This window comes from Spodoptera frugiperda, chromosome 14 (assembly GCF_023101765.2).
Source record: "Spodoptera frugiperda isolate SF20-4 chromosome 14, AGI-APGP_CSIRO_Sfru_2.0, whole genome shotgun sequence".
NCBI lineage: Eukaryota > Metazoa > Arthropoda > Insecta > Lepidoptera > Noctuidae > Spodoptera > Spodoptera frugiperda.
In genome coordinates this window covers 6,161,945-6,306,123 of record NC_064225.1, presented here as the reverse complement: position 1 = coordinate 6,306,123, position 144,179 = coordinate 6,161,945, and the positions used below count along the sequence as shown (strand labels likewise).

Sequence of the window (144,179 nt, the reverse complement as noted above, 5' to 3'; positions counted from 1 at the left end):
GTTAGAAGATACGTTTCCTAATCATTCATCGTTCGCGAACTACACAAGACTATTTGTCAATTAATAATTTTATTTGTTTGGTTTTCCTGGTTTTCTGGTTAAATTATTTAACGTAGGTTTAGTTTGATATCGATTATTAGTCGTTACTGTAGTTAGTTTTTTTAATAAAATTGTAAGTCTAATTTATTAATTAATTAGATTAGATAGATTAGATTTAAGTCGTTTCTTTTAAATTATTTAGTTTAAGCTTGGTTATTATAGCATAGAGGATAGGTTGTAATATAATTTCTTTTTTAATTGTTATAAATTCGTAATTCGTAGTTTTCTTTAGTTTTAAGTTTTCATCTTAAGTTCGGAAAGATTATAATATTTCTTTAGTTTAAGTCCGTTTTTGAACTATTTTTTCAATGCCCTAAGTGAGTATACATCTATTAAATTCAAACGCAGAGCTCATTATATTGATTTTTGAAGAGTTCCCTGGAATATCTTCTTCATCTCATTTTTGAAGAGATTCCGCGAGATCGGGAACTATGTGGATAAAACCAAAAATTTGGCGGAAGTCACTATTCCACGCGAACGAAGTCGCGGGCAAAAGCTAGTTGAAAATAAAAATAAAAAAAATAGCAGGGGTTATTGTTATGTCGATGTCGAACCCAAAAATGTAATTAACTTTTTTTTGTCTGTTTGTCTGTTTGTCTGTTTGTCTGTTTGTCTGTTTGTCTGTTTGTCTGTTTGTCTGTTTGTCTGTTTGTCTGTTTGTCTGTTTGTCTGTTTGTCTGTTTGTCTGTTTGTCTGTTTGTCTGTTTGTCTGTTTGTCTGTTTGTCTGTTTGTCTGTTTGTCTGTTTGTCTGTTTGTCTGTTTGTCTGTTTGTCTGTTTGTCTGTTTGTCTGTTTGTCTGTTTGTCTGTTTGTCTGTTTGTCTGTTTGTCTGTTTGTCTGTTTGTCTGTTTGTCTGTTTGTCTGTTTGTCTGTTTGTCTGTTTGTCTGTTTGTCTGTTTGTCTGTTTGTCTGTTTGTCTGTTTGTCTGTTTGTCTGTTTGTCTGTTTGTCTGTTTGTCTGTTTGTCTGTTTGTCTGTTTGTCTGTTTGTCTGTTTGTCTGTTTGTCTGTTTGTCTGTTTGTCTGTTTGTCTGTTTGTCTGTTTGTCTGTTTGTCTGTGTGTCTATGCGCGCTAATCTCAGAAACGGCTGATCCGAGTTGGATGCGGTTTTCACGAATATATTGTGGTATGCTTCAATTTACATTTAGTGTTTGTTTCATGTTAATCGGTTCATAAATAAAAAAGTTATGTCAAATTAAAAAAACACGTCGAACACTATTCTATGCTTATACCATTAATCTCCGCCACTATTTGACGGATTTGGTTGAAATTTGGTACAGATATAGTTTAGAACCTTAGAAAGGACATAGGATAGTTTTATTTCAAAAATCAAAAAATAAAAATAGAAATAGATCGCGCTATGGTTTTGTTACATTCATTTGGTTGGGTATCGACCGAGCGCTTCGGTACTATCATAGAAAAAGTGTATTATCAGTCGTATGATTATTTGTCTGTAGTGGTCCTGCTGTTTCGTATATTCTAAATAAATTGGTTTCGTTGTATTTGTCAATTAATAAGTTTATTTGTTGGGTTTTTCTGGTTTTCTGGTTAAATTATTTAACGTAAGTTTAGTTTGATATCGATTATTAGTAGTTACTGTAGTTAGTTTTTTAATAAAATTGTAAGTCTAATTTATTAATTAATTAGATAGATTAGATTTAAGTCGTTTCTTTTAAATTATTTAGTTTAAGCTTGGTTATTATAGCATAGAGGATAGGTTGTAATATAATTTCTTTTTTAAATGTTATAAATTCGTAATTCGTAGCTTTCTTTAGTTTTAAGTTAGTTTTCATCTTAAGTTCGGAAAGATTATAATATTTCTTTAGTTTAAGTCCGTTTTTAAACAATTTTTTCAATGCCCTAAGTGAGTATACATCTATTAAATTCAAACGCAGAGCTCATTATGTTGATTTTTAAAGAGTTCCCTGGAATATCTTCTACGTCTCATTTTTGAAGAGATTCCGCGAGATTGGGAACTATGTGGTTAAAACCAAAAATTTGCCGGAAGTCACTATTCCACGCGAACGAAGTCGCGGGCAAAAGCTAGTAATGACTATGTGCTTTATATATTGCAGATTAATTGATATATCTATACATTAAATAATGTTTTAAAGTCTGTTTGTTATGATAATTATGTAGTTTTATTAATGACTGCCTGAATGAGTGGTCGCATGGGGGATTGCCGGGCACAGGGTCGGACAAAGTACTGCTAGGCATTTTTCGGTTTTTCAAAGAATTCATCCCGTTCCCTTCTGCCATTTTGTCGTAACAAACATATACACAAAAACACAAACTTTCGTATTTATAATATTAGTAAGATGTAAAAGTTTGTTTGTTTGGATGTTTGTCTATCAATCACGTTAAAAACTACGGAACGGATTTTGATGGAATTTGGTATACACACAGGAAGCTGACTTGATAGGATACTTTTTATCCTACAAGAGCGCGGGCGAAACCGCTGGCAGAAACTAGTTAATAATAATTGACGAAGCCGTAAGAAAAAAGTAGTTTTACATTTTTTTTAAACAAAGTAATAATTACTAAGCATCTAAGCGTTCTATATTTTATTGTGCTGTATAAAAAAATCGTTTTAGTTTCGGAGTCTATTTAATGCAAAGAAATAATTTAGTCTTTTAAAGTAATTTATTAAGTATTTAATCCCATTATAAAATGAGGCAATATTAGACATAGACCGTTATTGACATTTGACCTAACCATCTCAAAGTAAACTACGTAACTTTACTTTACTAAGTAACATTTGGTATTTTGTCAAGTTCTATCTTTCAACCGATTTATACCTCGATGCGAGAAAACCCTCAATGACTTTAAAAGGTCAGTCTATTTTGGGTAAGTAAAATCCCACCCAAAACATAAATGTGAAAGGCTGCCAAGTTCGATAATATTGGAATGCTTCGCCTATAAAAGAAGTGAGATCTAAATAAGTACCAAGTTCCATACACAGACCTCAGTTAAAAATGATATAACAAGTTGGCAAGTTTTCACACACTTTGTTATAAACCTACTAAACGCAGTCAAGTATATAATTTTCTATTAAAACTTGCCAAGTTATATCATTTTTAACTGAGGTCTGTGTATGGAACTTGGTACTTATTTAGATCTCACTTCTTTTATAGGCGAAGCATTCCAATATTATCGAACTTGGCAGCCTTTCACATTTATGTTTTGGGTGGGATTTCATTTATTTTTGTAAGGTTTATTTTCTTTTCTTCTTATTTTACTTTACTTTGACTAAATACAAATTTTCGTAACGAATTTCAGGTCGGTACGACCATTGGAAGATATAGATATTTTTTTTGTTTTAGTTCCTTAGGGGTATGAATTTACACCTTCATTATTTTTAAAACCGACTCACACTTGGCCATTTTCAGATTTTTTCCTTTACTTTGACCTAAAGACCTACCTCCATGCCAAATTTCAAGTCAATACGACCATTGGAAGTGGTCTAGGTTTTTGATGAGTGAGTGAGTCAGTCAGTGAGTGTATAGTAAAAATAGCGATTTTCTGACGTCAATATCTCAAGACCTACAATAGGTACATTAATGAAATTTTGTATTTTAGATAAGTAAGTAGATCTCGATAGATACTAGTAATTTCATATGCGTAGATAAAATAGATTTTGAGTTATAGGTGGGTCGAACTTGGCCCGAAATGGTTCGTGTAATATAACCCACGGCCGGTGTGTCGGTTTTTTGCTCGAACTTGGCGGACACACTGCCGTGTGTCTAGATAGTCAGCTTTTAGCTTAGACTTTAGTTTCGGTAGGACTTAAGAGGATTTTCAAAGCAAACTAAGGCAATTTGTCCTTTATTTTTTGTAGAATAGGAGTTAAAATGTCTTGTTATTGTTGTGAAAAATTTGTCAACTCTTTGTTCATAAGCTGCTCATGGTCATCCACAACACTAGAAGAATTAGAAGTGTGTTATTTTAAAGAACAATGACTAAATTACCCTAAGAAAAGGAGGATCCTCCGACCAGAGTATGTTACCGTGGCTGGCCAACTGTTGTTCATAGCGATTTTCTATCCATGTTTATTCGCTTGTAAACTTCATACGTGGGATGTTGAATTTATGACGTCATCCATTGATTTGCTTGTCTATCGTAGGTGTGCGACGTCTGTCGTCTGTCACGTATCACGTGTCGCCATATTATTGACCTTTGATAGGTGAGATGAAGGTAATCTCAGTATTACGGTGAAAACAATATTCATTTCAAACTGTTCTTCATAATGTTTCCATACAATTTTTCACCGTTGCCGTTCATAATCTAGGTCGAAGCTGACAAAATTAAAAAATCCAAAATGTCCGCCTGAAATTCTGACCACAGCTTTTGAAACGGTCAGTTTTGTAGGACAAGCTATAGCCACAGGCAATAGGCAAAAGCGAGCTGCTCATAAATATTAACTAGTTCATTCTTTACAACCAAAAATCTTATTAAAACTAGAACCAGTCCTGCTCTGTTGATCTAGGTGTTGTGTTTTTTTTTAAGACGTGAGAGGGAGTGTCAGACTCTTACTGACTAAAAACCACCCTGTTCCTACTCCTGCTTTTCGAGCCGGAGCTCTGGTAAAGCTCCGGATGATCTAGGTATAGCTATCATATTTCACGGCTTTTTTATAGGAGAAAAACATCCAATGGTTTCTTCGGTTCTTGTGAACTGTACCTTTGTGCGTCTTTAACCTCCAGGCTACATCGACATAAGCATATAAAATGTTGAATAAGAAGAGACATGACATGACACTCCTCATTATGGTTATCCTATGTAAATTGACCCTCCTTCAAAGTCAAGTGATGCACTCAAGTCTTAAAGGACAGTCGAATTTGTATCGTATTACTAATGCTACTTAGCAATGAATTCCAGTCCACAACTGCTGAGTTAAATATATTTTGACGAATGTCCAAAACAATTATTAAACAAATATTGTCATTTTGTTTTATAAGCTCGTCTTTACATGGTTCAAGCATGTGTCGCTAACACGAAAAAGAATAATACTGGTCACCTCTACCTAAGTAAAAACAACGCTGACGTTTTGTTTAGTCTTAAGTATGAGGGTGGTTACTTTTTTTAAGATGAGAAAATCATCCAAAGTCTTGTTCTGTCTTGGGTGAGGTGAAAAAGAGTGTCAGACTCTTACTGACTAAAAACGACCCCGTTCTTACTCCTGCTTTTCAAGCTGAAGTCCCCTTGCCCCTTGCCCTAGACAGTTCGTAGCGAATGAGGTTATTGGAGGCTCACCCTTTCACTATTAGGCTCATTTGTTACTCATCTACTGATGTGAATATTTATTAGTAGTGCTGATCATTACCATCAAGTGACGAGTCTCTATTTTTCCCGTCTTTTACGAACACTCAATAACATCAAAAGAATATCTTCTCTCCCACCTACCCTTGACATTTTACGAGCAAAAATAGTGAGGAAAGGTTACCACGTGAACGTGGAACAATGCATAATCCATGGCCCCGTATCGGGCCAACGAAATCAAATATTTTCTTTGTATCTGCGATGTGTAAACAACCCTTTGATACGATTCTTACATCGCCTCCTGTTTCTACTATTTGTTTTGTGTTATAAACTATTTTTTTTTATGATATTTATTAGGTTGCTTGTGTTGGATAGTGTGAGGCTTGATCTCAAAATGCCTTTGAGTAGTTTTAGTTTTTTTATTTGTATTAATAAAAATGCGTTTAATCCTTTAACTGCCCAGTTAAATATCAATTACTGTGCCCCACCATGCGGCTATAAAACAAAATTTAAAAAAATATACTAAATAAGGTGAAGCAATTGTGTGAATAAAACCAAAAAATCGTGCATGTTCTCTGTCAGACAGGGACACGGAAGTATGTGTCGCATACATGCGACACAGGCGGTTAATGGGTTAATCATCACAAAGTCTAGCTTTTGTTTTTTAGTGAGCTGAACGCCCGGCGATAGTTTTTCAGTCACACATCACACACACAAACACCAACAGCTTATAAGTGGCCACTACTGATCACTGACCGTTTTCCACATGGAAAAGGTTTAGGCATTAATCACCACGATTGATCAATGCGGGTATACGATTTCAAATTTATAATTAGAAATTATAAGACCTGGTTTCCTCATGATGTTTTTCTTCACCAGTGTTGTCAGTGGTGCCTAGATAATCTTACAAAGTACATATAACTTGAAAAAAGTCACATGTTAATTCTTGTGCATGACAAGCGTGCGTCTTAAACCTCCGGGCCACCACGACATACAGTCGACATACAGTTCAGTCAAACGGAATGGCTAAAAACATTAAGAAATAATATTGTTAAACTGCAAATCTGCCTACCTTTTGGGAACCGAAACACAAAACGTTGGTCTTAACAGTCATAATCAATTACAAAACCAAGAAAACAGACACAAAACACTGAATAAGAGTTTGAGAACACATTTGTTTCAAACTGTTCATAAATAAAGATTGACAGGTATGGGTTTCCACATTCCAAAATTCCCAGTAAGCAATAACCTCCGCTATAACAAGTAACTAAATAACAGAATCCCAGCTCTTCTATAATTTAATTCCTACCCATCTCTTTGTGAAATAACAGGAATATTACATTGTATTGTAGCCTTAATGGAATAGTCGGATACAAAACTTCTGTGCCTCAAATTTTAGGTTCAAATTTTGGAACAAAGGAGTAATGGAATTTTATAAATTGGATGTCGAAAATTATTGACGGGATTCCTTGACCTATTTTCGTGATATAAAACGATTTATGATGTCATACTGAACACTGCAGGAAATAAAAGAAATGTACCGAAGTGTATTATTAGCTTGTAATAAAAATTTAATGGCTCATTCGTAACTCCGATATTATTGAGTCAAAGCAATCCAATTCATGCATTAATCATTGCATGTCTGTCAATCTCTGATGGGATGTATGTGCACTATAATCATGGGCTGTTATTATTAGTATGTCGTTGTGTGATAGGTATAACATGCAAATAAAAATTTTGAGTTTGAGTTTAATTAAATTTTATAACTTTGACTGAAAGATACTAACCAATAGGGGAGTATAATGGCGCCCAGAAGGGTCAGGGAAGATGCCGATCTGGAGCTGCGTACTACCTAACGGGTTACCGGAGCTCCAGCTCAAAGGACTCATGAGTAGGAACGGGGTAGTTTTGACGAGTCTGACACTCCCTCTCGCGTTGCCCTAGGTTGGAGAAGTGGATGATATGATTCCTCAAAAATGAAAAAAAGGTAGTACAATCTTCCAACAACGCAATCAACTAAAATGAGAAAGGATGAACATTTAATTGTATGTATACACATACGTATTAAATTGGCAATGACACTATAGAACCGTTTTGAAAAATTCAAGCTCTTTTAAACCTCATATTCCTCCAAGATCAGGACCCGCTCGAGAGAAATCAAAATTTTATATGAACGAAGCCGCAAGGAAAAGTTAGTGCTCTAATAAAATTCATTGGAGTCCTATGTAATCTATATATATAAAACTCTTCCGTTACTGAGTGACTGACTGACTGACTGACTGACTGACTGACTGACAGACAACGCACAGTCGAAACTACTGGTCGTAGACAGCTGAAATTTGGAATGTAGGTTCCTTGGGATATGTAGGGGAGCACTAAGAAAGGATTTTTGGAAATTCAACCCCCAAGGGGGGAAAAGGGGTAAAAACGTTTCTATGAAAAATCTTATTCCTTGGGTTTATAAACTTGAAACTTGGCATGAACACGTACATAGGCAAGTAAATATGTTTGACATTATAAGTTTTTTCAAACTACCCTCCAATCGTGATTTAGGGGTGCGATTGGGTGACTGATTTATTAACGCACAGCCGAAACCGCTCGGTATAGGAGTCTGAGATTTTGAACAGAGGTTCCTTTAGCAACATAAGTGAGCACTAAGAAGGGATTTTTGAAATGTCAACCCCCAAGGGGGGAAACGGGATAAACTGAGCCGGGGCTGCGGGAAAGTTCTAACGAGATACCGTGGCCCCGGAACGCAAAGGGCAACTGAAGGAACGAGGTGGGTTTTAGTCAGTAAAAGTCTGACACTCCCTTCCGTTCCACCCAGAGCGGGAGAGGTCATTTGATGATTTCCCATCCTTAAAAAAAGACTTTGTATGACAACTTTCAGTCGTCTCTTTAACATACATAATAACATACATAATTATGTACATACATGCATAACATTAATAACATCACGCCTTTAAATCCCTATTTTGTGTTATTTGTCCGCATCCATTTTCACCTAAATTCTTAACGTTAATGAGATTTACTTTTTATTATAAGGTCAACCTAATAGCCTCACATGTACGTATAACTTCGTATCACGAGTTGTCTCGATGCTCGATAGATGGCGTTGGCATCGAGATAGATCGCGCTATGGTTTCGTTACCGTCATTTAGCTAGGTAGCGTAAAATATTTTAATTTATCGTGTAATTTTAGCAGCGCCCCTAGCGGACATACGCGAAAGAAAGTGGAAGAAAAAGCCCTGTCGAGATCATTAAAAAACGCTATATATAACCGAACTAGCTACTTCCGCGCGGTTTCACCCGCTCTGCTCGGTTCCTATTGATCGTAGCGTGATGATTTATAGCCTATAACCTTCCTCGATAAATGCGCTATCCAACATAAAAAGAATTATTCAAATCGGACCAGTAGTTCCTGAGATTAGCGCGTTCAAACAAACAAACAAACAATCAAACAAACAAACTCTTCAGCTTTATAATATTAGTATAGATTACACGTGGGCGAAGCCGCGGGCGGAAAGCTAGTTCAATATAATACAAGTACGCACGCATTTGTAAGACTTTCAAATACTCTCGAATTTTCGTTATTTGATCCTATTTACTTGGTAGGTAGGTACTCGTTTTATTTTCTTTGCTATATGTTTACATAGTACAAGAACATTATATATGTACGTATTCACTCACCGCTACTCTCGAATAAAATTATTTTGTTACGAATGAAACAGAAAATCTGAAATCTTTACCCAAGTAAATAATTTTCGTGATACATTTGTCACGGTTGATATAAAAGAATATTATTTATCTATAGCGAGAAAAGTTTTCAATATTGCTCGCGTGTCAATATTGAAAAACAATATCAGTGCGAATCTTCTATTTATTTTTATGTTATAGGTATACTTTGTCAAAGTTGTCTTAATTTCTAAAATAAGCAAAGTTTTTGCTATATTTTATTTTTTGCTTATTATGATTGTAGAAGCTTGCAATTTTTAATGAGCTGATTTGGCAAGTACCAGACCCAATAATTGCATTTTGTCTAGTAAGAGTTGTCCAAACAGCTATCCGATTGTGCTATCATTTTTAAACTACCAATTATCCAAAGCAATAAATCTTTGGTTCTTATTTCTATCCTTTCAATAAAAAATAAGAATTAAGTTACTTAGAAACGTATGGTATTTGGAATTGTGCCTAGAATCGAACAAATAGCTTGTTTTACTTGCCCAATTCTATCGAGGAAAAAGAAGCCCTGAAATAATTCTACTTTGGCACCATATTTGCAGCAAAACAGATGGAATAAATAAGCATACACATATACATTTTTATATAACAGACACTCATAAGGTGTTTTTTTGCAACGTCACGCCTTTTATCCCCCAAGGGGCAAGTAGAGGTTCACATTATGGCACGTAATGCCGCTATACATTTCACCATTTGTGTAATAAGTCCCATGTAATAGGAGGTGAGCCTATTGCCATATACCTACCGGGCACAATTCCAGACTCCGTGCTACTACTGAGAAATTTTCGAAAACCCAGAAAAAAACCAGTAAATTTTTGCTGGATCCGGGAACCGTGACTCTTTGTCCCGAGACTCATCAGGAACACATAAACAAATCAGATAATTTAATCAAATCTGATGAGTGATCAATCAAAACCAGTCAAACTGGGTCAAAATGTATCATTAGAGGGTGCTTAAACATCAAGCGTGAAGGCGTGAACAGAGAAAGAGGACCATAATTCATCCTATGTAAAACTGGAGTCTGCAGACGGCCAACTGAGACAGAACTCGATATATCAAGTCATCGGACAATAGGCCCGGGCGATATTTCACATTGAACGCCATTGTTCGTTCATCCATTGTGCAAAATTAAGATGTTGGCGTGAATGATAGAATTTTCGATGTTATATTGGTTATGGATGGGAAATGTATATAAGATGATGATGATGTGAAGTTGGTGCAGTGGTCGCAAACAGTTGTAGTGTTAGTAAATTATTGGGTTACGAAGAAGATCCTAGGCAAAGTCTTGATATACAGTTGAAGACTTGATATACAGTTGTTGCATGATAAAATATCATGTGATAAAAAAGATGTAAGTATAATAATAAACTCTTACGATACGATAAAAATTAGAGGTTAACTTTAAGTCAAAACCTTATAAAAACAGTTACTGCAGAAACATAAAAATGCAAACTTACCAATCTTTGGGTTAGTTCAGATACGTGGACCATGAAGGATTGCAGTTGTAAACAAATTAAAATGTTGATAATAAGTCCAATTACTTAGTCTGTTACTTAATTTAAAGAATCATTCAAACGCGAATATCAATAATATTGATATACTAAATTGTATTTAATTTATGTCAATGAAATTGACATTCCTAATTTGATATTTGCGTTAGACAAGTAAATAAAAGTTTGAACTCAAATATTCGCAAAATGCTTCGATTATCGAAGGTCAAGTCTTGACATTGAAAAGTGAATACATTTATGAGTATTTTCTTATTATATTTGAGGTTCTTTCTCAAGATGTTTGTCTGACTAGGTCTAAAAAGCTCTCAGAGCTTAAAATGCCGTCAAACCATCACAGATTATGCCCAGTATGCCCGATACGGAGCCGCAGAAGACGTGGCGGGTTACCGGGGCTCCAGCTCGAAGAGTGGGGAGTAAGAACGCATTGTTTTTTTATCAGTAAGAATCTGACACTCCCTTTTGTTTTACCCAAGGTAGGTGAAGTCATTAGATTATTTGCCCACTCAATAATAGGGCCTCTGGTAATCTTACTCACATAACGCAAGCGTTGTTTCACGTCGGTTTTCTGTGAGGTCGTGCTATCACTCCGGTCGAGCCGCAATCATGGAAAAGAACTATGAAATCTTCATTTTGATGGTGCTACCTCCAAAGGGCAAATGATAAGTTTAACCAACGACTATTTATATCTACGCAGCTTTACTCAACCCTAACTAGTATTAAAACATGTCTCATCATAGTCAAGTTAGGCTTCCAAAATTTAATTGCAATTTCGTGATCAGAGTACAGGTGTTGTTGTAGTTTTTACAGGCATTAGTGATGGCATTTTAAGGTTGTGTCTGTGTCGACCTGTGTCAACCCGAGGATTACATTATGACAAGCTGTCGACCTACCTTCGTACCTTAATCCGCGTTCCGTTCGCGGCCATAGATTTTTAAGCCGATTCACGGTTTACGTAATCGTATTTTAATTTTATATGTTTATTATATCTTCAGCAGCTTTGCCATAAAAGGATATTTTTAGAATCGAATGCTGTGTATGAACTAAAATAAAATAACTTACTTTCGTACTCAGAGTCGTTTAATGGTTACTTAACCTAGTCCTTAACAATGTTTTCAATGCGAAATCGTTACTAAGGATTAGTTTAAGTAATGATAAAATTTCTTTCAGTACAGTCATTAATGATTAGAGATATCAACATCAGTCCAGTCGTCTCAAAGATTAGCCGGAACAAACGGACAGAGAAACAAAAATTGAAAAAAAATTTTTTGATATACGTATCGCATCTATATTTATATGCTTGTAATAAACAGCGGTTATATCAGTGCAATTTTATTTATTAGTCTAGATCTAGACTAGATCAATGAAAGCAGTCACTTGATCAACAAACTTGCACAAATTGCAATGCATTTCATTCAAATCACAGGACCTACGCCAAATCGACGGCTCTCTAAGTTATTGGTTATTTCCTACTCACCCTGTAGGAGCCATCTATCACCCAAGTCACGTCTGATTGGACAATGATCACCCGAATCTATTCCAGTTTCGGGACACCACTGGTTCTTCCGTAGAATAAATAAATAGATTTGGAAACAAAGCCAATTACGATACATTTGGGAACGTCTATTTTTGCTAGGAAATTTAATGTTTGGTTGTTTAGTTATAAATAGGTAAAGGACAATGAGTATTGATAACTATGTTATTGATTAAATTGTAAAGATTTTTGTACCGACTGCTGTGTAAAAAAAGAATAATTGTAATTTTGGAGTAAGAACTTGAGCAGTGAATAAGGCTACATACTTTTTTGGGACAAGCCCGCCACAACTTCCCAAAACCGCTGCAATGGCTGACTACCGTAGATATAACCATGTAAACACCGGAATACTGAAGTTCGGCGTGTCAAAGGCACATGAATGACTATCTTGAATCCCGCAACGAACTAAATCAGAAGATATTATCAGAGGAGAAGAAAAGAAAACGATAGTATTAGTTAGGAACATTGTTTAATTAGAATGGGGCGTGCTATGTATGGGTTCCTTGCTATTGATACAGCTCGACAGCTAGTTTGCGGCAGCAAATCACAAAAGCACATCTTGCTCGCACAATTACATAAATTAATATCGATAAAAACGGTCACATAGATACACAGCATCGCTACGAGTATTACAACTTCGTAGCATAGCTGCATAACACATTTCTGGTGGAAAAGCACCATAAGTCAGATTAAACATTATTCGATCAGCAAAAAGAAGCATTAACCGAAAATTACTTTCCAATTTAATAGGACCATATAAAGCCGCTAAGTGACTAGCATTACGTTATAAAAGCATATCATTTACACCCACACACAAAAACGTCAACTCCCATCAATAATGAAGTTAATTTGAATAATCCGATACATTCGCTGTGTGAAATATTTTTCATTTTGTTGACCGAAAATTGATCCGGCACTTAATCGTTCCGATTTACGGCACAACTGCGTTTTATATTTACGATTTCCGAATAATAAAGCGGGGCGAAGCCGTACAGATATTTAGGACAGTTCATGACAAAAAATGGAATGAGGTAATGGAAATTGTTTTTGATAATATGATGATATCGTGCCATTTGCTGAAGGAAAATAAATTCCTTGTGTTAGGGAGCAATTTAATCCATAGAAACGTAGATCTACGCGAGAGACAATGGTTTCTCTATTGCGTCTCATATACAGTCAAGATAGGTTGTCATGCGGAATGTATATTATTAGGAAATTATAATAACTAAATTTTAATAAAAAAATATTTAGCTAAACAAAATATCGTGTTCTGGCTATTTCTCAAACCTTCTCCGCGCGAGAAAAGGTCTTTGGTGGCAGTAAAGTGAATGTTTATATTTGTGTGTATGTGAATAACATTTTCAATTTGATATCTTACTACATTATACCAAAAATTCCATGAAGTCTTATTCCTAGTAGGTATCCAAAGTAACTTAAAATAATTAAATCTTCCCAGAATTGGCTATCCTACGCAAACCTGTACTAACATATTTCTGGAAACGTTGATACAGTCCTATGTTACTTTGCATTTCGGCAAAACCTTCTATTTTGGTACCATCGTAAATTACAAAATGCAGATACCTAGGGGCGTTCTTGGCATCTTGTACGGACGACAAGAAAAGGGGAGCAAAAGATTCGATGGCGTTGTTCCGGAATGCAATAAAGCCTTGGGATTTTTCCCCATTGCGTGTATAAATCGCTCCGATCGGAATTAGGTTTATTGAAATTTGTTACTTCAATATCCAAAATTGTACCTGCGGAAACGAAAAAATTAGGCTTATTTTGTTCGATTTCTTTTTTGTTGTGTAATATTTTATTCGATGGGAAGGCTTTTGCATGTCATTTAGTGACTTATTTTGACCTACGACGACTGTCTTTGAGGATCAGCAAAGGTATGTCCTTACAAGCCCTCATATGGTAATTACACCATACAAATAAGTAAAAGGACTATCACTATAAATATACACAGAGACTTATCTTTTTTGAATCGTCTAATATTCTACTTAATTAGAAGAAATAAGAAAGGTATTATATAATACTTTTTATAGATAGTACTTTATCAGAGACTACCTACGTCATTAAAGGAGACATAGATTTCTAAAATAAAATAACAAGCGTGATACATTAAAATCAAAGAATCAAAAAAGGTGTATCAAATTCAAGGATTCACTTATTCTGAACATTGCCCTCCGCCCCTTACAGAGAAAAAATTTAATGAAAATACCTTCAAAGAAGATTTTCCACTACAAATTTCCCGGACCCCTCAAAAACCATTCCTTGCAAAACTGCATCCATCCAATTTTACTCTCCAATACTTTTGTCATAGTCAATTTCTTAAACTGGGTCAGTCTACACATACTCTTGCAAAAATGTAAGAAGAGCTGACCCAATATCAGTAACCACGTTATTATTAACTCAGTTGTGATAAGTTGAACATTGAACATAGTCATAGGAATTTAAATAAATATACAGGGTGTAAACGGAACGCTCCCAAAAACCGCAAATAGGTGATGGTAAAAAACGAGTTTTATTTTCAAAAAATAAGGAATTCAATGTTTATTTTATGTAATAATAATTGTAATCAACTGCTTAAGGCTGATGTTGCATGAATAACACGAAAACTAAAACGATTAAGATTATAAAAACAAAAAAAGTGTAGCGTTTCTTTTACACCCTAAGCAAGGTTATACGGCTAATTACGAAGCGTTATACTTATTTAGTGTGAACTTTGTTGCTCAACCAGCTGATTTTTAGACGCAATTAATCACAGTTTTTTGTTTTAATATCTTTCTGTAGACAATAGAGCAGTGCTGACTGGTCATACGACTATCCCAATGAATTTAGACCTGTATGTGACTGTTACTGAGATTAAAAAAATCGAATCACCTTAATCATTCAATTTGTCCGATTCGCGAACAGAATTTAAACCATCTCTCTTGACAGTCACTCAGCCGAACTTTATCAAACGCCTTAGTAAAATCCATTTACACAGTTATTAGGCGAAGTAGATAGAATCGTTAAAGTAATAATGCCGCTTTATTGTTTTATTGTCTGTGCATAATAAAGGCGCCATTTTGTGGTCATAATGACAGATGAGGATAAGGTAACGGTCGTAATTCAAAATAATGTCACCATCGATCGTCCTTCAGAGAATTCATAGACCTCTGAAAAGTTTTTTTATCTATGCGTAGAATAGAATTTTGAAATCGTCAGTTTGTGTGTTTGTGTATCATAGAGATGGATGAAATGTATATGTCGCTGGTACGGGTCGCATCTAACTGGCCTATCTGGAAGTCATTGGGGGATGCTTAGTATACAATGAACGTCTTGTGGCCGATTTGATGATGATGATAATGATGATGTATGTATGTGTGTGTTAGTTCAGACATTATAACGATGAGCTACCTTATACAATTGATGGGTTTTAAGCTTCTTGACTCCAGACCAATCCGGAGCTGCTGACAACGTAATAGGTTACCGGGGCTCCGGTTCAAAGCAGGAGAAGGAATGAGGTGGTTTTTAGTCAGTAAGAGTCGAAGTCGCGGGAAAAGTTTGATATTTTTTCTATTTGGTCTAAAACATAGTTTTTCCATATGCGGATTATTAGGAACATATAAAACTCAATATTAACAGTTTAAATACTAAAATCTTAATCCAAAACAGACAAAAGCAGGAGCAAAAGTTAGTTGTTTCTAGAAGTATGTACTTAAGAGTGATAGATGTTGGGTTTCTGAATGTTCATTTCGAGTTCGGTATGAAAGGTTCCTTTGTGGATTCAATTGGCCATCTGTTTTAGTAATACCTCTGGATTCGATAGTTGCGTTGTTCAATAGTAGTTGGGGTAGCGCAGGCAAATATTTCTTATTTTACACAGTAATGGGTGTTGTTAAAGGATGTTTTGCTATGTGGTTGATTTGTTTGTAAGGTGTAGGTATGTTTGTATTTTGTAGAATATATATTTGTTTAATATTTTGAACATGCTGTCAGGCGTATTGGTCGAAGTGATAGGTAAATGTGCACATATGTATAAACAATCTTACATACACTTTTTACCAGTGCATCCTATACAATGCCATGGGTGCCAATTTATCTGGTGGTTGGTTCCGGACTCCGAAGCACTAAAGTATTTTTTGAAAAACTGGACTGGATGACTTAAACTTAAATGCGAAAAGTATTAATGGTTCAATACTTTTCGCATTGATATTATCATAATTACCACAAATGTTTAATTATCACCGAAAGCAATGAATGCATGACCGGCTGCTGTGCACCTTGCTTTTGCACCTGCTTCTCTTTGACTTTGACTATCTTACTTTTCTTTGATTTTCCTAGCACCTTGATTCTATGTATAAAAATTATATATCTTGAAACTTGTACATAGCTTCTACATCTTGGATCCTACAACTACCTTGCTCCAAATGGCTAGTTCTAACGACACGAACCACTATTTTTCTATGATAGGCACTTTTAGAAAGGCCTAGAAGTAATGATCTCTTTTAGTAGGTAATATGTTACAAGAACTTATTTTGTACGTAATACATTTTCTTAGAAAATCGAATCTTTAAATAACTTCATATGTAATCTTTCATCATACGACCTAATAACGAATGCTTATAAGTAGGTAGGTACTCATACTTGATACGTATTAATCGTTTTTTTTTTTATATCGTCACGCCTTTTATCCCCGAAGGGGTATGCTGAGGTGCACATTATGGCACGTAATGCCACTGTACAATGTACACCCACTTTTCACAATTTACGTTGTAAGTCCCATGTAATAGGTGGTGAGCCTATTGCCATATACCGGGCACATATCCAGATTCCGTGCCACTACTGAGAAATTATTAAATAACCCATTTTAAAACAGAAACTAATTGTACCATACTGGTAATTTTTATTATATTATTGAGGTTTATGTGATACCTTTAGCTCTCACTGAGAACTTTGAAATTGAGAAACTTGATGTGCTTTGTGTGAATCAAATTTTTGTGTGAAACTCGACCATCGTACCTTTCGATTACCATAAATTTTGCATTAGCAATGTAACAGAATTTCACCAGTTCTAAAAATACGAACTCAAACGTAACAAATACTGAATTTATAGGAAGGTTGTATGTACTCAAAATAACAGTAATATTTTTGGTAAAAGGGTTTTTGTTTGCACCCCCTAGGGAAGCGATATGGGCAGGAGTGTGAGAGAATATTGTCAAAACTTTCTACAGGGTAAGAGGTCGATTTTTTGCGACAACATTATATTTTGTGTGTGGTAACAAACATTATTATGTAATTTGTGTATTTGTTTTTGAATCGTGTTCCATGTTATCACGTTATTGATTTCCTTTTTGATAATATTTTTGTATTGTCTAGGGTTAGGCATGTGCAAACATCTAAATTAACAAACCTTCATATTTGTCATAATATTATAGTGTGACGTGGTGTGAAGTGTGATAGTACAGCACTTAGCCCTACTTCGAATCCCTATACCCTATCTTATGTTCCATATATTATTCAATACTAGTGACATTTTAGTTTCTATTTATACCAAAACCATTTTAGATTTATTTCACAAATATAGCGCTGTGACCTTATAACAGTTGTTACACTCTTTTTCTTTTGCAGATCCATCTGATACAATTTCGGTCCTTTCTCCATCTTTATTCGTTATGTCAGTTCATTCGATTTATTCATAGGTACTTACGTAATACGTTGTATTATGATTGATTGCTTTTCCCCATTCTTTTATATTTTCATTTGAATTATTACTTTCTGTCGGTATCGGAACATGTTTATTTATTCGTTCCAATACGTCTTCAGTTGAAATGGTTTTAATAATTAATGTTTTCTGTTATCCGTCTTCAAGTTTTATTACTTTCTTCGCTTCTTTAGGTCATTTCGGATTTGGATTTACTTTTTCATTTTGACGTATTTCTGAAGTGATAAGGTGGAAGTTCCTCAAAAGATTAATAGGAGCTGTTTGGTTTTAACAAAACACATTTTATTATGGAACAGCTTGTCCTTTATTGACCCTAATAAAATATAACTTTATACTGGCAATTTGAAAGTACAGTTTTAAAAAATCTAAACTTTATAATCTCATACTAAATTAATTAAATACAACGGTTTGTTAAATTAACTAAATACATGCTCATGGTGAAGAGTCTCTTTCTGTGACTCGAAACTAGTAGTGCTTTTCTCCTTATATTTACACGAGTAAACCGTTGTATTTAGTTAATTTTGTACGTCTTACGATAGTTTTAAGGCAACTTTTGTGCCAGTATTCTGCATTTATAGGACTTCTATGTGTGTGTAATGTAGTTAGAGACCGATAAAATACCAAATACTTAGCCGGACAATTTTCGTTTTTAGTAATATTGGTAGCCTCGTGGTAATGATAAATATGAGAGCACGAATGAAAAAACTGCTTGCTTGAGATTCACTGACATTTAATATTAATTGTAAGTAAAGGTGCGTAGGCACACGCACACATGTATACTCAACAATAATCTATACTTATAAAGTGATGATTCACAAGAAAATTGACACATTTCACATTGAAAGCTGTTCTTACTATTCAGCAGTCAGCTTCGATTTGAATTCATTGATCCACAATGATATTTAGTAGCATAACATCTTAAACTCATATTCTATGATCCAAATCATTCTTCATTAACATACATATAGAAATTTTCACTTCAATAATAATATTCAGTTTCAATAACACCTATAAATACATTATTCTGAAATTCATCCCACAGAAATTTCTCTTGGAACAATGCTATCAAATTTTCATATGACTCCTCTCTAGACAAACAGATCACTTACTTACATTAGCATGTAGACTTGGAATTACTAAGTCTGCTCCGATGAACTGTAGGTATAAATGTGTTATAAATTCTTCATATTTTACGTGAAACGTAAATTCAAAGGATGTTTTGAAATTAATTGTAATGTTTGAAGAATAAGGTACGGTAGTTAAATAGTTCTCATTCCTGTGCTGTCATTGATCTGTGATATTATTAAGTAAATAGTTAAAACTATTTATCTTTTAAGATCACTTTTCGATACTACTTAATAGACGTATTTAATTTAATACGTAGATAGCGGCCAAACGTCGACACATTAAATGTAAAAAAAAAAAAAAAATATTTAATTTAAGAGACTGTGTTGAATTATTTGTGGAAGTTCAGGAAAGGTGAGAAAACAATTATTAAGGCGGTATGAAGTTTGCTGGGTGTGCTAGCAGAAAATATCCCACCCAAAACATAAATGTGAAAGGATGCCAAGTTCGATAATATTGGAATGCTTCGCCTATAAAAGAAGTGAGATCTAAATAAGTACCAAGTTCCATACACAGACCTCAGTTAAAAATGATATAACAAGTTGGCAAGTTTTCACACACTGTTATAAACCTACTAAACGCAATGAGTCAAGTATATAATTTTCTATTAAAACTTGCCAAGTTATATCATTTTTAACTGAGGTCTGTGTATGGAACTTGGTACTTATTTAGATCTCACTTCTTTTATAGGCGAAGCATTCCAATATTATCGAACTTGGCATCCTTTCACATTTATGTTTTGGGTGGGATTTCATTTATTTTTGTAAGGTTTATTTTCTTTTTTTCTTATTTTACTTTACTTTGACTAAATACAAACCTTCGTAACGAATTTTAGGTCGGTACGACCATTGGAAGATATAGATTGTTAAGAAAAGAAATACTTGGGCTGTATAATAGGTACTGGTATATTTATACAACGGATTATAAAAATATATGAGAAAAATATGAGGAAAAGAAAACAAAAGAATAATTTTTATGCGCGCGACGCGCGCATGTGATGCTTGTACAGCTGCTCGGGCGAAAGTGGCGAGTCGCGATCCTCCCTTTGATGCCGTCACTTTTTCCGTCGCCAGCCAGCAAACAAAAAGTATTTATACGTAAGGTTTTATGTTCGTTCAGACGTTTCCGAACATAGATAATTTTTTTGTTTTAGTTCCTTAGGGGTATGAATGGCCATTTTCAGATTTTTTCCTTTACCTTGACCTAAAGACCTACCCCCATGCCAAATTTCAAGTCAATACGACTATTGGAAGTGGTCTAGGTTTTTGATGAGTGAGTGAGTCAGTCAGTGAGTGTATAGTAAAAATAGCGATTTTCTGACGTCAATATCTCAAGATCTACAATAGGTACATTAATGAAATTTTGTATTTTAGATAAGTAAGTAGATCTCAATAGATACTAGAAATTTCATATGCGTAGATAAAATAGATTTTGAGTTATAGGTGGGTCGAACTTGGCCCGAAATGGTTCGTGTAATATAACCCACGGCCGGTGTGTCGGTTTTTTTGCTCGAACTTGGCGGACACACTGCCGTGTGTCTAGATTTTTTCTAAAATAAAAGTGACTTGTGTTACTTTTTAGCATACTAACTACCTACCAGTAAAAGACAGACAAACAAAAACATATTTTGGTGTAAATATCGTATGTATGTTCATAATTATGCATGTAGTGAAAAGCGGATTTTTCAATGTAACAAAGAGACGCTCCAATTTTATTTATTAGTGTAGATAAATGTGACGTATGTACTTACGAAAACTCGTATAACTCAAGCATTGAAGTTTCTCTACAATCACTAGTTCAATAGTTAAACTTTGCTTTACAAAGTTCATTCCAAAATAATATTCACGCGTGCGTATTTTCAGTGGATGTTACTAATTTTTAAAGTCCATCTTGTGGTACTGTGAATTTGCGAATTAATTTTAAATATTCATGTCTAGTCTCGTTTGGGGTTTTGTGTTACAAATTAGTTTTTTAGTTTCTGGGAAAATATTTTTTCGCTTGTCATAAAAAATTATACCAGATTTTATTTTATTATTTTTATTTTCAAGGTTGCACGGGCAGTCTTTTGCTCGAAAATGTATGAAACATTAAGGGTGCTTTTCTACCAGAAATGTGCTATGTATGTAACTATGCTACGAAGATGTAATAGCTAAGCTGTGAAACTATGTGAAAATAATTTCTATATGATATCTTGCTTAGCACAAAAAGTATCGAATTAGCTGGATAATTTATTTTTCTTGCGTTCAAAAAATCTGCAAAACGAAAGAAAATCTGCCAGATTTAATAACAATTATTACAGAATCGTACCTCAGCTAGCTTCTTCAAGTAACATTATAATTAAGAGCAAATTCATGTCAAATCCCAAGGTTATAACCGTAGCAATGCATACAATTGTAATTTTAATGCACTGCGCGCATCTCCTTTGACAGCGAAGTACAGAAATGCATACCAAATTAGGCAGTATGCGCTGCTTTCACGGAGCACTACCTAATCATATTACTGAAAATCGATAACGCCTTCAAAATATTATCTTAGGTCTTGTTAGATGCAGAGGTGATATTATTAGCGTTACATTTTGTTCAGAGAAAATGAAACTAAATTGAATGATATTGAATATTAGGTATGTCATGATTTATCGTTTAAATTATAATTATTGAAATAATTTTAGTAATCTATAACATTTTCAATTACTGCCCTTTCCAATCAAGTGTGTGAGAGCCATGCTTTGGCACGAATAGGCCGACTCGACCGTAGTGATATCACGGCCTCACAGAAAACCGACGTGAAACAATGCTTGCGATGTGTTCACCTTCCCAATCCCTAATTCTCCAACAACACTTAAATTTCTAAAACCCAAAAGACCGACAACGCATTAGTAACGCCTCTGGTGTTTCGCTTGTGCATGGGCGATTGTTTACCATAAGGCTGCTCTGCTCCTTTCCCGGTTTATACCATGAAAAGAACTTGACATTTTTGCGAACGAAGTCACGACAGTATAGTTAGCACAGACACATTTTACCGCAACGCTGCAACAGTTTCCTAGTAGAGAATGAAGGTTCATTGCACCCAAAGCGTGAACAACAGTAGACTTCTTAATTCCAAGAAAGCTATTAGTTGGAAATCGAAGTGTACTGCGGTATACGTTACCTGAGTTGGCGGCCTGCCACCTATCAGGTGAGATTCAATATACCAACCAATTACAGGCAAAATTGCTCGTATCTTTTCAAATTAGTGCTTTGGACAAACGTCTTGTTTGCAGCTGTTGTTTATATGTGGTATATGGTTAAAAGAGACAATGACCTCTGAGTTTGTTTCGGCATTTCTTCTAAGAGTAGTCAGTTAGGTTATTCCGACCTCATCTAAATTTTTTTTATGATAAAAATTCGACGTTTAAAAGTACTGTTTTGTAGCCTATTTACAAAAAATAAATTCATTGTTTTATTGTTATTGTGGTCAGATTCGGTGTTGGGTTCTCTAATGATGAGATTGGTAATTAGTTATGAATATATTGATGCAGTTATTATATCCGATTTCTTGGTTCAAACTAGTGTTACACAATCTGTGAACTATTACCAAAAATTAACATGGAAATGAGACATAATTTTGTATGTAATATTACGTGTAAAAGTAAACCTATTTTACTACGGTACCAACGAGACGATACCCTCCCAATCATGAGGGAGAGAGAATGCAATAAATCAAATTACTGTCATTTAAAAGACCCTCCTATATCGAGTTTCACGCTTTGAAGGATGAAGTTACGGCGCCCATAGCTTACAGTTCGTTAGTTTATTGATCATGTTATGTCATATAATATTATGTCCTCTAATATCTACACAATAGTCGTAAATATAAAACTTTCGCTTCTGTTGTCCCTCGAAACTGTAGGAAGAAAATAAGTAGATTTTTGTCAACTGTCTTATTAGATAGGAGATAATAAAAATACTGGGAATATTTTGGTCTACACTATATACTAAGAATTTTGAAAATTGTTTACTCGATTAATATTATGGTTCTGCTATTGGCCTCTTAGTAAATGTCACGTGAAACCGTAGTAAGCATTGCGTTTAGTGACCACTTGCTCCTAAAAGTATTGTAAAACGAAGTCTCCTGACACCTCCATGATTAGTTTAGAGCTCATCCAGAAATTACGCTTGCAACCGGTTTAGCCTTTTTTTTATTACGTGGGGAACCCTTCAGAAATCTCTTAGCCTTCTGATGATAAAGGACTAGGAAGTGTGAGATTTATACCTCACTAAAACCGGTGGCCACTTTCTGCATCTATAAGAGGCACGGGGTCCTCTAATAGACCTGCGTAGCACCCACGGTGCGACGCCTGTTACGACACATTCTTGGGCGACATGCGTCTCCCTCGAGCTTCGTTGTGCAAGCTAAAGTTCCGCTTTAGCCTAATGATGTCTAGTCACTAGACCAACAAAAAACCGATTAAATGTCCTTCCTACGTAAAGAAAGATAAATTTCAATCCCAAAATCAAAAAGATTGAATTACTTCTTGCATCGGTGAATTTATTTTTAAACTACGAAACAGATCGCTACGTTTCGGATCCAGGGACGGCACATTATCGTGACTAATTGACGATGTGGTCGCGTTCAATGAGGCAGGGAGTGCAATGCAATTGGGGCATGACCTTGGGCAGTTTCCAGAACAAAATAATCGTTGTTATTTTGGAAATTGTCTTCGAAAAAGAGAAATGTTCGGGGTACCTATTTTGATTTTGTAGGGTAATTTTGATAAAAATTGGTGTATAACGTGGACTAATCGTATTCAATCAGTTTAAAGACAACGATGAAATATTAAGTTAGAGACACTTAATAATATTTCCAAGTCTGTGTGCTCCGTCTTCAGCCACATCTTCGCTTCACTATTCTGGCAGAAAGCGGGTTGGTGGCCAAACGTAGACCTATCAATGCTAAAAAAAGAAAATTACTCACTAACAACGTATTTACCATCAATCAAGCGAGATGCTGGTTCCTCAGCGGCCAGATTTCCATCAAAGAAAACCTTAATCTCAGTCTTTGTTATGATCATTACTCTATTCAAAACACAGATCTTGAAAGCAGATCACCGTACCAAATAACATTAAAAACCACTAAAAACATTCGGAATTTTTCATAAGTCCACGATGACTATAATAAAAATTCTTCCACCTTTTCAATATGGTACGAAGACGCTGTGATGACTTAAGCATTGGCATTATTGCTCTCAGAGTAAGTCAGGAGCTCAAAACTTAGTGTGAGTTGCATATTCAATAGGATCCACTGGCCAAGGACGATGTAAGAATACTAATGTGTCTTTTATAAAGTTTTATTGATCATCAAAAACTGTAGTAGTTAGGTTTGTGATGTTTTAACTTGCAATAGCGAAGTATGTCATTAATAGAGAAAGCCAAGTATGAAGTAAAAGTTTATGTGAAACTGTATCTCACTCTATTAATATAGTAATTGCAAATACTAATACTAAGAGCGATGTATTAGGTTTTATGCTCGTTAAGTATAGTATTAAGTATTGGAATGAGAATATGGAATAGATTATGTGTATAGTGATATAAAAGAACAAGATGAGACTGAGACTAAGGGTGCTTTTCCACCAGAAATGTGCTATGTAGCTATGCTACGAAAATGTAATAGCTAAGCTGTGAAACTATGTGACCGTTTCCACCGATACTAAACTATGTAGCTGTACGAGGAAGATACGCAGCTCAAGTATGCGATGTATCGATAGTAGAGAAACCATCCATGGCACGCATTTATTCATCTAAAACACATAGCTTTGCTAGTCTGTTTCTACCAGTACCAGCGCTAACGTATAACTAATGAATATGATTGGTGGCAGTCAACGCCCCATAGTAACGTAGCATAACACTTCGCTGGTGGAAAAGTACCCTAATGAAGGAAAATGCCTAACATTCTAAAAGGTTTAGGTAGTATTTATTAGACGTATTGATTAGACACACACTATTATAGTCTATACTGTCTAGATCTACATCTACACTAATAAATAAAATTGGAGTGTCTGTTTGTATCATTCTATTATCCGCTTTGCATGAACATATATGTAGACAATACCTACACAATTATGTTTGTCTGTTTGTGTTTAGCTTATCTCTGAATTGGCTGGACCGATGTTTACAGGACTTTTATTGGCAGGTAGCAGATGTACTAAGGTAATCTTTATACCTGTACTTCAAAACCCCAAATTCTATCGGAAGTCATTCTAACAACATCTAGTGCTAGACAAGATAAATGCAACCCCAACTTTACTTTGCTTAACCCAAAAGATATTACCTTCGACCAAAACTACAGCCACTCTTGACCAACAAGGCATCCACTAATCCACACTCCACACTCTATAGAAAACCGATCAGCCACGCAACACTAATCCCTCTAATCACCCAATTGTAACTGACCTACCAATACCATAGAAAAAGTATCAACCAATACTCAATAATACCAACACAACAGTCCCTAATACTGCCAACAAAATATCAATTCAGTTTGCCAAACATACCGATACCGTTACGACAAATTTCGACATCCATCAAATTAGTGGCATCTGCTATTCATGTTTCTATACTTATGTTTGGGTGTGGAATAGTGGGATATTCGATTATGTCTTGAGCCATATGTGAAGAGAATTTATTCCCTCCTTATATTTTCTCGGATACGAATACGTGTGTACGAATATTATTTGCGTTTCGCTACTAAATTGCGTGTTCGAATTTTGGTTTTGGTGATTTTTTGTGGGTAGCGGTTTGGCTTGAGAACTTTTGGTGGGTTCGTGTGGATCTAGATTGATGTAACGGTTGAATTAAAATAATGGTAGATGATCATAAAGAGGTTGTAAGTCTACTTTGGTTTGCTATGGGTTTTCATCATGTGAATTTACATTTTATGTATGCTAATGTTCATCATCTAGGCCCTAGATAATCCGAAGCTGCAGACTGCCTAGCGAGGTACCGGGGCTCCGGCTCAAAAATAAGGAGTAGGAACGGGGTGGTTTCTAGTCAGTCTGACACTCCCTCTCGCCTCAAAAAAAAAAGACCTTGGGGCGCTAACTACACAACGCTAATCTCTATAGTTTTATCTACTTTTTCTATTATCTTTTATCTTAATAAAATTACTATATATCGTTATATTACAATATTTATCAGTAATATTTATCTCTTCGCCTATATAAATAAAACTAATAACAATCTTAAAAGTTTATTGAAAGTTATGAGAATATAAAACATAATCCCTACTTAAAACTTCTTGAAAATAGTTTCTAACATTCAAATTCATAAAAAATCTGGCTCAAAAACAAAATTTTATGAGCATTTGTAAGATCTAAAATTAGCTATACAAGTGTATACTATAGCTCGTATAGATGGATATGCACTCGTAAAAAGCAGAGCTAAGTGAAATCGTTTCACATTTTGTCCCCATTCGTAAGTTTAACTTAAATAAGAGCAAATGAAGTACGATTTAAGAGACCATTAAATGAATTTACTGTTTTTCACGGTCAGAAAGTAATAAAAAGATATTGGTTACGCGTTCACTTTTTTACAGTTTAATTTAAACGTATGTGTTTTTTGGGGCGTTGAGAGTAGCGGTTTGAAATTTAAAGTATTATTTTTAACTTTGTTTTTAGTTGTTTGAAATAGTATGGTACAATTTTAGATTGTGTGACTGCTGTTTAGAATTTTGATACACAGATATAAGAATGATACGTTATTTAAACCCGGAATTAAACCCAAGACTCTGTATTAAACTACATCACTAACTACCTCAAGATCAAATAACAAATTCGTATTGTTATCATTTTCAATGCAATAGGGTAGATGACTACTTTTTATTTCAATGACCGTCTTGTACATTATTTTAAAATATTACCCACGTATTTTTTATTTTCTTACGGAAACAAAATATTTTCGAAGATATATTGATTTGTAATATCGCATCACGTCACTTCTAGGTACATTTGATACGTAGAAATCACTTATTTGCATTCATCAAGTAATGGTATCTTATATTACAAAATAAAAAAATACGTGTTTCATATTTTTTCACTATCTAACTGACGGACTAGATAGATTTTTAATTTCCATTCCCCGTCATCATCCCTTTTACCACATTTTTGCAACAAACCGTAACACGAACATAACCTCAAAAAAAAAAATGGATCAATTCACTCTTAAGTGCAAACATACGCACACAGTTACCCTATCCAAATAAATTCAAAAGAAGATTACAGCAAATCCAACGTGCTCACCGTTTCCGCCAATCTTAAAGCCACACAATCAAGATTGTCGTAGAAACACATAAATAATCCTAATCTCCATTCAAACATCTCTTTGGTACACACGACAGATGTGGCAGACATTTTCTCTTGAATTTCAAAGAGATTATCGCTAACGAGTCAAGTAATTACTAGTAAAAATACCTTTATGTTTACATAGACGTTGATTTTATTGGATATTCTGACTCTGGAGTATTTTGAGAGGGAGTAATGATGTGCTTCTTGAACATCGCGCCCCAGTGTGTTGTTTTTGTGGATACTAAAAGGCGATTATGGGATTTTGGGCATGTGAATGAGGGGTGTGGCCAATAAATACTTATTAATGTATCTACTAGCTGTTGTTTGGGGTTTTACCTCATATACATTTCTGTTTTTTTTTTAACGTTTGCAATTCACCCAATGACTTTTTTCCAGTTTAATGAGGCGGGAGTGTGTGTCAGACTCGAACAGCTGAAAAACCTCTACGTTTCTACCCTTGCTTTAAGGTGGAGCCCTGATAACTGCCTAGATTGTCTGCAGCTCCGGGTTTTAGTAAGGCGACGTCGCCCTCTGTGACTCGAAGCTAATAGAGCTGTTCTCCATTAATGTACGTGAGTAAACCCTGATTTTTAAGTTAATATAGTATGTCACACTTAGGGTTATTTTCTTTTTCTATCACTTTGACTAAATATTAGTTTTACATTGTTCTCACATAGTTGAAGAAATCGAAACAATGTAACCATGAATTGTATTGTGAATCTCATTGGAAAAGAGTAACCTATGGAGTTTCTTGCTCGTTCTTCTCCATAGGTTGTTTGGGGTTTAACCCCGGTAATCTATACTTTGGAACGAGCAAATAGCTTCACTAGAGGACTGACCGACAAACAGACATTTTTTTATATTTTGTTTAACGTTCAAAAGTGCCGTCCTGGTCTAGTAGAAATTAATGATTTTAACTTTGACTTTGAAAGTTTAACCCAAATTCTAAAATAATGTCTTATTACTAACTAGTAACAGAAACCAACAACATTACGCTTTCCAAGAACCGAATCAACGACAGCTAAAGGTCACAGACAACAATTTTAACGCTAGAACAGATTCAGTGCCTAGTTCCCATATATACTCCCTATTATTATCTTCCATATCTATTCATTCAGTAAAACGATTTATTTACCCTTACCCAAGTTCGTTCAAGGGTGAGGCAGTGAATCAGGACTAAGGATAATATTCTTGAACGCAATATCTTACGTTCTCATAGCTTTCTCCATTCACATGTGGGCTTTTCACTTGTTTATTACGATTATTTGAATGGTATGAATAATAATGGTTTTATTCATTTCGGTGACCTGATTGATGAAGTTAGGGTTACCGTACTTTAGGTTTGTTGCTGTAGTTTTTTCTTTTGTTGACAAGTTTTTTTAGGGACAGTGAGTTAAGTTCTCTAAGAAAAGGAGGATCCTCCGATCAGGTGAACCAGGTGATCGTGTCTGGTGGGCTTTCTGCCCAACTGTTGTTAGTTGGGATTTTCTATCCATGTTTATTCGCATCTAAACTTCATACCTGTGATGTAAGATTTATGACATCATCCTTTGATTTGTTTTTCGATTACCTATGTACGACTTCTGTCATCTGCCACTTCTCATATGTCGTCACATTATCAACACGTATGTACCTACTATATCTATCTAGGCCACAATCTAAATGAACTAAATTTCATTTAGGTTTCAATAGAAAACCAACGTACCGATTCATACACCTACACAAAATTAAATTTTAATTAACTCAAAACTATCCAAGATTTTCATATCACGGCTTCCATGGAACTTTGCTTGTTGGTACACTCCAGGGAATCTTACCACTAATATAACTACGCTGAATCAAATAGATCTTAGAACTTTAAGCTTTAATTGCATTTGCATTGAATTGAATTTGCGGTCAGCTGCACATGCGACCGTGATTCAAATTGGAAGTTAAGTTTACTATCTTGGACTAAGCAATATAATAGTTTTGCTGTGGTTTCACCTTGGTCGGGCAAACGGATTTCGATTATGGAAATTATTGTCAACTCGAGTCTGGAATTGCTCAGTGAACAGCGTTAGGCTTGCCACCTGGAACAAACGTGGGACTCGTAACATTACTATTGTATGTAGACATTCCTCTATATAACTTAAAAGCAGAGCAGCAGAGCATGTGAGAAACCATCACAAATTGATAGGAAATTCATCGACAGTACATAACGGTTCACTGCTGTAACCTTAGTACGAGTTTGTTTTACGTTGGAAGTAATTGAAACGAGAGTGCGTTCGTCGCTCTGATTGGTCGGCTTGTATAAACCAACCAATCAAGGCGCCGAATATGCTCTCGTTTTGATTACTTTAAACGTAAATAAATTCGTACTGAGGGTATAGGAGTGTTATGGACCTCTTCTGCATAAGAAAGTTTACCACAATCTTAATTTTTGACACACAGTCTGAAGATTTGTCAGTGTCATTCCCATACATTGAGTTTTCTATTCTCTCAGTAGACAAGCGCTACAGTGGCATTTTGGCTAAACGCTCAGGAAATACGATTCCTAAATGAAACAATAAACTAGATAATTAATCACAACACAATCTCCGATCAATCAGTCTATCAATATTTATTCAAGCAAAAGAAAAATAAAAACGCGACAAAAGTTACTCGTGGAAGCCAATAACAAAGTTTATGAAAGTTTCTAACAATTCACTCAAAGAAATGGCTCTTGCTTGTTATGTCGTTAGATTTTTTCGTCGAACTTAAGCACTGAGTTTCTTGCACGAGTGTAGTGATGGGCGGTTGGTCGGTAAAAACAAACTACGTTTAAGGGTCAATGCCTAAAGATTTATGAAGCAAAACCCTAGTATCATGGAGAGATAATAAGGTCTATTGCATGGTTAATGAATTATTTTAATTTACACTGGACTTTTTAGGCATTCTTCTTTACTAAAATTAATAACTGGGTATATTTTTTGAACATGAGATTCTAATCTGAAACTTTTAAAGAAAGAAAGGGCGTATTCCTTTTTAAAGGGTGGCAACGCACCTGTGGCTCCTCTGGTGTTGCGGGTGACCATGGGTGGCGCTGATCGTTTACCATCAGGTGACTCGTCTGCTCGTTTACCGATTTATACCCTAAAGAAAGACGATGGCTTGCTCTTTAGACCGAATAAATAAATATAGCTATAAAGATATGCTAAATTGATAAAAACTTGACGATATAGTAGCGTATTCATTGTAAGGTATATATACTCGTTTGCCCTATATTCCATAAAAAAACTCAAAGCTTTCAATTTTGTTTTCGAAAGCAACGAACACCAGCAAAAATAATGATGTTGTATAAATTTTACACGGTAATTAATAACAGACTCGCTTTTTCTTTTTACGCTAAATTAAAGAAAACTAACAAGTTTTCTTACCATTTTACCTATTTCTACATCTTCCCATCTCTAAAACGATGTATATTTTATTTGCTTCTCTGACAGACGCAGACGTGTTAATAAATAAACTTTTTTTATGATCGCATATTTATTGTATGGAAGGAAAGAAAAACAGATTTTACTATGTTGGTGAACTTGAGTTATGATTGTCAGGGTTGAATGTTATTTTCTTATATGGAGAAGAATGTAATGAATAAGTTAAAATACTATTTGACATCCTTTTATTTTTAAGTTGTACATATTTTAGTCATAGTTCTTATTATTGTTTAGTCTATATAAGCTTATTAATATTTTTGTAATGGAAAAAATGTATCTCAATAAAAAATACTATAATTAATGTTTGACCAAAACCTCACACTCTCAAATCTAAACTAGAAAAAATTTCATAGCAATCCCAACTGAAATGACAAAACCAATTAATAAACTAATTAACACTAATTTCTTCCACGTATTCGCAAAAATAACCTAAAACAAAACACACATATAAAGCATAAAATTGAAAAATTATTCCACATTTCAAAAATAAGACATAAAAACATTCTCTTTTCGCTTTACAATAAAAAAAGTAATTGTATCAAGAAAGACCCGCTTCAAGTAATTGTTGGCACAAGAGCATTTTTGAGAACCGTCGTGCGGCCAGAAAAAAATTCGGAGGCCCGGCCTTTGTTGTAGCTTTTCCTAAAGGATCTAATGAACCATGCTCCTTCTAGAGTGGAAGATAAAAATATGTTTATGTTTTCAGTGATACAGGCATTTGTAAAGATTTTTTTTTTTGTATGCCGATGGAGTTTTTCTGGGTTTCGCTTTGAGGTTAGGAATTTTCCGTCGTAGCGTATTTTGTATACAACATACTTCCAGTTCCGTAGCTGTTTCTGGAGATTTTCTTAGATGCAATAATGTTATGTCTTTAAATTCTCACAAGGGGATTTATAGAAGTGCTTCAGTCGCAAAATCTGCAGGCTGAAGTGGCAATAGGTAAGCCACATCGCTCGAAGAACTGTCGGCAGATGAGCTACAGAAGTGATCGATCGGAGACTACGGACCTGAAGACGAAGCATGAGTAGACATCAGAGTCGAGGGGAGAGGGATTCACTACAGATACTAGTGGCTTGATGTCGTAAGACGTGGAGGACTAAGAGGGGCTTTGTCCAGCAGTGGACGTCTTTTGGCTGTTGATGATGATGATGATTACACCCATGTTTTATCTGTTATAATATGAATTCCAAGTAATAATGGGTGATTTTTCGGTCATATACAGCCCACTTCTCTACATTCTGGGCTGAAATTCAAAAGTAAAATAAACCAATAAATTTAAATAAACCATACATACCTCAAAAGCACTTTATTCGTCAGCTCAGATGCTTGCGATTACACATAATAGAAATCACAACGTTAGAAAATAAAACCACCCAACCATTACATTAATAGCAAATAGTACATACACTATAAACCCTACCCTATTCATATTTGGTTTCATAATATACCTAAAACTAACTTCGCGCAGAATAAACATCATCCATTAGAATTAAAATGTCGGAAAGGAATTAGTTGAATAAACATGATCTCGAAAGGAAAACCATGTCTGTAGGAGCATTTGCAATTATTATCTTTGGGTGAACTCTAATAGGGCCTTCCGATTAGTTTATTGGGGTTCCGTACCCCAAAAAGAGGCAAGATCCTATTACTATAGCCAGCGTAGGTCTGACAGAGGAAAAGCATTGAAAGATACAAATAGGTAGCACCTTTTGTTGATTCGTTTTGTCGTATCCGCCATAATAATGTCCCTTTTTATTCAGGTTTCAGTGTTATTATGAATGTCTAATTTATTTCGAATGAAATGATAGCGGAAATTTTAACCGGCGAATGCCATCTATTGAGCTATGGTACAACTCATAAAATTAATAAATTTTATTAAATAAAAAATGCTACTCCTGAACACACATTAGTACATGAAAAGTCACCACGACATTTACTTCGTGTAGTCGCTCGTTAAATTGGATTTTATAAAACTTGGAAAGAGCATAAGTAGAGTAAAAAATTTCTTCCACAATGACATCACCTAATCACTTAAATCAATAAGCTCAAATAGATACAATGTTACTCAGGCGCTGTGTTTTACAATTTAGTGAGTTACACCAGTTACCATTTCAAACACTAGACTAACTCATACCAACTACTAGTCTCTCACACTGTCTAAAACAAAAAAAGTTCCTAACAATTTATTCCTACTAGAGCAGGTTGAAATGTAAGTTTCTCTTCGATTCATGAAAACAAGAAGCTATTTATAGGTACAAAGGTTCATGTGTCTACAAACGTTATATACTTATATGTACCTTGTCTTTCATGCAAAGCGTTGTATAGGCTCAGGATTTTGATCAAAGAGTAGTATTACTGAATAGGGGACCGAATATAATGTATTTTAATACCTGGTCTTTGCAAAACTGGGCAAGCTGAATTGGTTCTACTGTACATAGGTAAACCTGACAGGTTTTAATAAACTAATTTCATATACTGAACATCAATTCTCACAAATTAAAGTGCCTAATTTTCAGATTTCTTGTTATTGCTAATCAAAAAGGAAACGCTCAATACTTTTTAATCACGGATACTGTATTCGATCAATGGAAAAGTAATTTTTTATACCAAAATATTAATCAGGTACAAATATCGCTGAACAAAACGAAATGCCTTGTCGATTTCCACGAAATTCACTTGACTTTACCACGAAATATCCAATCGGCTCAACGATTTTGGCTTTACGCTATCAAATCAACACCGCGCTATTTTTGTGCAACGTCACTCCTTTTAATGCCCAAAGGGATAGGCAGAGGTGGACATAAATATACTATGTAACACCAATTAATTTGGGGATGAGTCTATTGCCACGTACAAGGCTCACTTTTAGGCTTCGTGTTATCTGGCAATGTTTCGGGGCTATTACTACAAAAATTGTTTGAACCTAAGTGTGAGAGAGCCATACTTCAGCACGAATGGGCCGGCTCGACCGGAGTGATACCACGGCCTCACAGAAAACCGACGTGAAACAACGCTTGCGTTGTGTTTCGTTGTGTTAGAGAGGTTACCGAAGGCCCAATTCAATCTCCGATTCCCGAACAACAACCCTTAAATTCCTAACCTCCAAAAAGCCGGCAACGCACTTGTAACGCCTCTGGTGTTTCAAGTGTCCATGGGCGGCGGCGATTGCTTACCATCAGGTGATACGTCTGTATCATAAAAAAAACCTGAAAAAAATGGAATATCACGACCTTTTCAAAAAAGCGATGCATTTACCTATATTAAAATATGTACCACTGTATTCGCGACACAACGGTCATTACGTAATGATGGAAGTCATTAGCACTTGGCGATGTCCAAAATGCCCTGAAGAGGCTATTGACGTCCAAACTGAATGGCTTGAGACTTCCGTAGTATTTTCGTGGCCAGTTTATAAGCTCCATATAGATTTCACTGGCTACCTCTCTTACTTTAGTATCGCTGTCTCTCTCCCTCGCCCGCACGTAAAGACACCCCAGTGCGTTTTCGTACATCGTTGCGAACGGTCGGTTACCGGAGCTCCTGATTTAGGGAGATCGCGTTAAAATTTTAGCTCGAATGCGGTGCGATTAAGTACGTTCGGAAGAAATGTGATGATTGATAAAATGTTAAGATATGTGTAGCGTGTTTTGAATTAATTAATTTAGGAACTTAATTTCGAATTGTTAAGTGTTAAATTGCAGTGACAGAGTGTGTGTGGAAGGAAATATTTTTGTAGTGGATTTTTAAAAGGTAAATATTTTTTTTATTTTTAATTTTATATTTGCTTATAATGAACTTTTATGACTGTGAAATTTACGATAGGATTTTAAAGAAATATAATAAGCAATAACGGATATATTTTTTAATTTAAATTTATGCGGATTGCGGATGTGAAATTATATTTTAACCGACGGTAACTGAAAAACATAATTGGATAAAAATACGGACTAGAAAATAAACTTTCTACTTTTTTGTCATCTCCGTATAATAATAAATATTCCTTAAATAATAATCGTTTTAAACATTTTATATTTACAGATTTAAATTTAAAAAATCTGAATACATTTAATACTCCAATATTGCTGACAATGAATCAGTGTCATATTTCTAGAGGCCTAAGACTAGACGATTAAAATGATAAAGTTGATGTTTAATATTTTTTATTTAAATTGAAATCTCTTTTAAATTGGTAATGAGATTTTATATTTTCTTATATAATGTTCAAATATTGTAGGCGTCTTAAAGACTTTTGTATAACTAATGTAAAGGTGTTGAACTCGACGCTTACGTAAATGAAATAAGAAAACGCATTAATTTATTTATCTTTTAATATTAATTAGGTGCACTAATTAATATTATTACTTTGGAAATTAATTGTGAATTATATACGACATTTCTCGTTTACTATACTATTAATGATTTTAATCTTTTATATTCTAATAGTATGACTTTACTCTGTAAAATGTCGTGGTAGCCCGGAGGTTTAAGACGCCCGCTTCTCATGCATGAGAAATTTGAACCCTACCAACGGCAAGTACCAATGTGACTTTTTCCGAGTTATATGTACTTTCTAAGATTATTTAGACACTACTGAAAAACGGTTAAGGAAAACATTGTAAGGAAACCTCTCCAGGATTTTAGTGGTTCGTTTTAGGGGCTTATAATTTCTAATTATGGGTTTCAAATCGTCGACCCGCATTGAACAAGCGTGGTGATTAATGTTCAAACCTTCTTCGTGTGAAAAGTGGCCTTTGGTCAGCAGCAGTATTTCCCCTGAAGGGATTGGTAGAGATGTTAGCTTTTTGTGATGAGTTGATTTTTAGAACTAGAACTCTTCTATTTAATTGTATTATTGTATTCATGCGTGTTAGTGGTATGTTATTTAGCCGACTGAGCCAGAAGGAGGGTTATGTTTTACCCATTCTACAAAACCAACCGAATGTGCCCTCACTGAGTCTTTATATTTAGAATGTTTCCCGACTGCTTCAATTGTATGATGACTTTCTTGTTTTTTCATTTTTATATTATAAAGAAACGTAATCGGGTATTTTAGTTTTTTTTTTAATTCTTAATTATATTTACGTAAATGACAGAACAAATAATTTATAACGTTTAACGTAGTAACACGATACGTTGAATATTTTATCAGATTTTCATCGTTCATTATTTTTTTAACGGTTTTATTATGAGCTTGTCTCGTTGGTTTATTTGAGTCTAATTTAATAATTGGAATTTTAACCCCTTCCTGATGACAGACCGATCTGATATTTGGTTCACACGCTGAATTTTAATGACCATACACAATAATACCGTTTAACATATTTTTTTTTTATGTTTTACTTGTTTTTTTTTTTAAGTTATTGCGCGCAGACTTTTATAGTATTTATGCAAGCAAATGGACATTTTAGGACTAATATGATGATTTATCATACAATGTACTTTATATTTTCATGAATTACTTGTTTTTTTAAGTTATTTCGGCAGACCTATGCATTATATGTTTAGCAAATGGACATTTTGCCACTAATACTATATGATGATGAACGATGATAGTAGTCATGTACCATATACATATACAACCTACTAATATGAATACTATGTTCATTGTTCATCTATATGTCTAAGTAATTGAGCCAAACGAGTTTCGGCTCCAACCTAGAACTAATTAACATTTGCAGAGCACGTAAAACTCATTATCTAGTTTTTAGAATTCTCCCTATCGGAGCCAAATGGAATCTAATTGGACTTGTATTTTATTTCTTTCTTTCATTCATTCATTGTTAATTATGTGATCGTCCAAGTTTGGGGTGATGGAATTATTGGACCTTTTGTTACAATACAATTAGGTGTTCTTGTCTCTTTCTCTCTCTCTGGACTTTTTTTTAATATATTGGGTTCGGTGCAATCCTTACCTAACTTGATTTGAATCTTAGTAGTTTTGTAACTATACTAATTAAGGATAACTTTATTATGGAAAATCTTCGAATGCCGTTCATGAATATGACCTTGAAACTAGTCGAGTTCTCGTCAAACAGTTACGTGATTACGAGATTAAACATAATTTATTTATATTTTAAATACACAGAAATTATCTTTTTAGTGTTTTCATATGTCTCATTACAGTTATCCTACTTATATTGTAAAAGCAAAAGTTTATTTGAACGACTGAAAAAAATCGGGAAGAAATTTTAGGTAAAGGTAGATTATGGTATGAAATAACACATAGCCTACTTTTATGCTATGGAAACACTAGCAGAAGCTAGTAATACATAAACTATTCCATTATTATTGCTGATTGTGCGACAGACTATGGAAATTAGCTACTTATCATATAGATAGTTGATCATGTAGAAAACTTATCACATAAATAGTAACAACGGCACTCAGAGTACATTTAATGATCTATAAGTATTTCTAAGTAACAATTTTGTAAAGACTGGGTTATGTATTACCATTAAATGACTGTCAGTACGGCTGTTAATGTTACTACAATATAAAGACGAAAAAATATGATATTTTTTTGCATTTGCTACAAAACTACTGGACCGATTTGAAAAATTCTTTCACCTATTTTTATCTCGATATTCCTGCAGGATTGGAACCTACTCGAGAGAAATCTTTAAAATTGTATGCGGCTAAAAGCTGCAGGTCCGTAGAAAAGTAGTATTTTGTATCGAGTAACATAACAATGCTTTAGAAAATATATTCCGGAAAATGTTATGTACAGTTTTTATGTCGACGGAGATTTTTAGCGTTAAGCAGTAAGCAGTTCGTTTCTTTGGAAATAGAGAAGTGTTTTTCTTTTAAATGGAAATAGACAAATTAGGTTTTGTATCTAATATTTTGTGTTTTTGAGGAAGCTTGTATGATAGATAATAATTATAAATTTATATCTATCTGTGTGAAGTTATTGTGGGAGGCCTAAGTTCAGCAGTGGACGTCTTAAGGCTGATATGATGATGATGATGATTGGGGTTATTACATTATGCAACGAATTTTACGATTAGAACAGTAAAAATTCTTGTACAGTTACTAGATTTTACAAAATACATACCTTCTTTAATGTTCTTAAAATCTATTTTTCTTGTGTGCTAACTCGATGGGTCCTTTGTATATGGCCCAAAATGCAAAATTACAACTTTACAGGAGAGGCTTCCAAAGTTTAAATTTACTATAACTTCGGATTAATAAAACCGATCTTTACGATTATTTGCATGTTGACTAAGATAACCATCCTCCTCATTTATACTATAGTATTATATATAATACATATATAGGTTTTTTTAACGTCACATTGGCCCTTGTACGTTAATTTTTGTTTAAATTATTTTTCTTTGAAAACACCCTAAAAGGGCCAATGTGTCATATTGGCCATTATACGCGTATTACACTAATTAGCATAAAGTATATATTTTTAACATTTTTTACCCATAAAATCAAGTAACAATTGAAGTAGTTGATAATTAAATAACAAGAATATAAGCTATTTCGATATTTAGTTATTTATGTCACATTGACACTTATACGTTTTACAATCTGGTAGCCTACGAACCGAGTTCTCAGTTAGATCATTTAATTAATAAAAAAACACGCAATAGTTTTATTCATTTATTTAAATAAAAATTGAATTAGCCTTTAAACTTCACTCATGGACCCGATTTCAGTCTTTTTGATATTTTCAATTAACAAAAATCAACAAAAAAATAGTAAGAAAGAAACTGTTACTGGAGATCTTAGTTTGATTAACAAAATAATGTACTTCACATTATTATTTTCTTAATAAGGTTACAAAAAATAACAAACTTATAAACCTATTATAATCTGTATACAAAGTATAAAAATCACCGTAGTATAGTCAAGTAACAAAATTACCAAAATCAACATTAGGTACTAGAAATTCTTAATAAGTCTTCACTAATTTTCTTCATTATCGCTTTCATTAATTGCCACAATGTCATTCGATGTAACTAAATTTTCATAATAACTGTGGTATAAAAAGTCAAAATTCGTCAAAGCAAATATATACAAATATTAATGACGTCTGTCTGTCGGTCAGTCCTCTAGTGAAGCTATTTGCTCGTTCCAAAGTGTAGATTCCTATGGAGAAGAACGAGCAAGAAACCCCATAGGTTACTCTTTTTCAATCAGATTTACAATTTAATTCTTGGTTACATTGTTTCGATTATTTCAACTATGTGAGAACAATGTAAAACTAATATACAGTCAAAGCGATAGAAAAAGAAAATAACCCTGAGGACAACAAACTTATGCAGTCTGGAGCTGACCAGTCCCAGTTGACAGCGCCCGTTCACGAACATGACACGTACACCAGCACCGCCCAACTCAACCATATTGCAGGGAATCGAGCGATCCAATGCCCGTGCCACCGCCAATGAGACCTTTGAATGAGCATGACAATTCCAAGCTGACACAAATACAAGTATACAAGTGGGATAATATTTTTTCGACATAAATCAAGCAAGTCTTTCTTCTTGGAAGATTGTATTGGTAACAGCTGATTGCAACATAGTTGCAGAGGAATATCTGTAGGTCTATCGGCAATTTGCCTTCTTGTTCGTACTGGCTGATCTAAGATTTTAATATGATTTTCAATAGCATCTTCGTGCATATGTGTATGATGATCTTCGTGAGACAACCTGGGTAACCGATCTTTTTTTATTTATTCTTACTACATAATTAACAATAAAGCCATATTGCTTAGAATGATCTCCAATCATCCAAAATTGATGGAATATAGCACTCCTTGCGTCCCCATCAAGTTTTTCGAAACACTTTAGTTTACATGTACTCTGACATGGTCCACCTATTTGTTTCTCATCTCCATTTCCACTGTTATACGCTTTTCCAGTATTTTTAAGTCTTTTTCTCTTCGAATCTATCCATTCATTACAATTTTTTTTTCTTTTAATCTTCCATTATCTCTTCTTTAAGTAATTTTTTTCTTTTTTGAGCGTTGGGAGTTGAAGCATTACTTGATGAGTAATACTGTGGAACGGGGGACGATGCAGTTGCATCTTATAACAATGATAAGACTGAAGGAATAGGTTCTTCTTCACCGAAAGAACTATGATTTGACGATGGCATTGGGGTCGCATTATCAACATCGCGCGTATCGTAATTAGACAACAGATCTTTTTTTTTACTGAATTCTTCACTATGATGTTCGATTTAAGATTCAAAAACTTTTTCGCTTTTTGATTGATGAACTAAGGGCTATGTGCCATGTGTGACAGATTATTATGTGTGTGAAGCTATGGGCTCATAATTGTTATCATTTCTTTCTGGTACTAAAACACAGTTTGAGTGTAAATCAGAATTGTTTTCTTTTTCATCATGTCACTGTGGGTACACTTTTCATTGGGTTGAGGTAGTTGACTATTACAAATTAACATGTTATCAGAGTCGAGCAAAATAGAATTTTCTAATGTATCATTTTGTTTTTCTTGTGAATCTTAAACTGCAATTTGTGAATATCTCACTGGCTCCAAATGGCAAAGGAGCTGCAGACAAAATAAATCAATGTAAGATAATACCGTAATATTGTAAACAAAGTAAGTTTAATAAAGTTAATAATAAACGTAACTAATGCTTCCCTTGTCGCTACATGCTAGCGGCCGTTTCAGGGGGCCCATTATTGAGTTTGCGAGTGACCCCCTGCCTGTTTATCCGTATTTTTCAATATTGGTCAGGGGCAGGGGCCATAGTCCCCATAGTTAACCGGTTAACTATTCCACAGCATATCTCACAATAGTCCTGCATCAACCGGGGATTGTCCTTTGGTGTACTTCCATAGTGCATACAGGGATAATCGCCGGCTGATGTCCCATTACATTTAGATTAAAATTGTTCAACTCTGCGAGTTGGCTTCGGTCCCTCGTACGCCTTCCAAAGGTCCGAGACCCTGTGGTCCCGTGATTATGTACACATTAACAGGCCAAAAATAAAAAAAATACTGTAGGGCGTAAGTGTATGTTTTTTAGAATAAAACACGTAAAACAGCCAATATGCCACATTGGCCGTTCATCCTAAAAACTCGTGATATTTCAGATAATTTATTTATACAATAAATAATTAATCAAACAACAAAATTACAATTTTTGTATTCATCACATTGCGGCCGTTGCTCCGTTCAACGTATAAGTGTCAAATTGGCCGATTGGTCCAAACTACGACACAAACGCGCGGGAACTCCCCACGTATAAGTCTCGAACTACTCTTAGGACCTTGTACGTTTAAATTCATGTTACATATGCCGTTATACTGTAATAAAAAATCATGTTTCTATGCAGAAATCTCTTTTTTAATAGCTCACATAATTAATTACATCTTTAAGATGCGTTTACCATTAAAAACTCAAAATGGCTAAATTGTTAGTTTGGCCCATATACGTAGGACCCATCGATTACTAAGAAAAATAGATTCTTGTAATCATATTTTAATCCCTGAACGTACAGGTATGTTATTGGTTTCATGTAATATAGACACAAACTAAGGGTTTATACCCGTTGTTTTATGACTTGTATAATATTTAATTATGAATGGAATTTAATATCTTATGGGACAAAGACGAGAGTTTATATAATATATATATACTCTATAAGAATATAAATTTCGTTATGTGATTTCCTATTTCAGTATACGAATTTCACTACAATTTTATATCACTATAAAATTTGTATCATAAAATTAATTTATGAGTCTGTATATTATGACAATCTCCTTTGGTTTATCGTCCAGATACTTCACCATATGTCGGGATTTTAAAATAGCAATTTTTATTGGTCTTTCATAAAAGTGGTTTGTGTGTGTGTGTGTGGTATATGACAATACGGTCAACATCATTAACGGCGACGACTATCAATATGGGCCTTTTTTATATAAGAGTATTTTTTCAATATCTCTACGCTTAGCTGACGAATCGAAAATTGCAGTTTAAAATGTCAAATCTATCAGAGAGTGCTATTGCATTTTCTGTCGTATACGCAGTCCCTTGATCGACTCCATTGTACCCGCGGAAAGAGTTAGGGTGGTGCCAAAATTTTATGTATTTTACTCTGCTTCTATTTGGAACTCCCCTTTTTTGTGAGGGGAAAATCATTTAATGGCTTTTGTGGGTGTAATTTGTGCTGTTGAATTACGTGTCAAAATGTGCAACTCTACCTACCCCTACATGGATTAAAGGCGTGACCATACAGACTTCACCTACCTTGGGCGAGGCGAGAGAGAGTGTCAATCTCGTACTGACTAAAAACCTCCCCGATCCTACTCCTGCATAAAGCCGGAGCCCCGGTAACCTGGTAGGTCATCCGTAGCATTCTTACTAAACCTGCGAAAAAAAATAGAATTCTGATGAACTGTATTACACTCTATCGTTGTCCCATAGTGTATTCACGGTACATTACTTAAACATAAACAAATAACTAACTAACTATATACAAATTACACCGATCAAGTTTAATTTGAATATGTTTAGCAATTACTTAGTTTTATCTACTAAACATCGAATGTTTGACTTTGAAATTACATTATGAGTCCTTTCAAATATTATGTACATACATACATATACGTAGAATTTGATAAATGTGTTACAGCTTTACGCTTGATGTTGAATGTGTGGGCGGCAGAGGGATTCTATGTTTACATACATAATTACAAATGTCGTGGTGGCCCGGAGATTTAAGACGCCTGCTTCTCATGAATGAGGGTGCGAGTTCGAAACTTACCAACGGCAAAGTACCAATGTGAGATTTTCCGAGTTATATGTACTTTCTAAGATTATTTAGACGCCACTGACTAACGGTGAAGAAAAACATCGTGAGGAAACCTGGGCTTATAAGTTTGAAATCGCCAACCCGTATTGAGCAAGCGTGGTGATTAATGCTCAAACCTTCTCCGTGTAAGAAGAGGCCTTTGGTCAGCGGTGGCCACTTATAGGCTATTGATGTGATATCTTCTTTGTTTCTATTGGATTTAAAGCTAAAATTTTATGATATTAAAGTAAATATTCGTCAGGCTAAGGCGTCATGTAGTGATGTATGTTAACATAAATTGAAACCGACATTTTTACTCATACACTACGGAAATATTTCGTGACTAATCACAATAAATTATATTGCAAATAACGTATTAAAGGAAAGTGTTTTTATTCGTGAATTTAATATACAACAGTACCGTTTAATAATATAAGTAGAACCTTAGTTTCCAGTCGTTAATTTATATGACACGTAATTGGGTAGTTTCTTTAGTTGAAAATAAATTATTTCGACTTTTAAATTTAATAAAACATAAAAAAAATAATCACGCTTTCAGTCATATATGTAATGATCTACTTAATTTTCGACTTTTTCTAGCTAGTTTTCTAAAATAAGTTTGATATTTGACGTAAAAATCTGATGACCTCATAACGCACTATTTCATACAAAATAATAAATACACTATTTTACTAACTTTGCAATCCTCAGCAGAATAATTCAGAACAATTCTCAGTTATTTGCGCAGTGCTGTAATAGGGTACACAGACTTAAATAAAAAAGCAACGTCACGCCTTTTATCCCCGAAGGGGTAGTCAGAGGGACAGATAACGGTACGTAATACCGCTATACAATGTACACCCACTTTTCACCATTCGTGTTATAAGTCCCATGTAATAGGGGGTGAACCTATTGCCGTATCCTGGACACAATTCCAGACTCCGTGCTACTATCGAGAAACTTTCTAAAATCCGAAAAAAGCCCAGTAATACTTACAATGTACGAATATATGAATCAAATCAATATACAACTAAATGTTCAAAACATATTTTTAATTTATCAAAAGAGGAAAACTATGGAGTAATCAATTAAGAAGATTGCGTCAGCTTACAATAGGATTTGCCATGCTGCAGCGAATCTTTTATTTCCCTTGCAACGTGAGTGATTGGCTCATACGCTCGGAGCCATGATTTAAATTCGAAACGAAGAGATATGATTGCATGAATGCCATAAAACCTTCGTTGGTGGATATTCGTAAGTGTTCGATTCAGGGCAGCCAAAGTTATGGTGTATAGGGATATACATTTTGAAAGTAACTATTTGCAAAAGAAGTCATAGAAGCTGTTACGTAATAAATGCGTCTCTTACTGCCATTAAGGCATAAGTATATTAGTATATTATAGGCATAAGTATATTAGTATATTATAGGCATAAGTATATTAGTATGTTATGCATAAAGCTGATAAATGACGTCAGAGCAGAATACATTTTGCTACAACTCCTACTCATTCCGCGGATATCTTAAGTGTGCAGTTTGTTTAAAAGAAGCTGAGCAGCAGTACTCTTTCTATCACCTGAACCTATTAGGCTAAATGTCAAAAACACTGTCACTTGGTGAAAAGAGCCCTCAAACTGCGATCTCCAACTCAGTTACCCAGCTCTAGCTTTGAAATTACGATAACCACTCTTATATACAGTCCAATAGTTAAGTAGACTATTATATAATACAAAGTTATCTATTTCCAATAGACCAGGAAGGCACTTTTGAACGTCAAAGCAAATATAATAATATTGACAACGTCTGTCTGTCGGTCAGTCTTCTAGTGAAGCTATTTGCTCGTTCTAAATTATAGATTCCTATGGAGATGAACGGGTACGGACTGTCAATGATGTTATGTTATTATAACAACACATTATTCTTTATTTTTCTGGTCTTTAAAAGAAATTATGACCTCTGAATTTGTTTTGCCGTTTTTTTTCAAAGTAGTCCGATACGAAATGCCAGCCTCATGTAGTAATAAATAAATTTATCTGGAAAAGTCTTATAACCTATTTCAAAAATATCTTTTCCCAACAGTCTAACAATACGTAGAACATAATAAAACGGACTTAAAAGAAACAATACTCAAGTATGAAGAAACAAACTGACATAATACTCTTTCAATTCCTGGAAAACGGTGGCACATTCAACGACTCATGTATTAATGATAAGCTAGAAGCCTAAATATTCTGTACCCTATATCATTTATACATAGAAGAGTAAACTTCAAGCAGAATAAATGCTAAGTCATTACCTTTTTATGTAGCTCTTGTACAGGTCAGACCCAGGTTACGGACGCGTGAATAAAATTGTGGGTTACTTCTTGAAGGTAGTAAGGTGGTCAGGCTTCGAAATGAAATATTAAATGACGACCCATTTTGCTCTTCTCTCAAATGGATCTTGAATCAAAAGTGTGGCGTAGTTTACTGAGGTATCGGTTTTTAGTGTCCCGTATGTACGGAACGGGCTTTGAAAGGTAATTTACTTTTGTAGAGTTGATTTGTTCGCCATTTATCTGTATTTTTATTTCTTTTATAAACAATATAGAATTGAATCTTAAATACCCTTTTCGCATCATCAACAGTCATTAGTCTTTTTATACATGCTCGTCGGTTAAGGGTACTATTAATGTAAGTATGTAAGATTTGTAACAATTGCCGTTTTACTGTCTCTGGCTACTCCCATGGGGGACAGGCGTGAGGTTATATACGTATACTATTAAATGGTATAAGTGTAACTACAATATGTACACATTATAAACAGTGGTATTTAGATTAAGGACTTATAATTTTAATTATAAAATCTTAAAGGGTTTTGTCGATTGACATATTAATAATGACAAAAAAAAGAATAATGATTTTATTATACTTTTTGATTATACTACATTACATACATTTACAGTTAATTTATGGGTCATTTAGTATTATAGCTAGTAATTAGAGTTCAAGCTTAACAATATAGTGTTAACTTCCGCAAAAAATAATATAACTAACTAAAATATTTAACCACACGAAATGATTCGTGTATGAAAATCATAAATTAATTAAATCGGTGTGAACGCCATTGTATTATTACCGACCGAACATAAAATAATTTGCAAAATTAATTCAACGTTATTTACAAATAGTTCGTGAACGTTTACTCTATGTGGTACTATGTTGGATGGTCATTTTACCAGTACACAAAAGTAAACCGTATTATAGAAGATTTAAAACTCAATAACTCATATCTGCACGATTATGGAATCTACATACACGGAATGTGAACTTGAGTTGGCATTAAAAAAACAGATTTATCAGGAATTGGTACTGCTTTATCCTTGTAGTATATTCCCTTAGTAAAAGAGTACGGGTAGTGAAAAATGCATTCTGCTTTATGCAGAATGTATTGCTCTAAGCAGAATGTATTTCTCACAACCCATAAATGATAGATCATTACCGCACGTTTTCATAACAGTTTCGTATGATCTTGTGGATAACAATACTTTGTTTTGTAGTTAATGTTTTCACATTGAGCCTATGAAGCCTATAAAGGCTCAATACGAAAACGCGACCCGAAATAACCCTTCGTTATACTAGAATTTTCCCCATATATTGCACATCCACTGATACTAACTCGATTAACAAGGTCGTTCATTAGTAACTTAGTTTTTAGGCAGTAAGAAACTTCCAAGTCACCGCCTAAAAACCACTGCGTTCCTATTCCTTCATGCCGGAACCCCGGTAGCTTTAACTCCCCAAATCATAAAACACTCATGTACAAAAAAAAAACGTGACCAAAAATTGGCGCGTGGTTTCAAAAGAATGTCGCAATAATTGCTATCGATAACCATCATGGCGGTCCTGCCCCTGATTGGCGTTCAAGGATCATTAATTTTCGCCCCTGCATTTTTATTTGCAACACCACAGGCAGTCTACATGAATGGGAAGAGGATTACGTTAAACGGAGTTTTAATGTGTAAAATTAAGTGCGTGTTTTTCGTTTCGGTAAATTAAACATGGAGTATAATAATTTATGCCAAAATTCCAGAGTAATAAGGTCGTATTTATTTTAACTTGTACTTTATTAAAATGTGTAGGTATTAATTATACTTTTTCCCTACGAATATATTATGTTGCTAAGGAATGATTTTGATGTAACAACGAGACCGTAGCTAGGAATGTTTATGTTAAATTGAAGAAATGTAAATGACCTCTGCAAAACTTAATAGGGATTATAAATAGGGTTTTGGGTTACAACATTATCACAATTCTAATGAGAATTACGACTAAACACATCATTAACAGATTATATTTCTTGATATATTTTTTTAAGTGGTAATATCGAAGCGAGAGGATGTGTCGAATCCTTACTGAATAAAAATCACCCCGTTCCTACTCCAGCTTTTAGAGCTTGAGTCCCGGTAAACCTGCTAGGTAATCCGCAGCTCCGGATAAGGCATCACGCATCATCCTACTGGGGTCACCCCCATTTGTGGTGGTCTGATGGCGCTTTAAACGCGCCCTACGCACGGGTCGGTCTTAGCGGACTCGCACATTTCTTCGTACATAAAATACTATTTTCGTTTCTATATCAATGACAAAAATACCAAAATAAACTGACTAATATTGATATTTCTTATGGCATCTATTAAAGAAATTATTACATACATTTTTAATATAAGTAATTACGATCTTTAACTGATTGAAATACCAGGAACTCTATTCAATTCTTTTAAGATCAAGTCACAAATAAATATATAAGGAAAAGGAATAGTGACTTTTCCTTAATAAAAAAAAAAAAAAAAAAAAATTTGTCCCTTGAATTTGTTCCTTTGACCTTTAATACGAAACGAGGAAGTTTCCTCACATTGCTTATTTAATGAACCGTGCTACCTAGCGTTAAATTTATGTATAGCTTTAGTTTATTTTTTATGGAACACGCCGGTATACGAGCAGACGTATCACCTGATGGTAAGCAATTGTGACACCAGAGGCGTTATAAATGCGTTGCCGGCCTTTTGGGGGTTAGGAATTTAAGGGTTGTTGGGGAATCGGGTATTTGAAAGATTAGGAAGGGAGGAATTGGGCCTCCAGTAACCTCACGCACACAACGAAACACAACGCAAGCGTTATTTCACGTCGGTTTTCGGTGAAGCCGTGGTATAACTCCGGTCGAACCGGCTCATTCCTGCCGAAGCATGGCTTTCCCACACTTTATCACATAATCACATAAATGGCGACTACTGCCAAAGGCTAAAGGTCTCTTTTCACACGTAGAACGTTGCCAGGAAGCCTGTTGGCCATTTTAAACTTATAATCAGAAATTTTCCTTTACTCTCAGTGTTAAATAATCTTAGAAAGTACATATAACTCAGAAAAGTCACATTGGTACCGTACTTTACCGTTAACTAAATTGTGTTTGTTGGTAACTAAAGTTTGTGACTAATATGTTTAAGGCTTGTTACTACTCTTGTTGCGGGTAGTGTAAAAGCTGATTAACTGACGATTCAATCCAAAGTCTTTAGATTAAGATCGATTTTTGACATTAGTTCTATAGACTTTCTGTCAAATTAACAGAACATCCATCAGAAGATTCTCGATTAAAATGTGTTATTGAAATTGGCAGTTAGATTTTACATATTTTATATATATCGAACAGCGCTTTCTGCTAAAATAAAATGTTGATCTGACTGCTAAGCGTAGAGATCACGAGAAACTCTTCGTATGTAGACCACTTCTGGACTAGTCCAGAAGGGTAACGATCACAGGCTGTTTATATAAAGGGAAAGGGCGGCGGGCTTCTCTGATTAGAAATATCTTCTTTACAATATGCCGTCCGAATAATGCACATCTTTATATACAAAAATCAATTACTGTTCGTTCGTTAGTTAGGTAGTGTACCTAGTTGATAAAATTCTTTCATAAGATGGCTAATTATAGTCTTGACTTTGTGAAAATCTAGAGATGGTTTAAATGATAAGAAAAAAATGTTTGTTGCGGTACGGAGTATGTATGTTTCCAAAAATGCGACTACCAATAAAATAACCGATCCAATAATGTTGTCAACACAACACTTTAAATAAATAACTTCCAAACACAATAACCGTTATTGGAAAACATTAATAACGTTTGCACTATTGTTAATTTTGTCACAATTTTATTGCTGTACAATCGTCACATTGGTATTAAACAATATATATAAGTGCCAATTTTGTAACATGGTTTATAACATTACACTCACTTAAAAAAAATCGTTGGTTGGAAACGTAATGCTATATTTAGCGAGTTTATAGGTAAGCCTATTGCCATATACTAAGCACAATTTCAGACTTAGCGCTACTACTGAAAAATTATCAAAAATCCGAAAAATCCCAGAATATTTTACCTGACCCAGAAATCGAATCCGAGTGCCCTTGCTCAGCAATCGCACTAGCAACGAATCGAACAGCAACGCTGTGTAAATACAATAGCAAAAGTAAAGTGTGGGCGACGCTGATCGCTTACCATTAGGAGATCCGTATGGTCGTTTGCCCCATATTCAGAAAAATACCAATGTGGAAAATAAAAAGTACACTATATAGTCTTTCTAATACAACGTAAGACAAAAATTGGCCATTATTCAACCAAAGATAAGAATCACTAACGACGCCAAACTAATTGCGACTAGCCCAAAAAGAAATTAGATTTTAATCCCTTTCAATTTTTCAGATTCTTATCGCAACGTCGAACAAAATGGCTCGATAGTCTTTGGCAGTTTTCAAGAGATCATTAAAGTTATTTAATCTCTGGGATTATTGGACGGATGAGAATATTGTCTTGTGGCAATCCTTAAAGGAATGGTTACTCCATTTGTTTCAAAGGGTCATATGAAAGAGATTACATTATATGAGTCTGTGAAGGCTTGTCCTTTTGCCTCAAACAACAGAATTCATTTGGTAACCAAGGTCATTTAAGATTCATCATAATATGTTCCTTTACTATTGATATGAGATTCAGTTTAAGAGTGCTTTTCCACCAGAGATGTGCTATCATTTGTGCCATCATAATATGTAGCAATACTACGAAGATGTTGTAACTAAGCTGTGAAAATATGTGACTGTTTCCACCACAGAACATATAATTCTTTTATCCATGGTTTCCACCGATACTAAGCTATGTAGATATGCGAGGAATAATAGTAGGGAAGCCATCCATAGCACGCATCCATAGTACGCATCCATAGAACGCATCCATAGCACGCAAATAACAATGAATTGATTGCAAACACATACTTAGGACCTTTTTCTACAAAAAATAGTACTTTTTCTACCCCAAAATAAACTAGAAACAAATCTAAATAAGGATTATTCTAATCAAAACCACATTTCAACGCAGTGTCATTTGATTTCAAACCCACTAAAAATATTAAAAGCATTTTCTAGTCAATAAATTGTAATAGACACGTACACTGTTTCAGAAATAACCTTGTAAAGTGATGCAAACAATTTTCATTTGTCCTATTTTTGTTCATAACTGTTTCAACCGCTATTTTGTGTTTTAAGACTTTTTGTGTCCGTATGAGGCTGTCACTTGTTTGTCTAATATCACTACATATAATAAAACAAAGTCACTTTCTCTGTCTCTATGTTTCTTTGTATGCTTAAATCTTTTACATTACGCAACGGATTTTGATAGGGTTTGTTTAATTGATAGAGTGATTCAAGAGGAAGGTTTATATGTATGGTACTTGCATAATTTTGTAAAAAGATTAAAGAAAAAGCTATTAATCTCTGAAATAGCTGGATCGATTGTGTCACGACTTTTATTGGCAGGTAGCTGATGTAGTAAAAAATAACTTAGACTACTATTATTTTATAAAAGAAAAAAACATTTTTTCCGAGAAACATAACAAGTAATGTTACTTACCATCAAGTGATCCGTCTGCTCATTTACCGACTTATAGCATGAAAAATGATAATAATAACACCAAAATTGACGTCGTTTGGTCAACAAGGCTCAGCACTAATTGCAAAGCGTGTACTCTGATTCTCATAAAAGCTAGCATTTTGGCTTCGCAGCCACGAAAATCTAATACAATCACGAATATCCTTCTAGGAACGTAATACGGAATTTCGTCCGTATAAATTCCATGTAGTGGACCAATCTGGACAAATTAAGTGAAAAAGAAGTGTTTATTTAGCTTATTTTGTTGTACTAGATGGCTTTGGCACGATACCAAAGATTTCTCCCAATTGGGATGTATTGGATTAATACTGTATACTGACTTTCGTTGGGTATATTATTCTTTTAACAGTTTCGTAATTCGTCTTTTTTTGGTTAGTAAATAAGCGAAAATATGTCATTTTGTGTAACGTTTATTAAGTTATTTTGTTTGAAGGGAAATCATCCAATGACTTCTCCCGCCTTGGGCAAGGCGAGAAGAAGTGTCAGACTCTTACTGACTAAAATCCACCCTGTTTCTACTCCTGCTTTTTGAGCCGATTTTTTTTCGGATTTCCGAAAAATACCCAGTAATTCTTTTCTCGAACCGAGAATCGAATCTAAGACTTCTTATCCAGTCCACTCGTACTTACGACCACTACACCAACGAGTCAAAATCGATATCATCAAACAAAATGTCAAGCACAGTTACCTACTTAAAATAATCCCTCAGTCTATTTCAATAGAGGAATTAATTTTATCTTTGTACCAAGTTAGGAACAAGCCAAATTCATGTTATCAGATATTTCTGGAAGATTAGCGCTGGGTACCAGGTTCCGGTATCAATTGGGCACACTTCCAATCTTGATAATTGTCTAGCAGGAATCCCCTATTATAGTCTTAGGTGACCCTATTAGCTGATATTTGGCGTTTGCTAAGGACTTAATTTCTCCCGTGTTAATCTGTGTAGGAAACATTTTATGTACCCATTTGTAATACAAGGAAATGTTTGGTCATAATTATATCAAACTAACTAACCAGTATTAGCAAGACTAATGAACAACAATTCGATTAATCAACAATCATATTAATTTTTTGCACCTAAAATGTATAATAGAAATGATTTTATCAACTCGTTTATGTTGGAAATGTATATAGGTTTTTACGAGTTGACAAACGTTTTACAGGAAGATGATTAATTTTTATTTTAATGTCCGTCTTGTAGATTATTTTAAAACACTTATCTTTTAATTTCTGATGTAAACTAATATTTTCGAAATCTTTCAAATATCGCGAGACGTCACTTCTAGGTACGTATTATACGTAAACATGACAAAATAAAAAAATGCGTATCTAATAGTTTTTCATTACCTAACTGACGGACTGAACAAATTTTTAATTTTCATAATGATTGATGATGATAACAAGGCCGGTTATCATCCCTATTATACTCAAAACACGGCAGATCTATATTCCTACTACCTTAACATAACATCACAACTCCTTAAACATTGACTCAAAGCTAAAAAGCCAAAAACAGTTCTCATTACTAACAAACCTGAAAAGAAAAGCAAGAAAAAATCCGAGACCCTGTCTTTCGTTGTTACTAAAAAGTCTCCTAAGAACATCTAAGTGAACTATCTCAAGACACGACCATTGTGTTGTTGGAGCCAAAATGAGGCACTCTATCAGACTTAACCCGTTTACAGAGACACACGGGAACCCGGTCCCAACGACCGAACATTGTTAAATATTCAAAAATTCATCAGTTCCACACAGTTCACTAAAAGGAAAGGTGGGTTCTTGTACAATTTGGAAACTTTCAAGACTTTGGCGTAGGTGGGTTAAATGTTATACGTTTAGTTCTGATTAAGTTATTAAAATAAAGTTTAGCTTTAATACTACAAAAGTTATAAACGAACATAGGTTAAGTGTTTTCGATGTTACTAACCAATTTTCAGCACGGTTGGGGCTGTGACTGGGCAAGCCTGCCAAGTAACGTGTAGCGGGTTCGAGGAATCACGGGCAACTCTTTGTGTGATAATGAATTTTTGTTTCGGGTTTGGATGTGATGTGTATGTGAACTTGTATGTTTGTAAATGCAACCTCGAGAAAGGAGAAAATACGTGTGGGACAACTTTTAAAAATAAAGATGTTTGTAATAAACGAAGAAAAAATGCACTACTATATCCCCCGATGTAATTGTACAAACAATGGTCATCACAACATATAAATAAAGGTGCAGTGATTTCAATTTAGTTTTTTTCGTATGAAAGGGGACTTATGTGCGAGTGTTTTTAGACATGTTTGATGAAAATCGGTTGAGCCGTTTTAAAGTTATGGGCGGTGAAAGTGGGGAGATTAGCCGAAGGTCTGCAAATATACTGGGATGGGGTCTCAAATTAAACCGCACTGAAAGAAGATATTGAAAGATATTATGTTTTCGTATTAACAAAAATAAAAAAATAAATTAAAAATTTAATAACAAAAATATAAAATTTTTAATTTAACGTTTTATTATAAACAAGAAATCTTGCACCAATGTAATCTTTAGCCTACTTATAGAAACAAAAACTAGTAATTAATAAGTCAATTATTTTTTTTATTTTTTAAAAGAATTTATTTTTTTATTATTGTTAATACGAAAAAATGATATCTTTCAATATTTTCTAGTGCTGAGACCCCAAGTATATTTGCAGACCTGTCTCCCGCACGTTACTTTCATAACTTTAAAACGGCTCATTTTCATCTGTCTACTCGCACAAATCCCCTTTAATACGAAAAAAACTAAATTGAAATCACTGCATCCGTTCTCGAGTTATGATGCCACAGCGACAGACAGACAGACAGACAGACAGCACGTCATTATAACACCTCTCTATAGCGTCGGGGGTTAGAAATAAAAGCGAACGGCTTGTTTTAGATGTAATATTTACCTTAACAAGAATCGAAATTATAGTAAGTATATGTAATATATAGTAAGCCTAACTTAACCTAACCTACCTATAAAAAGTATAAAATAAAAAATTAAATTAAAAATTTTCGTAAAAAACCCCCGACATAAAAATTAATTTCCCTTTAAAAAGTAAAAAATAATAAAAGAAACTTAATCTTAAAGTACCTAAGAATGTACTTAATAAAAAAAAATACGTCTCGTTGGGGGACCGCATTCATACGGACTGTACACCGCCGCCTTATTTCTATTTTCTGTGTAAGTACTTAAACATCAATTTACTTTAATGTTAATACCAAGCATGTGATACTTATGAACAAATCGTAGATAAGTAAGAAATAATTAGGAGCGGTTCCCCAACGCGACGTATTTTTTTTTTATTATTAGTACATTCTTAGGTACAAGACTTTTATTATTTTTTACTTTTTAAAAGGAAATTAATTTTTATGTCGGGGGTTTTTTAAATTTTTAATTTAATTTTTTAAAAGGTCGGTAACGCACCTGTGACACTTTCGGTGTTGCGAGTGTCAATAGGCGGCGCTGATCGCTTACCTTATTCCATAAAAAATAGAATTGAAAAAATTAAATTCGAAAATTCATATATCATGTAATTGTTCTTCAAACAATGGTTATCACAACATATAAATAAAGCCAGTTTTAATTTAATTTTCAATAAATACAATTTAATAGTATACTAAGCTTTATAGTCAGTCCTCCATTTTAATAAACTCGTTATAATTAAAATAGAACTTAAAGAGGCCACCTTGTACTGCAATATGTGAATGTCTGCAGAGTCATATTTCATGCGCTTTACTCGTAAAATTATTAAAACTTGATTTAATTACTTTATGCTAGGCGTAAAGCAATATTATAGACCTACAATAAGGACAATGGCCTCGTCTATTATTTGATACGAGATCAATATTATTGTAATTAGTATATAATAAGATATTAATTATTAATCAATTATCAAGAACTAGCTGAAACGACAAACTTCGTTCCGCCTCAAACATATTTTATCACCTTTTAAACCTTCCCTTGACTTCCACAAATGATATAAAACCAAAATTTGCCAAATCAGTCCAGCCGTTTTCGAGTTTTAGCGAGACTAACGAACAGCCATTGATGTTTATACAGAGATAGATAGAGATTTGGTGTTTTGGAGAATATTTTATTCAGCAAAACGAGTAAGACATTCAAAAGTGATTTTAAAATTGTGCAAGCGAGTAAAGAAAGCTAAGTTACTGAATTTTCGTAAAAAAGGCTAATTCCGTCTTTTGAGAGATTTCATATTTTTCAAAAGAAAACTGTTTATGTTTACACTACACTAAATTAAATTTTTCATTCCAATTAATTCGGTCAAAACGTAAAACAAAAGAGGTCACAAGTCAAAATCTTGTTTCACGATTTTCAACCTTACGTACCTTGGTGCCACAAAACTTTGATCCATTTTCCTGTGGTATGCAGAAATATGCTTAAAATCCTGGATTTCTCCGTAACGATAGATTTTTCTGGTTTCGACGTATACCTAGCAATAAAAAGGTTTGCCCTTGATAACATTCGTAGTTATAATCATATTGGTATTTTATTTGATTTTTGAATAAATTATTTTACCTCCTTTAATTAGACATTCGGCTGTTTTTTTTTTTTCAATCATTAGCCCTCCTACAATTGATACGGTACTTTATTACATTTAATAACAAACCTTTCCAATACTTTTGAAGTAAAATGTTACAATTGATTGCAGGCGAGCACAGTATGCTATAATTTTATAATGCATGTTATAATGTAATGAAATTGAAATATAAATGGAATCTTAAATAAATATTCCTTTAGTTTTGAATTAATTGCTTTCTTTCAACTTCTTTGAGTTAATATTATGTTATCGGCTTACTCACGTACCTAACTGTTTGACGAGGAACTCGACTAGTTTCAAGCCATGCTGTATATTCATGAGCAGCATTCCGCGACACATGACGTGTATTGTCGCGCTGCCTGCTGTATGTCTCACGTAAATTACTTATTCTTTGGAGTTATTAAATGTTTAATGCATAATGAAGTATTATAACCGCAATAAAAAACATTTTACTTTTAAACGTTTTCTTTAATTCTAACTTTCGATGTGTTCCATTCCAAAGCAATACGAAATCAATTAAACAATCGAATAACATCTTTAAAAAATAACTTTCAAATAACAACAGTAATTTATCGCTCTTTACAACACATTCCAATCTAAATTCGTAGGAAAAATATGAAATGATTGCGGATATATCGATACAACGAAATTACATACACGATACCGCAGTTTTCCGCGCTCCAATACATCCATTCATTGGGCCAGGGCCGAACCTGGACCGAAAATTGTAATAAATTTATAGCTTCATAAAAAAAGAATAATCTAGACTCATTCACTCGGACACACTCGTGTATTGAATCGTGTGGCAAATGCACGGATCACTGGCCTAGCTTTTTCACGTTTTTTTTTTCAATCCATATGATATTCGAGGTAAAATTCTGTTTTTGTTTGGATATTTTACGTCAGTTTATTATTAACTGTCTCGTTGGCTGAGTGGTTGCATGTGCGACTGCCGGGCAAGGGGTCTCGGTTTCGATTCCCGGGTCGGGCAAAGTATTGCTGGGCTTTTTTCGGTTTTTCGGAAATTTCTCAGTAGTAGCACGGAATCTTGCATTGTGCCCAACATATTATTATGGCAATAGGCTCACCACCTGTTATATGGGACTTACAACAAAAAGTGGGTGTACATTGCACAGTGGCATTACGTGTCATAATGTACACCTCTGATTACCCCTTAGGGGATAAAAGGCGTGAAGTTATAAAAAAAATAATTATTTTGTAACTAAATACGTCCCTGTGACTATTGTGTGTTTAATTCCTACGAGCTTTGATTTCGAATGAATAATTAAATTCATGTATAAGGCGCGTTTAAAACTTTTTGTTTAAATAAGAGATTAATATTTGGAGTTAGAAATGTAAGAGTCATTTTATTATTTTTTGAAAAAAATGTTTAACGAACAGTTTCGTAATGTTGAAGTTTATTGTAGATATATTGCATTAATCTTTGTTTTTAAATACAAATAACACAGGGATTTTTTAGTTTTTCCGGAGTTTCTAACTACTAAAGGAGTCACCGTGACTCTGGCTTAAAGCAAGAATAGGAACGGGATGGTTTTTAGTCGCGGGAGTCAAGGCATGTGACTTGGGACGCGTCAGATTTCAGTGCTCCGGTATTTTCATGGTTGTATCTACTGTACATCCTGACTTAAGGAGTTACAGCGGTTTTGTGAGGTGGTGGTGACTAGGTCACTAAAAAATAGGTATAATAGTTATTTTCTTACAAACGTACATTTTGATGTCAAAATAGTTCCCATCTACGTTACTAGATGGCGTTATAACTCTAAAGGCTCTTCAAAGCTGAAAAACTTAATGTTACTTATAAATAGTTCAGAGTACACAATAAATAACACCAACGTAGTTATATAATACCTTAATAAACATTGGAACATCGAAAATGGTTCTTTGGTATATACAATATGTAATTTATTTGTCGCCGATAACATAAGGGTTTGTTATCATTTGACCTTTTAAATCGCGTGGGATGTTGATTGGGGGAATTGAGGTTAAGTTAGTAAGAATAGATTGGTTTTACGTAATAATCTTTGGTTTTTATTTGGTTAATTATAATGAATATTTTATGTGTTTTCGTCTGCGGTCGTTTTCAACAATTACTATTATTTACTACTATTTATACTAAACCTAGTAACGTAGTACCTAAACTAACCCTTTGAATTGTTAGGTGACACTTATAGATTGATGAAAATCAAATAGTCTTAAACTTTGGTATTGAAGTAATACCACGGCCTCACAGAAAACCGACCTGAACTGGCCCCACAGACAACGTATTGTGTTTCGTTGTGTAATTGAGGTTACTGGAGGCCTAATTACCCGAGCCCCAATTCCCTAACAACCCTTAAATCCTAATCACCAAAAAGCCAGCAACGCACTTGCAACGCCTCTGGTGTTTAGGTTGTCGATGGGCGGCGGCGATAGCTTACAATCAGGTGATCCGTCTACTCGTTTACTAGCTTATACCATAAAAAAATATCACCAAAATTATTCTATAAAAAAACAAGTTTCGATAGAGCTACTCGTTTATTTCTAAAGAGTAATTAAATGTGGACAAAATCGTGTAGAAAATTATAAATAATCTTTCCTTCTTGACCTCGGCAGTTGATACAAGATTAAAGAAACTTTGATGACAAGATGATATTTTTATACGATGTCTTGCCGTGGGCAGTAAAGAGGCCGGTACACGTAAGAGTTTATGATTTATTATGTTTTTGTTTTGTCTTCAAAAAGTTTAGCAAATCATTGTTTTTGTTTTGGAAACAAAACAACGAGAGGTCTTTCAGCAGTCGTCCTATTTTTAGGACAAGCTGGGAATCAAGTTATTGAATGATTAAATTTGTTTGGTAATAAAAAATATCGATATGAGCATTGTTGATGCTTTAACTTCTTTGAAGTATTCAACATCTCCAATTTCAATTCGTTTATATCGTGGTTGTCAGGAGGTTCGAAACCTACCAACGGTAACTACCAATGTCACTTGGAAAACATAGTAAGTCAACCTGGTTTTATAATTTCTAATTATAAGTTTGAAATCGTCAACCCGCATTAAACCCGCATGGTGATTGATGCTCAAACCTTCTCCGTGCGAGAAGAGGGTTTTGTTCAGCTATATCAATTTATAGGCTGTTGATTTGTCATATTATGCAGTTTGGCTTTACTTAATTTAGTAGCTTCAGATACAACAAAACAGTCAACAAACATAATTTTATCGAATAAACCTCATTTTCAAATATCAAGCGTTATTTATTAACATTAAAGAGTGGAGTTTCGACAAAAATACCCTTATATGAGAAGATTTTATTATGCTAAGGACTGTTTGCCGACTCAGTAATCGAGTTACGACTCTCTTGGTATCAAACTCGGATCCATACAGAGTTTTATACGTTAAAAGAATTGTTACATTCGAATACTTGGAAATTCTCATGATTTTTAGGAGTAGGAAGAAAACATGACGGAGATTTTGACAAGAGCCAAAGTATTTGTTTCAATTGTATGCTTTTGATAAAAAGAATAATGGCGGCTTCGTTGCCATGGTAACCGTTGGGTGGTTTGTTTGTCATTGTAAAGGAAAAAAGGTTATGGAATAAAGCAATGTTAGGTACATAATCCCATCAGATCTTTCGAAGAAAAATTCTCAAGAGAAAATATTTCGGCTTATTGCCGATTATTATGATTCTTGAATATCTTAACTCCAGCCCTCGTAATGTGGAAGTCTTATATCACTGTACACATTTAATGGGAATCTTGAGATTATTAACCGGAAAATTCTTTGACATGATTCCAAAATACGGGTTGATTATATCAAATCTTTTATCATCCGCTGTATTGTTTACTCGTATATTTAGGCTCATTTTATCTTAAGACGAACTAAGGAGTAATTATATTGTTTTGGTTTTCAAATATGGTAGTCTTTCATTAACACGCACACAGGCATCTCTTAAATCAAGCCACTAATCAGTCGATCAATGCAAGCTTCATCTTTAACTTTTCACATTCTACTACTGATAGCCATTTTGCTCAGTAGTCACACTTGATACCAATTATATATCAGTCCCTTGTCGATAATTTCAAATTTGTAACTACTGGATATAAAAATATAAATGAAATTTGACAGGATTTAGTTAGGTAGAATTTAAAACTTTTTTAAATAGGGCCGAAGCCTTTAATTTTCGCCTCATTAAAACCTTCTTCTAAGTTTGAAAAATACTATGCTGAAAATCGCATCAAAATCAGTTCAACCAAACGCGAGATAATCGCGCACAAACAAACAAACATACATACATACTGAGAAAAAGGGGTCCCTTTTTGAAGTCGCCTGAAAACCAGACACTATGTTATAACATAAAAAATATTTTCTTTTCAACATCTAATAAAAAAATACCCAAGCGTTCCTCTATTAAAAAAAAAAACTTTTCCTCATTACATTTTCTCCTATAGGTAACTTAAATCACCGACAATCTAGTCCAAACATAATTCTAGAAATATCCTGTTCCCATTCTTTCATTATTAAGCCATTTTCCACAACGCTTTTATCTTTACTAAAAATCTTTGTACGTTCCTGATTCTAGATATAGGAACTAATTAAGTTTTTTGGCAAAGAAAACTTTTATCTATCTATGAAATTGGATACTTGCCGGCTTTAAAGAATGGGCGATGCCTATCGTTATGGCCTGATTGCTAAAACTGTGAATAGTCTTTTGTCTGTATTTTTTGGCTGTTGAAGTTGGTGAATTTTGTGCCGGAGAAAAGTTTTAATGTGTAACTTTTTAATAGTCATTGTGCAGTATATTAGATTAAAATATACTGCCTAGCGAGTTACTGTGGTTTCGGCTCGAAAAGCGGAAGTAGGAACGGGGTGGTTTCCAGTCAGTAAGAGTCTGTCACTCCCTCTCGCCTCGCCCCAGGCAGGAGAAGACATTGAATGGTTTTCCCCCACAAAAAAAATACTATTTTTGTACTCATATACAATTTGCATCTTCAAAATCTTGTAGACAATGCTAAAACTATAACTCTAATTATACTCCTAATAGTATAATACTTACAAGTCATTTTGAATTAAGTTTGATCATTAAAAACGTTTGTTTTACAATACAAACTAAACTGAATTTAATATTTTGCTTTCACAAAATAATACAAAAAACTATTCGAAGTAAAATGAACACAATGTATTTACTAGACATTTGTCAAAACAATTCTAGATTTCCAAACAGAATGAAACATATAAACGAGCCCTGTTTATTTTCTGATCAACTCATGCAATAAGGGCCATTCTTGTTTAACACAAAGCCGTAACTGCTTTAGTATTTTTATAGGCATTCGGTAAACTGGGGCTCTGGAAAAACATTCCTTCGTGAAAAGTAAATTATTTGTACCAAAAAATACTGTGTACAAATAAAAGACAAACAAAATGCCACGAAGAACGTGCCTGAGCCGAGTTAAGGTTACAATACACTGTGCTACTGGTAATTAAATTTTGAAAGGGATAGGCAGGTAGGAATACTACTATTGTGTTACGTAATATAATTTTGGGAGCACTTTATCTCGATGTGAGCAAAATTGATAGATACAAATACAGTTTTCACCAGGTTATATTTGAATGTTGTTAACCACGACATTGTGTAAAAATGCTCACGTTGTTTCTGAAAAAGGACATACCAATATTAAAATGAAGCTTGAGACATCCCAACTTATTATGCGTTCAGTAATAGTAAATAATAATACTTAAAAAGAACGGAAAATCGCCTTTAAATGTTAAAGTGGGAACTTCCAGCCTTTTAAGTCGGATTATATGCCCTAAACCTTCTCCTAAGTCTGAAGAATACTAAGCTAAACACCGCATCGAAATCAGTTTAGCGAAACGCGATATAATCGAGCACAAACATACTTACATACATACAAATCAAACCGAGAACCTCAATTTCTTTAAGTCTTTAAAAAAAACAAAAAAATACTTTTCGCATTCCCAATATAACTAATTGTCCTAAAAAATTACACGACTTTTAAACAAAGCCGTCAATGTACAACTAGCCTAATCCATCTCACATACCCAAAATGCCTCCACAGACGTTGGAAACACGTGCCTCATAAAAGTACTCGAAGAGCTTGTCACTGAATCAATGTACGCAGTGTACCTGATATACGGTGTACATTACAAGTAGCTAAATATTTTATTTCCATTCAAGTATTTTCTTTTACAAAACACAAACTAAGAAGATTTCGATAAATAAATATAAATAAATTCTCTGTGACTCTTTTAGTCTTAGACTAGATTGCAACTTACAATGTGCCTTGCATTGGTTTATAGTCGAGCAGTCAATTAATGCAAGTTGTTGTGTCGTTTCTTTCAAGTTGATTGGCGTTCCCAATATTTAAATTAAATTTCTTTTACATTTTGTTTATCAAAACCACTGCCGAATAATCACCAAAATGAGTGCTCCAAAAATTTACTTTTTTAAGTTTATTTCTAGCCCACTGAACACAACATCAAAACCATTAAAGTCAAGTTATAATTTCTTTATCCAACAGAAAAATCTAATTCAAAACCGTTACCTTGTTAATCAACAAAAATTTTGTTTCAAAAACATCTGATTTTTATCAAATTAATGATTTAATAACTCCAACGGTGAGCAAGACTAGACTTTGATAAAAAAAGATAAACGTGAAAAATTAATAAAATAACTTTGAGGTGACTGTGTAATCACTGAAAGTTGGTTTTGAACGTTCATTGCACTATAATACGTTGTGATGTTAACGCAAAATTATTTATTATTATATGTATAAATTATGTTCTGTATTTGAAAGCTGCTAAATGAGTTTTCAGGCAAAAGGTCTTTCATGTGAAAAATTAATGAGATTTTTTGACAAAGCATACGTTTATTTGCAGAAAACTATAATATAATGAAGAAAATAGTGCGATTTGAGGTCATTGCAAAAAAATATTTATAAATTAAAGTGAAAGTCAAAGTATTTATTTCAAGTAATCCTTGATTAGGCACTTTTAAATGTCAAATTGTCTTGTCCGTCAGTCTGTCCGTCAGTAAATCTAGGTGCTCGTCTAGTTCTGAATGGAATAAGATGCGAATTATAAGTATAACACCGGGTGACATAGGAAATTAATAGTCTCGTACAGTTTTCACACATAACTTCCGGGCTAGCTCAACTAATTTCAAGCCAAACCAGTAACCCGTAACTACTTTTAGTTAGGTGCACGTTGCTCGCTATGTCGAACACTCGAATAAAGCACTCATAACACATAAAGGGTAGAATCTCAGAAATTATATTAAGATCACGACAGAAGAAGTTTCAAAACGACGGGAGACAACTTAGTTAGTCAGTGAAACTCTAAAGTTAACGAATTGGGATCAAGTGGCCCCAGTATTGTCCGTACCTTTTGTGAGAAGAGGTGATATTACAAATTAATTAGGGCGTCTCCATCCCAATGTTCGGCCGAAGTTTTTGATAAATAGCTCCCTTTGAATGAATCGTAAAGTACCAACGAAGTTTGGCCTCTGAATGCAGCTCAAAATTGTACGTTAATTTTACTGTATTGAAATAATATTTTATTCTGTAATTTGATTTATGGGTGTTGTATCATCAATTGCCATTTTCACGTTGTTGGTAAATTATGACGAAATTAACCTTTTTGATTCTACTTACTTTTTTTGTTTGATGTTGTTTTTGGTGTTTAACTTTGAATAGTGCTTCTAGATGATTGCATTAAATATCCACATTATCCACAAGGTGGACAGACGACCTGGTTGTAGGTCGCTTCTAACCAGCCTATCTGGAAGTCATTAGGGAAGGCCTATGTTCAGCAGTGGATGTGTTATGGCCGATATGATGATTACGATGTACAAATCATTTCTAAGTTAAGGCAAGGTAAATTTAAAATGTATCTGTTTGGCTTGGATGTTCAGAAATAGGACTAGACCGACCGAACGGAGTGACTCTAGCTTTACAAAGGGTAAGGCTACAGTTAACTCAGTCACTTACTATTTTAACACAGAATTTCATAGTGATCGAGCAGTAGCACTATCTGATTAGACCATTCAAACTGATGTCCAACCCGCTTGGCAGGGAAGCATAGAGATTATGACAAGCCATCACATAAGAGAGACTCATGGACTAGCACTGGACAGTACCCAGCTATTGATGTTTAATATTTCAGGTTCAGCTGTTACTTTTAATATTGCAAGGCTAGATAAACTCATCAGAGTTCATCGTTCGACCTTCACACATTCCAAACTGTAAACGTAATAATATGAATTCTTTATGAATCACAACTTGACTCCACGCATCCACGTATCACTAACTAAATCATATTGAAATTACTAAAATGCTGGAAAATTTAAGTTTTAAACACTTTTAGAACTAATAACTATGTCTTCAGGCCAATTGTTTAAAGTGTATATACGAAATTGAAGTTTGATAAATAATTTAAGTTACTAGAATAATTCTTGTAGATCAACTTCGTTGTCTAGTGAAAACGAGGTTTCGATTTCAAGGTCAACAAAGTTTTATCGGATTATCTCAATAGATATTGTGAAATTTTTAGTTGGTGGTAGTTTAAAATTAACAGTTACAGAAAACGGAGTCAAGTAATCACACCTAATAATTATTATAAATGTGAAAGGTAGTTCTTTACATGTTGATTGCCCGTCAATCACGCTGAAAGTACTGCACGGTTTTTGATAAAATTTGATCTGTGATTGATGCAATTGTGAAATTTGATACAGACAGGCATACCCTGTCTGTATCAAATTTCAGATTTGGGTGACAGAATGCTTTTAATCCCACGGGAAAGTGGGCGAAGCTGTTGGAAAAAACTAGTTTATTTATGTTTGGAATTATGTTTATGGAAGTCATCACAAAAATTACTTTCCAGGTTACATTAGGTATTTTTTATTAAAAAAAAATCTGACAGAATATATTGACCTACAAAACTTTACTTGCAAATATCATTTACATAATCTATTTACTACACAAAACATATAATTACATGGTACATTTCTTTGCACTACCCTATGGTTGACCATCATAGAATGCCTTAAGGTGAATGTTCCGAGCTCTTCATGGCTCGTTTCCCGATAGATGGCGCTGAATTGAACATTTTCAGTTTTATGTTGTTTTGAGTGTCATTGGAACAATATTAAGTAACAGAAATAATAATGCGAAAATCAGGCATCCCACTTTATCGGAATTAGTCAAATTATCGCCTCAAAACCCATCCGATTTGCCATAAAAGCGAAATATTAATATCCAACTCTGTTTACAGTCATTTATACACACATAGACATAGCGCCTACTTTAAAATCAACCTTTCTTCAAAATTAACCACTAGATGGCGTGCATTTAAAAGTTAATAGGCTGGTACCTGTAGAAATTATGTCTTGGGGATTAGGAACTAAAGAACACCATCTGATGCTATTATGTTCTAAAAATAAAAGGTATAAGTAGTGTTATATTTAGGTACTAAATAGCATAAAACAAAGTCGTTTTCTCTGTCCCTATATTCATATGTATGCTTTCTACACTAAGGATTTTGATGCTGTTTCTTTTAATCGATAGAGTGATTCAAGAGGAAGGTTTATATGTATAATACATGTATATTATAGTAGGGAAACTGATAATTTTGCACCCGTGCGAAAACGGGGCGGGTCACTAGTTTGGGAATAAAATGAATGTCAAGAATGCAATGTAAGACAGTTTTATTTTATTATCTTATACATTATTTAATAGAATGTATATACTAACCTGCAATTATTACAAGTATTTATGTGACATGAATGCTTGATACGTGACTGATTATTAAAAAATAATCTCATTCAAAATAATAATTCAAAACTATAATTCATAAACAAGGCAACCAGAATAATAGATTGCAATCAAAGCGGAAAAATGTTTGAGAATATCTAAGCATCCATAATCACTATACTACATAAGGAAATAAAAAAGCAACAACTTTCCTTTTTGTTTTTCAGAAACCTTAAAATAGGTCAATGTATTCATATCACATTATGAACATTATGTTCATTACGACGAGTAAGTACACCATTTCAGTTTTCTGACATCAAAAAAAACATGACTGTAAACATTGATAATGTAGATTCTAAACACACTACTATAATAGTACAATAAAAAAACATTTGTCGTGTTGTTTTCGCTCATCCTTCCTCATTATTGCCTGGAAACTACCGCTACACAGCTGCTGCAAAAGAAAATTACTATAATTAGTATATTTTGTGTTTAACTTTTGATGTGGATGAAAACAATATCCCACAAGAAAAAAATATAATATAGATTGAAATCAATGGAAATCATAAAATAAAATAAAAAAAAATTGTGTACCTTTCATACCTAGGTATACATTTCGCATTTTTTGAACATGTCTCAAAACTATTTCTGGCAGAATACATTCTTTAAAAAAGTGTATTAACTTTGGCATCATATTGCTGATAAAGTCATTATATTATCTCGACAAACTTCTATAACAGTCAAAGGTTCATTGACTGAAATAAAACATATGAAGTAGCATTTATCCATGTTACTGACACGCATTTGTCCTTGAACCTGAAATAGATTTAATATTATAGTAAGAAGATGCTAAAATAAATTATAAAGTGGACATGCAATAGAATTTACTTGATAGTAATATTCATGCTTTTTATTCATAACTAGAACATTATTCATCCAATGATAGAGCAAAATTGAAAGGAAATCGTTTTTCTTGGTATGGTCATGTGAAGAAGAGGGATGAAACGCTTATTACTAAAAGAGTTCTAAGTTTACATGTAGATGGCTCAACAACTGATGACTCTATACGTACTTGAAAACTAAAGTTTGTTTACAATGAAGCTGGCCACAACTTGAGTTATAATTTACAGGTTTACTATCTTGTCGTCCACATGTATCCAACTGAATGCGCTTTTCACTCGTTTTGACGATTTACGGGCGCCTGAATATTCGTGGCGTTGATACGCCAGCTTTCTCGTAGGACCCCGACATAGTAGGTACCTAGATGTAAACGGAATCCGAAATACACAAAAACTAATTATATAAGTACAAGACAATATTATGTTACTTTTATAAACTCAGTACCTATTCGCATAAAATTGAAACGAAATTATAACAAAACCAGATCAAATCGCTTGTAATTGCAGCAAAATGTAGTCTCATGTCATGAAAATTATTGCAAAGTAAATATCCATACCATAGATAAAACAGAATTTATTAAATACGTTCCGAAATTCAGAAAAATTATAGCAATAAAATTTTACTTACCCAAATTATGATATAACATCAATTGAAAAATCGCTGCAGAACAACCATAATAAAATCATAAAATGATATTACATAATTATACTCTATTTACTATAACATTAGAAATTTAAAGATACTTGTTTTACCGTCCGTTCAACTGATTTTGAGTGTTTCGGAACGAGCGGGATTCATGTAGCAGACGCAATATAATGTGACAAATAATACTAATGTTTGTCCGTCCAAAGTTATTTGTATTACTAATCTGAGAAAACAATATAATATCGATCGGTGATTTCTAATATGAGGATTTTAGTTTGTAATAGCCAGCTAAACTCACGGGCTGACTTGCTAATATTTATTAGTTGGTAGGTATTTTTATTTTGAAATAAAATTACTTACTTATAAACAACATATACTACAATACTTTGCAATAATCATATTAAATTGGAAAGAAATACATACAAGAAATATTACTTCGATTCAATGAATTTTCATTGATCAAAAACATACAAGAAATTCCGCGCGTAAAGCCTAGCGTAATGCTACGCAAACTCTTCGAAATGTATTTTATTTCAAGTCAACCATCTGATGGTACTAAATAAGTTTGGCAACGTGTCAAAGGTCATGTTCGACGGAACGGCAACATCGTATTTTGTCTACGAACGAATTTAAATTTTTTTATTGTTGCCAGTGACAATAATAATAACTAACGCTAACATTTTTTTCACACACGACCACAATGTTTTATATTTTCGTTTACGATAGTTAGTTTTAAATTATTGTAATGTTTTTTAATGAAAACTATTGTTATAAAATTAGTAATGATTCTTCAAATTTACATTATCGGGTGCACGCCATCTAGCGTTTAATATTATAACCTATCCAGACATTCCGATATGTTTGATTGTCAAATTGCACTAACACTAGTAAAAGAAATGCCAAATTTTTCACGGTTTTCAAGACTGTTTTTCTCCATATATAATGCGAATTATTTACCAAAAAGTTATATGCAGATTCTTGACCGTACAAAAGTGATAAAGTGATTAGTTTTGTGCAAAAAGTGTCTATGTACGGAGAGTATACCGTGAACGAAAAATGTATGAAAAGGCGATCGGAACATTCACCTTAAGGCATTAAGTCTGCTATTCACTATTATTTGTGTGAAGAAGATTAAATTATTAATCAATTTTAAACCTATAAGGAATGTATACTAGACCCAAATTCCTACAAGTCTGTAACAGCTCCCAGTCCGTTCTGCCAAAACCTTAATATTTTATTGAGCGCGGTTTCATTCCGATTATAAATTCTGATATGACTGGCGTCGATAAGCGGTGTATTGTTGGCCGGTTTAAAATAAAACCACACTACTGTTGATTATTTTTTATTTATAAGTTTTCATTGGAACTTTTTATACCCGTGTGAAACATTTAACGGGATTAAAATGGCGATTTTTATGAAAGTTAAAGGCTTGGTAGTTTTATGTGAAAAGGAAAATTGAATACGCTTTTTTAAATTATTATTTTAACAAGAACGCATTTTAGTGTGCCATCCAATCTTTGATTTAAATCACAATAACGGTTTTGTTTTCTTTAAAAGCTGAGTGAGGAGTAAATTGGAAATGCATGAGCGTGAAACCAAATAAAGCTCTAGTAACACAAATCATACAATTTTTATGATAGTTTGTGAGATTCACAATCGTGACACATCACATCAATGAGAGTTAAATTACTAGTTTTATATTGGATCTCAAAAATATGTCGTGGTGGCCCGAACGGTTAAGGCTTCTCATACTTTTTAAGGTTAATTAGACACCACTGACAAACGTTAAAGGCGCGATACCTGAGCTTATAATTATTGCGGGGACACCTGTGTTTATAATTTCTGATTATAAGTTTGAAATTGCCAACCCGCATTGAGCAAGCGTGGTTATTAGTGCTCCAACCTTCTCCGTGTGAGAAGAGGCCTTTGATCATCAGGGGCCACTTATATAGAATGTTAATCTTGATGTTGATAAAGCACCAAAAGGCTCAATACAAATCCTCTCACGATAAATTGAAGATCTATGATTAAACCACATACCAATTACAGTTGACGCGTCCCCTTTAAAGTTGACTAAAGGTTCAATCCTTTAAAAACAAATGGGGCTTACAAATCAAACTGTAAGGTATAAAGTATCAGACCGAATTAACAGCTGTGCCCGCATCCAACGGTTCGATGTAATTGGTCGATTTATTTTCACAAAACCTCCGCTTGACCCACGATTTGTCGTGCTATATCTGTGTTTCTATAAACATACATACATATCATCACGCCTTTAATCCCCGAAGGGGTAGGCAGAGGTGCAAATTATGGCACATAATGCCACTTAACAATGTACACCCACTTTTCACAATTTTTGTTGTAAGTCCCATGTAAATAGGTGGTGAGCCTATTGCCATATACCGGGCACATTTCCAGGCTCCGTGCTACTACTGAGAAAATTTCGAAAATCCGAAAAAAGCCCAGCAATACTTTGCCCGACCCGGGAATCGAACCCGAGACCCCTTGTACGGCAGTCGCACTTGCAACTACTCGACCAACGAGGCAGTGTTTCTATAAAATGTCTATTTTTTTAGGTTAGTTTAAATGAAATGTGTATGTTTGCAAATTGTTTATTGGTATTTGTTCGTTGGGTAGTCAAATGCATAGGTGGTTTATTTTGATCTGTATTAAATTGCATAAAGGTTTGCGCTGTTTATTTTAGGTTTAGTTTTTTGTTAGTAGAACTGAGAGAGAAAGTTTTTATTTTAATTGTCACAGTAGTTATTCTAGTTTCTCTTAAATAATGACTGTGTTCTTAGGCATGACATGATATCTCCTTTTAGTCTCTTACTTACATACTTGTGTAAACAGAGTTGCATGCGTGATATACAATATAGCACCTATTTTTCACCAGTCAGATTATAACATCCGTGGCTAATCCGTGGGTTAAATTCGTTATGGTTTTATCCGTTTCTCATACATAAGAGTGCGGTTTTGAGCTTGCCGACGGCAAGTACCAATGTGACTTTTTCCAAGTTATATGTAGTACAATATGTGTTTATCTGTCCGTCTATTTATTCTGACTTATCTCTGAAATGACTAACCCGATTTTCACGGGAATTTTATTGGCAGGTAGCTGTATACTAAAGAGTAACTTGCACTAAAAAGAAGTGATGTAGACTTATATTAGTAATCTGCGAAAGCGAAGCTGCGGGAATCAGCTAGTAGATACTATTGACTGATAAAACCTACATAAATTCATAAGTAAGTAGGTTGACGTTTCACATAGTTACCTACGTAAGAAAGAAGTTGTCTATCTTACGACCCTTCTTGAATAACCGATGACATTTAGTACATAAAGTTTAAAATATTCTGAGAAGGGTTTGAAGATCTAGTTTGTCTATAGTAAGTTTTGAAGAATTTATTTTCATGTCGACAGTAAATTGAGAACAAATCATTTTTGTATAAATAATACATAGTGTTGAAATAAACGATCACTGAAGCTGGTGAGGGTCCTCTACTAGGCTTTGGCTCAGATAAGAGTATTCATCATAAGCTCCAAGTTTATTAAGTAAGATAAATATGTTAAAGACTAGCTTTTGCCAGCGGCTTTGCGTACACTCTCGTCGTATAAAAAATAGCCAATGTATTATTTCAGACCTTTATCTACTCCTATTTTAAGTTTCATTCCGATCCCTTCAGCCGTTTATACATGAAGGACTAACAAACAAACATGCAAACTTTAACATTTATCATTTTACTAACAAATTAGTAAGTCACCTCAAACGACAGAGGTAAATTCATGCATCATTCAATGTAAACTACGAGACACACTCTGTCTTAGTTAAGCTTAAGTTAGTTAGCTGCAACTAATTGGACTACCTCGGCTAGCATCCAATTAAGCTGCAAGGCTACTCATTTGAAATTTCGCCAAAAATATCCCACAAAAATTGCTGGTTTCCCTGCTTTGTTGGTTTTCACAGTTTTGTATGTCTTTATGTATCGTCACGTCTTTTATCTTCGAAGGGGTTGGCAGAGGTAGGTACTCAGTGTACTGTGGCACGTAATGCCACTGTATACCTACCTTTCACTATTTGTGTTATAAGTCCCATGTAATAGTGGGTGAGCCTATTGCAATATACTAGGCACAATTCCAAACTATTGAGAAATTTTCGAAAAGTCGAAAAAACCCAGAAATATTTTGCTGTCAATCGGTCGGAATTGATGGCAAAGTATTACTGAGTATCAAAACCGAGACTCTTTGCGACCACCATACTAAATTCCATGCTGGTTCTGATACTAATATATGCGGTATACTATTTCTATCTCTTCTTCTCTTTTCTGTGCTTTTATCGGAGATTTTCTATACACAACCTGTCTTTGCTGAGCACCCTGGTATTTAAGACCAAAATTAATAAACTTACTTATTGAACCTTCTACCTTATATGACGCTGTTTGCATAACTCTTAGAACTGTCGCTTGTAATAAAGCCCCCCCCCCCCCCCTTTATCAGTGACCTCCTCAAAACAGGTCAACATCACCGCCGTCCATGTTGACAAACTAACAAATGAAAATTAAATTTAGTTAGAAGTGGAACGGAACGGAGCTATTTCCAGTAATTGCTTCTGAAATCAAAATAGGACATTCCGAATTAGTATGACAATCTGTAGGGCTTGATTGTATTAAAGCAATCACTTTTAGAACTATGAGTCTTTTTCTAAATGTATTTTTGATTCAGTTCATCTTATATTATAAACTAGCTACTTTCACGCGGTTTCACCCGCTTTGCTCGGCTCCTATTTATGGTAGCGTGATGTTTTATACCCTATAGCTTTCCTCGATAAAATCACTATTCAATACAAAAATAATTATTCAAATCGGACTCGTAGTTCCGGAGATTAGCGCGTTCAAACAAACAAACTCTTCAACTTTATAATATTATATAGTAAGTATACATACGAATGTTTCTGTGTTTCTGTGTATGTTTGTTACTCAAACACGTAAATATGGCTAAAGGGATTGGGATAAAATTTGGAACAGGGTCTGGAATAATATATAGGATATCCTTTATTCCACGGGAATGAGGGCCAAGCCGCTGGCAGAAGCTATAATATACCTATGTATAACAGGAATTGAGAAATCTTTTATATACCACGGTAGACATTGGATTGAGAAACCTCATTCTTTTTCGAAGTCGGTTAAGAAGATTGAATTATTTCACATGATGGTCATGTTTCAATTAAACAATACATAGAGACATATGAACATATTAGACATCTCTGAAATATTTAAAATTGAACTTCTACTTTTTGTTGGTAAATATTTCACCTTTACGTGAGTCTAGCTTTTGATTTTATAAAACGAAATACTGAACAGAATCATGACAGCAGTCTGAATATCGCTGTAAATAAAAAAAGCGTTAAACTAAAACGTTTATAGAAAGTATTTTATGGCAAACGTTTTCCATCCAAAAAAGAGCAACGATAGCACGAAAAAAAAATCGAGGGTAAAACAAAAACCTTCCAGTTGTGGACTTTTTAGGAATCATTTGTGAAACGACTGTACACCTATCCCTTACTTTTTACATACATAAAAGCGAGATGGATAATCTCGTTCTACGAACTGAAGCTAAAATGTACAGCCACTAACCCAAACTACCTGAAAACTGTCTCTGTATGTCTATTTATTACAGCAGACTGTGGACTTGCATCGCGAACAATATTTCAAAAGCTCTCTAGAGTCGGTTGACATTTTCATTAAAATTAATAGAAGTGCAGATAAAACTAAGGTTCGCAGAAGAGTGTTTCATATAAAACATATATTAAAATATACATGTATGTGTGAATAAGTAAGTTCACTATCGATTCTCTTTGTTACAATGAACTTCGTTTCAAATGACCTTGAGAAAGTATAATGAGTATAATTATATTTCTGTCAGTTTAACGTCTAGTAGAATAATATTAATCGGTTTTTTGAACATATTTTATGTATCAAAGTATATATCATACAGCGATATATTATAAGATGTTGATAGGAGGTAAACTTCTTTATGTTGTCAAATTGAATTAACTGGTCCGGGGTACCTACAACTGCATATTGTAATCTTCAAACACAACATTAAATTCCATTAAAGCCGTTACAGATAATTTAGAACACCTTATATGGACACATTTGCCTCTTTTTAAGTTCGGATAATTATTCAATGTAGAAGACATTACGACACTATCCCTGGCCTTAGGTTGGATAGTGTCAAACTCTTGTTGACTGAAAAGTAACCCTTTTCTTACTCTCGCTTTGAGTCGGAAATATAATTTATTATTAACCCGTTTATTTATAGCAAAATAAAGACCTTTAATCATACATTACATGAATGTGCTTTAATAATAACATATCATTAAAATTTCAATCTATTATGGAATTCATACACATGCAGTCCCCGAATTAATTCGTAAAAGAGGATGGAAGACTCATAGCTGTTTCCTGGAAAATAACTGAATATGTTTAATACGAACATTAAACGGTACAATTGATTTACCACGAAATGAATATTAATAGAGAGTCGTAATAAAACTCTTATAGACTTGCACAACTTTATTCTTGAATACTTTCGTCCTATTTGAAATCATGAAACCTATCAACAAATCTCTTTTAAAGAGCCATCCATAGCACACATTCAAAGCATGCGTCTTTCCATATAAAAAACATAGCTTAGCTAAGTCCGTTTCCACCAGTGCTAAGCTATGTGTACCTTAAAATATGATTTATGGAAGCCAAATGCATCCACATCAACGTAGTATTGCACATACTATTCTCTGGTGGAAAAGCACACTAAATGTCATTTCTATCCAGCCAAATTGTAGGTCATGCCAGAAGTCCTATCAAAGTTGTGGATGTCTTGTTACTCTATCTGATATGATGATTATAGTTATACGTTAGTATTGTTCGGAGCATAGTCATAACTAAAACATAATCAACAGACTTAGTCAAAACAACGGATGACGCTTAAACAAACTATTACAGTTATATTCTTTGGAGATTTGTGAACTTGTCATCCCAATTTTCCTTACTAGACCTGGGATTTAACCTATGTCCCCAATCTTGAATTGACTACTAAATTCATATACTCCGTAGTTACATATTCTCCGGAACTGAGTTACTCGAGACTTAAGTTTACTATAATGCCACGGTCCTTCGCTTATTACGTCCCTTAGCTCTTTGAAACCCTTTTCCTTCGCGACTTTCACGGACTTCGAAGATTTATAAGTCAATTATGTATGGGCCTTAAATCTTTTTTATGTATCCGAGGTAAGTACAGCCTGACTTCTTAATACTGCTGACATTTTAATAATCTACCTTATCAAAAGTTGAGGAAAGTCGATTTTGGATTATGGTATGGGAAATTTTGTCCTTTTCAAGTATTTGGTTTTGATGTTATTGGTAATATGAACAGCTTCGTTAACTTGTGGAAGGATAAAAGATCCTTAGTTTTGTATATTATACGTCTTATTGTAGATTAAGAACATATTTTTTATTATGTTTAATTCCATTTTTTGATGGATTAATGACTGTTCTCTTCCACCTCCGCCACCAACCACTTATCTTAGATTTTAAGGACCCGTTAGTGAGATAACATGTAACGTTATTTTAGTTTTCACCAACCTAATAAGAAACACGTGTTTTTAGGGAGAAAAATCGTCCCATTGCTTCTCCCGCCTTGCGAGGCGAGAGGGATTGTCAGACGCTATTTGAACCGGAGCCCCTATAAACCTGCTAGGTAGTCCGCAGCTCCAGAGTAAAGAACACCTAATAAGTAACATTAAGAAACGTTTATACAAGATATGGTGTAGAGATGGTTGGCGAAAACTAACATTAGGTTTTCGATGAACAAAATTCTCAGAAATGTCACTTGGCTGTAAGCTCATTTTCTATTATAAAACGCTAAATAACACTGCTGACGAAACGTACGTGTTACTCGTATACTTCTACTCCGTTCCTTTGGGAAATAACACTTATATTGGAGTACACGTCTAATATGAGATTGCATATTCAAAGCTAAAATTCCCACTAAATATAATATTTCAACGCTGAATAAAATTGTACCCTTAACCGACGAACATGCGTGAAAAGACTGATGGTATGGAAGAAAGAGTTATGTAAGAACCGTAACAATTGGCGTTCCATAGTCTCTGCCTACCCCATGGGAGACAGGCGTGAGGTTATGAATGAATGAATAGATGGATGAAATCACAGATTCATATACTAGCTACTCCAACGCAATTTCACCTGCTGTTTGGCTTCTATTGATCTTAGCCTGATGTTTTACAGCCTACAGTCTTTCTCGATGAAATAACTAACACAAAAAATATTATTATATTATCGGCTAACTCACGAAACGACGAGGAACTAGACTAGTTTCAAACCATGCTGAGGCTCATATTCATGAGCAGCGTTCTGCAACACAAGACGCAGCGATTGTCGCGCTGCTACTGATACTGATGATAGTAATTAATTTAGTATGCGTCACGAAACTTATAATAAAACACAAAAATAATTAATCAATTCGAATAGATCCAGATAGTACAAACAAATAAATAAACTCTTTAGCTTTATATATTAGTATAGATATATATATATATATATATATATATATATATATTAATTCAGATATAACCCCTAAAACCTGATTAATGCACAACATTGAACAATTTCAAATCAAATACAATGTTCTGTTGAGATATTCAAACGAAATGCGTAAACATCAACCATATAATCTGCTAATGAGCTTACACGCATTATACGCGAGAAATCGGCTTACAATTTATTAAGGCCCGACCGTGAATGTGTGTAAGTTATGTTTATGTATTAATTTGTTACACAGATAGGTATATAGGCAACTGCCTTTAGTTTTCGATTGGTTGCCAAGCTGGAATTTATGTAAATTATTATTATTTAGATTTTAGTCTTAGTATGATAGTATAGTTTGTTTATTTATTTATTACTATCTGCCAGCAACTTCGCCCACATTCTCGTGAGATAAAAAGTATTTAAGTGTAAGAGAACTATGCTTCAGCACGAATTGGCCGGCTCGATCGGAGTGATACCACGGCCTCAAAGAAAACCAACGTGAAACAACGCTTGCGTTGTGTTTCGTTGTGTAAGTGAGGTTACCGGAGGTCCAATTATCCCCCAATCCCCTATTCCCCAACAACCTTCAAATTCCTAATGCCCAAAAAGCCGGCAACGCGTACCGCTTTTGGTGTTTTGGGTATCCATGGGCATCATAAAAAACGTATCCTATACGTTATTTCAGACCATCTACCTCTGTTTCAAATTTCAAACCGATCCCTTCAGCCTTTTTGACGTGTCTGAGTAACACACAAACACGTATGGTTGATTCGAAATAGTCTTGAAACTGAGACTTCGTCCTCGGGTGAAAAAAAAAAGCAACATAAAGACGAATAGAGTCGTCGTGATTTTCCAAGAGAATGGATTTTTTATAGATATACATAAAAGGGTTATATGTTTTGTGTCTCAGTGACTTATTGGCTATTTAGATTTTCCTAAGTGATGTGAGGGTTGCTTTCGTTTTATGTTGCAAATCAAGTAATTTAGCCACTCTAACGTCCGGCCCGCGCGACCGTTTATCTCTCTAACGTCCAGTCGCGCACGGCATCCGAACCGCGCGCGACTCGCAAGTTCGTCGTAACAAAAAACCTATATAGCTACTGAACCGATTACGGTTCAGTAGCTATATAGGTTTTTTGTTACTCTTTCTTTATTCTAGGCATTAGCCTAGAATAAAGAAAAGAATACCAAAAAAAGATTGAAGAATACTGATCAATCTTAACGATTTTTTTAAATCTTTAGTTAATCTTTAAAATACAATAAAACGGGTTAAACATGAAACACAGAAAAAAAACAGAATTATTTCTACCTTTTTAGAATATACGGCACAACTATTGCATATTTTATCAATAAAATATTTTTACAACAAACTAGACTCATTACCCTATTCTTTTGATGTATATATGATTATATTCGGTTAACTCTAAGTATTGTAATTAAATCGAAAGAAAACACTACTCGTAATTTTACACATCAAAAAACCTGAGGAACACATTGACATTATTATGGAATCTTCAATGAATTTAGTATATTTCTCTTTGAAAAATATATTATTTTGCTTATTACGAAATGTATTTCGATATTTTATATACTATTGTAATGCAAAGTATGTAAAATATGTATAAACAAAACTAAAAGTGGCCAACACCAGACCGGCCATTTTTTTCGAAACAACAATCGTTTGAAGTTAAAATTAGACTAGATTTATCAGCTAAAACTGTGATATTTATACATCATCGTAAAGCACAAATCTTCTAGTTTATTTTGATGTATAACACTTGCAAGATGAATTAAACAAAACTGTAGTATTTACGACATAATTGTTGGAACTCACAAAAACACTTCAAAAACGAGTCAACTAACTTTAAAAAATTATATTTTGTTTGTCAAAGCATATTACAACGCCATGTCTTATTTTTTCGTCGAACAATTTATTCAGCTGTATAGATAATCAGTCAAAACTCACCAAACAAGACCGTATTTTAAACTAGAGGGAGTTAAACAGAACTCGTCACCTTGGAAACTATAGTATCCATGGACGTATGACGCTCCTTTTTTTTTGGATACCGTGCTATCCATGGACGTTAGAGTGGTTATCCAAAGTGTTTATTGGAAAAACTTTTCGTTGAATTCAACCCTTTTTGCTGAATGGAATTCTTAACGTCTAGAATTTATTTTTAAATCTTAGTAAGTAAGCCAAAGTAAATTGTTTTTTTGCGTGAAGTATTTATATAGTGGACAGTTACTGGGACACCCTATTAGTTATAATGGGCACATGATGTTCGTTCATCAAATTAACCACTAGGCACAAGATTTACAGCCAAACAAAGGGCTCTCCATATGACTTTTAAATGAGATGATTGAAAGTGAAACAACAGCTTGCGTTGTGTTTCGTTATGTCAGTGAGGTTACCGGAGGCCCAATAACCCCCTTTACCAATCCCTGATTTCCCAAAAACCCATTAATTCCTAATCCAGAAAAGGCTAGACAACGCACTTGTAACGCCTCTGGTGTTTCGGATGATCATAGACGGCAGCGATTATTTACCGTCAGGTGATCTGTCTGCTCGTTTACCGGCTTATACCATAAAAAAAACATGTCAAACAATATTATAAAAAGACACTCTAATTTTATTTATTAGTCTAGAAGAACATTAAACCAGTCTAAATTATCGTTGTTCAAAGTTGTCTAAAAATCCAATGTACGACTAGATAGCTGACAATTTATCGATGAAGTTATTACTGAAAACTGTCACGTACGTAGTTTGAAAAGTTTCACGAAACTTTAATCACCAAAATTTCAGTCGAAACTTCTTAAAAAAAAACTAAATTTTATGAATAATTTGTTAAGTTTTAATAAAATTTATTGATTTTTTTGTTCAAAGGAATGTAGTCCTTGGGTGTTAGCAAGTAAAGGTTTAATCAAATAAACTCAAATTTCTGCTCTATTTTCTTTAGATCTTAAACATAGTTATAGTTAAATATCATTAGACAGTCTGTGGTTTCTAAAAAGTATTTTACGCGAGTAAATATCATAAAATAATATGACCGATTTGGTAGTGGCCCGAAGGTTTAAGACCTAAGAGCGATGTGACATTTTCCGAATCACATGTATTTCTGAGATTATTTAGGCACCACTGACAAACGGTGAAGGAAAACATAATGAAGTAATCTGGGCTTATAATTTCTTAATGTAAGTTCGAAATCCCAATCCGCATTGAGCAAGCGTGGTGATTAATACTCAAATCTTCTCCGTGCGAGAAAAAGCCTTTGGTTAGCAGTGGCCACTTATAAGCTGTTGATGATGAGAGGGTTAATTAAATTAAAAGGCTAGTGGCTCCTTTTTTAGCTGCCAAGTATGTTTACATACATCTCACACATAATTTTTAAACGCCAAAAACAGCACAAACACATCAAATCCTCATAAAAATTCTCACAGTATTGAATTACGTCACATAAAATATTAAACGTGGCGCCTAATCCTTTTGACGCGAATTTCTGTAATTAGTCATGTCCCAGATACTACCCTGAATTAATGCGTTACCTTCTTAAAGCGGGCGGATTACATTCCCAACATAATTTGTCTTGAGTTCCTCTAAAGTATTTATAGCACGAACGAAGAGATTTCAACTCGGATCAAAAATGTAAAATGTTGGACGAATGTTCGCACTCGTACGTGTTTTAGTGCTGTACGATTTGTTTAAAGTTGCGTTGTAAGATCTTGTACTGAAATCTTAGGTATTACGGCGTTGTATTTATTATATGTGCCTATAATTTTATTATAACTTTCGTGAGACATCCTTAATTACTTATTATGCTAGCGTCTTACTCGCGTAACTGTTAACCGACTAGTTTCAAGCCATACTAGAGGCATTCATGAGCAGCATTTGGCGATATACGAGGGTCGAGCAAGGCTTGAAACTTGTCGAGTTCCTCGTCATATAGTAACGTGAGTAAGCCGATAGCACAATAATTCATAATATGTACCTATTTAGAAGCAAATCTTCTATTCAATAGAATTTTAGAAATATACGTATATCTGTCGTTAAACATAAATACGTGTAAGTACTAAAAACAAGTTCTTCTATCATATTTGTTTTTCAGCGAATAGAGGCTTATAGTTGTTACAGGTACTATAAATATGTATAGTTACTATTTATTCTATTTTGTGATAAACGTTACGTTATGACCTCTTCCAATATTTTTTTCGAATGAAAACTATTTGTTGTTTTAAGGACATGTATGTCTATCCAAACAGTTCATTGTAAAATTCTTCGTAGTATCTGACTGAAAATGTATTTTCATCTAAAACCAAAATTACTGGCCTTAGTGTAGTTTCGGCTAAATCTGAACTCATTTATAAAGGTATCCCATATGGAAATCAAGCATTTGGGAGGCTCTTTTCAGTGTAGGGAAAAAAAACAATAAGGAAAAAAATACCATGCAATATTATTTAATTTTATGTAGCCTAAAATAAGCCAAGGCCGAAACTTTATTCTCGGTATCGGTTTCGGCTAAAATCCAGTTTCACGCGAATACACTATAGTGTCAAAGACACTGCCTTCAAATCAACTCGACGCGTATCGTATAGCAATTGTTTTTCTTTAACAAAGAACGTTGGAACCTTGTCATTCTGAGAAACAGGTTAGTTGTTTGACTCAATAAATATCAGGTACGCTACTGTTTGATTTAGACAAGGTTGTACATATTGAATGTAAGCTAGACACTGTCGGAGACATTTTAGAATAATAATATTTGTGCTGTATTCTTGATTTCTTTACTGTTTGTTGTTTGGTATGAATAGTTATAGTGACGTTTTCTCTTGTGGTTTCAACAACAAGAAAGTCTTTTTCATCAAAAAATAATATTATTTGTGAAACCATGGGGTACATTAGAGGTTGTAGTGTATAATATATGAAGGGATCCTGCTTTATTTTGCTTTGGAAAGCGTACAAAATCCCCTCTCTCGCTCTTTCTCTTTCTCTGTCTCTACTCTTTGCCTTTCTTCTCACCAAATTGCAATATTTTTTCTTCTGGCCTTGAAAGTCACAATAGTGTTACTAAAAATATCGAGAATCATAAAGTCGAAAACGTCTCAAAAAATAAAATAATGTTCCTGAAAAATTCATTACGTTAATGTATATTACTTTGTTTACTCTATAATTCTAATAAAATTACTGTAAACACAAACAAATTTGCAGCAACACTTTAACAGGTAGCTGTACACATAGGAACGAGGAAGAGATAAAATTATTATCAGCTCAGGCAGGCCAAGGAAGACATATTGAGGATACTTACACTTTTTTCATAATAAATTCAGAGCACGTTCGTCCTGGCGACTTTGATTCCAACGATCTTTACACGTTTTCCTTCATATTGATGGCTTCCATTTTGTATGTTTGTGGATGTTTCCATGTCCACAATTTTGATTTTTTAAACCTTTTTTGAGGTTTATTAATTGACTGTTTGATGTCGTTATTGATAGATAAGGTCTAATACTCGTAATGCTGGATTTTTTACGATGCACGTATGGGAAGTGTTTCCACAATTCCCTGCTTGTATGAGCCATACTTCGGCATGAATCGGCCACCTCGACCTGAGTGATACCACGGCATCACAGAAAACCGAGGTGAAACAACTGCATTGTGTGAGTTTACCCCCAATTCCCAATCCCCGATTCCCTAACAAACCTTAAATTCCTAACCTCCAAAGGACCGACAACGCACTTGTAACGCCTCTGGTATTTCGGGTGTGCATGGGCGGTAGCGATAGCTTACTATCAGGTGTGCTCGTTTACCGGCTTATAACATGAAAATCGTATTTCTTTTTTATAGTTAACATTTAATATTACATGTAAGGAAGGACAGAAAAATGTTATTGTTTGTAGTGTGTCTAATGAACTTCATAAAACTAAAATAATTGCAATTTAGTATTGTAAAATAGTAGAATTTTTACCTATCGATCTCAGAATCGTTCATTCGCACGAGTTGCGTCTTTCATTCTTAACTTTAATGCTCTTTAAAACTTTAACTCAAACTACTACTAAGCGAAACTAGAAAACACTAAGCACACAACTTAATATTTCAACATCAACTCGCTCTTCATATTCGAAGACAAAATACGAAATCCGACATGACACGTAATTCAAATAAAGTGTAGAAACTTCAAGGAGCGTTGCGTCTGCAGATTTTATTATATGGCTTGTTCGACGTTCGTAGTCAAATGTCTGCAACTGTCACATTAATGCATATGAAGTTTGGAATAGAAGCGTGTTCTTCGTAGTATGTTCTATTTTTAGACGAAGTTCTCAAGTTGTTCGCGTCGTGCAATTTTGTTGAACGGAGTTGATTAGGAAATGGAGGGTTGTTTTTTTTCTTTTGGTAATTTAATGTTAAGTAGTAGTTTTATTATGGTTGAGAGACACTTGCGTTGTGTTTCATTGTGTAAGTGAGGTTACCGGAGGCCCAATTCCTCTCTTCCCAATCTTCCCAATCTCCAACAGCCCTTAAATTCTCAACCCCCAAAAGGCAGGCAACGCACTTGTAACGCCTCTGGTGTTTCAAGTGTCCATGGGTGGCGGTTATTGCTTACCATCAGGTAATACGTCTGCTCGTTTACCAGTGTGTTCCATAAAAAAATACAATATTGGATTGATTTGAAGAAGTTTATTTTGTCTCCAAATACTGTTTGAAATAGTTGACAGTGACTGGTTAATAGAAATTAATAAGCTATGTGGTTCCCCATTTTATTATTTTACTCAAAGCGATAGATTTCACTCAAAATTATTTTAACAACAATGCCATCAAAACATTAATAAATATGTAAACTATGACAATTTAGTTAAAAGCCTACATTATAATTAAAGTATACATCCGAAATCCAGTCAGTCATTCATTACAGAAGTTTCGGGGCCTCACCGCAAGCATACCTACGTTTGTTACCTCCACGAAATGATAAACAAGGCAACAAGCAAACAAAAATTTTAATGAGACCAGTTCACAAAATAATCTGGCCCACAAACTTCGTCATGACCCAAAATCGTCGCTACGGGGGGGTTAAATAATTCAAAATGTTCCGTGACAAGACATGAACAAATTAAAATATAATTTCTCACTCGCACATGTTTTCCTTAGCTCAAGCATTTTCGTTGGTAGAAGGAAATTTTACTCAGAATTTTGTTATTAGAAGCTCGATTTCATAAAATATTTAGGTCTTATAATATTTTTTTTCATGACTTTAATTTGACCTGTGATATCTAGATGGTGGTATATACTTATAGATGTCTAGACTACCGGCATTTTATATGACTGTTTTAAGTATGATTTTAGAATATGAAATCATAACATAATATGTAACTAGCTCTATATTTTAATATTGACACATTCGATTTTGTACCTCAATAACATTTTTTTCATTAAAAAGTCGATAAATGACCTGTGTCGATAGATCGCCTGATGGCAAGTAATCGGCGCCACTCATAAACCCCCATATCACCTGAAGAGTCACAATTGCATTGCTTTTTTGGAAACAAAAACACTCAAAAATTACTCTTATCCCTTCTTTTCATAATCCATTTTGACCTACTCTAGAATGTACAACCAAAAACACTTAATTCACAAAAGAAAAACATACGAGGATTAAGCCCTTGAAACCTTCTCTTGAATTTCCACAAGGCGCTCAGAAAGTTGGTCACGTATTTATAGGTCCAAAATATGAGCAATTTCGCAAAGATTTTAGATTGGCCGACCTTAGCTCACGAGTGTGTAGACCCGTATCTCTTATTGGCGGAATCGTGAGATTATGTCGGTATTATAAGGGTAATTCAGGTAGGATTTTGAATGATTGAACGTGTGTGCGTATGTAATAGGTTTGAGAAAGCTTGAGTTTTGGTTAGGTACATATTATATGTTTATATAAGGCAGATCTCTAGTAATTTAAGTAAGGGACATTAATTGGCAAACTAGGATGTCTTGGCTATGATTGACAATCTTGTCTTAACATAAAAAAATTGGTTTTGCATATTCTTAGTACAATCACTGCCCATAGTACAAAGTACCCACCTGACAAATGATAGAAGTCAGATGACGAGCATAAACGATTGACGACACTATATCGATTCTATATCGTACACGAGTAATTTACATGCTAATAAACATGGATAGAAAAGCCCAGCGAACAACGCGGCAGAAACGATCAATTCATCTGGTTTGAAGATCCTCTTGGAAACTCTTTTTACACTCCGTTCGCTAAAAAGTATAGACGATAATATATCCAATTATATCACGTTGCCTGTGCATGCCCCACCGATGGGGCATAGCGATTCGTTCATAGTACGTGCATGACCCACGGATGGGGCATGAAGTTACGAGATTTTACGTGTATGACACACGGGTGGGTCATTGGAAAAAATGTATTTTTTTATATGAAATGGGTGTAAAAAATTAAAAACAATGATTAATATATTATATTTATACTTGATGCAACATACTATCTACAATTTGCGTTTACACTTATGGGTTAGTCTCTCTCATTATAGCTGCACAGTTAACGTGATATAAATTGTAGTCATATTTGAAAACTTGGTGTAACATTTTGTAGGACCAAAAGTCTAGCCCTTTAAAAATAACATACGTCATATTAAAACGTAGATATCGGCACTATTCCCATTATAATAAGGGTCAGGTCTATATCACGCACAATGTCAAGCACTAAAAATCTATATTCCATTGTATATTGTCCATTATTGACGTCAGCAATTCCAATGTAGACATTTAATGAAGGGCTTTAACGTGTGACTTTGACTATTAAAAACATTACCACTATAATGTTTTTTTTTGTTGATTACTTTTGTAGTAGTTTCGGCTAGATACTTTACATTATGTTGTGGTAAAACTTATATTATGTAACATGGAGAATATATGAAAATAAAAATTTTATTCATAAAAAATCTAATAATTTTCGTAACCATATATAGAATAACTGATATTAACACGTTAACTGTCACGTAGGTCATCGTTCACCTACATTAGGGGAGGATTTGCCTTCAACAGTTTTCTGTTGGCAGTTAAAAGCTTAAGAAAATGCTATGTATTATGTTTGACATAACTATAATTTTTTGCTCGTTCACGTGGTTATTTACCCAATTAGTCTATGAGTCCCCATACAAATACTATTTTTTACATACGTTCGCAACATACACGGTTTGTTTGACCAATTATCAATGACACCGTTCACACACACACACACACACACACACATATTACACAAGTAAAACGAATACCCGATTTAGCCATTTCATTTAGAGAAACTGTCATCTCTATTTCACAAACCACAAGGGATATTAAGGAATCTTTTACAAGATCTAATGCTAAATCTCATCTGCCAAAAGTCAAGAAATCACTGAGATAATATTTATTTATATGAAAGAAATTTATTTTTACGCTATCATGATTCGTTATAATAAAATAACTTTTGTCTAGACAGTTCTGTATTCAAGGTCGCGATCAAAATCCTTTAGGTAATACTTTCGTTCGAATCGTTTAAATGAAAGTTAGCTAATAACTGGTGCGTAGGTATCGCATGTTTTTGTATCGTCTGTTTTTTTAAATACATCACTTGAATATGAATTGTGTCTAATAATAAGCAATAATTAATAAAAAATAATAAGATCTGTGATTTTTTTTACAAACATTGGACACTCGGATTTTCTCCTGTGGGTGCGTTTACAACAATAAAAGTTCACATACACATGATAACCAGACCTGGAATAACAATTTGTGGATCACATAAAGAGTTGCTTAGTGATTCGAACCCTCTTATACGGCAGACGGTTGCTCAGCCACCGCACCAACCGTGCTGTCTCATCTCATCACTGCATTGTGTTATTAAATTCTAAATAATAGGTACATGTACATGGGTTGTAACTAAATATTAGGTATTATTATCACAAAATTCAAGCTACAGGCACTAGTACGTAATCGTATTATTTCTACGGTTCATGGAAATGACGCAAATTTAGCGAACAAATATGTATAATCATCAAAGCAGCCCAGGTTTGGAAACAATGGTTCTGCTTTTAATGGCTTTGGTAGCAAATTTGTGATACACACATTGTTTAGGTTGGTATATCTTCATTAAACATGTTTAAGTGTAAAATGCAAATTCAGCTACAGCCTGATATTGATAGGGTAGAAATTTTATTGAAAGTGCAGGCTTATTCGTAAAAACCGTAAAATAATTTTGTGTCAAAGACTGTCCCTTAAAATACAGGTTATACCTACATTGAGAGGCAAGTTTCATATAATTATAATCTCAGATCATACAACTATCTAAATATTGTATAAAAATCTATCCATAAATGTGTCCGTATACTTTTACATTGTACTGTGTGGCATTACCAGCCATAATGTGCACCTCTGCCTACACCTTCGGGGATTAAAGGCGTGACCATATATATTATTATATTAGCATATTGTTGTAGAAATATTTTACGATTAAAGTTTACGCTAACATGACTTAAGACAATAAAATAGGTCATCTGAATATCAATAAATATAACACAACATATATCAATTTTAAATGACATACATAATATACGAAATCAGAATTTTATAACAATTGAATTTAACAGTTATCCAAACAAAACAAAAGTATCAAAAACTGTAAAACAAAATTGTTAGGTACAATAATAAAACTTTTGTTCATGACGCTATCACAAAGAAGTTTTGTCGGACACGTCAAAGTTTTGCCAGTAATTTGTCAAAATTACGCTGGCATTTTAAAAACACTTCATTCTTTTCCACGATATTTCTATTTCAATAGTTTTCATATTTGACGACTTTATCGCAAAGTTTAAGGTAATTAATGTCAAAATGGTTAACAACTTTAATTGCTGCCCTAATTGTGTGTCAGAAACCTTTTCTACTGAAACTTTCTTCAGTAGAACTGAAAGAGGTACATTTTGAAGTATTTCAATGATGTTCAAACTAATTATGTTAATCGAGTAATCGGGTATCTAGATAAAGTTTTCAATTTTCAAAATTCTCCGTAGCATTATATTGATATTGTTTATTTGGATGACAATACGCTTACTCTCAATTTTTTTATGGTATAAGTAACCTTATAGTAAAAAATCGTTGCCGCCTATTTTACAAACGGACACTCGAAACACCAGAGGCGTTACAAGTACGTTGTCGACCGACAAGGTCACATGTTAGGAATTTAAGGGTTGTTCGGGAAATCGGGGATTGGGAAGGGGGACATAATTGATTTGGAAGGGGTATAAGCCGATAAAAGAGCGGACGGATCAATTGGCCCTCCGGCACTCAGGCACACAGTGAAATACAAAACAAGCGTTGTTTCACGTCGGCTTTTTTGTGAAGCCATGGTATCACTCCGGTCAAGCCACGGCTCTCATACATTTAAATGAAAAAAGTATGTAACGTAAGAATTACATAAAAAGTATGTTTAAAACATAATGGAACCTTTCAGCCGAACCTTTCAGAAAATGAAAATGAAAAAGGCATATTAACATATTTGTAGAAAACATGAAAAATAAACTCTACCAAGATTTTTTTTTCAAAGCACGCAACACAAATGGAATCCCTTCATCCAGTCACAATTAGGGTTCAGAGATATAGGAAGCTATATTGTGATGTTTTGATGGATACGGCATCGTGAGCCTAATGGACAGTACTGAAATGTATAAAGGAGATAGAAATCACGTTGATGGAAATCGGGATGAAACAGATTATGTTAGATGATCCTGGTTATTAATAACGAATGCTGTTCCGAACTGTGTCAAGCGTTTGATACGATGTTGCAATTGATTTTGGTTTTGAAGTCGTTTTTTTTTTCATTTTGTGACGACTTTAGTTTGTATATTTAACTAGCTTTCCGCGCGGTTTCACCCGCTCTGCTTGGCTCCTATTGTTCATAGCGTTATGTTTTAGCCTATAGCCTTGTTCGACAAATACACTATTCAACACAAAAATTATTATTTAAATCAGACCAGTAGTTCTGGAGATTAGCGCGTTCAAACAAACAAACAAACTCTTCAGCTTTATATTAGTATAGATGGTTTTTTCGGGTCTGAGAAACTTTAACCAGTCATATTATAAGTCCCATTTAGTCTGTTACACACTGCCTTGAAATTACTGCACGGTTGGTGCGATGGCTGGGCAATAGGCTGCCGTACAACGTGTAGTGACTTCGATTCCCGCACGGAGCAACTCGTCTTGTGCTCCAGATATTGTTGTTTTAAGTCTGGGTATCATATGCATGTGAAATTGTATGTTTGTAAACGCACCCACTACTCAGGAAAAATTCATGTGGGGCAATGTTTTTTTTTCAAATATCAAAAGTAATTTTATTGTTTAAATTTTTGAAATAGTCACGTACTAGTCTAATACCAATTTAACAAAAACACCAAAAAAATAACATCTGATAGCGTATAGATTACATCCCCATTCGAAATGGAATGAGAATTCGATTCGTCAAAGCAGGCCATTAATATTCAGAACGTCATCTCTAGTTTCCATCATCATAGGAATGCTAAACTGAATTCGAAGAGTTTCCTTCAAACGAAAACATACGATACAGCTTTTTCGGATATGAATGAAGAATATCCCTTTTGATGTTATACGTTGGATGTCAAAGCTATCAGGTTCTTTTTTTGGCTGAATTCTTTTATAGTACACCAGCGGACCGACATGACTTCGCATATTTAGAATTTGGCGGCTTTTCGCACATACTATACAGACTGTTTTTAAACACTTTCTAAAATGTTTTGTGACTTAGTTGTCATTCAAACTTTCCATTTTTTTTTTTATAATATACGTAACTCTCAGAAAAATATTGGCAGGTGAAAAAAAAACACAGGTTGTATAACACATATTCATGAATATTCATCTTCAGTGATTTGTAAGAAGTGTCTCTGTTGATTCAAATCCAAAATGAAAAAGTTTTAATAATTATATTCAAAAGTATAAATATAGACGATAGGAAGCTCGAAAACTTATTCAAATAAACTTAAGTCAATCTCAATCTGAAACTTATTGAAATACTAAATTCGCTAGAACGAAAGTCCTTAAAAATGTCGCCTCGGAAGTTCCAATATTTCAACAAATCAGCAAAGGAAACGACCTAGAAATATTCAACAAACGCTCAATCCTAAGCGTCCGTTAAAACTCTTGTTAAAATACAAAACGGTAGGTAGGGACCTATAGAATATAGACAAGTTTCCGATACGAGAATCGGAATAAGAAATTTTTGCACCAATGAATACAGAAATTGAATTGAGATTTTGTAAGAATTCATTTTTTGTCAGCATTCCCGTACAACCATATTCTGGGCTTATCGAAAGATATCGCCAAGAAATTATGTCAATGGCTTCCATTTTTGTTTGTTTTTTATATAAAAATATCTTTTTTTTTTTCGGTTTCGGTTCGTGAACATCTGAGTGGCACGCTATAGCTGTAACGATGATCGATTTACTACTAAATTCGCATTGGATACGGATCACTGATGGAATTTGATGTTTTCCAAATGAATTACATTACGGGGTTCATGTTCTAATGTTATCCTGGAAATAATATCATATTTCGAGGAAAATATGTACAACATTTCAATGTGAATTTTGGGCATTTATTTCTATTTTTAGTCAATTCGTAATAGATAGTAGCTACCGCACTTGTACAACTATCTGTGTATGATTTTGGCAACGTTTCGACGTTTATCCTCGAAGGGGTAGGCAGAAGTGCACATTACGGCATGTAATGCCATTGTACAATGTACACCTACTTTTCACCATTTGTGTTATACGTCCCATGTAATAGGGGTTGAGACTCCGTGCTACAACTGCGATATTATCGAAAATCGAAAAGCCTAGGAATACTTTGACCAACATGGAAATCGAACCCGAGACCCCTTACAATGCTTAATTGAGTGATCGCAATTGCGACCAGTCGGCCAACGAGGCACTTTCTATATCTAAATATAAATAAAACCACTAACACACCTTACCACAGACGATGATAATTGTGACCACACAGCCTATGAACCGTTCAAGAAAGTAAACGAATGTATTTTAATTAAATTACAATTATCTTATTACGACTAGAATATTCAACATCTCATACAACTTTCAACGTATAATTACCAAGAATAAATGATAGTCAGTTTCTATATTAAAAAGAAAACAATTGTGGGCTTCCACGTGTATTACTGAAACAGTTTACTTAGTGAAAGCTAAAACAATTCTCATATTCAACCCTCAGGCGAAGTTTTGTTTATTATATTCTCAGCAAGGACGGTACATAACCTCAAATTCGCGTTACCAAGAAACGATGAAACAAGACAATCAATTAACCTAACCATATGTCAAACCAATGGATCAAATGGTGCACGCCTCAAAGAGCTATCAGACCACCACAGCTGATGCCTGATCCGGAGCTGCGGACTACCTAGCGGGTTTATCGGGGCTCCGGCTAGAAAAGCAGGAGTAGGAACGGGGTGGTTTTTAAGTCAGTAAGAGTCTGACACTTGAGTGATCAGGATACTTCACCTAAGGCAGGAGACTTTGACTTGTCATTGGAAGATTTTCCCTCCTCAAAAAAAAAGAAATTGATCCAATAGTTGAATAGTCAATAACCCAAATCATCATTCAGAGAACTCGTTAACCTACCTTTCGGAACTAGATTGGACATATCCTAGATGGGACCGAAATAAGGCTGGCTGGATTACGGCGTCTGCAATGAGATTCCAAGTCTGCATATTTTCGCTCCGGTTCGATTTATTACATCCCTACCCGTTAGGGATTAGAGTTGGCTTTTGCTCGGGTACACATCACACGAGCGCTTTAATAGGGAATAAAAACAGGATGGACGTTCGACGTTTATTGGGTTATTCTCCCAAAAGTGTAACTGTTTTTCAAGCGAAATATTGTTTGAACAAAAAATGTGCGTACATTGTACTTTCTCATTTTTTTGTTAGTAATAAAACGTTTGGTATAAGTTATGGGTTCAGTCGTAATAATGATTTATGAGTTTATGTTGGTGGGTTAAGGTTTTCTAGATACAGGCCTTATTTTTTTTTTTAATAACCATATTTCATTATTTAGGGTTAAAGTTTGGCACATAAATGGAATAGAATAAAGGGCTAAAATGTTTACAGGTCAGATAAAGACTTGCTGCGTTAAAGCAAGTCTTTATCTGATCTGAACATTTTGCAAGAATAATAACTCACTATAACCTTATGTAACCTATCAAAAATACAATTATTATAAACTAAACTTTCGGAATTTACATAGCTTACTTGACATTTATCTACAGAAAATCAAAAGAAAACACTTTGATTTCAATAAAACTCAACTTCTGAATTAGAAATGTCAAGACAATATTTATTTATTTAAAACCATTTACAGTTATGAAAAGCTCTGGAGCTGCGGACTATAGACCGGGGCTCCGGCTCAAAAGTACGTGTAAGATCGAAGTGGTTTTTGTTTGTAAGACTCCTCAAGACAGTGTCAGACTCTTACTGACTAAAAACCACCCCGTTCCTACTCCTGCTTTCCGAATCGGAGCCCCGGTAAATCCGCTAGGTAGTCGGCAGCTGGGTATGATTTTGACCTCTATCTCACCTTACTCTAGGCGGTAAAAGACTTTGGGATTATTTTCCATCCTCAAAAAAAAGGCTATGAAATATACACCTACGTAACTTTAAACCATTCAGTATCCATGAAATCCACTGATACAATAAATTTATAAAATATGCAAAAATAAAACGAATAAACAAAAATATTTTCGTTTTCGTCTCAATAAACAAAAGTTTTGGAACGAGTGAGAATGGCCCCTTTATTCCGATTTCGGGTTCGGGATTTGCATTAATTAAATTTTATTTTTTCGAATACATTTTTACGATGCGTGTGGAATTGATGCCATATTTCAGATAGCTTTAGATTTTGAAATGTATGTCAAAAAGGTTGCGGTTTATAAAACGCGGTTATAAAATTGTGATTTTGATGTTTATAAAGTGTATTTATGATTTCGTATTTAGACTGTTTGCTTCTCATACTTCTCATGCATTAGCGCAGGTTCGGAACCTACCAACGGCAATAACCAATGTGACTTTTTCCGAGTTATATGTACTTTCTAAGATTATTATTAAAATGACTCTGAGTACGGCGGTCATAGTAATCCATTCTGCAAAATGAAACAACAGACTTAAAAAAAAAAGAAACCGATTATGTTAATAAGCAATCAACGTGTGATTAAATACAAACATCAACAAAATAATGTTTGTCAAAACAAAACAAGCCAGATTGTTATTCCAAATTCAAATCAAAATTATTGTTGTAAACCTCTCTCGTCAAGACCTCGTGTAATGTCAGCGAACTATGTTGAATGAGGTTAAATTATACAATTTGACCTTCATCATTTGAGGCCTTATGCCTTCAAGAAGGGTTGGAACCCTTTTGGCTACCTTTTTGGGTTTTCCAGCCAGAATCTTTGAAGGTATACTTGACGTTAGTGTTGTGGTCCCCGATTAAACCCCTTTGTTGTCGATTTTTATCTTTTGTGATTGGGTCAGGGCGGTATTGGTTTCTATACCTATCATATTCATTGGAATAATCGGTTGAATATTTCGTGAATAAAATTTTGTTTTAGAATCATTACTAGACACTAGCCACTGCTGACCAAAAGCCTCTTCTCGCACGCAGCACGTTTCAGTATTAATCACCACACTTGCTCAATACGGGTTAGCGATTTCAAACTTCTAAATAGAAATTATAACGTCAGGTTTCCTCGCGGTGTTTTCCTTCACCACACATCAGTCACTTAGAAAATACATATAAGTCGGAAAAAGTCACATTGATACTTTGTCGATCCTAGGTTCAATCCTACTCACGAATGAGAAGCAGGCGTGTTAAACCTCCAAGCCACCACGACATACAAAAAATCTGTAACTAGGTTTCTGCCCTACTTTTTCGGGGAAAATCAGGCGAAACGTTCGGTTATGTTCTCAAAAGGGTTCAAGACGAATAATAATAACAAATGCGCAACATTTTTCAATAGCAAAACGGCGAGGGAGAATAGAAAACGTTGGGAAAAATTATATATTTCTTATCCGGTAAACCACTACACTTTTTGCCGTACCACGCAAAAATTGCTTCAAGTACAGTCAGCTTGAAATTTCTGTCGATATTATTGTTAATGTTATTTATTTCCTTCGACTTTTTTTATTTATTGGGCACACCCAAGACTTGATTTATTATATTTATTGCTGAGTTCTCGAAAGGTATTGTGAGATCAGAAAGTACTGACCTTGAGAACTTTTGAAAGTAAATACGTATTGAAAAATTCTTAACATTCCTTTATTTATGGTATAAGCCGACAAAGGAACAAACGAATCATTTGATGGTAAGCAATCGCCGCCGCCCATGCACACCCGAAACACCAGAGGCGTAAGTGCGTTGCAGGCCTTTTGGGGGTTAGGAATTTAAGGGTTGTTGGGGATTCGGGGATTGGGAAGATTGGGAAAGGGGTAATTGGTCACCGGTAACCTCACTCACACAACGAAATACAATGCCAGCGTTGTTTCACGTCGGTTTTCTGTGAGGCCGTATCATTCGTTGAGTCATTCGGCCCAGTAATCTCCATATTGTATGATGGTTGACTAATTAAAACGATACTATTAATCCTGATAATATTTTCCATAATCAACCGAAGTTGACCAATTCATATTTTATTAAATTTAAAAAACCTAATTAAGTTACAGAATCGGCCATTAAGAAAAACATCCGAAAGAAATCGAATGCAAATGTAAAATTTCCATTTTATTTTATAACGAAAACAGCAATGTAATAATTAGGTCAACAACTCAATTAAAAAGACGATCGGCTTTCTTTTTTAATTAAAAAAGAAACAACTTCGAAACGAAGCATGTTATTGTACAGTGCTAACACTTACGATTTCTTTTTCTTTTATTCGATACGGCTTGTTCATTGTAACAGTAAATATTCCTACAAAATACCTACTAATGCTGAGAAAATGATTGCTTAATTTTAACTACTTATAATTTATGTTGAAAAATTCCCTTTTGCATTAATCTATTGACAATCTAAAGTCGTCTTCAATTTTTTTTTGTTTCTCCTTTATCGTGACCCATTGTTTGAGGGAGGGAAATCATTCAATAATTTCTCCCGCCTAGGGTGAGGCAAGAGAGAGTATCAGACTCTTACTGACTAAAATCTACCCTGTTCCTACTCCTGCTTTACGAACCCGAGCCCCGGTAACCCACTAGACAGTCCGCAATTCCAGTTATCATGACCTTAAAAAAGTCCCTCCTAATCTACCATCTAAAAAATAACGATATTTCTATTTGTCAGCTATACTTGGCGAAAAAACATTAAAAGAAAAACAATTTCAATAAAATCTTTTTCAATTTTGTTCATGGCACGAGAAAAATATAAATACCTAATACCTCTAATCTCCAGATTTTGTTTTCCAAGAAAATGTAGTGAGTACTAGAAAGTAATATAAGAATGTTATTTACTTTATATTGAGTTGTGAAACCTCTAAGGAGACGTCAAATGGACACCTGAAAAGCCAACGACCGTGCTATTAAAAGTTTATTCTAGTTTTATTATTGCCTTCATTTTTTAAGAAGTCACTGGAACAACCTTTCTCAGTAGCTTTCGAAATAAGGACATTTTTTTTTCTTTGGCGCTGTGGATTGTCTATCTAGGGTTATTTGGGCTTTTGCTCTAAAAGTAGGAGTAGGAACGGTGTGGTTTTTAGTCAATAAGAGTCTGACACTCCCTTTTGCCTTACCCAATTGGGAGATGTAATCGGATGATTTTCCTCCCTCAAAAAAGGTTTTTTTTTTCTATTATGTGGTACATACTTTTGACTTAAGGCAATCTATGTGTCTTCTATCGTATTATGTAACACACAATATTAACAAGCAAAAATTGATATTTCATGTTATATTTTACAGTTACCATTTCTTGAAATGACTAGACTAGTTTCAAGCCATAGGTTTATAGTCATGAGCAGCATTTCACGACACACCGCGTAGTGAAGATCACAGAAAACTGACCTCGTAAAACTTAAGATCTAAAGCCGTGAAACATATTATAATTGCTTTAAGCCACATGAAAGTTATAATACATTCAATAAAATGCATCTTTCAACATCTTCGGGGAATATAAAGCAATATTTGGCATTAAAACTTCAACACATTTTCGTTTAAAAGTTGATTCGAGTTTCTCGTGAGTGTGTCGGCCACTTTGGCCAGTGGTTTTAACTCAAGCACACTAAGACACTGGGTGAAGTAACCGTGAAATTGCTTCAGCTAAACGAAACAAAATTCTTAAAAGATAAATGTCTTTCTTTCGTACAAGCTTATCCTTTTAGCACTAAAACCGACATCAGTCTTTAAATTAGACGATTAAAAATGCTTCGGTACGCAATTTTTGTTATTTTTACGATGCTTTTTAGCTTAATTTTAATGTTCGTTTCATAGCTTTAAATAAATTAACTTCCATATATTTATTTAAAACACTCTAAAATTATATTTTTAAACATTACTTATAAAAATAAAAAATAAAATAACATTTAAAAATATAAAAATAGGAGCCGACCAGTAGCGGGAGCATGGTCCAAGCTACCGGTGGTTAGGGCTCCAAAGACAGAAACCTCCTCACAATACGTGCCGTTTCGAGGAGTACTGCCTTCTGCATCAGGCCCTTGATCCATCCGCCCAACCCCAGCCTCCTAAGGTGGTTGTCGAGGCTGTTGGGTATTAAACCGTTGGCCGACACGACTATCGGCACAACGATAGCCGAATCCACATTCCACATGTCGACAACCTCGTGAGCCAAGTCAAGATATTTTATTTGTTTATCTTTTTCAGCTTTCACGAGGTTCTCGTCATGAGGGATGGTGATATCGATTATCATCGTGCGGCGCGCTTGTCGGTCTATCACCACTATATCAGGTTTGTTGGCTACAATAGTCCTGTCAGTGATGATAGATCGATCCCAGTACAACGTGATATGGCCGTTTTCGAGAACTGGATCGGGCGCATACTTGTAGTATGGAACCTCAAACTCAACAAGTTGGTAGTGCAAAGCAAGTTGCTGGTGGATAATCTTGGCCACCTGATTATGTCTATGCAAATATTCACCATTAGCCAAACGACCACAACCAGAAATTATATGTCTTATGGATTCACCAGGACTATGACATGCCCGACATATGTCAACGGTCCCATCCTTAATAATATATTTCCGGTAGTTATTCGTAAGGATAACTTCGTCCATAATTGCACAGACAAATCCTTCAGTTTCTCCAAAGAGATTACTGAATCGTAGCCAAGATACGGACGCCAGAAAATCTACACTGGGTCCATGAAGGGCCCGGAAGAAGCGTCCATGGAGCTCCTTGCTATGCCATACCTCCTTGCGGTCATTGACGCTTAGTACCACAGGTTTGCGCCAGTTCTCTTTTGCTAAAGATAGTGGAGTGAATCCATTGTCCACTGCCGCTACTTCTCGATGCATACCCTCGTTTACTTTCAGGAAATATTCCCTGAGGTTGCACACCTCACGGTTATGAAGGGTCTTAGCATTTAACAAGCCTCGACCCCCACACTTCCGCGGGATGTACAACCTCATGATCGATGAACGAGGGTGATGCATACGATTTGCAGTCAGCAGTGTTCGGACTCGCCTATCCAGAGTGTCAAGTTCAGTCTGAGTCCACTTGAGTATACCAAAAGAATACATTAGAACCGGCATGACCCAACCGTTATAGGCTCGCACCTTGTTTCCGCCTGATAATGAACTTTTCAGCACTTTATTCAGGCGGCCAAAGAAGCGTTCCCGTAACAATTGTTTCATGTCCGGTCTATTAATGCCTAATCCCTCTGACATACCCAGGTACTTGTAAGTATCATTTGCGGAGAGCGTTCTTAGTTTTGTGAAATCTGAGAGTTCTAGACCCTCAGATTCCACAATCCCTCCTCGCTTCACATGCATGACAGCACATTTTTCTACTCCAAATTCCATTCTGATGGAACTACTAAATTTTTCAGTTATTTTTAGTAGTTCCATCAGTTGTTTGTTATTTGGAGCAAACAACTTGAGGTCATCCATGTAAAGCAAGTGGGATATGACTAGACCCCTTCTCCGCAAAGGATAGCCTAGCCCTGAAGCCTCTAATAAAGTACTGAGAGGATTCAAGGCCAAGCAGAACCATAGTGGGCTCAGACTGTCACCCTGGAATATTCCTCGCACTATCCTTACAGGTTCTTCACTCCCTTGGATTTGTCTACATCCCGGATAGCAAAGCACAGTACTCCATTGCCTCATACATGACTGCAAGAAGGCGCGTAGAGTTGCATCTATCTTATACAACTCCAGCACCCTCATGAGCCATGTATGTGGCACAGAGTCATATGCCTTTTTATAATCTATCCAGCATGTAGACAAATTCTTTCGGGACCGACGAACCTGTTGGCTTACAACCATATCAATGAGGAGTAGCTCCTTAGTTCCACGAGACCCCTTCCTACATCCATTTTGAGATACAGACATAATGGAATGTTTTTCAATATGTTTTGTTATTTTTGTTCTCAAAATAGATGTAAGAAGTTTATAGACCGTTGGTAAACATGTAATTGGTCTATAATTTTTGGGTTCAGTGGAACTACCTGATTTATGGAGCAGATGGGTAACGCCTGTTGTTAGAAATTGGGGCAACGATCCAGCTTCTAAAGCTGCCTGGAATTGCGATGCTAAGCGAGAGTGTGAACTGGTGAACCATTTGAGCCAGAAGTTGTGCAGCCCGTCTGGCCCCGGTGATTTCCAATTTGGGACCGAACAGGCTGCACTGCTCACATCAGAGGAGGTGATTATCACCTCCTCCATCTCTGGCACAGTTTCACACCTTCGCTCAACATCACAGATCCAGTCATCCTCTGTGTGGCTAACAGGCACCGACCAGATGTTGCGCCAAAATGTGTTAGTGGCTTCATCATCCGGTCGCCGCCCATCAGTCACATCTTGGTTGGATCGTTCCCAATTTCTATATACCCACCTCTGATCTCTTTGGAACATGCGATTCTGAGTATATCGCTCAACCCGTTTTTTGTACCGCCTGATACGATTTGCCCATGCGTAGACTTTCTGCTTCAGGAAGTCGATGCGCTCTGTAACACGCGACATGTATTCATGAGGACTGGTTTCAGTCCCTACAAATGCACGTCTTACAAAGCGCATCACTCTAGGACGAGTATTGCCCTCCCTGAAGCAGGATAGTTTGCCGATAAGCACCCTGGCCTCACTGATACGACGCTCAATCCTGCACTGCCAGGCTGGTATTGCTGGTTTTGGTCGGACTGCTGCGTCAAGATTCGAGAATCTGACGTTAGCCACTCGACAAGCTGCTACCGCCCCACAGTACAGGATCGAGTGTGTATCATAGAGGTTTTCGCTACTTTCAAAATATGTTTTAAGTAGCGAATCCAGAGCGCTTACCAGCGCTCTATTTTTTCCACACATGGGCAAACGTGGCAGTTTTGGTTTTAAAGGAGCAAATCTATACTCACGAATCGCATCCTCCAAAGCACTCCTCAGTCGTTCATTGCACTGAGTACTTACTTGTTCAACCCTGTCGTCCTCCACTCCAGCAGCAGGAGTGGTCGGTATCACATTTTGTGACGCTATAGGTGTTTGTGCCACCTCTTGTGGTGGGGCGGGGACGACACGGTTGCGCAGTGCTTCTGAGCGCAGCCGATCAAGTGCAGCCTCGTCCAATCTACGATTGCGTTGGATGACCCGCACCTGATCCGAGAGTCGTTGAGCCGAGACGTTGACGGATGGCTCGAGTACCTGAAACATCGACAGCATCCTTTCACGGTACGCAGTGAGGTTGGTTCCTCCCTCCGTAGCACCGTAGTACGCGCGCATGAAATGGTCTCAAATTAACTTTATTATTAAGATTTATACGTTTTTGTTTAGATAGGTATAAGAAAAGTTCATTGTCAGAATTATATGAATGATGTTTTCAAAATAACTCTAAGACATTCTAAATTAACTAAAAGTTATGGTTTACTCACGCATATTCCTACAGCCTTTGAATTTGCTATTTAATTACTAACCAGAATTTTGGTGGAAACCAACTAATGATACGCTGCACAACTCACTAGATGTCATTGTTCTACCAATTTTCCATTTAGTAAACTTCCAATAAATCAGAAAAAAACATTGCTAATCCCTGGACACTGTAAAATTACTCTTAAAATGTATAAGTGTGTTTTTATATTACATCTTTTTCTAAATAAAACACATATAATAAGTTATGACACATGTCTCATATTAAATGGTCTCAGTACTCCAGCGTAGTTTCATCCTTAAGTGCAACGTCACATTAGGCCTTATTTACGAGTTTAAACTGGCTGGGGAACAATAAAAACTATTGTGTAATATGGCCTTTATGTTATCTTATAGTTAATTTATTAAAGTGTACTTTGTAGAAATGTGCATTTAACATGAACTTAGGATTTTTTAATGATTGGGCTCGCTGTCATTGCAGCGGTAAGTCCCCTCTTTGAGGAGTGGCTAGAGAGGCGCCACGGCGTCCTCACCTACCGCCTGACGCAGGTGCTTACCGGACATGGAAGCTTCGGTAGGTTCCTGTTTCTGATTGGGCGGGAGGAAACGCCCGGGTGTCATCACTGCGAAGACCGCCCGGAGGACACGGTGGAACATACGCTTGCGGTCTGCCCTGCGTGGGCTGAGCACCGCCGTGTCCTCAGGGATGTGGTCGGCGACGGCGCCCTCTCGCGTCCGGCACTGATACAAGCCATGGTGCAGAGCGAGGGGGACTGGGATGCCGTCTCCTCCTTCTGCGAAGCAGTCATGCTAGCTAAGGAGGAGGCGGGGCGCGTGAGGGAACGAACCTCCTCACGCCCCAACCATCGCGAGAGACACTCCGGGCGTCAGGGATCGCGCGACGATCTCCGGCCACCGTAAGTGCGGGTCTGCGGACGGTGAGCAAGGGTAGCTCGCCGCCCGACCAGAACCAGACCCGTGCGTGCGGCGCGTCGCGTTCTGCGCGCGCCTCAAAGAGCCATCAGACCACCACAGATGGGGCCCAGTAGGGCTGTTGCCTAATCCGGAGCTGCGGACTACCTAGCGGGTTTACCGGGGCTCCGGCTCGACGGGCAGGAATAGGAACGGGGTGGTTTTTAGTCAGTAAGAGTCTGACACTCCCTCTCGCCTCGCCCAAGGCGGGAGAAGTCATTGGATGATTTTCCACCCTAAAAAAAAAAAAAAAAAAAAAAAAAGGATTTTTTAATGATGGATTTGAAACTCTTGTTATAAAGACAGAGATGAACTACATTTTTTCTTTAATCTTTTAAGTTTTTAATAATATCAATTAACCTTATTAGAAGTACTTCTTTACCTAGTGTGTGAACTTTTACACATTATTATGTTTTTCAGCTTACTTACGTAACTATTTGACGAGAACTCGACTAGTTTCTAGCCACGCTGGACGCTCATATTCATGAGCAGCATTTCGGGACACATACGACAGAAAAACATAATAATAACTTAGTATGTCTCACGAAAGTTATATAAACTTCAATATATTTTTTTTATTACAACAATTCGTTTATTTTCCATTAAAGTCTACAAATCGAGTTATTACACCTATTTATAGAAAGATAAGTGTTCTAGTTTCCCACACATCTTTCCAAAGAAAAATAACCCCGTTATCTATTTTGACAGCACCACTTTCGCCTACAGAGGGACACCTTTTACCATGACGTGACCGTTGTTTGACGTGCAATCCAAAAACTACCTCGTTCCCCTTTTAGTTTGTAAAAAAATATCATTGTACCGACCGATCCCTTGTTTTCTTACCCGACTGTACACATACCGGCTTGTACCACGCACGAAATGGCAGTCGAATATGTTTGACTCGTATTTCCTCATCTTACTACCGAACATAAATTATTCATGAGAATATTCCTAACATCGGACAATTTTTTCTACAAAGATGTTGCTTCCGATTTTGACAAGAATCTAGATTGTGTTCCTTTGCAGTTTGAGAATGCTTTATTTTATTGTTTTCATACTCTTTTCCGACAGTTAGATGGTGCTATTTTTAAATTTTTTTTTTTATTATGTGTCTAATGGTATCGAAATAGGGTGTTTTATTGATGTGTGATATGAATATTAAATGGGTATAAATATAAGGTTTGGAGTGGCTACGGTGTTGGTATGGGAAATAATAATACTTTATGAGGTATTTTACATTCATGGCCCTATTTTGGTTGCTTGGTTCAAATCAGTTGTTGGTAGTGTGAGGCGTTCTGTGCTTTCAATGATACTGGTACGTTCTCACATCAAATTTAAAGGCATCGAAATGGCTCAATTTTTTATATAAATGTCCATATTTTTTTTATAAAAAATGCAACACTATATTCAGTTCTAAAAAAACCATTTAATAATAAATAATATGATCTTGCTTATAATATTTATTTGCGAAATTATTTTCGCCAAATGTTTTTTTCGTGTTGTCATGTTATGCGTAATGGCACCCAAATGGGACATTACATGGTTTGGGTGACGTGAATACTAAACATGAAAGACAGTGGAATTATGGCCACTTTTATAGTACTAGACTTTTTATGGCCGGCCTAATTTATTTTTTATTAGCTGAGCGAGTTCACATAAAATTCAATGGCTATTGTTGATATTAAATTTGATGTTAGGTTTTTGAATAAAATGCTATACTAGGGTGTAGATAAGAATGATCACAATATGAATAATGAAGTGAAAATAACAATGAGATTACTTTGAACCAGTTCAGGAATTAGGTCAAACGAAAATCAAAGTCAAACCATTTATTTCAATTAATACTAAATTACTTTTCAAAAGTCCAATTGAATTGTTCGTAAGTCTGTCTGACAGTGAAGCAAGGTGCTCATTCCAAAGTGTAGCTTCGAATGAAGAAGAACGAGAAAGAAGCTCCATCGTTACTCTTTTCAGAAAAATGGCTCAAAGAAACCATATTATGACTAAAACGACCTTTACAAAACGACAAAACAATAAATAATTCACCAATACTGATCAAACTTCATCGAAAATTCAACTTAAACAATTTTAATTTCCCTTCAATCAAAGTTCAATTTGCAAAAGCAAAAAATTTATTGAGTTTCCGACTGCAAAGCAGCTAACTTTGTACAACAATCTAACGCTGCGTAGCTGACATGAGACAGACGACACAAATACTGAAATATGACGTCACAAGCTATGTTGACGGATATGCCTTTCAACGAACAATGAAGGGGTCAACATTTGACAGTGACTCGATTGCAAATATACTACAGAACGCCAATTTTGCATTCTGACTTTTATGCAGTAAAGGTATTTGTGATTGGAGCAAAAGTTTGTTTGAGTCAAATTGAAATATTTTACTTCTGCACTATACTGTGTTTTAACTGTACCTGTGTACATATGTATCATTTTCTTTACGACAAAAACAAAAAGTAGAAAACACTTAAGAAGAACTTTCACTAATAAATATGTTTTTATAACTTAATTATAGAAGGGCAAAATTAAAAGTACCTTTAACCGACGAGCATACATGAAAAGACTGATGACTGTTGATGAAGCAAAAGAGGTGTGTAAGAGTCGTAGCAATTGGTGGTCCATTGTCTCTGCCTACCCCCATGGGAGACAGGCGTGACGTTATGTATGTAAATAATAACAATTCTGATTTGATTTATAATACACCACAAAATAGAGTGAAACAAATAAATAAAAAACACAACATGTCATCATTCCCACGATATATTTTTAGCATTGATATTGGAAATAGACACAAAGTCATTATTAATGTAAAGATTGGGAATAAAAACACATATGTGTAAATAATAACAGACTAGAGAATGTGTTCTAATGACCCCAATGCTAATGTTCAATGGAGAATATTAGTAGGAACGATGGTAATATTGTAGATGGAATAATTATTAAGTACTTACAAACCCGGCGAAGTCGGTTTTGCCATAAAAGATATTCTTGCTTTTCTCTTAATTTTTTTCTGATTTTCTTTGCTATAAACCTCACGGAGTCCGAAACCTTCAAAACGAATACAAAACCGTAGAAACCGGCTCGTGTGCTGGAGTTATAGCGTCAGGAAGGAAAACCTGACTTATTTTTATATTATATTTTTTTTTATTTAAATCATTTATTTAACCTCTTATCTGCCAGTATAAGAGACACAATAGAAAATACATCGTGGGTCGCGTAGATCCGCGTTTCGCGGCATACCACAGGTTTATATTACTGATAAGTGTGCTATATTATTGACCACAATATCGCTTACTATCAGACGAGACAATGGTCAAACGCAAAGTCAAATGATGACCTGTTAAGTGAAATAAATTATAATGGTCAAGCTCATTAATTATGAGAAAGAAATCTTTCAAAAAAAGGAAACTAGAGCGAACTCAGTTTCAAATTTAGCTACGATGCAGCAGACTGACTAACAGTATACAAAGGGCTTACAGTAGGTATACGAGTTTGCTTTACGTTGAACAAACCAATCAGAGCGCTGAACGCGCTACCGTTTCGATCGCGTTAAACGTAAAACAAACTCGTACTAAGGGGACCGATTCACAGGGAACCCAAAATCAGTACGGCGTTCTGCTCTGTTTGAATCAGATTTTGATAAATGATTGTTGATTATGTTACACCAGCTGTAACTGCTATTCCATCTAAAAACCGGTAAATCACATCACTCTAATATTAAAAATGTGAAAGTTTGTTTGTCCGTCAATCATGCTGAAACTAGTGAACGGATTTTGACGAAATTTGGAAAACAGACAGGGTATAATGAGCTGACTTTGATGATAGGATGTATCCTATCATCAAAGTTCCCGTGATGTATCACGGGAACGCGGGAGAAGCTATTGGCAAAAGCTAGAGTAAAATAAACTCAGTATTTTCTTACATTGTATTAACATTAGCTCAAACAACGTACATACAATTTCCAGAAATTAAGTCCACCTTGACATCGTTAGATGATTCGAAGAAACAAACACAAATTGTAGAGAATTGACTTAAATATCTAAATACTCGATTGTTCAGTGTATCGATTTAATTTGAAATAGAATGAAGGCTCATTCTACCCAGTATTAGCTATGAAGGTCTTACAATCGGTTCTCGGTAAGCTATAAAGATGTATCGATTTTCAATCTAGATATCGGGCTCGTTAAATTACCGTCGGAGCAGCTTATAATCACCCGGAACAAAAGGTCTTAAGGTCGCGATTGCTTTGCGGATTGATAAATTATTCTTTAACTTTAGTCCCCCACATATTTTTTGATGTCCAAGGAAAAGTCGACTCTTTTGAGTAATAAAAACTTTGTCTAATGCTTGGATTAAAATGGCTGAGGTTACATAACTCTTGGTTTTCACATAATAATGAGGGTGCTAATGTAGCGTAAGCGTTCCATCTACCCAATCACTGCAGAAGTAAAAAAAAAAATGATTGTCAAATGGTTTGACAGTAGGAACATCTCTATTAGACATACATATAGGAAATTACACCACACAAGTGCTAGCCTTTATAGCTTTTTGTTTTTGAACCAAAATAATCTTCTATGTTGAACAACAGCTTTAATCCAAATATCTTTTTTTGTGAACGCCCTGTACCCTTAGTATGCGCGATCGGCGCTCTGATTGGTTGGTTAATTCGAGCCGGCCAATCAGTGCCCTGAACATGCTCTTCTTTCGTTTACTTTAAACGTAAAGCGAACTCATACTAAGGGCACTATTCATTTCTATCTATTATTAGAAAACTTTTACTTTTGTTTTGTTTTGTTACTTTGCCGTTATCTTGATGTTAAACAAATTTTAAACTAACCATCTTTTCTTTGGACGCACTGTTCCCTTCTATTCCTCAATAAATATATTCATTACTCTCTAAGCCACTTCTCGTTACATATCAAATGAGACGATCACCTTTCAGTTTCATTGTAGCTTATTACGTCATAATGATTATTATAACAATATTTGCGCTGCTAATTAGATCATATTGATGTTATGTACAAATATAGCTCATCGCTATCTGAGATGTTCAGATCTATTTACTGATAATATTGATATTATATTGTATTAGTGATGTCTTAAGATTATGTTTTGTGGTTTTGTTTTCCAATGAGTTTTCCTTATATTTTTTTGGTAATATCTTTGTAGATGACTTGTAACAATGCTGTGATTGTAAAGGAAAAATAATGCTTAAGCAAAATATTTTTTGTTCAAAGAATGGATATTGGATATTGCCATTCATGTTCGCTAGATTAATATAAGGAGAATCTGTCTTATGGTTATTCTAGACTTTAATATCCATGTTTAAGAGTTTTCTCCATCTATTTTTTAGGATTACAATGGTGGTTTCTTGTAAACATTTTTTGATTTTTTTATGACACAGCGGGTTTGCTGGGGTTCCAGCTCGAAAACCAGGAGCAGGAACAGGCTGGTTATTAAGAGGTGGTTCAGTAAGAGTCTGACACTTTCTTTCGCCTCGCCCAAGGCGGGAAGTCATTGGATGATGTTTCCTCTCAAAAAAAACTGTTATTTATACATTAGTCAAGCCTGTCTAACATAATTTTTTCTTCTTTCCAGAATGCAACACTCCATAAACCTCGAAACAGTGAACAGAAGAAGATAACAGTGCCTAAAATGACTATTAATTTAAGTATACCATGTGAAATACTACAAATGTGACCACAGATCCAGTGCCAAAACAATGCTTTGCTGTGGAGAACTCAAACTACTCTACGCCACTATAATTCTGTTACTAGAAGCCGAGTTGCTAGTGAATACGGGTGCTATGGAGTCGAAGAGGTCTTCCATTTTGGTTTCACAGAATGCGGACGATTTGAAGTCGTTGGAGCTTTGCACTACAAGGAATCAGCAACGGCTTGGTAGCGTGTTTGGGAACTTCACGAGACATCACAAAAAAGGTATAATACTTATAGCATTGTTTTATAATTTTCATAATACTATCTACTTCCATGCGGTTTTACTCACTCTGCTTGGCATTTATTGCCTTTACCTTCCTCAATAAATGAACTACAACACAAGAAGAATGATTCAAATAGGACCAGAAGCTCTGGAGATTAGCTCGTTCAAACAAACAAGCTCTTCAACTTTATATATTACTATAGATATAGATTTATTTACCACAAAATTATGTGAACAAAGAAGTGCCTAGTGCATATGTACAGTACATATGCTGAATTAATCCTCAAATTATTACCTACACAATTGTGCCCACTTTACGTTATATTTTTGTGATATTATTACTTCCGTCTTACTAATCAAGCTGTGTTGATTTGTTCAATAATTTAATTCGAAAATCAAACGAATCCTGACTCGAGAATTAAATCAATGACTCAACAATGACGGACAAACAAGTACGATAAAAACAACATATTTTAACCTAACAGTTGAACTTAAAAGAGCTATTACATTTTCTATGAGAACCAATTTCAACTGACACCGTCCGTGGTTCTTACACCCGCTATTAATTAATGTATGTAAACAAAAACAACGTGTTAACAGGACCTTGGAACAACACGGAAGAATTGAAACATAATTACAGTGTTTATACTGTCTTCTTTGTAAACGCTGTCAAAATTCTTCGAGTAAATAACTGGGATTAGAGAGAAATTCTAATTAGGACTTGACATGACACGTGTTTCGGCTTGAGATGAGAGAATATATTCTAATAAATAATAAAGAGTAGGTATAATTACTATGTTACTAGGGTGATATTCTTTACTGGAGATGAAAGAAGCAGGTTTTCTAAGAAAACTGTCCCTGTGGCCACCGGGGTGGTTTTAGAGAAGTAAAAATTCAACACTCCTTAGCCTTTTATCCCCAAAAAGCTAGACGCTTTTGAAGGTTTCATCAAAGAATTGCCTGTCATCAAAGAAAAGGCTGATAGTGTCACAGATCCTTTGCAAACCTCATATTTTTTCTCCACTCTCTTTTTCTACTGCACGTACGGTGTGCATTGGCTGATAACGACTCGATAAGTACTGGTTTTAAATAAAAATTCCTATGAATATATTACTTAATCTATAAATTATTGAACTTTAATTTCGACTATCAAGTCATACTACAAACAGAACCGTATTGCACAAAACAGAATACAGAATCATATAAGTAATACTTAATCCCTGCAGAACATAAAAAATAAATATTTCTTCAATTCAATAATAAAATACTTTTCCAAAAACTTAATCCTACAAGGATTTCAATAGACAAAGTCCAGTTCAAAGTTACGCAAACAAAATAACCGGTAACAACTAGGCACTTTCCAGTACTCCGCCATATTGGATTTCGAGCTAAAATCCGCAGAATTGTGGAAAATTCTAGAAAAGATTCTATCGAACCCGACGTAGTAGCGGTGCTTATCTATATAATGCGTCATAGAAATGGACATCCCGAGCTCGCGAACGACGTTTCAGCTAAGAGTTATTCGGAAATGGAACTCTAGTATAAAAATAAAAGAATATTCTCCAAGTTTTGATGGAATTTTCATTTTATGTGTCTAATGTTATGATTTAATTTTGAAGTGCCCGAATAGAATAGCAACAACGATTGAAATGGGAAAATGTGTTTTAATGTAGTACCCATAGTATCTGATATTGCTTTTAAGTCACATTTTTCAACGTTTTTAACGAATTTTAAACAAACATTTTCTCCGAGTATTCTGTTCCAAGAAAGGTTTCATTAAAGAGAACAATTAGACAAAACAGATGGCTTTTACTTTACCAAACACCTTAAAAAAATATGTTGTATTGTATTGTAGGTTTTCTGCTACGCAAAAACAGTTGATATTTTTTGTGTCCCAAATATTAACGTAAGAATAATAAGGTTTTTAGAGAGTCGACAATACACAAGTACCTACTGTTTCTGATATTAAAGATATTATGTACGTATATGAACTTTTGGTAAGACAAGGGCTGAAGTGCTAAAATTTCCGAAAATTAGTTCAATATGCCAAAGTGTCTATAAAAATCTATAAAAACTTTAAAACGTCAGTCCTGAAAAATATTAAGTCTTTGACTGCCAATAGAAAACTGTTGAAGGCCCCCACTAATGTCGGTCACTGGTGACCACAACGGCGTTCAATGTGTTAATATGAGCAATTCAACCCTTGTCTTATCGAAAGTGCGATGTGCATATTACGTAGGTTTTTATAGTGTAGGTTGTATTTTCAAAAGAAACCCAAGTTGATTGACCACAATATTTCACCTACTTTTAATGCTAGCGCTAGACATGTGCAGACTCTACGTTTACATAATTGACATTGACATTCACACAATGTCACTCATATCTATTTTATATCCCCTCGTCCGTGAGACATGAGCGTGAGCACATATCTGGCGCCGGCATTACATTAACAAATGCAACGTCATTCATGTAAGATCCACAAGCCTATATCGTAACTTAGCAACGTGATCAACCTAGTACTGAATGATGCAATCTATCCACTTAATAGAATCCCTTAATCGCTCACTAGTCTCCTGAGAATCGAGGCTGCGGCATACAACGGGAACCACACGACCTAGTGACACACTATACTACACTGGAAACAAATATAGAACGTATTGTAATGTTAGTTAGGGATGAGAATTGTGTAACGGTTAAGTGATATGATTGGGATAGATTAAAAGTATCATTACATAGTTGCAGAGATTAGCTTTAATACAATAATGAACTTTCTCAAAGAAAGACTGCTTTAGAATTTTGTTTGAGCTAAAGATTAAGGACTAGAATAAAGTTTAACTAAGTTAATGAGACACTAAAAAACTAGTGAACCGAATAAAAAAAAACTTGTACAGGATCAATTTGACAGAAATCCTACATTGGTCAAGACCTACTTGAAAAGCTTATCTATACTCGTATATAGCTAAAGAGTTTGTTTGTTTAAACGCGTTAATCTCTGGAACTGGAACTAAAACATCACGCTACTACCAATAGGAGCCGAGCAGAGCAAGTGAAACCACGTGGGAATAGTTAGTCAAAAATAAAATGATTTTACGAAATGTTTCTTCTATTGGTATACTCTATATCCACATACTAGTCTGATATTTCATTTTAAAATCTAACCCATATGAAATAAGTTCCCATTTCCTACAACCGAGCGATATGTAAACTTCCAGCTATTATAGTGTTTGAGTTGTACGTGTGCAAAGGCCGTTCATGTTTCATGGTATGCCAATATTGTGTACACAACAGCAGCGCTGTAGTTCCCAGAAGTGGCCATATTGATAAATGACGTAAAGCTCAACGTTTCTAAATGTTTCAGTACTTTCATGTACATACAGGGATTAATGGAAAACAATTTTTATTTCTATATTTTGCTGGTAGATTTGATTTACTCTGATGTTGTCCATTGACGTCAATGAATGGAATGGAATGCTTGCCATTTAACGAATGAGTGTCTATTTGAACCCTATCTTTTTTATGCCCTATCTTTTTTATGACTGCACGGTTGGTGCGGTGGCTGGGCAACTGGCTGCCGCGCAACGGGTAGCGGGTTCGATTCCCGCACGGAGCAATTCTTTGTGTGTTGGGGATCCACAAATTGTTGTTTCGGGTCTAGGTGTCATGTGTATGTAACTTGTATGTTTGTAAACGCACCCACGACACAGGAGAAAATCCTAATGTGGGCAACGTTTTTTTTAAAAAAGAAAGAAAGAATGATGCCGGTGAATAAGCAGATGGATCACCTGATGGTAAGCAATTGTCGCCGCTTATGGGCACCCAAAACACCAGAAGTGTAACAAGAGCGTTGCCGGCCTTTTGGGAGCCATATTGGTTGTTTGAAAAATTGGGGATTGGGAAGATAAGAAATTGGGGGTAATCGGGCTTTGGGCCTCCGATAATCTCAATCACACAACGAAATACAATGCAAGAGTTGTTACACGTTGGTTTTCTGGTAGGCCATGGTATCACTCCGGTTGAGCCGGCTCATTCGTCTAGTGTTTCTATTCCATGGATAAACTTAACACCCAGCTTCTTTCTTATATGACGAGGCTCAAATTTTACAAAAAACCTGATATAATTTTAGCCATAGTTTCACTATAAAATCTGAAGATCAAAAATTTAATAAGGCTTTCTTTTGCTTAATAACAAACACTAAATACCTGACACATTTTGAAATGAGTAAATGCTTTTAAGTCAGTCACAAATGACAGAGAATAAAGACCAAAGCCTCGACTACACCAGCGTAATATTATAGTACCTAGGATACATTTCCCTTTATATATTTTAGTAAATAAAGTAACCTAATGTATCATGCCTTATTTTCTCTGCAAAAGACTGAGATACATTTGTTCATTGGTTTTTTTGCGCGTGTCTCAGTCGCGTGGTAAATCCTACCTAATAGACCTGAGTTTAAAGGCATGCATACTACTTTGGACTCTATGTAAATACGAATAAAAACTATATTTCATTCCAATATGCAATGTGAGCTATTATTGATGCCAAGAATATTTTATTTGACCTGGAAATCTAGCTTGAAATAGCCTATCATACTTAGAATCACTTGCGTCCATTTGACCAATGCAGCCATTTATCATATATGCAGTATGTATGTAAACATACATGTTATTGGTTTTCAACCATTTCTGAATATTAAATCTAGGCTAAACCAATAAAAAAAAACTAGTCTAAACTAATAAATCAAATTGGAGTGTATGTTTGTAATATTGAAATAACCGCTTTTTGCTACATACATACGGTACATACACCAAAATTATATTTTTTCAATTTTTGTCTGTCTATCTATTTGTTGTGGCTAATTTCTGAAACGAGTTGACCGATTTAGAAGGGAATTTTATCAGGAGGTAGCTAATATACAAAGGAGTTACTTAGTTTGCTTTAATATTAAAAAAAACCGAAACTGTCATGAATTCTATGCGGACGAAGTCTCGGAAACAGCTAGTTAACATATAAATCATCACGACTTTATTTTAAAATAAAATCAAATGCTCAAATTTTGTCATGTATCATTCTATGCGGACGAAATCGCGGCAACAGCTAATTAAAATACTTAATATCTGCATTAGTCTAACATACAAATCATCACGTCTGTCTCCCATTAGGCTAAGCAGAGACAAATAGAACGCTAAACGACACGATTCTGACAAACTATCTCTCTCATACATCATCCCATTAAAGATGGTTGCCTAATTTCTCAATCACGATGACACGATTTTGATCGCTCAACAAATATTCTTAGGTCTCGTAGGTCACGTCGAACCGGCCCGGCCCACTAATCCGGGTCCGATTGCCAGCCGGATTACCTGGGGCTGCCTTCGTATTACCGTTGCGCTATTAGAGTCTGATATAAAAGGGATGACGTCATTTATAGAGGGCATTTTGGGTAAACATCGCCGTGTTTCGAGTAGAGATGGGTGGTTATGTAGCGAAATAGGATTAGAAAATAAAAAAGGAGTTGAAAATGGTGTCTTGAAGGAAGGTAAAGAGTGTGGGCTTAGTAGATGGCTGTTGGTCCATGTAATATCACACTATGTTTGTTTGGATGTTTGTTCGTCAATCACGCTGGAACTACTAAACAGGTTTTGATGAAAGTTGGTATATAGACAGGTTGGTTATATGAACTGATTTGGATGATAGGATGCTTTTAAACCACAGAAACGCGGATGATGCCACTGACAGAAGCTAGTATTGAATGATCACCGAAGATTATAGCAAATCCTCTTATGTGAACAAAATCCTTAATACAGTGAACTGTCTCGGCATGGTGTTTATAACAGACATAATGTTGAACAATATTTTATATATTTGTGAGCCTGTAAAATAAATTCTCCTATCAAACTACAGAAATTATCATTCTGACAGATACCATTTAGAGAAATGTAAAATTCAAAAGAAAATTCACAACAACTCTCGTTTTGCTCATAAAAGCATATTACAGTGATTTTACTTTGATCATTTTATTTATACCTCTAAAATGTAGAAATAAAATGCTCTGTGAATAATGAAAAATACCATTTCACTATTTTATTATTCTAAAAGCTAAATTAGGGACGATTTTACAACACTTTTAAGTCTTGCCTTTACATAAAATTGAAGACATTCTCATTACTAGGTAAATAAAATACAAAAATAGACCTTAACATGAAAGTAAATAAAGTTATATTTGCACAAAAACATGGTTGTTTACAATCTCGAAAATGTTCAAGTGTATTTTGTATCCAATTATTATTTGCACAAGACTCGTGTGTGAAGCAATAATTAAAATGTAGCGGCTAACATAATAAATAAAACTTAATTGGAAACTGAATTAATATTTGAATTTTACTTTAATAAAAAGTCAACATGTTTAATATAAAGTTATAAAAAAGATATTCTGAGACTGAAAAAAACATTGCAAACATATTTATATTTTACAAACACAACGTTATATGCATTTCGCCAGCCCTTGCTATGACATTCAGACACTGTGGTATAATCAACTTGATGTTTTTTTAATCAAAAGCAATATATTGCCTGACCCAAGGCGCGACTCCATAAGACATACATGTGACCACTTAGTCGGTGAAGTAGCCAAATATGATAAATTGAACCCATCTCCTGCTACAAAGCTTTCTAAAACAAACCATTCCTGTGATTATGACGATACAAATTTTCATGGAGCTATATTATTATAACTATCGTGAGACGTATCACATTGATAGTAAACTCAGTCGATGTTCTACTAGTTTCGAGTCACAAATTTCCATGGACTCTTAATCATGAGTCATCATCACCAGTAGGTTTTGCGACGTCGCCACGTCTGCGCACGCTGCTCATGATGAAGAGTGACTGTTAGTTAGTTAGTTAGATAGTAGTTTAGTTAGTCCATGGAGCAAATAATGTTCAAGATGAAATAGATAAAGCATTTTCTTCTTTTACAGGTCACAGAAGAAGAACAACAACTACATCACAAGCCCCAACCACAGTGAACTTCTCAACAATAAGCGGAGAAGATCCGACAGAGTATTACACCACTACGGAATATGTCCTCACCACATATCCTAAGTTACCAAAACCACTGCGCCTCACCTCCCTATTAGATAAAGAATACAATGATGATGTACATAATATAAATAACATTATAGATGAAGTAACTATAGGTAGAGGAAGACACAGTAAACACGATAGAATAACTGATAAAGAAATTTTAAAAGAACTAGATGAAACAACACTATCTAAATCAATGAATAAAGTTAAGAAAATGTATAGAGATTCAGCTGGTTCGACCGTTAATAAGTTAAGTGGAAAAGTCAGTAAAGCTGGTATATTTTTGACTGAAAACTGTACAACAGTTATAGCTCAAATAGGTACGACGGCGATACTGCACTGTGAAGTTAGTGATATCACCGAAAACACGGTAAGTCTTACTTTAAATTATGTTAAACTTTTTTTATTTAAAAAATTGAAAGTGATTGTGAAGCTTATAGGCCAATTACTAACCAGTTATTTTTGGCCGATTTAGCTCATTGATCCAATTGACTGCTTCGTTGTCGAGTGTCCCGAGTCAGGCAAAGTATTACTAGGCTTTTTTCGATTTTTTGAAAAGTTCTCAGTAGTAGCACGGAGACTGGATTATGTCCAGTATATGGCAATAGACTCATTACATGGGGCTTATAACACAAATATGAAAAGTGGGTGTACATTGTATAGCGGTATTATGTGCCGTATTGTGCACTGATGCCTACTCCTTCGGGGATAAAATAAATGACGTTGCAGGTTTACACTCTATTTAATAAAGTCCTGCTGTTGAAACGTTAAACATATTTTCTATGATCTGCAATACCCAGAACTTCATGCAGCATTTACAAGCAAACCGCGTTATTCAAACCGCTCCTACGCTATGAAAAATATACTGACCAAAAACTCACCTAACGCAAAAAAGGAAAGTAAAGGCTGGCATTGTATTTTATTAAACGAGTTTCCAGAGAATTTAGTCCCTCTTATACCTACGTACGGTGGCAACAATCAAAACGGAATTCTTCAAAAAGTTTGTAACAAAACTGAAGTAGAAACACGCATGGAACTTGAAGAGAACTTTGTTAACTCCAGAATGAGTTCCTAAACTCGAACCGAAATATTTTCTTGTTGCTTTTCGGGTGAAAATTACAAAAAAATATGTGTTTTGGATAAATTCATAAACTGTTCATGTATTATTCTTGAAAAGGGATGAGATATTATTTTGTATGTTAGTTAGTACTTCTTACTAGTTGTTATTAGTCCCAGTATGAGATTTCGATGACCATTTACCATCAGAGTGGTTACCATCATGTTTTGGTATTCACTGTTAAAATATGAAAAAATGTGGGGCTTTGTTAGCTATTATTTTGTGCCTAATATATGCTATTCGATTAACCACGACACGGCCATCAAACCACCACAGATGGGACCCAGTAGAGCTGACGCCGATCCAAAGCTGTGGACTATCTAGCGGGTATACCGGGGCTCCGGCTCAAAAAGCAAGAGTAGGAACGAGATGGTTTTTAGTCAGTGAAGTCTGTCACTCCCTCTTGCCTCGTCCAAGGCGGGCGAAAATCATTGGATTGGATCGAAAAAAGTTCATTCTTTACGTATTTTTTAAACCCTGTATTTTTCTTCTAGGTAACGTGGATACGAAGAAAAGACTACTCCTTGCTGTCAGTCGGTCTCGTGACCTACAGTGCTGACAGCAGGTTCTTCTCAGCTCATGGGAGGCATGTGAAGGTTAGTTCTGATAATATACTACTTATAAAAAAAGGTTTAAGTAAGTACATTTTGTCATATTTAATATCATCGAGGGTCCCAATTTAATGAAATTATCATTTTAAAAAGTATAACATTGATGTTTACTTTGTAACTCAATAATCTTTAATTAATTAACCTTCATAATCGGTATAGAGGTTGATAACAAATATCACATACTATTTCTAATATAATAGGCCAAAATATGTATTATTTTTATTTTTGCACGTCTCGTGGTGAGCGAAGTATTATAGGATTGATCAATTTTCGAAATCTACGTCAAGGTGTACCTCGTCTGATTAAAGTCAAAGGCAAAGTCAAAACATTTATTCCGATGAAACCATAAACAGGTACTTTTGATGTGTCAACAAATAAATAAACTGTCTGTCAGTCTGTCCATCACTGAAGCTAGGTTCTCGTTCCAAAGTGTAGTTTCAAATGAGCAAAAAACTCCATTTTTTATTCTTTAAAAAATACATGTTTACAATTTCTCTGACACATTTTTCCATTATTCAACTTTAAATCAGTATGACTGCCTCTTTTACTAAACAACAAGTATGATGTAATATTATAAAAAAATACTACAAGCCATTACACAAAAAGGCAATTTATTACACAACTAATACAGGGGAAGTTAACATCAATTTGAAGCCCTGTTTGCCAGTGCTTTGTAAAAAAAACCAATTTGGGTTACGGCTATTAATTTAGCCTATTCACCCGCTAACGACCACTTAATGATAGCCCAGCCCACTTCACGGTGCATTCGACCATTACCAAGTAATTATTATGAATTTAAAACCGCAATACTGTTTGGCACGTGGATCTATGAATTAGATAATAATTTTAGAAAGTTAGTAAGTGTGTATATAGTTGATATTTGTCTAATTGTCAAGCAATAGTGAGATTGAATGCAATATTTTTTGCAAGACTTTCTTATATATGTCTTGAATAGGGATGATAACGTGGTATGAAAATTTGTTGTTGGGGAATCAGGGAATGATGGGATGGGCAATTGGGGCTCTGGTAATTTCACTCACACAACGCAAACGTTGTTTCATGTCATTTTTCTGTGTGGCCGTGGTACTGGTATCACTTCGGTCAAGCCGACATTTTTGCTGAAAATGGCTCTCCCACACTTAAAACTTCCTTCTATTAGTCTAGCAAAGGCCTATCAGACGAAAGTTTTGTCCTAGTGTCTCTCAGATTTTTCAAAAACGTTGTTCAACAATGCTTCTGTACAACCGTACAGTTCAAATAAAAAAATAAAGAAACCAAAACAAGAGTAGGGTTGTAAAAAACATAGTTCAGCCCCCGACAGTCGAGAGATTCCCGCATTCCAGCATTTATTACATCAAATAAATCGATTCATCCACACAGGTCAGTGAGTTCAGTCCCGGTCAGTGTTATCTGAGTTCCGAGGAGTGAATGGAATTTATAAAATTAAACGTGAACAATTCAAAACTCATTGTAAATGAAATATTGGAATTTATATTACAAAGATCTAATTTTAACATCGATGATTTTATTCATAAAGAGATATTATTGAATATTTTTAGCTGGAAATCTTTTTTGCAGGAACTTTCAGGTTTTTTATTGTTTTATATCCAGGAAAACTGTTATTACCTATTTGAATTTTAAAGAATTCTTGGTAATAAATCAATACTGACAATAATAGAAAACACAATTCTAGGTGAAACATAGCTATAAAGCATAGCTTAAACATAGTTTAAATAGTAAGACATAACTTTACTGCAAAGTTTAACTTGTAAACCCTGAAAATCAAACAACAAAGTAAACCTTGCTTTAAAACCCATAAAAAGTAGCTAATAAACTAATCTCCTTATTCTATTCTCGACTGAAAACCTCTACAGTGAAAATTAACCTCGTAACTCTTGGATCGTCTACTAAACTTACACCCAAAGGAACAACTAGAATTCAAACACTCAGCAACTTTGAAAACTTAGGTACTATAAAGTCTAATCTAAGGAAATTAGTAAAATATTCGAGCGAGGAAGTAGTTAATCACTGGAACTTAGATAAATGGGCTATTAATAGACTGTGTGTGTTGATGGTTAGTAAAATGCAATAATTATCACACTTACCTTTCCCGTAAGTGTTGATTAAGCCAGAGGATCGTGATGGCATGAGAGTGCAGTTTCGAAACCTACCAACGGCGAGTACCAATGTGGCTTTTTCCGAGTTATATGTACTTTCTAATATTATTTAGATGCCAATACGTACGGTAAAGGAAAACGTCGTGAAGAAAACTGAGCTTATAATAATTACTAGTTTGAAATTGCAAATCCGCATTGAGCAAGCGTGGTTATTAATGCTTAAACCTTGTCTGTGCGAAAAGAGGCATTTGATCAACAGTAGCCACTTACAGACTGTTGGTGTGATGTGGAAGGTAGCAGTAAAAAAGGAAATTTCAGAATTCTTCGGTATATTAACGCTTTGAAACCCAGAAACAATGTTACTAAAAAAAAAAACTAGTCTTACTACAACAGCTTTGAACATAGACACTATATGTACATATATAGTAGACGCCCGGAAAGGCAGGCAATAGAACCTTAATAAAAGCCCCTCTGGGACTATTTTAACCCGTAATTTGGAAAAATCATGTGCCCAAGGCCCATGAACTTGAGTCAATGAACTATATAATAGAACTAAGAATACCTTCAGAGCAATATACCAAACTTTCGACAACCAATTAGAAGTATCTTAGATTTAATCAATTGGAAAAGCATTCGTGAACGAGCGACTAAATTTTAATACCAAAGTTCCAGGAAGATAATTCTGGTTCTGTAGGTAACAAGTCAATTGAGTTTCTTACTAATGTTAGTGGCACGTGTCGCTATGTATCGGTTCAGTTGTTCAAAGAATACCGTTTAAATGTCTCAATTAGAGTTTACCGGGGCACCGAAGGTGAGAAAGTTATTATATGATTTTCTCTCCTGGAAAAAAGTATGGGAGAGCCATGCCTCGGCACGAATGGGCCGGTTCAACTGGAGTGATACCACGGCCTCACAGAAAACCGACGTGAAACAATGCTTGCGTTGTGTAATTGAAGTTACCAGATGCCCAATTAACACCCCCGGCCCCCTTTTTTTTTTTTTTTTGAGGGGAGAAAATTATACTAACTTTTCCCGCCTTGGGTTAGGCGAGAGGGAGTGTCAGACTCTTACTGACTAAAAGCCACCCGTTCCTACTCCTGCTTTTCGAACCGGAGCCCCGGTAAACCCGCTAGGTAGTCCGCAGCTCCGGACCGACTGGACCTTAAACTCACTACAACAAGAGCGAATTTAGTGCTACACATGTACCATGGTTAGTTCTATGTACAAACAGTTAGAATCATATTCCATAGTAATCCACTTCTACTTCTAGCTACAACAAATTCAATAGAAATATCTCCAATTAATAAATTCTTATAACAGTGATTAAAAAAATACAATACATTTCACGAACTAATTTCAAACTATCGAGAATACTGCTGAGCTCTCCTGAGGTCGTAAGCAGAATCAATCAATACAATAGGTAGAATGTAACAATCAGACGAAACTTGAAAGTTATTATTACACAGTAGTCGACATATCAAATTCTGTGAAAAATACTTAAGGAATACTTGTAAATAAGGTTTTCGCTAGAATTCTAGTAAGGAATCCAACTTCTTTAGCGACTTATTGGGGTTTTCAGTTATTATGGTATTTGGGCGCTTACATAAATATACAGGTTTTCGGTACAGACAAATCATAAGACGTCATCGTATTTAGGGCCTTGGGTAGAATTTATTTATTTGTTTATTCTTCTTCGCACAAATAACAGTGAACTATGGACTTAATGCCGTAAGACATTCTCTCATAGTCAACCATAGGGAAATCAAAGAAATTGTTTGTATTATTTTATAAGCGGGTGAACAAGCGGACGGATTACCAAACGAGCTGATGGTAAGCAATCACCGCCGCGAATTGACATCCGAAACACCAGAGGCGTTACAAGTGCGTTACCAGCCTTTTGGAGGGTAGGAATTTAAGGATTGTTAAGGAATCGAGGATTAGGAAGATTGGGAAGGTTGGAAATTGGGCATCCGGTAACCTCACTAACACAATAAAACACAACGCAAGCGTTGTTTCACGTCGGTTTTCTGTGTGGCCGTGCGGTATCACTCAAGGTGAGCCGTTCCATTCGTGCTGAAGCATGGCCCTCCCACACTTATGTGTGGATTTGTCAAGAACAACCCGATTGCACACAAACATAGACAGTGACTTCTGTTTGTAGTAAAAGCAGCTATCAGATAGGGTTGTAATAATAAAATTTACCGACCGCAAAATTGACTTTGAATAAGATGATGGTACTGGGGAGAATGGTGTAGGAATAGGACACAACGATAAGTGGATGATCTTGTAAAGGTTCCCTTACCTTTTGTGGAGTCGTTACAATGTCTTCAAGATTTTACCTTTTAACAATAATGGGCTATGGGCCAACCTTCATTAATTTAAATGGACCACATTATGAACTGATTCCGCTTTTCAATGGAGATTAGTCGATTAGGTTTTGGCAAGAATGATAAAGGTGGTGGAAGAAAGTGTTTTGGGTAGGGAATTAAGTGGTGTATTACAAAAAAACCTTTAAAATGTTATAAAATGCATACTTACTCGTATGAGGCGTTCCCATACGAGAATGGGTGCCATCTGCATAGAAGAGATTCATATAAGAAGAAGTATAATGCGTGCATTATACTTCTTCTTATCACAAGTCACTCGGAGTGGACGCCAGTTCTAACTACCTATAACAAAACCATTTCGCTTATTTTTAATAGACTTAAAAAAAAGGAGTTTCTTAGTTTGACATGTATGTATGTTTGTGCGCGATTATCTTGCGTTTGGCTGAACCGATTTTTATCAGTTTTCAGCATAATATGTATTTTTTAGACTCAGGAGAAGTTTTTACGGATATTACCTTGCTTAAAAAAATGAAGGAGGTAAAGAAAATGGTTCCCATTTTTTAAAAAAGGTTAATTTACCCAATCTATCCGTCCTTTCTCTAATCGTTTAGTGTTCATTATAAACTTAGAAGCATTTCTAAAAATGTGCTCTGAAAATACTTCTTAAAAGCGTTCTCCATTAGAGTCCAAAATTAAGAACCTAAAAACCTCAATACATTTCTGTAATAGACGCTCTTTACGAAAATATATTTAATGAATTCAATTATACCTTGGAAGATAGTTATTTTAAGTCGTGACCTTATTTTCTTTCACACGATAAAATAGAAATAATGTTACCAATATCAAGAGTGGTTCAGACTGATTGACACAGGTGCTGTTTGAACTATTTGCTATGCATTGATTCGTAGCTTCTTAAATATTTGTATGATTCACAAATACTTAGTTGTTCCTTGTGTAAGTAGCATTATATGTTCGTTAACGCATCCAAACAGGAAAAATCTTAGTATGGCGCAGAGTTGTACGTGTACATGGTACACGTACATCCAAACCAAAGAATGGTGCTTTTCCAACAGAAATGTGTTATGTAACTATGCTGCGGAGATGTAATAGCTAAGCTGTGAAACTATGTGACCGTTTCTAGTTATACTAAGTTATGTAGCTGTGCGCGGAAGATGTGCAGCTGGAGTATACGATGTATAGGGGAGCCATCAATAGCACGAATCTTTCCATACAAACTTATAGCTTACCTGAGTCCGTTTCCACCAGTGCTATGCTATGCATACCAATGAATATGATTCGTGGAAGCCCGTATGCATCCAAAGCAACGTAGCATAGTACATCTCTGGTGGAAAATCGCCCTAACTGCCGCACTCAGAAATATTTACTGATTATTTAAAGTATTCCTAAGTACCGTTTTTGTATTAAAAATAATTCCTTAAGTAAGGATTAAGTAACCATTAAATGATTCTGAGTACGGCGGTAAGACTAAAATACCAGACGAATCAATAAACATCAAACTAGTAAATATTGCCGCAGACACAAAACTCTACATTAACACGAAGGTACAAATGTTACGTAATATTATTCCACAACTGGTACTAAGGCCTTTATTCGAATAAATTGTCTAGTTTCGCCCGCTACCCGTCTGGTGTAAACCCTGTTTTATATCAAAATACATTATCTAAATTCAGCTTTTATTTATTATGTTTGATGTTTGCAGTTGGTGAAGTGTGAATTAGAAATATCTAGCTGAAATGTTACATTTGGATGAGATGGTTTAGTAACAGAAGTGTGGGTGTACCATGCTTTGGCACGAATGGGCTGACTCAACCAGAGTGATATCTCGGCCTCACAGAAAACCGACATGAAACAAAGCTTGCGTTGTGTTTTATTGTGTGAATGAGGTTATCAGAGGCCCAATTACCCTACTTCCCAATCTTCCCGATTCCCCAACAATCCTTAAATTCACCAACCTCAAAAGGCCCGCAATTGCTTACCACCATGTGATCCGTCTGCTCATTTACCGGCTTATACCATAAAAAAAACGGTACAGATGCTTTAAACTATACATCTCAGGTCTAATAATCGTTTTGGTCTATCTAACCAACATCAAACAGAAACACACCATACTAAAATCTAAATCCAATAATCCAATCAAATTAAATCAAAGACCAATACTACATACATATAAATTTGTTATCAAAAGCTTCCTCAAAAACTAATGTAGTATGAAATCCTCCTTTCAAATCAACATTTGAATCTAAATCCGGAGCACAGTTTCCATCTGACCGATCCTCAATCGATTGCATGAGCCGTTAAGCATTGAGGATCGTATGAACTGCTTTGCATTGAATATCATCGGAACATGTGTTAATGGAGTGACTATAGACCCTTCCACTTTATTAGAAACTAAACCATTCATGGTGGTTTTGTTTCTATTCTGATTGATCTGTACATCAGCGGATTAATTGGATAAGGGTTTGGTTTCAAGGTCACAGAAAGTTAAAGTTCCTTTCGATTTTTCTCTAGTTTGTGGGCTTGTAATAATGTAATGTGGATAAATATATAACAGATAACTGCCAAAACTGAAAGAAATACCAATGGGCCGGCTTAACTGGAGTTACCGAAAACCGACGTGAAATAACGCTTGTTTTGAGTTTCGTTGTGTGAGTAAGGTTACCGGAGGCGCAATTACCCCCCAATCTTCCCAATCCCCAATTCTCTTACAACCCAAAAGACCGACAACACACTTGTGACGCCTCTGGTATTTTGAGTGTCCATGGGCGGCGTTTGCAATGGTAACCAAGCAGACGGATCAACTTCTTTTGACCAAAAAGTAAATTTGAAGAAATATAGGTAGGTAGTCTTAAAAATGTTGGTCCTCATGTATTGTGTTTCGCGATCATTCACATTTTATCGTGTATTAATTCATGTTTCGATCAAAACTAACGATATTCTATGATAAAACAAATCAAATTTTCCATTCCACTAACACCAGGAATTTAGGTAAATAGCCTTCCACATTTACATTGAAAATAATTATTGTTCATATTGAAATCAAATGGACAATACCAAAAGCTAAAAGTTATTAGTATTCAGTATACCTAGCTAACAATACATTAAAATTTGATTTGCACAAAATGAAAGGAAATAAAGTACACGATTATTATTATAACAATGTAACAAAACAAATCCTATTACTAACTGAAATTACATTATGTCCTCATGTATTAAGTGCCGTAATGTGTACCTCTGACTACCCCTTCTGGGATGATAGGCGTGACGATGCATAAAACTAAATATGTCGAGGTGGCCCGGTGCTTTAAAAGAGTACGGGTTCGAAACCTACCAACGGCAAGTACAAATGCGACTCTTTTCGAGTTATATGTTTCTAAGAAGACAAAGTTGAAGGTGAAAATATCGTGAAGAAAACTGGGCTTATAATTTCTAATCATAAGTTTGAAATCGCCAACCCGCATTGAGCAAGCGTGGTGGTTAATGATCAATGAGAAGGGACCTTTGGTCAACAGTCGCCACTTTTAGGTTGATGATATTACTAACTGAATAAATAAGTAACGTTGTTCTTACTTACTGAATTTTACTTTCCGTCATTTAAGTTTTCATACCACTTGGAAATATAAGACAATGACATGCTAACTACTCATACTAAAAACTGTGGTGGGATATAAACTAAACTGACATGTATAATGTATAATAAATAATATATTCTGCGCTTCCTTTGTGCATAGACATTATAAAACGTCTTTGTCTGTCTAGAAATATCCGCTTGCAACGGCTGATTCAATTTACTTGCGGTTCTTCTTCAGTAGAGTCTAGCCTTTTATTAAAATGTTACAGTGTGTTACTACGGTCTTTTATCAAGAAAATGATGTCTTTGAATTAGATTAGGACGCTCAGTTCGAGTTCTCAAGAAATCAACTTAAAGAACTCGCGTCTCATGAATGCTTGATGCTTCGTCCCTTTTTATCTACATTAAAGTTTTAAACTACTTCACAAAACTGCGAGTGAAATATTTACAAATACATAGTTAAACTTTGGAGCAAAAATTGCAACTCTGTTTTATACTTTCCCAGTATATTAACAAGTGTTCGTAGTAAAAATACAACAGCATTTTTATTTGTTCAGATAAAATTCAGTCACATTCACAGCAATCCAGCAACAACGTCACCCAACTCATGACACGAACATAAAATTAAACCACTCCTACACGACGCACGTATAACCCAAAACATGCCTATTTTCCCCTGATTAAAATCATCAACACCGGTCCCTTCGCACAAACAATTTTTATATCCATACATCTCATGACATGAGGTACAAGTGCTCTCAAAATACCCGGTGAAGTGCCTGCGATTAAATTAATCTCGCGTCGATCTCGCTCCATCCGCCATTTCAAAAGTTACGTTCCATTTGAATATTCTGTCTCCATTCTTTTCGTCTGCATAATGAGGGAGCCTGGATTTTGTAGTCTTTGTTTACATTTCTGGTTCATTTAGTTTTTCAAATGTACGTATTACTTTAGCTTGGTGTAAATTAAAGTTATATGTTGCGCTGAATGAGAGCTGGATTAAGAGATTGTTCTGCTCTGTAATGAGATGTGTTACGGAGTTGAAATGTTGTTACCGTATTTAAGGGATAAGGAAGATACATAGACGTTGTTTTAAATTTGAATATTAAAGCTGTAGCTTAGATTAGATTAAAGGTGTAAGAACAATAATGTTGTCAAAGAAGTAATTATTATTTTAATTAATGATGAATCACTTGGAACAAGTTTTAATTGTATTCAAGGAAATTAAGGTATTGAGATCAAAGTTTCGGAAATGAAGATAAGAGACAACAAAGCAGCTATCAGAGAAAGTTTTGAACATTTCCTTAGGTGGTGTAGGTGGCACCAATACAAATGAACAACGTAAGGTAAACGATGAAAGCGATTCGACGTAAGAACGAGTTTCCTTTTAAGAACACCCATTATTGTCAAATTCCTTTCAATTGTTCCTTGTGGTTCGTTTAGAAGACTCCTATACTGTTTGTTTCTGTTTAATTTACTGATTACGCCACAGTTCACTGGATTTGGATTGAAATCGAAAATTGTTTTAGATTTGTTTGGTTAAATCTTCCGGAACTGTATCCACGAATTATTGCTGTTGTTCGCTGTTTGTTTATTGTCTTGTACTCATTAGTTACTTGTTTACTGTACACAATATTGATTGCTGAGTCTATGTGTACTTTATTGCTGTGAATTAAGGTACTAAATTGATTGTTAAGCTATTGGAAGAATTCTCTTCAGTTTACTAGGGATTTAAAGATAAAGTTTGTTCTAATTTCTGTTGTAGTGAACTGTCCTAGTTAATTTTTTTATTGAATTGACAAAATATTGTGCTGTAGGTTCCAAATATTATCGTTTGAACTTTAATGAATTACACTAAGGTACACAATGTTACCAAGATTTTGCGTAAAGCGGTAAGCAGAGATAAAATTTTAATTATTTGAATATTAATGAATTATATGTAGGTATACAATGTAATTCAGATTTTGCCCAAAGTAGTAAGCAGAGATAATATTTTAGCTTAGTTATAACATAATGAATAGACAAAATATTATATTTTTTCATGTTCTATACATACAATGTATAGTTTATTTTGTGTTAAATTACTTTGTCGCATTAGACATAGTCTGTAATGGCAAAAGTGTGTACGTAATAAATAATAATTGTTCTCACTTATATCCACACCATTAAAAAACATTTTTCGAACCGAATCATCAAAAACGATTTCACCAAAAACCTCACCAATCGATTCAATCCCCAACCAAAAACTTTTATCAAGACAACCTTCTACTTCTTGCAAACAGTTAACGTGATTTATTTCTACCAGGACTGGGCGTTACACATACGGTTCGCCACATCAGCAGATGCTGGCTACTACGAGTGCCAGGTCCCCACACACCCACCTACCAGTATCTTCTTCAAGCTCGTCCTTGTCGGTAAGTCCTGCGTCAGCTTTTGTTTTGTGTTCGGCATTTATTTTGGTTGTTACTTTTGGGTTTTGTTCTTGTGTTAGATTGTGTTCGGGGTTTTTGGGAATGTTTTGTAGATGGGCCTACTAAAATTACGTTTGAAATTTTTTGTGACACCAATTTATGTGGTTGTATATAAGTTATACCAATGAAATCAAGTATTTAGCGTTGACTAATTTGGGACAGCGAATAAAAAAAAATGACTTATTGTTCACTTTTCTAAACAAGTGCTTTGAATTAAAATTTGAAGTATTTGTGTAACAACCGCCTGCTTGTTTTTTTACGTATAAAAATACCACGTTTTGGTCTAGACTTGGACAAAAAGGTTCATCTTTACTTATGACAAATTGATTAGTTCTTTACATTAATTGACCAGTATGTAAGAATCTTAGCAATTGGCTTTCCATAGTCACTGCCTACTCCCATGGAAGACAGGCGTGATGTTATATACGTATTTATGTATTAATTGACCAGCTACAAAATTAATAATCTTGTAAACACATCCAATTTATTAACTCAATTGATAAAAGGCAAAACGTGAATATTTAAATGGCTACACTATTAAATTATTCAATGGCCGGTAGACACACATTTAAAGTTGAAAATGTCGTTACTTTTTAAACTGATTACGTTCCGTTACATTTTGGTGCCTTTGTGAAAATTGTCAATTAAAATTATCATTATAAATTCATTGATACGGCCTCCCAATTTGTGGGACGTAACAACTGAATTAATTTTCTGTGGTTTCATTGCATTGGTGGGCGCCATTGTTGTTTTATATAGAGCTCCGTATCTTGGTCAGTATTTATGATAAGCGGTGTTGGTCGTTTCACTTGCTATTATTTGCTGGATGTAAATTGGGTGACGCTGAAACTAGTGATAGCAAATGTTAAGCAAAAGCGAAGTTATTGAGGGAGATTTAGAATACAAATTGCAATGTTCTAAAAATATGTAAGCCAGATTAAATAAAAACTGATATCACACTAATGATACTAAACCATGTGAAAGTTGGCTTGTTTAAATATAGTATTGTCGATCTGTTTGTTCTGGCTAATGGTTGGACTGATTTTTATGGGACTTATATTAGTAGGTAGCAGATGTACTAAGGAGTAACATGGTCCACTTTTATCTTAGAAAATGAAGTCATAAGTAACCCACGCGAGCAAAGCTGCGGGAATAAGCTGGTAAAATATAAGTTAGTTAAATCAAAAGCAAAGAAGTTCTGTATACATCGTGAACACCAAAAAATGTGTACATTCTAATTGAATGAAAAGGATTTTTTCAAAACCTCTCTACCGGCGTATCATCCAATTCTGTTGAACGTCAAACAACGCGTTCAAGTGTTGTATTTGTCGAGAGTTTGGCTCGAAATGTTTTTGACGCTCAGTCCGCTCATTCCTGTTCTGAAACGCTAATCAATATCTCACTTGTATAAAGTAAGATTTGTTAGCTATTTCAGTCTTTGATTTGTAGGACATAAAGTTCTAATTACAGATGCAAACTTTAATGTTGTTAATAGATCTTATTAATTTTTTTATTTTACGAAATCTTATTATTTATACCCATATAGTTAGTTGTAGTTGTAACAGTATAGTTTGTACCCAAAAATAGGTATAACAAAACTCTAACGCAGTCGCTTTTAGATGTAAATCTACATATGTAACCTCACGCCTGTCTCCCATGGGGGTAGGCAGAGACTATGTAACGCCAATTGCTAAGAATCTTACATACGTACCTCTTAAGCTTCATATATAAGGTACAGTCACCAATAATGGCCCGGTTCCTAAGATTACATTTGTATTAAAACGTCAAAAACTGTACGGTTTTTTTTGTCATATTTCTGGATTTTTGGATATTCATCTTTTAAAATGAATGTATTATAACTTCCAATATGTAATTTCTCTTCTCTTTTTATCTGCAAAATTTTACGAGGGTTTGAAATGAGGTGGGCCTTATTAGGTGTCCTTACCTTAGTCGACTAATAACTAATTCAGGTATGCTCATCAGTTAGTGGTACTTATAATTATTTAATGGAGAGAAAAAAAAACATAAGCATAACACGTAGTTCTGTTCATAAACATACAAAAAAGGTAGTTATATTTCTTAAAATGAACATACAGCCTTTCCCCACATGTAGATACTTGTACTTATAAACCGCAAACCGTATTTTTGCATCCCAAGAACTAGGTTAAGACCGCTTGTATATTAAAACCCTTCCCTTATATAATGAGTCATGTGACTTCCTCCCTTTTCATTATAGTGTCGTAACATTGAATGCGATTACCTCTCGCGGGCTTACGTTTGGTAATTAATATTTTAAGGGGGTATCTTGCGTAGGAATGCTATATTAACTGAGCCAGTGTATCTCAAGGGTGAGATAAAAGTCGCGCTATGAAATTACTGCAGTTAAATTAGTATCGTGTGTTAAATAGGTTGATTCATAATTTAGTTTGTTTTGTGAGGTTCTAGTTGGTTTAGAAAGTGTGACTTTGATGTTTAGTTTAGTCTAGACTAGTAAATAAATTTGGAGTCTGTTTGTAATATTGAAATAACTGTTTTTTACTACATCCATATGAATATAGATACGATACTTGCACCAATATCACATTTTCACAATGTTTGTCTGTCTGTTTGTTCCAGCTAAGGTTTACTGTACGTAAGTATTTGTGTCAGAAGTCATTATTCTAGGCGAACAAAATCGCGAGCTATAGCTAATAGAAAATAATATAACATAACGTTACACATTTTATTCCTCGAAGAGGAAATTCTAAACTCCCTTTAAACATAAGAAATAAAAAATCTGTCGAAGTTAATGTCCTGTCTCCGGCTCTGGCACTAAATCTTTGAAATTTTGAAGTTGTTTTTTTTCTAGATTCATTCCCTTTATTGTGTCTAGCCTCTAGCACTTTCAACTATTCCTAATTAATCTAGTCCTTTGTGATCTAAACCATATTTCCGTTACAGAAAATTAGGTAGAAACTTTAAATCTAGACTTTGAATATGCTATCAAGCGTATATAGTAGGTACCTACCGTGTTAGACAATTGGTGCTCCTTAGAATAATTATTATTTCCTAAATCTCTTATCTCGTGAAGTATATATATATTCATATTTTGGGGACGTCACAGAAATATATATTTCTGTATATTATACCTAGCTAGAGGTTACTCAAAGATTTGTATTGCAAATATGATTGTGGTAATAATATGTTTTGTTATACATTAGTAGTGTGTAATGGCCTATATTCGTGAAATATTAGTTTTATTGCTTACTTATAAAGTTTATATCTAAACCTATGTTCCTATTATTATCTTTACGTAAATAAACATAAAGCATGCGGCGCATAATCATGCATTGGATGCCGTATTATCTTAAAAAGCATGCTTAAGGGAAGCATCCACAGGCCCGCATCGTATGTATCGTACGCATCCTTATGACGTCATCCAGTACGTATCGCATAATTATAGGCATTGCCGGTGGCATTCATACGGTCCGTACGATGCGGATCAGTGGACGCAGTTGTATGAGTTTCTATACAAGACAAACTAAAATCTGTTGCGTGCGATACATACAATACGGACCTGTGAACGCTTACCTTTATACTGAACTACTGAAAAAATCCTTCCAACACCTACTTTCAACCGAGAATTGGAGTTTCACTGATAAAAAAAACAAAACACAATCAATACATTACTTTGTTTGTCAACAGCGGCGTACGCGGAGATAGTGGGCGAGTCAGAGAAGATCATTCATGAAGGTTCGATGCTGAGGCTCGTGTGTGTCGTCAAGCGATCCACTGAGCCGCCATCTTACGTCTTCTGGTACTTCGAGAACAGAATGATCAACTACGATTTGAGTGAGTATCAAAACTTTTATTTATTTACTAGCAAACCCGGCGAACTAGGAAAGCAAGAGAACGGGGAAAATCATTGGCGGCGAAGCCAATGATTTTCCCCGTTCTCTTGCTTTTCTCTTGAATTTTCCTTGCTATAAACCTCGTCGCGTCAGGAAGGAAACCCCGACTTATTTTTATATTATAGATCGATTTTAAACTTATAATCAGGAAATATAAGCCCAGGTATCCTCACGATGTTTTCTTTCACCGTTTGTCAGTGGTGTCTAAATAATCTAAGAAAGTACATATAACTCGGAAAAAGTCACATTGGTATTCGCTGTTGGTGGGTTTCGAACCCGCACTCTCTTGCATGAGAAGTGTCTTAAGCCACCGTGTCACCAAGACATACGTTTATACGATAAATGTATAAATACATAATAATCTAAATAAGAAATCAATAAGTTTCCATGATCTTCACATTTTCATTCACGCTTGGAACAAGACAATCAATATAAACAAGCTTTCATAATAACTAACACCTAATACAAAGTACATAAATTATTAACTTCCCTCGGAAAATTATAAGCAACACTTGAACTTACTTCAAAGTCTTGTATTAAGTGTCGAAGTGAACTCGGAAATCTTGCTTAGAACCTACTTATTGTTTCACATACAATATGTAGTAGCTATGTAGGAACAATATTTTAATATTCTTCATATCGACGACGGTTGAATTAAACTAAGAGTCATTTTTTGCGATATTGAGATATATACGTCATCCAACGAAGAAAAATTCTGTGATTCCGAAAATGTACTCGTATATAAATTAATATCGCAAAAATGTGCATAAGATCAATTAGCCTTTTAACCATCGATATAGTCGTTATCTGTGATTCAAAAAGAGATATACCGATGACTAAATGGTCTATACTAGTTATAGAATATAGACTTACGTCCGAATACTAAAATACTAACCAATATTAAGTTGCACTGTAATATCGTGATATCTCCCTTTTTGACAAAAAATTAAAGTGACCAAACAATTCTTGCGCGTCTAAAAATTGAATGGCGTTTGAGTATTTGAGCATTAAGTAATTTCTTTGAGACTTCCAAACATATTATTATTACCTTCTGTATTTTTTTGCCCGTTTATGCAATGTCTGTCATTTTAATTTAATTACAAAGCACATCGCCGCATACACATTAGAAAACATATTTATTTTTCCATTTTAAAAACACATTCACAAATTCCAAAGAGGTTTAAATTAATATTTTCCTACATTAAACATAAATGTACAAACAAAACGATAGCAAATGTAATTTACATTTCATTTTTGTGGAATTTACAAACGACGTAACCCAAAGCCTTTTTTAATCAAAAATGAGCCAAAAGCATTACCTACATTTTTAAAAACCCACTTTATATTAAATGTATGTCCTAGGGAAAAGAGTTCTTCGCGAGTTTTATTCGCATTTCGTATAACACACAAAAATAAACGTTGAAAATTCAGAATTATGTTTTTAAAAATATCAACATGACATTTGAGAGTGAGTTTTTAAATAACTTTAAAATTCATATTAAAATAAATATCGTTAGAAATGTTGAGGTAAGAGCTTGGATTTGCACTATTTGCTCCTTTCAACGAAATGGTTGAAAGGAGCAAGGACGTTGTGGGATGGGAGTAGAAAAGGGACTTTTCATATTATATTCACATTCATTGAGTTAAGTGGTTTTTCTATAGGAAGCAGATATTCGTATAGTAATCTAACAACTGACTGATCAGGGCATTAGCAGCAGGGTGTTTCCCGTAAATAGTTCATATACTGGGAACAATTTCAGAATCCGTGCTACAACCGAGAAATTCGATAAACCGAAAAAAGCTCAGTAATACTTGCCCGACCCGGGAATTGAATCTGACACCCCTTGTCCGGCAGTCGCACTTGCGACCACTCGACCAACGAGGCGGCCATTTGCAGAAAAACGTTTAATAAAATTGATAAAAAATTGAATTCATAAACGCTCGATTCATAAGAGCAAAGTGCTAATTACATCATAAATTCTGCTCCCACTACAAAATAATATGAAGTTGCATCCATCAATGCGCGATGCAAAAACTACAAACAGAAAGTTGTACCCTCGAGTTGCGCATTGCTGCAGTTTTATGCCAAGTGGGATCATACCAGTAATTAGTATTTTTTGCTTTCGTATAGTTCGTTGAATTAACTGGATGGCTGTGTGAGTTTGTTTATATAGTTAAAGAGATTTTTTGAGCTGGATATTAATATAAGTGTAAACTGCGTTTTTGTTGATAGTTCTGGGTTTACTGAGTACTTCTTTAGGTTCGTAATGCGTTGTACCATAATATATTATGTTGATATGGCACCAATGTTTTTAAAGGGGGAAAATTATCCAGTGACTTCTTCCGCCTAAGGCGAGGCGAGAGTGAGTGTCAGAGTTTAACTTACTAAAAAGTACCCGTTCCTCCTCCTGCTATTCGAGTCGGAGCCCCGGTAAACCCGCTAGGTAGTCCGCAGCATGGCACAGTCTTACAACTCCTTTCAAAAAAATCCACAGATCCAATAGCAGTTCATAATCCTTAACCAAACGGACCTAAAAACAAAAACAATAAACAAACCCGATGCTTTCATTACCGATACAAAATAATCTGGTCCACAAAAATACTTTGAAACAACAACAAAAAAAACTATTTCTTTTACAATGGTCGACGCCATTTTCCCAAAGTCTGACAAAGCTGTAAGCTAGAGTAAATCCCTTGAGCATTGTACTTCGTTAGTAGTCAGGTGAGTAGCAAGCTAAAGAAATAGTACCTACAAATATATTAAAGTACGTAGGTATACATATTTCCCTTGTGCCATGGAAAGTAGGGATGGATTTATTGTTAAGGAATCTCATCCTTCCTTGCCTCTGATAAATGCATTTCAATTTAGTTTCATTTGCTCAGTCATCGTAGGTTGTAATAGATTTGGAATATTGCTTTCTCGTTCTGCGTTTGTGATTACAATACGTGTTATTGATGAATACTTTGAGCATCAAGAATGCAAAGCATGGCTCTTCTACACTATTAAGTGTGGGAGAGCCATGCTTCGGCACGAATGGGCCGGCTCGACCGGAGTGCTACCATAGTCTCACGGAAAACTGGCGTGAAACAACGCTTGCGTTGTGTTTCGTTGTGAGTTAGGTTACCGGAGGTCCAATTACCCGCTTTCCCAATCACCGATTCCCCAACAACCCTTAAATTCCTAACCCCCAAAAAGCCGGTAAAGCACTTGTAATGCCTCTGGTGTTTTGGGTGTTTATAGATGACGGCGATTGCTTTCCAACAGGTGATCTGTTATGTTACCTGGGTTATATAAAAAATCATCAAAATCAATGTGTTCTCCATCCTGTTTAGAGGTTTAGTTGCAAATTCATATTTTGTTGGATTTGACCAATGCCTCTTCTCACATGGAGAAGGTTTTGGACATTAATCACCACGCTTGCTCAATGTGGGTTGGCGATTTCAAACTTATAATTTGAAATTATAAGCCCAGATTTCTCAATAATAATCTTATCGTTAAAGTCATACGTTATTCTCGGACAATCTAAACTAGTTATTAGAAGATCAAACACGCAAATCCATTGTTAATCATTAACGGTACCTGACTGTATACATTACATATTGCTAGCGTAATCCCCGATACACCGATTAACGCGAATATCGTCTGAGTAATGGATTAGTGTCGATATGTAATTATGCACAAGGTCACTCCATCATTAACGTGACTATTGCTTCTAATCTGTACACACTTAATTAGTAACATAGTGTTATGTATAATTGTATATAATATGTCGTGGTAGTTCTGAGGGTTCGAAACCTACTAATGTACCAATATGACTTTTCTTAGTTATATGTACTTTATAAGATTATTTAGATTAGAGAAACGCTATTTTTTAAGGGGGATATGTCATCCAATTGAATTTCTTCTCCCGCCTTGAGCGACGCATGAGGGAATATCAGACTCTTACTGACTAAAAAGCACCCCGTTTCTACTCCTACCTACTCCTACCGGGGCTCCGGCTCAAAAAAATATAAAATAGGCGAATCCTCTATACACCCACAAAAAGAGTAACGGTGAAAAGAAATATATTCTTGTTTACCATCACTTGATCGATATATATCATCCCCCAGTTTCAAAACAAAACCTCGCTCTAAATAAACTTCACAACGAAGAAATTTCACTTGAAATCAAGTAACACAATCCTTTTTACCATCAAGCACCTACATTGTTTGTCTGAAGAATTTTCTAGGACATCCCCAGCTAATGTAAATAAAACTCGTGACCCAATTTAAAAGATCTTAAAGTGGACATTCTGCTTTGTCTTTTACTTGTATTTCAATCTGAAGTGAGTGGCGAGTCTTGCGAAATAAATAAATTATTTATGTTTTACGAGTACGTCTACAAGCTGAGATATTGGTGTATACGAGTAGGTTGGCTGTGTTGGTATACAACGGATTGTTTTATTTTGAATATAAAATGTGGATTTTCTGTCGATGGATTTCTTTTGTTTTAGGTTTGGTTTTCTCGTGTTATTCAGTTTAGATAGTATAGTATATTTCAGCCTTCGCAGTGGTTGGGTGTCCGGCTGCTATACAATGTGTCGCGGGTTCGATTCTCGCGCTGGTCAAATAAATGATAATCGAATTTTACTCGGAAAATGCGCTGTAGTTGCCATTATTAGCCTAAAGCCAGGAAATCAGGCAGTATTTCATCCCCGGGTCTCGGAACGCACGTAAAGGCGTTGGTCCCGCACCTGATCACTCTCCAACCGTATCAGTCGGCCGTTCCATTATGTTCAAAGAGTGAGGGAACAGAGAGTGTGTTTGTGCGTACATTTGTGCACTATAAAATCTCCTGCATAGTAAGCTAGTCTAGTTAGATGGACTTGCCACCATGATCGAAATTCATCGAGAGATTGTATTTATATTTCAGAATAAATGCTTGAAGACTATAACAACCAAAATAATGTTAACATTTTTCTAAACATTTCCAATTTGTTGACACAGATGGCGTGAGTGTCCACAATGGGCGGCAGACAAGCGAGCTGGTCATTGGAAAGGCGGAGCCGCGCCATGCCGGAAACTATACTTGCGTGCCTGCTAATGCAAAGGCAGCTTCTGTGACCGTTCATGTTGTTCAAAGTAAGTAGTTGCTTCCTTTCTTGTTATTGAGTATGCAATGTTTTGCTAAACATTTGTTGAATTATATGACTAAATTGTACTAACATAGAGTACAATTTAAACAGACGGTTTTCAACACAAGCGGTTTACGACCCTTAGTGCGAGTTTACTTTACCTTGGACGAAAACGAAATGAGAACGGGTTCGGTAGTCAGATTGGTTTGTTTATTCGTGCCGGCCAATTAGAACACTAAACGCGCTCTTTTTTCGTTTTCGTTCAATGTCAAGCAAACTAGTACTAAGTATTCATACAATAAAATTGTTGACTTCGGAAATATATTTGAACCTGTTGACGATCAAAGTAACTCTAAATTTTTTATAATAATCCAAAGCAGAACGCTAAGTAGAGAACATGTGACTTGTCACAGAGAGATTAATAAAATAACGTGTAGGAGAGTCATACTGCGGCACGAATGGACCCGGAGTGATACCACAGCCTCATAGAATCAGGTGATCTATCAGCTCGTTTACCGGCTTATACCATAAAAGATAACGTCAACGCAAAATAATGTAAGAATATAATTAAGTAGTTCTGATCCCTTCTTTGACGAACAAGAAAATGTAATAATAACATAATGTTTGTTTAACGTAAGCGAGATGAATGAAAAGCAAAGCGTACAGAAATAAAATAAATAAAAGACATAAATAAGAAAGTCGTTGTTTTAGTACGAAATTAAAATCGAAGGAAAAAGTACACGTGGAAATCCCACATAAAAGGAGTGAAATATTTTTAACACATTGAATAATATACTTTATTTTCTGCACAGTTAACTTCAAAGTTGTACAAACATTGATTCAGACATCAAACGGCGCCTCCAGAGCTGTGCACGCGTTCCCGTTTGCACTTTTATTCAATGGAATTAAAGTTTATTTTTGTAAAGCAATATAAAACTTTGAGTTTGCGCCTTTATACGGCATGAGATGTATTTTTTTTCTACATCTGTGTGCAAATGTTCATTAATACCTTTGACTTATAATAAACGTTACCTCTGGTCCAATCCACCGGCACTTTTAGCCATCCTATCCTATATTTAAGGGAATTTGGAGCTAAGATAGGTGACATTGACAATTTAGTTTTTACCAACCTATAAGTATCATCAAGCAGTACAAAATAAGGAGTTAGTTTAGGTGCTACGTCAACATAATTGAAGATAAGTGACTAAAATTAAATATCCCAAAGTAATCGTACTTTCATTCATGGTATCGACGATGTATTTATTTTTTTAATTCTTCTATCTAATTTTTGAGTAATAAGTATGCTGTTTGATGTTAAAAATTATTGATGACGTGATAAGTAGCGATCTCCAAGAATTTTATAATTTTTTCTATGATTTCGATAAAAGTATTGGATTTGACTATTTGGAAACTACCATATTCTTACAATACACTCAATAAGGAAGATTTCGATAAAAGTATTGGATTTGACTATTTGGAAACTACCATATTCTTACAATACACTCAATAAGGAAGATTTTGACACATGCAAGTGCAAGGAGCTTTCACACTGAACGTGCGAGAAAATCAATTAGTACCAGAATACTGTATTGGATCAACAAAGGATTTGGTCCAGCAAACTGGCAATAGATGCCGTTTGAGAAACGTTAGCTTGTTACGCTTGCAAGCTGAACTAACACCGCAAATAGAAGTGTTTCAACAATTTATTGGTTTTGTATGTTTGTGGTGTTGGTGTAGGATAATCTGTCGTTTCTTTTCAATTATTTTTGACGAACACTAGATGTGTATTATTGTGTACACCTTGAGTATGAGTTTGCTTTACGTTTAAAGTATTGGTTAGTTCATTCTAGCTGGCCAATCAGAGCGCCGAACGCGCTCTCAGTATGAATCAAACTCAGACTTAATCGTCAACTGGCGAGCGCGAATCTCGCGAGCGCGCGCGAGTTGGCACTTTTCGATTTTACCTACTTTTTTTGTCGTCAACTCGCGCGTCTATATAATTTGATGTTTTAATGTATAGTCAGCTACAAAAACGTTATAACAAATTTAATTTAGTTAGGTACTTACCTACTAGAAATGTATAAGAAACTTTATGAAATTTGATTTTTAAAATAAAACAAAATATACATCGTTTTGAAATCAGTTTATTATAAATCAACAGGACAAAATATAAATTATTAGTAGTATTTCCCATACTAATTATCAACAATATCACATTGATTTGAGAATTTGGCTTATTATCTTATTATCTAGTATGTAAATTGTAAAAAACTAAGTAAATAAAATAGAAACAACGAAAACACTCCCCTCACATACTCGTATACAAAATTATATGTGAGGAGATTTTCGATAAATCTCATAATATAAATAATTTAAACCGTACTGAATATTGGTAAGTATACTCGTAAAATAGTAAAGCTAAACATAGTAATTGACAACAAACTGACTTATTATTGCTCACTAATAAAATCAATCTTAGGAACCATAGAAAGAGTCTTAGAAACTATAAAATGACAGATCAGATATGGTTGTAAATGATTTTTACAAAAAACGCTAAACACTATCAATAAGTAGATTCATCAATTGGCTAAGTTATTACTGACGACCTACTAATAAAACTAATCACAGACTATAAAATCACAGATCATGGTTTGTTATAAATTATTTTTATAGCAAACGTTAAAATAAACAGACTATGCTAAATTAAATCAAAAATCACAAGATCAAAACTTCGATACATAAGTCAATATTTATAACCTCATGGATAAATTCGTTAACAGTGTTGGTAATGTGCTCATCAATAGCACAAGTTTCTTTACATTTTGCAGTTATATTAGACTTCTTTAAGTATAAAGTCTGATAATAATTATCTTCTTCTTTTAAGATAGTCAAAAAATGTGCAATACTTTTGGGTTTGCTATTAATTTTTTTATTTACCGTAGAATGCCAGCTCTCAACCATGTTCGAAGTGCGGTGTTGGCTAAAATTACAAGACCATTTGTCTGCGAAAATGGAAGTCTCATTCAACCAAGTTCTTACAAAATAATCATTAAATTTTACAATATTTTTATCATTCGGACATTGAGACATAATATACAACCAACCATTCTCAACAGCTTCTTTGGGCAAATGTGCCAAAACAACGCACCTCTTTATATGTTTTCTAAATAGTACAGATTTTGTTATGCCTATTTCGTCAACTTTCCGCCACAAACTTCGCGAAAAATGAAAGAAACACCCTCTAACGTTTGTTTCAGGGAATATGTCTTTGACTGCTAACATTGCAGCCTTCTCGAAGTCTAGTAGATTAATAGTTTTTGTTTTCAATCTCTTTTTATTTGACTGTACTTTACATAGACGCGCGAGTTGACGACAAAAAAAGTAGGTAAAATCGGAAAGTGCCAACTCGCGCGCGCTCGCGAGATTCGCGCTCGCCAGTTGACGATTAAGTCCAAACTCGTACTAAGGGTACTGTACAGTTTATGTATTAAAATACGAGTGTAATTAATGTTGGGCCTATCAAACAACTATTTTAATTTTTCTTTTAATATATTTTTTTTGCTGATTAAGTAATCATTATTTTTTTTCATTTCTCTTGAACTGTATGTATGTCAAAAAATAATATCAAATTTTGATAGTTTAGACTTTAGGTTTAACGTCGTTATTTTTTTGACTAACCATCATTTTCTAAAAGATTTATAACTTTACCTTAGAGAGCTCTGGTAAATAAAGACGTTATCGCAAAGATTCAATTTTCTCCTCGAAAAGTAAGCTGGTATCTAGTTCCAAAAATAAGCATTAACTTAACAGGCTTAAAGATTATATTCCCATATTAGATGTAAAATATAAAAATCTATGTGATTTCATTGGCATTGGCGTAAAATTAGATTGTGATTTGGATTCTGATAGAATAATAGTGTACTTTTTATAAAGACTTTAAATTGGTAATCGTGTTTTGACTTTTTTGTGGTATAAGCCGGTAAACGATCAGATGGATCACCTGATGATAAGCAATCGCCGCCGCCCATGGACACTCGCAACAGCAGAGGAGTCACAGGTGCGTTGCCGGCCTTTTAGCGGTTAAGAATTTAAAGATTATTGGGGAATCAAGGATTGGAAAGATTGGAACTACTATCTATTATTAAAAGGAAAAACATTTGAATAAATATTTGTGCATATAATTATGATTGAAAAGATTATACACAAAAGTAATTCCGTGAAGATGTTTCTTTTCACAAAGATAAGTACATTGTGCAAGAATTGTTAATTTCAAAAACATCTTAAATTGTAAAGTTCCAATCAATACCTTAAGGCAATGGAAGAATCTAAAAATACTCACAATGATAATCAAAAGACATTTTCAAACGCGAACAACAATAAAATATGGAAATGAAACAACAAAGAAACGTTCCATTCTATTTATAAACCAACAAAAAAATATAAACATCATTCGCATTTATCTTTACCATCCTCTTCGCTTAAATGCTCTATTAACAATAATTTATTTTTATATACGACTCAAAGATCGGTTATCTAAAAAAGAAATGGTATCCATGGAGAATATGGCATAATAACCCGAAACGCTTTCGGAAAACTGATTAAATATTTGGTATAAAACAATGTTAAATTAGAAAATCCATTTTGCAAATATAATTTCGTTCTTAGTACAAATGTTTTATGAGATTTAGGAGACGCTACAAAGGCTAATGAATTTAATGTAATAGATGAAGGAAGGTAAATTGTCATTTCGAAGACAGTCGGGAAACCTAAGTACATTTCTGTAATTGGATTCCGTGGGCCATCTTATTACTTTAAAAGTGTCGTAAAAACACAGAAAGTGCGAACGTTGTATTGTGTGGGGGTTCTAAAGGGTTGTTTTTACCAATAATGGGATTAGAAATGTTTTTAAAACATTAACTGCCGAAAGAAAATTGATGTGGGCAAATCCTTCAATTCAGTCACAGACGAGACAGTTAACGTGTTAATGTACGATTTCTTTATACTAGTTCGATTTTTTTGTATAATAATATTATAAACACTTTCTTAAACGCTAACAAAATCCAAAAGTAGGTATATAAATGGTGGCATTAGGACAACTACCACCATTTATAAGTGAAAGTACATCAAGTCCTCACTATGGTTAGCAAAGTGATTTAAGTAGGGAGGTATTTGGGCCCCCGGTTATCTCTCTCACACAACGGAATACAACGCAAGCGTTGTTTCACGTCGGTTTTCTATAAGGCCGTGGTATTACTCCGGTCGAGCCGACCCATTCGTGCCGAAGCATGGCTTTCCCACACAATTGACCGTCTCTTGGGCTTTAAACACGGAACCCTGCGTAAAAACGAGACAAGTGAGCATAGCGTAGCACACCCAATTAGTACGCTCAATAAATTAGGAAGTTAATAATTACAAAGTTTTTCTTATTTATTCTAGCCGAGTAATTACATTATTGTCATTTGTTTCGACCTTAAAGTCTTTGAATTTCTTCAAGCGTAACATTCTGTGTAAAGTTTTGAAATTAAATTAGTTTTCCTTAGACTAGGCTAGAGTTTTGAACACGTTAGTTTGGTAGGATATTTGTAAAGCTATTTCTTTTAATTTGTACCCTTTTTTGTACTTAGTAGGATTCTGATTTGATTAGTTTTATTCTATCACATCACTCGAAACATAAATGAAAGATGGGCTTATGGTCTCATGATGAATATCCTTTCTTAATTTTACTCATAATTGAAAGCAAACGCATGTCAGGAGGAATTAAGGTCTACAAACAGGAAAGTAGACAGTATGAAAATTAAAAATCTAACTTGCCCAACAGTTACATAATAAAAAATAAATTATTAGACACGTATTTTTTATTTTGTCATATAAGGTTACGATACTTAGATAAAACGGAATTAAGTTTGGAAGTGGGAGGTCATTATGTTATTTATGTAACGTTATCCTATAAAATGTAGTTAATCGTGACGTCACACGATATTTCAAATCACTGTATAGTCGAATATAATTTAAAGAGAAAAGAAAAGTCACGTGTATAATGTTTTAAAATAATAAACAAAACAGACGACCATTAAAAAAATAGGATAGTACCGTATTGGTTTTGACAGGTCCAACTTTTATCTTCTGGCATAAACAAAAAGTAAAGTCAAAATCGGAAACTACTTTCTTAAAATCAGTGAACAACACAAGAAATAATAATTCCTTCAGCTTAAAACGGGATCTTGGTCTCAAAATGTTTTCAAAAGATAGAGGACTTTTAAGCCATGAAAGTCGATATGAAGTTGCGAGTTCAAAATACTTGCTAGAAGCACTTTCTGCTGAGAGTATCAATAATGGTATTAATATTTGAAATGGATTTCAGTTTAAAACTTTTGAATAAATATTGATAAAGTTGTTTTATTTTATATCAACCGGTAAACGAGCAGACGAATCACCTGATGGTAAGCATACGCCGCCGCCAATGGACACCTGAAACACCAGAGGCGTTACAAGTGCGTTGCCGGCCTTTTGGGAGTTAGGAACTTAAGGGTTGTTGGGGAATCAGGGATTGGGAAGATGGGGAAAGGGGTGTAATTGGGCCTCCGGTAACCTCACTCACACAACGCAAGCGTTGGTTGACGTCGGTTTTCTGTGTAGCCATAGTATCACTCCAATCGAGCCATTTCATTTGTGCTGAATTATAGCTCTCGTACACTTATAAATTTTAGTTATTAAATTATTTATTTAAATAGTACAGCCGTTGGGTTTTTCATGTGTTTAAATAAATAAATGTTACATTTTAGTTAAGTCTTTGACTACCAATAGAAAACTGTTGAAGGCAAATCCTCCGCTAACGTCGGTCACCGGTGACCACCACGGCGTTCAATATTCACAATATTAGTTAATCATAACATTAATATTTTCTTCTCCATTGTTCACAGGTGAAACACCAGCCGCAATGCAACATGGAAACAACTCTTCAGCGTCAAATTCACAAACACATTTACTGACCCATCTCCTGGTGGCCCTGATCGGTCTGAGGATGATCTTCCTACAAAACCATCAGGAATTTGGATAACGTTGCTTGTATTTTAAAGTTAATTAAGTAAAAAATGTCATTGTAATTAATTTTCTATGTATAAAGTAAATACTCTCTGATGTTGATCGTTTTCAGCTGTAGATAGGTTGAAAGGAATTGTGTAAAGTGCATTAATGGTAAAGAGCCACGTCAATATACTCCAGTATGTCATATTTTGTTGATGGATTTTCGAACTTGTTACAAAACTATAAAGTTGAAAATATTTTACCTTATTTGACATATATGGAGTAAGTTAATCTGTTAAGCGAAAGAGGTGTGTAAGGATCGTAACTATTGGCGTTCCACTGTCTCTGCATACCCCTATGGGAGACAGGTGTGAGGTTATGTATGTATGTTAATCTGCTGGCATTCATAATATTGGTATGAATATATTCATATTTTTGTTCATTTAAAACGTTAGTGCTAAATTTTAAATAGACGAGATTTTCATATTCTTGTTTCCTAAAAGATACAACATGAAAAATCAAGTTTCACTACTCATAATAATGTAGTACAATAAAATAGTACTCACATAGTAGTGAAAAAAAAATGGATTTTCGTGGTACTCAAAATGGTAATTGCGACGACAATTTAACCGAAAATTACACAAAAATATAAAGTCAGATATCTGATACCAAAACCAGTAAGCGATGGATTGGCACCACGCCATACCGAATCGTAACGAAACAACTTTCACAATCACGTTTATATGGCAAACGTTTACTGATAGTACTTCGGTGCTATTTCGAAACTCTTTACTATGTTCTGAATATTCTACCTTTTATTTTGGGAACAAAAGGTTGAGGTCACATCGTTTTAAAGGCACGCTTGCGATGTGACGAGCAATGTAATATCGTATTCGTGTTCCTACAAAGAATGTATGAACGTAATAAAGGTGTACGTAGTACGTATTCTGTCTAATGTTTTGAAAGTTGATTTTAGTTCTATACAGTATGGAGATTACTCATATGACTTAAATGAAACTACAGGTAGTACTCGTCCACAGAAGCATAACATAACTAAATATTTCAACGAAAACCGCAAATTAAAAAAAATGAAATTTTTAAAACAATAAATAATTAAATTAATCAAATATTAATTTCTGTGTGAACAGCTTCATATTCCTTGATTACATAAGAGCTGTAATATAACAAATGTTACGGACATGGGTGCCGAATTTGCAAAGAGTGTTCAAATTAGATCAAGAGAAAATGCAACTGATTTCATCCGTGATCATAGACGTAGAGTTTCATCGTAGATCATAGCGCTTGCTAGTTCTAATGATATTGTTAGTAACCATGTCAGTTAAAAACTTACGCTCATGCCTAGCTCATGATGATAAACGAACGAATACCTCAAATAACAATACATTTAACTCAATCAGGTAGCTCGCCTCGTTACAAACGAGATAAGGAAATAAATACAAGCCAAAAAGCCTCTTAACAAAAGCCTTTAACGTTAAACTCGATGGATGAGTCGTTCCACATAATGGGCCTCCCGTATAGAACAGCACTTCATACTATACTTTCCAATATAACTTGACCTTTCAATGTAGAGATGGCTTCAATAACATAGCTCTGTTTATACTGGTAGGTGTAGAGGGATGAGCTGCCGATCGTACGATACATTGAATGCTTTGGAACCTCACGTGGAAAGTGATAAAAAAGGAAATAAGATCTGTAACTTTATTTTCTTTTTTGTTAATTGATATTAATTTCGTTGATAAAAAGATTGGTCACCACTAAATAGGAAATCAAAGCTGTATTTATGGTTAAAGTCTAGTATCACACTATTGTTATAAATGTGAAAGTTTGTTTGTTTGGATGTGTGTGTAAAATACGCTAAAACTACTGAACAGATTTCAATGAAGCTTGGTATACAGAGAGAGTGTGAGCTAACTTGAGTGATAGGATACTTTTTATCCGACGAGAAGGCGGACAAAAGTATAGACTGTATGTAGTAAGATAGTAAAGATTGCTAATCTTGTATTTTCCACTGTTTTCTTATTACGGCTTTAGTCTCAACAGAACATTGTAACGTTTCACTAAAGAACATGAAACAACAATGTAATTGTAGACCTTAAAGTAATTGTGGTAAAGTACATAATTTATTCGACAAACGAATTAATACTTTATATCATTCAGGTAAACATTATTTTCAAAATAGATCACTGGAAAAGCACCACAAAACGTTTATAATAATACCTAGTTTTGTATGTCAACAGTCAACTTAAATATGCCTGTAAATAAACTGTCATTTCAAGGTAAAACATCTATTTAATTACAAGGAAACAGTTTTAGTATCAATAATGACAGCATGTGACAGTCTACTGCTGGACTATAATAATATACGTCCTCTGTCTTCTACAAAAGAGGGTTTGCTATAATTTTCACCTCTGGCAAGAAACTTGGAGATAGTCAAACACAAAAAATATTCATCTAAGGACCTTTTTTGAGGCAGGTTATCTAGAGCGAAGCGAAAGGGATTGTCAGACTCTTACTAACTAAAAACCATCCCGTTCCTACTCCTGCTTTCCGATCCTTAGCCCCGAAGTAGAACCCGCTAGGTAGTCCGCAGCTCTGGATCAGGCAACAGCCCTATTGGGCCCTCATTAGTGGTTGTGTGATGACTCTTTGAGGCATGGGCAGAATGCTACGCACCGTAATATTATCATTTGTGTCAATTATGTCCCAGACTTTATACCTAGGTTAGTAAAATTTTGTGCTTATTGCTTAAAAACCCTTTGACGGATACATCGATTTTCATAATTTCTGATTTTTTGTACTGAGAGGCTCACAATAAATGACTATGCCTATTCGAAACATACGAGTCAATGTATTGATTATGAGACGCTACAAACTTCTGTATAGCTTCTAGTATTAAATATAGAAATAATAATTACGTAAAAGGAAATATCAGTTACTCGGTGGGAGGTAAATGGAGCCTTGAAAAGCTTGTAATAACTTAGGAGATTTCTTTGTCGTCGTTTCGGTGTTGAAATGAGTTGATATTATTTTTATTTGGAGCAAGCTGACCATTTTATTCGCAAGTTGACTTGTAGAACAAAGGCATTGTGGCATGCTAAAATCTAGAGAACTGACTAAAAAAATAGTTTGGACAAATAATCTAGCTCTGAAATTGCCATTAATAAATTGCGACCCATTTGGTCAAATAATTTAGAGGGTCTGTGTGTCGTCTACTAACCAACCGTTTTGCATTTTATTTTTCATATTGGTAATTTCTAATTCCCTGAAGGTAGATCCTGAGTTTAGGAATTTGATCTAGATAGGTCGTCCAGACAACTTTGGGAACCACTGACTAAGAGTATTGTCTGCTAGTCCAAACTTTTGTATGATGTAAGTTAAATATCTTTGAAATCTATGATTTTTTTTTTACCTTTTACCTAATATGAAGCCTTATTGTTTAATCATAAGTTTCTTTATTTTATACAAAAAACAAAACTTGGTCTTAGTCACTTCACGTTATTATAACATCACAGTTCTATTTATAGCACATCCAAAAATAGACCGTAATCTCTCTTGAATAGAGTATAATAATGTGGTTACTCAAGTGTACAAGTTTGTCCTAACTCGGTAAATGTTTGAAGGACAAAAGACCTCTCTGAGGACACATTTTAAGTGGATAATAATACATTCAGTGCAGTTATAATGTAGTTTGTTTCCTTTATATGTATGTGTATGTGCGCCAAGAACGAATAAGTAGAAAGTTAGAGAGAGATTTGGAAGAGTAGATGTGAGAATGACAACATAGTGTGGGATGGGTAATGTAGCTC

General features: G+C 34.8%; 2 protein-coding genes and 1 long non-coding RNA gene across 6 annotated transcripts; 1 reads left to right on the top strand and 2 right to left on the bottom strand.

Annotated features, from left to right (window-relative positions):
• Positions 1 to 34,230: 34,230 nt before the first annotated feature.
• Positions 34,231 to 140,566, top strand: LOC118279207 (uncharacterized). Its single transcript, XM_050698417.1, has 8 exons — positions 34,231 to 34,497; positions 104,669 to 105,009; positions 111,988 to 112,463; positions 113,705 to 113,806; positions 124,160 to 124,268; positions 128,010 to 128,156; positions 133,202 to 133,336; positions 140,250 to 140,566. The coding sequence occupies exons 2-8, from the start codon at positions 104,793 to 104,795 to the stop codon at positions 140,384 to 140,386; spliced, it is 1,323 nt and encodes a 440-aa protein (XP_050554374.1). The 5' UTR covers positions 34,231 to 34,497; positions 104,669 to 104,792; the 3' UTR covers positions 140,387 to 140,566.
• On the bottom strand, positions 64,751 to 66,314 carry LOC118278671 (uncharacterized). 4 transcript variants are annotated; one of them, XR_007705946.1, is made up of 3 exons: positions 65,886 to 66,314; positions 65,408 to 65,629; positions 64,751 to 65,267 (listed from the first exon to the last, which is right to left on the bottom strand). It is a non-coding gene; the product is annotated as an uncharacterized LOC118278671 (long non-coding RNA). The 4 variants fall into 4 exon arrangements; XR_007705948.1 differs by having other exon boundaries at positions 64,751 to 65,264; XR_007705947.1 differs by having other exon boundaries at positions 65,417 to 65,629; positions 65,886 to 66,313.
• LOC126911357 (uncharacterized) lies at positions 93,447 to 97,936 on the bottom strand. Its single transcript, XM_050698231.1, has 2 exons — positions 96,679 to 97,936; positions 93,447 to 93,487 (listed from the first exon to the last, which is right to left on the bottom strand). Exons 1-2 carry the CDS (start codon positions 97,934 to 97,936, stop codon positions 93,447 to 93,449), a joined length of 1,299 nt encoding a protein of 432 aa, XP_050554188.1.
• Positions 140,567 to 144,179: the final 3,613 nt, after the last annotated feature.

What these genes read in the sequence shown, in the direction of transcription:
- LOC126911357 (XM_050698231.1), bottom strand. Translation starts at nt 97,936, where the DNA reads ATGCGCGCGTACTACGGTGCTACGGAGGGAGGAACCAACCTCACTGCG. An exon ending in CCATCTGCTCCATAAATCAG is followed by an intron (nt 93,488 to 96,678) that starts GTAGTTCCACTG and finishes ATTACTTTCTAG; the next exon opens with TACTCACTACATTTTCTTGG.
- LOC118279207 (XM_050698417.1), top strand. Translation starts at nt 104,793, where the DNA reads ATGCTTTGCTGTGGAGAACTCAAACTACTCTACGCCACTATAATTCTG. An exon ending in AATGATCAACTACGATTTGA is followed by an intron (nt 128,157 to 133,201) that starts GTGAGTATCAAA and finishes TTGTTGACACAG; the next exon opens with ATGGCGTGAGTGTCCACAAT. An exon ending in GACCGTTCATGTTGTTCAAA is followed by an intron (nt 133,337 to 140,249) that starts GTAAGTAGTTGC and finishes CATTGTTCACAG; the next exon opens with GTGAAACACCAGCCGCAATG.